Here is a 144,179-nt window from a genome sequence, read left to right as displayed (position 1 = left end):
CCCCTGGCATAGGATGTCCCAAGGCCAGGGAGGTGCCTTGGTACCTCAGTGCCAAGGACCCAGCTGGCATCAGGACCTGCCTGGCACAGGGGCAGCAGCTGCCCTGGACCCACCTCCCAGCAAGGTTCAGGATGCAGTCCAGAATAAGAGCTGTAGCATTGTTCAGAAAGCTGCAGCTTTTCTGTATGATGGTGTTCTCACCTCTTACCAAGCAGTGAGACAGATCAGAGCATGATCCTTCTGCAATACATAGAAACACATAATTCACAGGAGCCCCATTAGGGGAGATCCACAGACCCAGAGCAGGAGCTGGGCTGTATCTGCTCTTTGCACAAGGAGCTGAGGGGATTGTGTGTCCTTTCCCTTTCCTTCCTCCTCATTCACAGGAGGGTGAGAGCTGCTGGTCCAGTACAAGTGACATCGATGGTGGCTCTGCAGGTTCTGTAAGCACTTCCATAGACTGGAAGCTAAGGCAGTGCCAAATGCAAGCTGATGCATTTTGAATGGTCATGTGCCCCAAAACAATTTCATATTGGTGTATATTGATGAGTGTGTATTGTGTATCTAATAAAGTTCTTAGTGCAATTGACCCACCTGCCTCAGAGTGTGAGCCCAGACTGTAAAACTGCAAGCAGACTGACAGCTTGGTACCAAGGGTGGGGACTCTGCTTTCCCAGATGGAGAAGCTGCTGTGCAAGAGCTGCCAGCCCTGACAGCAGCTGCCCAGGGGGAGACGAGAATTCCCCAGATGGATGGCTCTTTGCTCAAACCCTGCTCAAAAGACATGCAAGAGAGGAACTATGTACTGCAGAAACCCTTCTTCCCCACCGCAGAAAACAGCATAGGACCTTCTTGAATTCCCTTGCCCAGCTGACTGTTTGATTTTTGTCCTGAATTATATTCTAGACTCAGTATGGAGCAGCACTAATGGTGGCTGTGTCTGTTATCTAGGCATGTGAGTAAACTGAAAGCTGAGTAATAATTGTAAAAAAGATACACCCTAAGGACTTTTTAGGCATTAGGGGTACCTAGCAGGACTGAAGAACTGTAGCTATATATTCCCTTCCTGGCTCCTCTGCTAGAAGAGCAGTGGAGGAACTTTCTAAAATATCAGTCAGTGTTTCACCCACTGCCACCTACGATCTTTTTCTGGACAGAGTAAATAGTGGGAAGGGCTTTTCTGGGTGGAAATTAAGAGTAGCTCTAGTACTTCAGAGAAACAACAAGCCTTTGTTTCACTTCCAGTGTTAGCAAGGAAGAGAGGTCTGCTGTGTAGGGTATGACAGAACTGAAAGTAGCTGTCATATAGGATGAAAGTTAGCACTAAGGTATATATTCACAACATCTTTGTGTGTTCTTTCAGACTAGAAATCTGTGCCATCTTCTGAGTTAATGTGGAGATCAGGCTTTGCTGGACACTAATACAAAGGGAGAAACTGTAGCACAAGGGCAATTACTGGCAGAAATCCCATGGACGTTAAGGAAAGGCAGGACTCATACTGCAGGAATTTGAAGCAGTCGGTTACATTTTGAGTGTGGCCTCTTGTGTGCTGTTTGTCCACTGCTTTTCAAAATTAATCTGGTGATCGCAGAAAGGGCTGTCCTGCATGCCTTCACTCCTGAGGAATTTATTCCAGAATAAAGTCACCCCACCATGCATTAGCAAGGCAAGGCTTCCTGCTCCGTCCCCTTCCAGACTGTCTCAGGCCTGTGCTGGAGCAGCCTGCTTTTAAAGGGAGTGTGAGACCCAGCCAGGGGTTGACCTCTGCAAGGAGCTGCCAGCAAATGAAACAGCAGCTCAGCCATGTGGCCCTGTGGAAGCAGCTCAGGTAGGATCTGAGATGGTCATCTGTGTATGAGCAGTCCAGGGCAATTTCAGGAAGCAATGGGCTAAGCCCACACTGCTGGCAAAGACAGGAGATGGTGAGTTTTATTCTGTTGTTGTCACCTGGGGAATTAGAGCCCTTGGAGGTGGTGCCAGGAAGAAATGAAGCATCAGCCCTCAAAGAAAGCTGTGTTTGAGGCAGAGATTCCTCTGATAAATCTCTCACTGTCTCTCCCTCAGATTGTGACAACCTGTCACAAATCTGCAACAATTTTCTCTAAAACTTCATGTAACCCTGAGCTAGATAAACAGCACTTCCACAAAGTGCATGAGGTCCTGCAAGTGATGCTTTCCTGATCCATCCTGTGGAGAATACACTGGAGGGATCCTGCTGTGTGGGATTTGTGGGAAGGGTTGCCTTTAACACTGGGCTCTGGCTGTGGGAGCTGCCCGGTGTGGGGCATTGTGTGAGCTTGTGTAATCCAAATGAAAGACCTTATTGTGATGGGTGCTGCTTATGGCATAGGAAATTGTTGTGAGATTTTCAGTCTCCTGTTAACGCTATCCCAGCACTGTGCTGTTTGTGCAGAGATTGTGCTGTGCTCCCTTAAAATGCTTTTGGAAGACAATCCAAGTGAAAGATCAGTATGCTGGAAAGGAAAAAAGAGAAGAAAACTAGTGTATGAGTTGCAAAAGTAGAGGTATGCTGGAAACCCCAACATCTTCTACTCTAGCTTTCTACAATGCAGCATTACATCCACTGAGCATAGCATTTTTCGTTCTTCTTACCCAGCAATTTGTATTTAATGGTAAGTGTCTGAAGAATCTGAATGCATTTTTAAATCAGGATAAAACCACAAAGTTGATAAAGCCCAGTGTGGACAGACTGGAGCATTAGAGAAGAATCCAGAAGAATAACCATAAAAGATCAAGACCTGAACTGGACTAAAAATGGTTTAAACCTATGTCTGGACTACCAAAATATCAATTGTCACGTTACATCACTTTTCAAATATTTGGAAGCAATACAAAGTTTCCTCTGTTAGTTAATTACACCCTTAACTGTCCACTACAGGGTTTCTTTCATTTCCTCTCCCAAACATCTGGCAGTAGATACTGCAGAAGTCCACAGTCAGCAGGATAGGTAAGCAGGGGCCTAACTTTAGTTCATGAGTCATCCCTGTGGCTCCAGTGGGACAGTTCAGGTGGTTAAAGTTAAGCATGTACTTAACTACTTTGCAGAAACAAAATGGATCTGTGCCAGCGAGAGGTTGCTGCCTAGGTGGGAATTGGCTGTTTGCATGTCCTTAACCATTTATAAAAGGAATTTGTATAAAACACAATTAAAAGACACCCCTCTGCTGTGAGAGCAATGATTCCTGATTTTTAAAAGTGGACCCCTGTCAGCCTGTACAGTCTCTCTCAGCCCCCCTGTTATTATCAAGCCATTAGTTGGAAATACTTCAGTCTTGTTCAGCAGAGGAGCAATTGCTCACTCTCACCTTACCCAGCTCAGTGAGGCTGTGGGCCACAGAGAGACAACCCCTGCTCCAGACAGGGGATACCTGCTTTGTTCCAAATGTTCTTATACTGTTTTATTACAAATGCTCTGCTTTTTGGGTAGCCACAGTTCAGCTGCTGACCTAGAGCTGGGTTTGCAGGCAAAAATGTCACTCTGAGGAGTCACCATCCCACTGCAGAGGCACAGAACCAGAGCCACAGAACTTCCTCTCCTCCATCCAAATATTCATGGAGCTTAAAAAATCCTTAGTTTTAAAAATTCTATTGAGAGCTCTTTTATCCAGGCCATGGTGAGCACATTCTCTGGAGCCTTGATCACCACAGGACCTGCAATTAATTCTGCTCAGGCTGTGGTCTCCACCACACCCCGAGCATTTGCCTTTCCCTGGCTCCAGAAAACCTGACCACAGGTAACCAGGTGATGGGTCAGGTGGGCTTTGGGCTTCATTGTGGTAGAGCTCATGCAGAATACAAGACTTGTATTATTGTACCTGTACAGGAGCAGTATGATGCTTCCAAATAATCTCTTTAATAAAACCAGGTAATGATTTGTAGCTGAAAGAATAGTTTCAAAACTCTTTAAGAGTGTCTGTGTCTCCAGTAATTCCTTTTTTTCTGAATATAAAATAGAAAAATCAACTTTTGTCAAACAGAGAGCAATTTTTCCTAAGCCCTAATATCTGCATAGTGTTTCTCCTTGCACATTTTTCCCAACCCGTCAGAATTGTAAGACTGAAAATTATAAAGCCAGCAGCTTTGCTAGAAAATGTCAGGCAGCCACACATTTTTCAGAAGAATAGAGTCTACTTTATGCTGGGTAGCATTGTTTGAAATTGAGTTTTCAAAGTGCACAATTTTTCACTTCCAAGTCAAGGCTAATGGAAAAATTTCACTTCCAAAGGTAAGATATGGAGCAACTGAAAACAGGGATTTAGAAAAGAACTGCCATCTCAGCAATCATTTTGAACATTAGGATCATTTGACATTTTAAAACTGGTGGCAGTGATTCACTTATCAGAGGGACTTAACTAGGATTTGTTTATATGTCTTTCAAATACTAAGTGTAAATCATCAGCCTTTCATGTCTCTGTTTTCTCCTCCATAGGGTCTCTCTAAGCTCTCAGAATTTGTCTCATCCATTGAATCATCGTGTGATATGGACTTCAATATTTGCTCCCCACCCAGCATTAAACAAACTTTTCCTTCCTTCAGTAGTTTTAATCTGTGCCTGTGGAGCATGGAGGCAACTTCCTGGGATGGAGGAACTGAGCTCATGCCACGTGAAGGTGTCTCTGTTCCTGGTTGCCTGAGCCCCAGAGGCTGAGATTGTCAGATTGTCACAAATGAGTTAAGAAAATGAGCATGAAGGTGAGCAACAGCATTAGAGAAAATTACAGGAGAAAGTTTTGGGTTGACATCTTTAAGAGAAGTCAGCTCAGGGGACTTTTTTTTCATACAGTTCATGGAAAGGTTGCTTTGGCCAGATCCTGGGGAATGGATGCAGGGGAGCATTGTCACACACTAATGCCCTCCTGCTGCTAAGCAAATATCATGGCCTTTATTTAAATACACATGCACAATAAATCTTTGGCAAACAACCCACAAAAACTGCCAACAGCTTCCTTGAGACTAAGAACATTCGAGTGTTTCTTCATTGCAAGAAATTTTTAGTGCAATGCCTCTGCTCTAGCTGAAGGGCCTTTTCCTGTCCTGCCACACAATAAATTCCCACCTTCCACTGAGATCCCTGCTGGAAAACAGAGTGGCAGCCAGCTGTTGTGGGCTAAGGTGATGTCTGATTTAATTTCAAGGCAGGCAGAGGAAAAAATGTGGGAAAGGAGCAGCACTGAGAGGGCACATGGAAATGAGCTACCATGGCAAAGGAAAGGAGTGATGGAGTCAAGAAACAAGGCCACTTTCTCCACACGATCTGCACCATTTAAATACATATTTAGTCCTTGCAGACATGTTTCCTGCTTATTTTGACTAGAGGAAATAAGGTAGCATGGAATACAAAAGTGTCAGACAAAAGGACGTGTGTCAAATTACAGCTTGTATAGTTGTCCCTGCAGCAAGACTAGACTGCCCAAAGACTACAGAGGATAAAAGGTTAGTATAATAGAAGGAATTCTTCTTTCTGCTCCCAGCAGCTCTTTTCTCTTCATATACCTTTCCCCAGACTCTTCTGTCCTGCTTTCATTCCTTATGGTAACCTAAAAAATGTTCTTTTAGCTTGACACTAATCTTGTCACCATTTCTTGTGCAACTGAGTAAAGAGTACAGCCTGAGCAAGAATGCTGAGCATTGTACAGCAGAGTCTGGAATTACCCTTGTACATCCTGGATTTCCCCTCTTGTCTTCACCTTATGCCCATTCAGGTGCTTCATACTGAATTTATCTGTAGCCTGGTCTCACAGGCTGCTGTCAATGAGCTTTTCTTTTAGCAGTCATTTATTTGTGATCCAACAGGCTCACAGACTTCATAAAACCTCTTTAAAAAAGCATGTTACTTTATATTATCCAAAGTGATTGTTTAATAGCAGCAAAGATATATTCTCTTGAAATGCATACCTGAACTTGCACATCTACAGTGTCTGCCACTTACAGAGTCACAACAGCCTGCTGGATTACTGATCCCTAAAGAAAGAATTTATCACTCCAAACACTTGAAAATGCTTCTAGAGGGCAAAGGCTTTTATCCAGGCCAATTACTTATCTAATGCAAAATTTTCTGAGAATCACTTTCATTTAGAGAAGAGGTCAAGAAAAGAAAAACATCTCCAAAAATTAATTTTAAATTGCTTTTTGTGGAAGGAATGCGAATGTTTGGTGCAGTGGTCATATTAATGTGCTTGGTAACTCTGTCTGGAACAGGAAAAGAATATAAACAAATTATTTCATACAATGTAGCTCTCTCTCTGTGTGTCTCAGAGGAAGTGAAACTGCAGTGACACCATTTAACCCTTGCAAGATCAGGTATTAGCAGCCTGGTTTAAATGAAGGGTGGTTTTGCATTTTTTCTCATCCTAAGCAGAAGCAGAGGCAGAGGGATATACACTCTTCTTAAGGAGAAAGGAGCTGTCAGTGTATGCCTACATCCTCTCAAAGATGTGGTTCTTACAAAACCAAGTAAATTTTGTTATTCAATGGTCAGTGGTAACCCCCTCATTTAAATAAAACAGCAAATGAAGCCAAAATTGAAGGAGGGAGAAGAACTTGTTATACATCTATTTTAGCCTTTCATGAGCATCTCAGACATATTAAGAATAAATGTAATTTGAATAGATGCATACTATTTAGTAAGATAATGCAAGGGAAGTTTAGCAATCTGTGATGAAGTGTGACTCTCTGTGTTTACTCCCATTAATATGCTAAATAGCCCATCACCAGCAGCCCCAGAATAAGTGAGTCGAAATCAGCAGTCAAAACCTTTGCTGAAAGAAATAAAATGCACAGACATCAAGGTCAAGCACGACAGGTGCCACTTCTGCTGCTCAGAAGTCCAACCTGTGCACTGCACTGACAGCATGTCCCTGCTGCAGGTAAATGGACAAACCTTTGCTCCACAGCAGAGATCCAGTGACTGTGTCTGCACAAGGGGTTTCTTCTGGCAGCAGAGAAACAGCTCTGCTCCTTTTTACCCCCAGGAGATGGAGGTGTGTTGACAGTTCCTCACAGCTGGCAAAACTCTGAAACAGTGGCCTGGGCTTCCATACTGAATAGTAAAGTCTATTTCTGAGTAATTATTGCCTTGAGGGTTTACACAGCCCAGAATGTAGATTGATGGTCCGGAGAAAAATTGAGTTGCATCTACCTTTGGCTTTAGAGGGAGCCAGATAACATTCTGCTAAACAAAGGAAGATGCTAATGGCAGAACAAACCAAAACAAACTTTGTTGCAGGTGTCAAGCCTTAGCTGCAAAGGGGCAGCTGTGTGGTCAGCATCACACTGCATGGAAATATCTGTCCCAGACCAGAACAAAGCTGAATTTGTGGCAGTTTTCATCTTCTTTCAAAAGCCTTCTGGTTTTCAGAGAATGGAATGTAGTTCCTTCTTTCATCACTACCTTTCCCTTGGAGTCTGATGCAATTTTTAGTTATTGCTCTGCAATGAGAATTGCTTGTGATTCTGCAAACATGGAGAAATATGTTACTCACATTTCCTCATCCTTCAGGTTCTGGGAGAGCAATGGTGGGATTCCTTTGGCCAAGTGTCCACTCCTGCAAGATACCAAAAGGCTCTCTGCAGAGTCACCTGGAAAGAAGCAGGCTCTCACAGGTCATGACTCTCTGGTTTAAAAAGAGTTTTCTATGGAGATTTTAGCCTTTTAAAAATGTCACAAAAGTATTTATTGCCTTTAGCTGTGTGTATCTACACCAGGATGGGATGAACTGCATCCTAAAAGGGCTTGCCTCTCTCCAGTTGACTTCAAAGGGAACCTTGCAGCTATGTCAGTGCAGCTGTCTACACTGCAGAGGTCTAAAGTTCATGAAGACCAGTCTTGTCCCAAAATGTCCTTCCACATCAGCCTTTTCAGTCACACCACTGCACAGGCATCATGCTCAGTGTGTGCTCTGTGTTTCTGTAATTCTCATCTGACATCCCTGGCTGTGTTTGACAAGAATTCAGCTGCAGGCTGCTGGGCACATACAGGTCTCAGCTCCTCAGGCTCTCCTGTGGCTAATGGGACACACCTGGTAATGGAACACTTCCTTTAAGGCTGCAGGGAATGCCAGTCTTGGATGGGAAGGCCATTGCTCTGACAGTGTGACAATAAATGGAGCAATGGCAGAAGGCCATGTCACCTGTCCCACATGCTCTGCGCTGGTGTAACTCCAGGTGTGGTTTGACATTAAAGCAAAAAGCCTGTCTAACCACTCGTGCAGCTGAAAACTCCCCCTCTGCTCTGCCCAGTGCCTGTTCCCACCCTTCCTCCTCCTCCTCCTCCTCCTTGCTGGCACTGGGAATTCTCCTGGAATCCAGTTAAACTCACCCTTCAGAAGGGATTTTCTTTCTCTCCTTTTGTCTCCCCAGTCTGGCTCACGTCAGTGTTGAAGGAGTGCTGATGGGGAGAGCAGGAAGGCACAGATGAGGCCACAAGGATGGAAAAGGGCAGGGACTGCCCTGGCTGAACCTCCAGGGAGAGGTTTTCTGTCAAGGCTCAATGTCTTCCAGGTGAAGCTTACTCAGAACATGTTACCTTACCTTGGGTGGTAAGAACTAACATGTTCAACTCCAGTCACTTTATATTTACCTTGAACTTCTGCTTCCCAGCCTCCTAAAACATGAGAGCATTTCATGGGAAATGCTGCTTTTTAAATATGCTAGGTGTGCTTCCATCAAGCATGGGTAGCCTTCTCCTCTAAGACAGAGATAACAGGTGGAGTTCAAAACCCTGAGACTGTTACCTGTTCATCTAATTCCTCTTCTGCTTCAGAGCTTGCACTGACAGGAGACAGATGCCTTCAAATCCTGCCTAGGCTGTCATCTCAAAGTCCATCTGCCTCCAAAATGGCAATACAGTAGAGCCAGCAGGTGATCCATGCAGCAGCAGTGATCACCAGAACCTTCTTCAACCAAAATGGGTTGTGGTTTTCTGAATGCCCTTAACACTACTTTATGATTAATCCATAATATTTTCAAGTAACTGTCTCCTTATCACAATTTTTTTCATTCTTGGCATCATAAAAGCAGATTAGTTTGATTATTTTGTGTAATTTGAAGTGATCACCACTCTGTGGCCTCTTTTCATGTCGTGTTTCTTGTTTCTCCAACCATGGACCAGCAGAGCAGCTGGTGAGAAAACTACATTCAAGAGCCAGAGCTCAGTTAAGTCAAACCTAAGTCATAGCCAAGGGATCTTCAATAAGGCTTCAATAAAAAGGCAAGTGTGGGAATAAAGACCACATGGCCATGACAAAAGAAGCTGTGATAGGAAGCTTCTTTCATCATGGCCATTTTCAGGACCACCACAACTTCCCTACCCTCATCCAAAGAGACCATCACAAGGCCAGGACTGGGTCCTTTTTCATGCTAAATGAGATGTCCCAATTTATTTCACTGCTATGCATGTGATAAAGCCAGCTTGACAAATTTTTAACCAAAATATTTTGCCAGCGCTTGGCTTTCTGGCAGCCCTGAGGAAAAGAGCATCTCTCCCTGCTCTGCTTGCCTCAGGCATTCTCTCTTTGCAGTGGTGGGGAGATCCTCACAAGTCTCACCTCCCTCTGGAAGAGGAGGTGATGTAGGTCCTGCCCCTCATCCCAGGAGGTTCCTCTCAGGTCCCACGTTGCCTGGCAGCAGCTCCTGATCACTCCTGAGCAACACATCCGTATCCTTCTCAGGAGCAGTTGCCATCCTCAAGTCCTCCAGGTTGTCCTGATACCTCTTATTAATGTTTATAATTGCAAAATAATTGGGCCTGCTGAGTTTGTAATGAAGGCACATTTTTAAATGCTGTAATCAAAGAACTTTCAATTGGATTAAGACTTTAGTGTGCTAGTGGTTTAATTACAGGCCCAGGTAAGCAGAAATAAGCTTTGGGTTTAGTCCTGTCTTTCACATAGGCCCCAGCAAAGTCTTTGAGCCCACTTGTTATCACTGAATATCTGATATTAACTAGGGTTGAACCTCAGTGGCCAAGAGTCCTACATGGCACCCCAGGCAGTGAGAATCAGCCCCAGACATGCACAGCTCCCAGGGTGAAACACCACTAGATATACCTAGTCAACATCACAAATATCAGTGGAGAATTCTTTAGAAGGAGGTATCAGGTGAAATAAAATGTTGAACTGAAGGCTGTGCAGCCTGACAAACACTCCAAGTCAGCACAGCCATGGAAAGGTGGTGTCCTCCTCTTCCCTTGCTCCCAATCATCCTTCTCAGCCAGGCTGCCTCCTCCCCTCTCTGGTAAAATTGGTTCTATGTCCACGTGGCAAAGTACTGTCAGGAGACTGATACAGTTAAAGGCAACTTTTTCTTTTTCTCTTTTTCTTTTTCTTTTTCTTTTTCTTTTTCTTTTTCTTTTTCTTTTTCTTTTTCTTTTTCTTTTTCTTTTTTCTTTTCCTTTTCCTTTTCCTTTTCCTTTTTCTTTTTCTCTTTCTTTTTCTCTTTCTCTTTCTTCTTTCTTTTTCTTTTTTAATTTTTCTTCTTTTTTTCTTTTTCTTTTTCTTTCTTTTTTTTCTTTTTCTTTTTCTTTTTCTTTTTCTTTTTCTTTTTCTTTTTCTTTTTCTTTTTCTTTTCCTTTTCCTTTTCCTTTTCCTTTTCCGTTCATTTCCTTTCCTTTTCTATTTATTTTCTCTTTCTTTTCTCTTTCTTTTCTCTTTCTTTTCTTTTCTCTTTCTTTTCTCTTTCTTTTCTCTTTCTTTTCTTTTTCACCTTGAGGAACTGCACAAATATTTACAATAGCATGGTGAAACAGGGATCCCAGGGACAAGGACAAGATGCTGGTGGCGAGAGGAACCACCTAAGAGCGATGGGAGTGTCAGAATCTGTCTGCTTAAATGCTGGTCAAGTTGAATCCTGAGGAGAAAGAAGAGAATGACTGTCAGCAGAAGTTCAAAGGTGGTTATTAAACTTGAGTCCTATAAAGACAAATAATTATTTCTGCAGTGCACGTCTGGAAAGGGCAATGTATTTCAACAGCATTAGAAAATCTGGTCTATCAAACAGGCTTCAAACAGTCCCTGGTGACAAACCTCCTAATCTGGGGCACAGTGAGACGTCGCGCTGCAAAGGAGGTCTGAGCAGTAAGCAAAACACGCTGGGACTTCAGTTTCAGTTCTGCTTTGGCTCGTTTGCAGCCCAGTCCTTTTCTAGTTGCAGTCTTTGAACTTCTCCCAAGCACACTGAGGGACTGGTTGGTAGGCAGGATGTGCTACAACTGCCAGAGAGATTAATTGGAAGAGAAGTGTAGATCAACACCATCAGCTGCACACACACACGCATCAATTTAACTGCTCCAATTTGGAAAAGATTGAGATAAATTGGTACAATCTTCTTCCTGGACAAGGTTAGAATGTAGATGCTTTCAGCTTGTCAGGTGCAAAACCAGACAAGCTACAGCACCACCAAGAAAGGGAAAATACGTCTGTGGGTCTAAACCAGTTATAAAAGTGTTATAACCAAATAGGTATAAAAATAGGTAGGGGCTGCCCATATTTTTGCAGAAATTGCCTCTACATACAGCATGCTAAGTTTGACTGTAATTGGTAGCATTTTTCTAGTAGCAAAGGGGTTGTTTTATTTTACTGTGAGGTGTTTTTTCTTGATCTCTCTGGGATGTGTCTGCTTTGATGTCCTATTGAAGCCACTAAAAAGCTGTGAATTATTTTGGGATCACCAGGAGTTCACATTAAATGATAAACCTCAATGCAAAAAGAATTTAACAAATGCAAATCTGTAGCCATTGTATTTTGACTGTTATATAATTTCTGAGGTTTCATGGACATCCATATTACATTTATTCAGTGTATAGGAAAGAGGCACAAACAGAATTTTACTATTTCAAAGAGAAAAAAACATCAAATTGCCTTGACTAGGCTGAAGCATCTGTGAAAGTATCTAAATGCAATTTATCTTCATTATAAAGACTCAGCATTGAGACATGGGTTCTCTGCTGCTGATCATACCAGAAATTATTCCAGCTCCATTTTCAGATACTGATAATAACGATACTAAATTATATTTTATAATGATAGCTATTATATTGTATTTGTACCAATTTTATTTAACAGGCTACAATTATAGTCTAATCTTATTACCAAATCATCGTCCTTTGTCTATCTTTGATGGGGGCAAATGGAATAAAAGCTAAAAGGTGGGAGATTCACGTGTCCAAATGTAAATGTGTTGCCTTTTCAGAGAGAGGCCCTTTTACTGCCTTTAGGCAACACAGAGGTGAATGCCGTGGGAATGATTGCCCTTGGCCTGGAGCAGCCCAAACAAACCTATTTTGCCATTTTTTACACTCCTAAATGTACACAGGGACACCACCCGATGTTTTATTTACTCAGTAAATTTGAGCAGACATCAGACATCAGTCTTTCCAAGAGGAGAGAAAAACCACAGTGTTGTCAAATGTGACTGAAATTGGGAAATTATGAGGGAGACAGCTGCTCTGCCTGACCTCTATAAGTGCTGCACAGAATCCATGAACACATTTAGGGGAAAACGGAAAAGCAGCATTTGCTGAATTGATTTATTTGTGTTAGCTATGCTATATAAAAGCCCCAGCAGTTATTCCCAGTTTATTTCTCTTCACAGGGAGATGAGAGTTGCACCTCCCCTGGGGTCCTGAACCAAAATCATCACCTTCTTCCAGGAGCCCCTGAGGGGATGTGGGGATGTTTCAAACCCCTCTACAGCTGCTGAAGGGGAAGTTTAAATAAACTGTCTGCTTCCTCAGCACTAAATCTTCCTGCTCCTGAAAGGCTTGCAGACAGAGAGAAGTGGATGTTTTATGAAGTTAATATCACTTTAAGATTCATGTAAATCCTTCACAGGTTTTGCTTTCATTTTCAGTATGACTGAATTTTGTGGTATAATAATGTCAACTCCTCCACTTTAAATTCAGTCTTGCACCAAGGGATGGTTTCTATCACTATGTCTACATCAGTAAAAGCAAGGGTTTACCCTCTGAGTTGCACAAAAAACTGATAAACACTTTGCAGACTCTCCTTTTCACAGTATTTAGCTCCTCAGACAATAAGCAAATATACCACTCTTCTAGAGAGGAGTTTCATTTCCTTCTTATGTACATTACCTCAAGAATGATTAAACTTCAGGCTTAGTTTGCAACATGCAATTTCTGCTTCACCCAGCAGCTCCTGGCAGGTTGTTTTTGGGATTATATGGCACAGAGTCACTGCTGGCAGCACTGTCCATCCCTGAGGGTGCCCCAGACATATTCCAAGGGGTGTGAGGAAGAAATTTGCCTTTTTCAGAAGGCTGTGGCAGGAAAGAGGGAGCTCAGAGCCACCCTCTTTGGAAGAGCAAACAAGACATCAGCTGCTTCCTGAGGTCTCCCTGGGAAACGCACAGCTCATAGGAGCTCTGGATCTTGTGGTTCCTCTCCATGAATGTTGCCTAAAAATAGATTGAAATGTGACTGTTCAAGATACAGCCTTGTGGTAAACAAGGAAATTGAGGACATAGCCATGAAAGTTTTGCTTATTTTTCTATCATGGTCGGTAAACTGTCAAAATCTACTGATGGTAGCTTTTTATTTTAGGGCCAATTGCCAATAAGCTTAAGAAAGCCTTCTATTGTTCCACTGGTCCAGCTTGGTGCAGATCTCAGGGGCTTCTTGCATGTTTCCAAGCTTTTTTCCAATAAGCACTTTGATTCAGTGAGCTTACAACGTAAATAAATGTTATTTGTAGATATATGCCAAGAAGTATAAACATGATTGCCTGAAACTATCTAGTATAGCTTAATTTTCAGTTGCCTATTACCTGGGGAGACATTTTCCAGGTTTTACATCTGATTGAAAGTAGAAGTCCATTTCCTGATAAGCCATTTGCCTGTGCATGGTGGACTCCTTCAGAGCCACAAAGCAACATCACACGTTGGCAGTGCCACAGGGAACTTACTGCCTCTCAGTAAGACAAATACAAAATTGATGATACTTTTCCACGCTTGCTTTGTCAAGGACAGACATGGTTCTGATATTACCAAACTCTTGAGCATCCTGAAGGATCCATTAGCTCAGATGGCATAACCTGGTGTGTTTCCATGCATGCCCACAGCTTTGCTCCCATACCTCAAGCATTCCTATGATATTTTAGAGAAAGCCTGCTCAGGAGGGACTGCTGCTCAAGGCAGATTCCCGAGGGTCTGACAATAAGGAATCTAGAAAGCCTAATGATCAACCTCTCTCCTTTCCCAGATTCCTCTGGATGTGCACAGCTCTGTCTTTCTCAGGATGCAGGAGTGGGAGGAGGGGTGAGACAGGGATGTGTGAGACAGCTGAACCCAGCTATCAAAAAAGCTGCTGCCCTCCCTTGTTTAGAGATGTACACAAGCAGAACTTGCAAGCCCTGCTTTAATTATGACTCCATATCCACTGTAAGCTGGATATGCACTTATATGCTGGATATCCCACTTATCCATTGTATACTGTGGAAATAAAATAGGCTCAAATGCAACTTCTTCAGCACTTCTATATCTGCTGTCCACCTCCCTAGGCTCTACTTCTTGGGAGCTGGGATGTTTTGTTTTACTCTGTGTGGTCTTTAACCCCACAACAAGATCATGCAGGTAGAGGTCAAGCTCATGGGGTCAGGAGGCCATGCAGAGATTCTCAAGAGTGCATGGAAAAAAGGCTCCAGAAACCTCATTTTTTGTCACAACCCTGCAGTTGCTCATGATTATTGTGCCAGAAATGACATCTCTGACTATTGACAGGACAAACTGTCAGCACTGGTAGAAGAGTAAATGTGCTGGGCAGCAATCCTGCAAGGTAGGAGCCATAAACTGGGCTGCTATCCTCTTCTAACACCAAAGCATCACAGACAGCCCAGAAAAGACAGAAAGAGGAAAAAAAACAAGTGCATGGAGACTTGATCAAGGAGGATTTAGCAATGTCTGTGTTGAAGGCTTGTAAAAGGTCATGTAAGCCTTTAGAGACCAGCTTACACAATAAATTTTTCAGGGTGCCTGCATCCCATGTCTGGTGTCCTCCCTCCTCTCAGCATGCCTGACATTTCCCATCTTTGGTTCCCTCACCACCACTCCCCTTATGGATATCTATCAGCAGCCCAGTTCCTTTCACAAAGAAAGGGTTAATTTACTAAATCCTTCCATCATACTCTTGGCATCATTTGGTTTCTCCCACATTCTTGCTGTATCTCCTTCCAGCTTGGGAAGATGATGCCTGCACATTTGTCATGCAGCAGGAATGTCATCCAGTCCATGAATGTAGCCAGGAGGGCAAACTTCATGGTTTTTTTCCCCTGCAACTGACTGACCCTTCCTGTCACCAATTTATCATGCTTTCATCTAGCTCTGAAAAATCCTGTTTGAGTGTTACAATAGGGCACCACACCAGTCTGAGATGGCTCTTATCTTCCTTTCAGAAACTTCTTGGGTATTTTTCTTCAGTGTCTCATCTGGAAAAGGATCTAGGAACACAACCTTGAAAGAAAGCCCTGCTAGCTACCACCCAAAACCTATGATATGGACAGCCAGCTTTACTTGACATTTTATAAAAATCATGGTGCTGAGTGCTGTAATGTTTACAGACGTATTTTTATTAAATTTACACCTACAGTTTTTGTGCAGTCAATCTCACAAATGACAAACACAGGCCTACTAAAAAATCAGCTGAGAACTGCACAGAGGAACAAGGGGTGGAAAGGATTTTTTGTTGTTGTTGTTAAGGATGGCAGGAACAAGAGGAAGCAATGAATGCATAGTTTTTCATTGCCTTGGCAGGATGAGAGCTCTGAAGGAGCCCAGGCATGCCCAGTCCAGCAGAGGAGAAAAAAGAGGACTGCAGATAACATTCTCTCCAGCCTGTGAAAGAGGAACAGAGACTATCAGAAGATGCCACAGGGAAGGCAGAAGTAAACACAGAGACAGCTGGAGAGTTCCTGGAGCAGGGGAGGAGTGGGAAGGTGTAAGGCTGGGAATTGACTGAATCCTCTGTGCAGTCACTCTGGTCACAGCTTTGCCTTTCTTCTCCCTGGGGTGGACAGCAGGAAATTGGGTTATTCACCCTCAGTTTCTGGCTGCATGTGCACATGTCCAGGGAGAGACCAGGCAGAGAACATATGGGATGATACAATGTGGAGAAATGGAAATTTTGCCCATTTCAAACTGTCAGGACAGAAGATAAGGTAGGAGCATACACTGGGGTTAGATGTACTCCTGGCTCTATACAATATATATGTTTCAAATGCCTCAGGCCTAAAATCACAACATTCTGGAAGCAAACTATCCCTTGTCCTGTCAAACAGGCACACCTTCCCAGCACTGTCCCTCCCTTGGCCCAGGGGGACAGAAGGACATCAGAAACTAAAGGTCCAGGGCAGCTGGAGTGAAGGAAGGGAAACCAAAGTGAGAAAAGGCAGTGAACCAGTGAACCACCCAGAGCAGAGGCAGAGGGTGCAAGGGAAGGGGCAGCAGGGAGAAAGGGAGATAAAGTTATGAAGAATGGTATGGGAGAGGTAATCATGTCACTGAAGGTCAGAGCAGAAAAGAACAAGTGCAAAGAGAAGCCAGCAGGACTAGAGGAAGGGCAGAATATGCAGGAGAAATTGGGCAATGAGATCTCCTTGGAAAGATGAGTGGTGTTGGGATAGTGGCTCTCACAGCACTCTGGGAGGGATTTACAGCTCCAAGACTTGCACTCACATCCAGTGGCTGATGCTGCCTTGGAAGTACAAACCTATGTGTCCCAAGGAGTGACTATTTCTTCTGGGCAGCAAAGAAGCTCAGAGTTGTTGCTGCTCATGCTGAGGAGTTTGGCACTGCAGGAGCTGTTATTGGGTGTATTTACAAAGCACCCACTGCCAGCAGTACCCCAGCACACCAGGAACTCCATCAAGCCGAGGCAGCCAGGTGCAAACCTGCCTAAGGCATGTGATGTTCACAGCTAGCAGTTCTGTAGCTCACTGGAGACAGCCCTGCCCGTTCTGTACACTGTGTGCTGAGGAGAAAGCTCCCAGCACACCCAGTTAATTCACATTCGTAACGGGAGATTGCAATTTTCGAATATTTGTCAAGAATTATCAAGAGCTATATGCCAGAAATTATTTGTACATCAGAAGCACTCATGAAGTGCAGGAGGATGCCTGGAAAAGCTGAGGTTTAGATTGCAAATACTGTGGTATCATGACAGCTTTTCACAGAGAGTTGCAGCACGTGCGTTTGCACTTCTATTATAAACCTTATTCAGCTGCTGGAGGGGCTAAAGCCATTCTTAGGTTCCCTAAAAGATCTTTTTAATTCTCAGCTCTCCCTGTGGGAGGCTGGAGGCCAGCTATTCTTTCCACTTGAAGAGTAGGTACCTACAATTCTTGACAAACAAAGTTCTTTGTAGGCAGACAAAAGCAGGCTAAAAGCAAAGATGCCTGTTAGGAGTTACTCAATTGTATACAGAAACTGAGAATTGTTGGTTCTTATCCTAACTTGTCACCCCATTTCTAACATATGCTAAAGATGGTTATTCTTGAAGAAAAGGCCTTTTTCATAAGCAAAAATTTTTTTTTAAAAATTGTATTTATATTGCTCATAACAGAGAATATTAAATATCACCAATAAAATTATTCAGCAGAGCCCAATAAAATGTTCACCTATGAAAATTTAAAATATTTATTCATTTTTGTGTCAGTGGATGAAAAGTAACTCCTCTAGAACAAGTTTATAACACTCTTTTCCTGGTTTTGTGTCAATGGTGTTCTCAGGTATATCCTGGATGTGGCTGGTAGATGTGATGGGCAGCATGATCCTGATGCAGAACCCAAACCCTTGTCCTCCAGATTGTACCCAAGAACTCACATCTGACAGATCAAAGCAGCTGAACTCCTGAGGAGCCACTGACTTGTCTCAGCCATCATTGCAGTGCTAATGTTCCTACAAAAGCTTCTGGAATATCCAGCCTCCCAACAGAATAAAAAAATTCAATAAAGCATCAGGAAACTACTATTCTAAATCTCCAATACAAGCACTATTATACTTCTAAATACATCTGATTTTGTTTTTGTAGGCAGAGTTTGTTCCTCAGTGCCTAATTTTATCTCAGGAGACTTAGTTGTCTAAATCAATGGTTTTTTTCTGTAAAACCACCAAACAAGACATGTTATAGAATCACAGCATCTTAGTATTTTATTTTAAAAGACATCAATTCTAAGAACTGGGATGTATGAAATGTAAGCCTGGAATTATCCACCCTAATTTTTGTGCACTAGATAAAGTTTACTTCCATTAATGAATGCTTTTAAAGCAACACACTGTTTTTATCATCCCTTTAAATCATGTTAGATTAGCAGACTAGGAATCATTCACCACTTGTCAGCTAATAATATGGTGTTTAGGTTATAATAAAAAGAGGATTAATATCACCAACATTATCCACATGATATATTCCTTATGCCACCAGCTCTCCACTACCTAGGACAGCCTGAGCCTGACACCACAGGAAAACCCAATGGCAGAACTATTGCAGACTCAAGAGTTGCTCTGGCATCTCTGTAGCACATTCCAGTTTTTGCAAATGCTCATGAGTCGAGCTGGCTCCTCACAGATAAGATATGAAAACAGTGACACAGTCTACTCATGGCTGAATAATCTTCCCACGGGCTTTGGGGACTGAATGATCTTAGCAGGCAGACTCTCAGAAACTCAATTTTCTAAGTCTTAGACAATGTTCTTGGTACTGTATCCTCTTTGTCAACACAGAAGAAAGAAATGAACCCTTTCTTTTCTACTATCTTTTTCTTTGTTTTGCTGCTTTTCCCAACGTAACATTTTAAACTGGCCTTTAAGGATGAGAAACAGCTTCATGTATGAAACAGCCTTCCTAGAGGCAATTAATGAATCCAGAGAGGGATTTTAAAAAGAAATTGTAACTATTATTTGAGCTTGATTTCATGATCTGTTTGTTTGTTCCTCAGTTCTTCCCTAGTACCCAACATTTTGAGCTTTTATGCTTTAGGTGAGGCAATTTTGTTACCTGCAAGTCCATCACTTTTTTTTTTTTTTTTTAAAGCTTTCATTAATCAAAAGGCAAAACCAGATGCATTTCCTTTCATGATCTTGGAATGGATTCTCCAGGATAAAAAAAAATGAAACAAACCTTCGTACTGGTTGCACTAGAAATATTTACCCTTTGCATTTGTTACTTATTATAAGCTTTTCTCCTGCATTATCTCATTTCTTATTAGGAAGGTGAACTTTCTCCATGTTACACACTGTTCTTGTAAGTTTTACCACTGACAGAAATACAGCAGGAGCTAAGCTGGTGGTTTTAAGCAAACCCCTTTGTTTTCCTTTCACTCTTAAGCAGAAATAACTCTTTAAAGTAAGAAGTTTTATTTTAAAGAGCCACTTAACATGAAGAGTTTTGTTGTTGAGACTGTTGCATGCCTTGCCTTGTAATCTATACAGAAAATCATTAAGTGCTAACATTCCACAGAGGAGGAGATTTTACTTGGAAAGATGGGCAGAGCTGTCCATCCTCTCCTTTCTCCAGTCCCACCAAGTGTGGGAGCAGAAGAAAACTCACAGTCTAAGGTAAGCCAGTCACACCTAGACTGCACCCAGTCAAGGTGGAACTCAGAAATCCTTTCCCATCACCACTGCAGAGGAAATCCCAACTACAGCAGAACAGTCTTGGATCCTGAGTGTCCAAGAATGTGATGTGCTTCCTCCAGTGCATGATAGCCAGAAAGGAAAGTAAACAACCATTGTGCTCAGGAAGAATTCACACAAAATAGCCGTAGGGGAAGAAACACCTACTTAGCAGTCAGTGATTGTTTCTCAAAAGGGTCATTTCATCCTAACCCTTCAGGCTGGACCCTTGGGGGAAACCTCCTGAGGATGAGTCTGGTAACTATGGGCTCATTTATCATTCTGCACAATCCCAGAAATAAAAGGCTTGACAGAAATATATTTTTGACATTTTATAGACTCTCTTGTCCCCTGCTAACTCTTCCATGCTGTACAGGTTATTAAGTGCAAGTCTCTCCTTTTTTTTTGCCCCAGGAGACAGAAATCCTGAAATTTCTCCATCTTTCATGCATCCTCCCCTCTCCTGCAGTGAGGAGCCCCATACTTCACAGGGATTCATCACCTGCACTATTAAGCACTATTAAGCAGTACAACTAACCCAAATAATCAAATTGGTACATACCCAGCTAAGCTCTGAGCCATCATCCTCCGTTCATCTTTCTCTTACAGACTCATAGAATCATGGAATAGTTTGTGTTGGAAGAGATCTTTAAAGATCATCCAGTCCAGCCCCCAGATCTTTGAAATCTGGTGCTTTTATGTCAGAACAATGGCTTTGTGTGTCTAAGATCTTTCCTGAATTCTTCAGCTATGACAGTTGGCATGTTAGAAAATTATCTCCTCTTCCTACAAGCCTCATAGCTGCAGCAAAATAATCCACACTATCTGATGTTCCACAATCAATGTATCTTTGCCTTGTTAAGGTGCTAGAAAAGCCATACCATATTTTATAGTTATTTCTTAATTTTTAATTAAGCATGCACTGTATGTCAATCGTTTAACAATATACTACATACACATATGTGACAGGGAGGGACTTAAGGCTGTGTGGGTTTTTTCACATTTATTCTTATGTGAGCAGCTGTGTAATTGTACCACTGCATTAAATACTTCTATATATTTATTTAATACTTCTATTAAAATTGGCAGTGATAATTCATATTTTGATTACCATAGGATAGATCTTTTAACTGTAGTTTGCCTGTGTTGAATACATAATCCATTTTTGCTGTACAACAGAGCAGAATTTACAGATTATTTCATCTTGCAGTGCTAGGAATCTCTATGAAGTAAAAGCTCTCTGCATACATGGAAGGAATAGCAAGTCAAAGCTAATGAGTGCAGTGAGAATCTAGGAGAAGATGTTCCTTCCTGTCTTTGAAATTTCCCACATCTTGGGTGAGCTGATCAAGCAGTGAGTGCTTTGTGACAAGCTGCAAGGCTGATTATACACTTCCATTTGCTATGTGTTTTAAATATTTCCACACTAATATGCAGTTGTTTCCCAAGTGAATGTGTGGTGTTTACTTAGGCAAGAATAACACTCTTTTTTTGTTGTTGTTTACAAGACAATTGGCTTTAAAGTTTTGCTTGCATAGAAGCTGAGTAATGCACTTACTGGTAAATAATTTTGTTCCCTTTAATACCCAGTAGGTTTTAGTGAGAGGAACTTCCTTAAGAGATGTGTCAGAAGAGAAAAAAATATGCTGGTGTATTACAGCTACATGGGAAACAGTTATAGAGGTAATTGTAATATCTATTAAGCTTTGGATTTTATATAAGCTACAACTTCCAGCTTGTATTTTTCTTTCATCAAATAAAGAAATAAGGGATTTAGCAAGAGTAACAGAGTTTTCTAGCACGTTCAAAATTCAGCATGTTGTGTCCTGCTATATGAAACTGGAGAGATTCCAAGCAATACTCATTGAAAACCAGCAACTTTTTCTTACTTTAAATTTTTTGTATCTGGCCAATATGAGTGCAAATATTATCAGCAGAAATTTATTTGGTCTTTAATGAACACAAGAAAGGGAAATGAGGAAGGCAACAACGCATTTCTTGTTTCTCTGCTTCTGTTGCTATCTCTCTGTGTAATATGAAGACAATACAAAGCCTGTAAATGTGCTCCACGTTAACTTCAGTAGTGTTACAATAGCAATCTTCAGTTTCTCATCTCCCTTTTTGGTCTTTAACTATGAGGTTAAATAGCAAGGAAACAATATTCCTTCCAGGAAATAAAGAAACAGAGTCTGAGAAAACTCTTTTCCAGAGGGTTTCTAAGTAATCAGGTACTTATCCCAGGTGGTAAGATATACTGATATGACTTAAAATATGTGACACTCAATTTTGCCATTGAGGGCATCTGTATAACTTTGAAGGATGACCTTTGCACACCATTAAAGGTGTGCAAAAACTGATCAGCCACATGTAGAAATTGAAAAAAACTCAAGGTATCACCTTAATGAATTCTTCACATGTACAAGACTGAGCCAGTCTGCAATTTATTTGTTCTTGCAAGCACCATCAGCATCTAAATCCAGCACTCTTAGGGCAACTCCAAGATTCTATACCTGAAAAATGTGTGCAGCATGATAAGCTCTGCATTCCCTGAGGCCTCTTGAAAATTTTAGAGCAACTCTTTGAAGAATAAATTCATGTGTCACTCCCAAGAACAACTTGGACACAAAATTTTCAATCTACACAATGCTCCTCCTGTAATTTCTACTCCCTGATAAAATGAATTAAGCCTTTCAATGAGGGAGATGAGCAATAATGCTTGACTGAAGTCAAGCAGTGAGTATTTTCATGTGCAATACAGATACTCAGAAGATCAGTCAGAAGAACAGCTGACCGAAGCTGGAATCACACAAATGTCCATGAACACTAAGCAAAGGGCATAAATGTGGTTCAATCAAACAGCTGCTTGCTATTAGTATGAGGGTTTTCAAGTACTGTGTAGGTAGTACTTGGACAGTGTAGCCCATTGTTTAGCAAAAGTTAAAGAAACCATTCCTGGAAAGAATTGTTTGTGGTCAGACTCTCATTATCACGCCTCTTTTCTCACCCCATCTTTGTCTCTCATTGGCTGCTGTGGCACCTCATCTACGTCTGGTGCAACAGATAAGTGGTTGTCATCAAGCCCAGTACACGCAGCACTCATTATATCTGCTCCCTGAGCACTTCAGATGCTCTGGGCAGCACATTTCTCTTCCTGTGGCACAGGCAGTTTGTGATCCACTTGCTGTCTGTGTGCTGCTTCAGGAAAACTGTGGTGGGTTGACCCTGGCTGGGTGCAGGTGCCCACCAAAGCCACTTTGTCACTCCCCTCCTCAACTGGACAGGGGAGAGAAAATACACCAGAAGGTTCATGTGTGAGATGAGGACAGGGACAGAACACTCACCAGTTACTGCCACAGGCAAAACAGGCTCAGCTTTGGGAAATTGTTTTATTTTATCACCAATCAAATCAGAGTAGGGTAATGAGACATAAACCCAAAAATTAAAAAGCACTTTTCCCCCACCTCTCCCTTCTTCTTGGGCTCAGCTTCACTCCTGATCTTCTCTACCTCCTCCCCTAAGCAGTGCAGAGGGACAGGGAATGGGGACTGCAGTCAGTTCACTGAACATTGTCTCTACCACTTCTTCCTCCTCAGGGGGAGGATTTCTCAAACTCCTCCCTGCCCCAACATGGGTTCTTCCCACGGGCTTCAGTTCTTCTTGAACTGCTCCAGTGTGGTACCCTCCCTTGGGGTGCAGTCCTTTGGGAACAGTCTGCTCCAACATGGGTCCCCCATGGGGTCACGAGTCCTGCCAGCAAACCTGCTCCAGCATTTTCTCCCCTCTCCATGGGGCCACAGCTCCTGCCAGGAGCCTGCTCCAGTGCAGCTTCCCATGGGGTGATAGCCTCCCCTGGATATCCACCTGCTCCAGCATGGGTCCTCCATGGTCTGCAGGGGAATCTCTGCATCCCTGTGCTCTTCATGCACTGCAGGGGAATCTCAGCTCTGACACCTGGAGCAGCTTCTCTTTCTTCACTCACCTTGGTGCCTGCAGGGCTGTTGCTCTCACACATCCTCACTCCTCTCTTTGGCTGCTGTTGAACAGCAGGGTTTTTTCCCCCTGTCTTGACCAAGTTATCCCAGAGGTGCTCCCACCATGGCTGATGGGCCCAACCCTGGCCAGCAGCTGCTCTGTCTCAGAGCTGGCTGGTGTTGGCTCCACAGGACACAGGGGAAGCTCCCAGCAGCTTCCCACAGAAGCTACCCCTTAGCCCCTCTGTGCCAAAACCTGGCCACACCAACCCAACACAGGGTTCTCCCCGGCTAACTGGGCCATCACTCCTCTTGCTTGCAGCCACGAAACTGCCGAACACCGCACTTGTTGAGAACCCAAATTTCATACGACCTCACATTGCCAGGCTGAAAATTATGTAGCCATTCCCTTTTTCTCTGCAGCTACTGGAGAAAGGAGAGCAGCTCTGGAGGGCAAAGGTGGAATGGGGCAAGTTGTGCTCAGAGAATGCTGCCTTTCCCCACGGGCTGCCCAGAGATGCCACAGAGCCACCTCTGACATGGTGCCACTTTTGTAGGTGGTTGCAACCCAGAGAGATGTGTCCAACTGAGGTAAAGATTATTTATCATGTTAGGAGCCTCACTCTCCTTTGAAATAGAGACAGACTTATGATGGATTTAGCCCCTAAGTAGGGGCTAGAGCTGTGCTAAACTGCAGTCAGCCGCAGTCTTTCAGCCATATGGTTTTGATACTCGTAACATTCCTCAAATAGAGGTTCAAGGAAAACTTCAAAGTCTACTATTACCTTGTGAAATTAATACTATTGGTGGCATTAATCCATGGACTTCAGTTGGATTCTCCACCTGAGAAGAATAAGGAATTAGTCTTTTGTAATGATGTGCAGTCACAAATTAAAATCCTTAAGAAGTGCTGGCAATTTAGTCCATCTTATTCAGAGAAAATAAAAAAAGAGCACAAAACATGGATGATTTCAGATTTTTTTCTGTCATTTCAGAAAACAAAGGAGTAATTACTTTGTGTCTGGGAAGTTAAAATATATTATTTTTGTTTTGTTCTATATTTCTGTTGAAAATGTTAAGATTTTCTGTTATAGATTTAAAAATATAGAAGTACATCTAACTATGTCTTGTTACATATGCATATAGAAGTACAAAGACAAGGAAAAAGCAAATAATTAAAGGGATGCTATGATATGACATTTGATTCTAATTTTAAACTAGGAATAAGTTTAAAAGCAGAAGAACTCCAGACTTAGAGTAGTTTAGATTTCAAAAAGAGAATTAACTTGTAGATATCAGATTTGTGCATTTGGTCTTAATTTGTAACTGAGAGCAGTCCAAACTACAGAAGTAGTGACAAGTCAATTGGACTCCTAAAGAGCATTTTGCTTGATATTCAAAAAAGTCAAACCACAAAAATAAACCTCTGTTTACAGCACAGACTTCAGCTTTCATCTGTTGTTGTTATTTCCACTTATTTAGATTCTGAATTATATTTACCTTCCCAAAATAATGGGATAGGAAAAATAAATGGAAAAGAACAAGTGTGCTGAGGAAAAGCAGATTGCCTCTGGATGATAAAGGACCTACTTAAATATTGTTTCACTAGACCAGCTGATATGTCTAGTAAAAACAGACAAGCTTTGATGCATACAAGCCTGTTTTCAGATCTAATAAAAGATATTGCCCCTCTTTACAAGTTCTGGCTTGCTTACTGCTTTATACCATTGTGGCTACAAAGACAGAGCTATTGCTCAAATATTATTGCTACTGTGAAGCTTCCAGCTAAAATAACACTACTGCTACAAAAGTCTTAGTGTGAGTTACTTCATATTTATCCAACATATTTTAATGTAATCTCTCAGAAAGGCTACAGGGCTACATGAAATACAGCATGGCATGCAGTTAATCTGCATTAAGTTCTGAAGTGACCTGTCACAGAGAGATAATAGAACAGCAATAGCAGTTACCAAAATTCACTCTTTACAAGTCATCAATGTAAACTGACATTTGCTTACTGCACCATTTCATCAAAAGAGAAATAATGATTTTTTTTTTTTGACAATGGGAATTATTTTTGCAGGCAATTGTCAATAAAATATAGTTAGTAAAGAAAATCTTCTGGACAAAGGAAAAAAAGAAAAGAATGGAGTGAAAACGCTTAACTAAAGATTCCAAAATCCTACTAGTCTGCATGTTTCTCTATGAAACCCTCTTTAGACTGAAAAAATAAAAACCTTTAGTCACATGAAAGAAAAAAACCCTAGCGTTAAAAAATTGCAAACTTCCTTCCTGCAAATATTTTTAGATATAAGCCTTTCTTAGAAGCTATTTTTATAAAGCTCAGATAAAACCATTGATACAAGATCTGAAATGGATGTGTCTTTGTTAAAATCACGTTAGCATGTTTGTTTCAAAATCTGGGGTTTAGTCTTAAATAATATTTTTCTGTTGTTTCTCATCACACTTTGCTTTTCTTTTTCCATTCCAAAACCATAGTGGTAACCCTTTTCCTATCAGACTACTCTGTTTTGAAGTTTTGAAACTTTTCATGGTTTCTTAATGACACTGGTTTCACATGATCCTGTTGTCTGGCTGTGCCTCTGCCTATCACTTCCCCTGGTCCTTTCAGCCAATTTCAGTAAATCCTGAATGAGGAATAAATGCTTTCAAAGTGATGCTAATTCCTACAAAATTTTAGGAAGACTGCTAGCAAGAGCAGGAAGAAATGCCAAAGAAGTGCCCACTGTTGGAAAAACAAGCACAACTCAGATATTTTCCTCCCACTTGCTATGAGCTAATGAAGCTCCTGACCAGCCCAGCATATTCAACATCAACCAGGTGCTCCAGCATGTAAGGGATGTAATTCAGTGTCAATTCAGGGTTGGAGGGAGATCAGGGTTGGAAGGGTGAGGATGCTCAGCCTTAGGAAAACAAGCTGCTTCCATTCTGCTGTGCCCATAGCAACACTTGTGTTTACAAACCCTACTGAGGAGAAAATGGCCATCATATAATATGTCATGGATGGGGTTTTGTGAACAAGTCTCCCTCAAACTCCTACCAGTGCAATGAAAAACACTCTGAGTGCAGAGAGGCATTCAGAAAAACTGAGGAAATAGCAGTAGTTCACAAATCTACAGAATTTCTTGCTGTTTTTTTGGACAACATGCTCATCTAGCACATTTAGGAACAACACTGACAAGTTTTTAGATCAGTTCCCTCTTTCCCTCACTCTACTCTTAAGGCTGGAAGGAAGTCAAAATTCTTCAAGGTTCATGTGGATGAAGAGGACCATATGGTTGTCAAATCAATTTTTTGAACTCTGTCCAAGTCCTACGAGAGGGATGCTTTTCAAATGGACACCACATGGTTTATCTGAGGACAGTTCAGCTAGGAATGAACTAGACAGGAAAAATATTTTGAATTGCTCCCTCTCCAAAAGATAAACGAGATACTCTTTGAGGCCTGTAAACAGACTTTTTGACAAATAGTCTCTGCAACATCTTCTGAGCATTTCTGCACACTGAGAATTTCTGTTCGTGCTGTTCATTTAACCCATATGTGCACAACTAAACATGAAAATGCCACACCATGTTTCTCTTATCACAAGAATTGTTCCTAATCAAATACCATTCTTTCTTCAATGTGAGAGACCATAGGTCCTCATAAAATATTTTTCTTATAAAGTTTCTATGATTTCTACCTAAGCAACCATTATTTTGTACCTGTAAGTATGGAGTACAAACTGGATTTAACTGCTTCTATGAGCCTTTCAAGTGTGACATTATGCCCACTCCACCACTGTTAGTATCTCTTACAATCAGGAAACAAAAGTTGAAAGACAGAAAGTTACCACTATGAAGAGAAGTCTTACACTGATGTGAGGAATGGTAATTAATGCAGCCATCTCAGGAGAAACTAAAATAAGATGTCTACAGTTGACCTTCATTTGCAACAAAAAAGAGATATAGCATCACTTCAGCAGACTTTTGCAACTTCTTGATACATCATTATCATGGGCATTTTTTCCCCTAATTTTGAATGTTAATTTATATGTAGAGTAAGTACTGTCTGATACCTCAGGGTGATGTCTCCCCTCCCCCAAGTGTATTAAATTCAGCATAGTATGGAAGGTAGAGATTGCATCTGATGTTTGGTGCACACACACAGTAGCTAAATTTTTTAATTTACTGCAATTGGATTCTGAGTTTATGACATATAGAAAAGCCTAAATTTATTGTGTCAAGATATTGTAGTTACATGCTAAACACTTAAAACCTATCAACTGTTCATTATTGGAATAACTTCACTGGGATTTGCTGATCAATTTAAGGGATACAGAGGGCAAAGTTCTTGGCTGGTTGGCATTTTCCCATTGGATACAATAATCCCCTGCCATGTTGGCCCTAAAATACCAAAGCATGACTGTAAAAATATCAGACACTATCCACTCATGTTGTATTTGGGACTCACTGTTCCCAGTATGAAAATATCATTTAATCAGCTATGTAATGCTCTGTGACTACTGTGATATAATTGTGCTTTACATTGGAAATGACAATTGTGAAAACCATGAGCTCTTTTCTGGAAGGGATAACATCCTGTGATCCAGTGTTGCACAAAGTGACATCTGCCTGCATATCATTATTGCCAAAATATTATCCAAAATATGTACTGCATAAACCAAAGACATGGGCAAGTGCAAAATAGTCTTTTCCTTACTGGTACTCACACACAGGCTTAAATAAGTCAATGGAAAATTAAGCCTGTAAACCAAGAGCACTACTCATGTGCTTAAGTGAATAACCAGATTGGGCCTAAAAATACTGAAAATGGTGCAGGAGTGATCCCTGATGTCATCCCTTAGAACAAATTTTAATATCTGGGCATGTTCGATTTCCAAGCATTATTTTATTTCCTTTTTAGAAAGCATTTTCCTTATCTGCCACACAACCTGTTGTTTTCTGAGCATTGGTGGACAGTGTCTGATGCAGCATCCAGGGGGCTGAACCAGGAGAAAAAATGATCTTTTGTGGGTCTGTGGTAAAATTCTGCTTTCTCTCATCTGTTATTCTTCCTTTTGCTATGCCACTGCAAAGCTCCACAGCTTCACCCTGCCTCAGCAGCATTATAAGTTTCATTTTTGTCTGCAAATGGAGCAGTGCAGTGTCAACCAGAGTTTAAGAACTGGGGATAAACACCCCCATTAACATAGAGATTTTCTAAATTCTGAGTAATTCCCTCACCAGAATGTTTTGTTTTTAATTTTCAGCTAGTTCACAACTGGTTTCACTTTTTGTTTGATGGGCTGGCTGCAGTGCTGGAGCAGGGAAGCCTGCAGGGAAATGCTTCCCTTCCCCACATTTTCACACTGAATTAAAGATGTCAGAAAAGCATTTCTAATCATACCAACAATTTCTAATCATACCTACAGTTGTGTACAGCGGGGAATTAACCAGAATTCTGTCACAGTTCTCTGTGTGGATGCTTACCCTGGAGCACTTAGTGAGAGTTGTGAATGTCTACTGACTTCAGTCTTCATCTCAGGGGTATTCTTAAACCAGCAATTTATCTCGCTTGTATCCTTTTGTTTCCACAGCTGCTGCATAAACCGGTAACATTTATTTGCAGCGCTGGGGTGTGTGAACCTTTTCCAAAGGCAAAAGAGTGTAGCACAACGTGAGCCACAGCAATGCCCCCAGAGAACAGTAGAAACCTGAGCAAAGAGAAGCAGGCATAGATTATTGTTTGGGGGAGCAGGAAGAATTCCCCAGCCAGAACTCTGTGTGCAGTTTGCTGGTTCAGGAGCCACACAGTGACACTGCAGACCCAATATCTTCTTTTATTTGGTGCCATAAATAGCTGTGTGCTTCAGCCTATTGTGACCTTTGATTAGCACAGCTTCAGCCAACTGCTGGTCTGTCAAGGCACTCCAGAATACACCTTTAAACCGGGAAGGAGGTCAAATATAAACACCAAGAATTTTGGGTTTTTCCCATGCAAATGCAAAGTTTCTCTAGTATTGCTGTACTTCTGCAAAAACTGTACATACAGTAGAATCCAAAACCTGAAAAGTACCACCAAAGGTCCCAGGGAGTTGAAGGGGACTCAGTTCTTCATCTGTTCCAAGCCTAGGGTTTCAATTAAAATAATCAAAGCTTCCACTCTTTCTCTTGGCTGAAGGAATGCTTCTTCACAAAAGGGAATACTTGCTACAAGTTGTACCACCATTGTTTCCACAACTATTGCTCATATCGTTTTTCTCTTGTTGTTGTTGACTTTTATGTGAACTGACAGTCAATTTCTTGGTGGACAATTGCCCACAATATAAAAATCCACTGATGTGTCACTCTTTGGCTCTGCCAAAAAGAGCCACGGTAGTTAGAAAGAACACAGAATTTGGCCTGTCACCAAAACAAGGGTCCACCTAACAATAAAAAGAAATGAACATCAACAAACACAGCAGTTTATTTTCAAAGATAAGTGTCAAAATACAAACAACTACAGTTGTTTGAGGTGTCATTGTGCCTCTGTAAGTTATCATAAACAGTGAAGGGCTTGAGGGAAAATTCTGTGGTGGGCAAGGGAAGTTAAAAGCATTGTAGGTGCAGTACTTTTAAATGCTTTCCCTGGAAAACAAACTGGATAAATGGGAAATAGGAGGAAAAGCTGAAAGTGGTTGATAAGGAACAAAAAAGGAGACCACAATAACATGCTCAGAAGCATGAAAATCATGGAGATAAAAGGGCTGTTTTGATATGATTACATGTATTTCCAACCCAAACACGAAAGGCTTACACTTGCAGACTTTCACCATGGTTATGGCTTGTTTTTATTGTTGAAGAAAATGCATATAAAGCTATTTCTTCAGTAAACAAACCATTGCATTTGTACAGCGATGAAGCAGCTCATCCCTTGTTTCTTTTACCGAGTGGCAAACATAGCAGCACACTTTAGATTTCCTTCCCAAATAACACCATTGATCTAATGATCAGCAAAAAATAATAACTCTGCTAAATTAGGAAATATCATAAGTTTCACTACGTGGTTTGAGTTCTAGTGTTTTACTGAAAAACACCCACCCAGTTCCAATGTTGTTCCTGCAATGAGCAATTGGTTTTTTAGTCTTTTGTCACTGCATGGACTAAAAGATAAAACATTTTGCACAAGAGTTATGGTTGTTGGTCCGAGCCTCTTGAGCAAATTCCAACCTGTGGAGCCTAAATTCCTCCTGTGTTTTCAGCTCAATCCTGTGTCTTACACTTTCTGTGCCAAAATTATTGAATGATGCTGTTAAAATGAGACTTTGACCACGGAATACAGACTAACAATCCATTAAGCACCATTTCAGGTACTCTTGAAGTCCGAGTTCCCTATTATATCTGCCGAACTTCTGTCCTTCCACAAGTCATCTTTTCGCGTTTATTTCAGGCTTTAAATCCAGGTTTAAAGTCCTTCCGGCCGCCATATGAAGCACGTACACAGACTGGGGGTGCACTGATCTCACACAGTGGCCATGTAAATGTATCAGAGAAAGGAAAAAGCACCCAACAATCAGGGAATGTTCAGAGTTGGAAGGGACTCATCGAGATCACCCAGTCCAACTCCTGGCCCTGCGCAGGACACCCCGAGGGTCACACCATGAGCCCGACAGCGTTGTCCAAGCGCATCCTGAGCTCTGCCAGGCTCGCTGCTGTGACCGCTGCCCCGGGAGCCTGCAGGAGGAACACAAGGTCCGTTTGGCTTTTAAAAAGCGCCGGTGCCCGCCAACGGGATGCTAGTTCCGCGGGCGGTGAGGAACGGAGCGGCAGCCCGCAGCCCCGAGGTGCCATCCCGGTGCCATCCATCCCGCTCCCATCCCGGTCCCATCTATCCCGTTCCCGTCCATCCCGCTCCCGTCAGTCCCGTTCCCGTCCGTCCCGCTCCCATCCCGGTCCTATCCATCCTGCTCCCGTCCGTCCCGCTGCCATCCATCCCGCTCCCGTCAGTCCCGTTCCCGTCCGTCCCCAGCGCAGCGGGAGGCGGCAGCGCTGACGTCACCGTCGTCACCGCCCTGACGTCACCATCCGGGCCCCCGCGCGCGCCCGGGGCGCGGGCCACAATGGAGAGCGCGCGCGCGCCCAACCGACGCGAAGCAGGCCCCGCGCGCGCCCGCGCGCCTCTGGTGGTGTGTGTGTGTCCCACGGTCCCCAGCCGTCCCCTCGCCGCCGCCCCCGTCCCGCACACGGACGCACGGAGGCGCCGGCCGTGAGCGGCGGCCCCCGGCGGGCACACGGGCGGCGCGTCACCGCCGCGCTCGGGTGGCCGAACCGCCGCCGCGCTGGGCCGGGTGCGGAAGGCGCTGCCGGCGCCGCCATCTTGCCCACGGGGCCCCGCCAGACGCGGCTGCGCCGCCGCCGCCGGGAGCGCGAGGAGCCGCCGCCGCCGCCTCCCTCCGCGCTGCCTCCCCCGCACCGCCGAGCCCTGAGCGCGGAGCTCCCGCCGCCCGGCCCGGCCCCGCCGCCCCCGCCCGGCCGAGCCCCGGGCGCGCGTCCGCCCACCCCCCCGCGTGCGCCCGGTGCCCGGACGGGGCGGAGCGGAGCGCGCAGGCCCCGGCCCAGCCCCAGCCCGAGCCCAGGCAGGGCCGCCGCCGCCGCCGCCGGGCAGCAGCTGGTGACGCAGGAAAAACGCCCCAGAGAGAGAGAAGCGCTCAGGGCCGGCACCCGGAACGCGGGCAGCGGCGGCGGATTTGCCCTCCCGCTTCCCGCCGCAGCGCGACCGAGTGGGAGCCGGGGGAAGCGGAGCCGCCCCCTCAGAGCCGCGGCCTGGCATGAGACCGTGCCCCGCCGGCCGCCGGGCATGAGGCAGTGCCCAGGAGGGCTCCGGGCCGCCGCAGCAGCCGCCGCGGGACGAGGGGAAGCGGTGCGGGGGTGAGTGCGGAGCGGTGCCCGGGCGGGGCCGGGCAGCTGTTTGCGCTCCCCGGGGATGGGGCTCCGCGGGCCGGGGCGCGGCGCGGGGGGAGGACGGAGCTCCTCGGGACCCGCGGGGCGTGAGGCGGCGGCAGCGCCTCCCTCGCAGCCCCGGCGCGTCGGCCCTGCACCGCCGTGTTTTGGAGGGCGAGGGAAAATGGCTGACGGCTCCTCATCCCCGGCTGCCGGCGGGGGGGAGCGCCCGGCGCTCTCGGGGGGCTCTGGCCGCCCCGCCGGGGCCCCTCTGGCCGGGCTCCCCCGGTGAGGAGGGCCCGCTGCGTCCCCGCAGCGCCGCACCGGCATCGCCTCGCCGGGTTCTCGCTTCCCTTCGCCCCGAACGCCATTACTGAGGTGGAGTGATTGGGGCCGCGTAGGCCCGGGCGACGCCTGGAAATCAGGCCCTGCCGAGGCGCTTTCCCGACGGTCTCAATGAAATCCAGCAGCAGCAGCTCGTTCACGCCCGCTGTAAACACTGTTAACACGTAGGCCACTCCTCTGGCCTCGGCTTCCAGCGGCCCGGCTTCCATGGACGAAAAACGTTCGTGGCTTTTTCATGTATTTCCTCTCGTTCACCGCGCCGCTTCTCCTCGGAGTTGTGTCTTAGGGCTTGTCTATAGCGATTTATTTTAGGCAGTACAGCCGTGTCCCTTTCCCGACGTGTGCGGCAGGGATAGTTGCGTGTAGTTTGGCCACAGATACTCTCTGTTATTGTCCTCGAGAAAAGGGGATTTCACCAGTTGGATGGGTTGTTGGGGTTTTTGTGTGTTAGTTACCGCTGTGTTAACATGTGCCGTCCCACTTTGTGCAGCTTTGTTTGTATACAGTGGGAATAGCTTTTGAAAAGTATTTGTTTTGTCCTTAAGTGATTTTTTTTCTTGTAGAAGCATCCAAAAAGGTTCGGCTAGTTTTTAAGATGCCATCATTAATTTTCAGGTTGCTCCTTCAGAAGTCCAGTTAGGTATTTTGGAGATTTGCAGTAGCTCTCAACTGTACAGGGAAAAAAGAACCTTTCAGAAAAGAATTGTTGTGGTTAAATGTTCAAAGGACTCCCGGGCTCACTGCAGACATATTGTGTCTGTCTCAGCTGTCTTCGTGTTGTCTGTACAACTCGGTTTATGTTCACAGTTCTGAGTTGTGTTCGTGTCACTGGACATTTGTATCAGCCCAAAGACCCTCTGAAGTCTCAGGCTCAAAGCCAGCACAAGGCCTGCTTTTGCTGACCTACTTGCAGAACTGGGGCCTGCATTTTTATAAAAAGTTGTTGAATTTAGATACTGTTATGCATTCTTCGGTATACTCGTGGCAACACTTGCTGTGACAGACAGACCACGTAAGCTGTGTTTTTCAGCATCTTCTAAGATGCCTGACAAATGGGTGGTGAAATGGTTATGTTTAGGAAGGGGCTACTGATGGGTGTTTGGGGGATTGACCTTTATTGATTATGGAATTGAAACAGAGTCCCTAGTAAGAAAGATTTAGGGGTGGAGGTAGCTGTAGGTGGCTAACTTTATTATTCATATTTTACTTGGGAAATTATTTTATTTTCTTCATAGTTTACTTGGGAAATTGTCAGGCCTTCCCACAAAAAAATGTTGCTGATCAAGTTGCATATTTATTTCAGCAAAACCCAAGTCATACATGAGGGAGTTTGTTTGTGTGTTTGCTTGGGCTTTTTTCGTTTTGTTTTCTAAAATAATGCTTTTGGTACTTGAGGTAATGTTTATTCTTTGAACCAACAACCTACAGTAGCTAATACCAAGAATTTCAGGGAGGCATATAAAATACATGTATTGATTATGCTCTTGCAATACCCTGGACAACAGTGATGCTTAATGATAGCTGTGTACAAAACCCAGAAACATATAATCATAAAACTGCAGTGGAAGAAACTCAGATTATCAGCATGTTTATGGGGAGGGAATTAACCGGAAAGAAATGTAACATTGTATCATAGTAACCTTTCCCTCGTCAATGGCTCTTCTACTTTTCTTTTGTGTAGTTTGTCTTGGAGGTGTTTCTTTTGGGAGGCTTCTGTCTTAATCTTGCCTGGCTGCTACTTCATGTCTTGCAGAATTTGCCCTTGTGGCAATTCCTCTGCCCATGGAATTGACAGGAAGACTACATCTGGAGGTGGTAATCAATAAAGACAGTGGTAGCAGAACTGTTTCTGTCTCTGTGGAACACTGTCACTCTTACATAAACGTTTTCTTCCCCACATTGTGGTGCTTTTATACTCAGAAATAGACCAGTACAACTACCCTGTGTTCTGAAGGCACTCTTTTAGGTTATGCATTTTATTAATATTCTGAAATTCGTAAATGAGAGACTCAAAATAAACTAAAATAGGGATTAGTGTCTATATTGCAAAATTAAATAGACTTCTAAGAAGATAAAGGTATCTGTAGTACCTTTGTTCCAAGAAATGTTATATTTGAAATTAAAATTTGTGTAGGACCTTCCAGTATGAATACAGCCTTGGGTAAGAATGGATTGGAATTAATTTATTTATTAGTTTGAACAATTTATTTTCAAATGGCTTTGAAGTTCTGTGTCTGTCAGGTGTGTGTTGAAAATATATTAAATTCCATTGAAAGCATTTCTACCCTTCCTGCTCTGGTTTAGACAAGTTCAGAACTTATTTCAGATATCTGAATGGAAAATACTTTTTAAGGCAGTACTCACTCTTGAGTGTAGAGATATATCCATATATACATATATATATATAAGTATATATGTATGTGTGTGTATGTATTTACTAAATTTTTTTTAAAAGAAATGCTGTTTTATCTATTCTAAGAGATCAAAAATAGATATATTTTGAAAACATCCGGATCTGGGTAGTCTCATTTGTGAAGTAAATTAGTCAAAGGTGTTCCCTACTGTTCTTAATGTAAAGCAGAATTTTATTTTTTAAAAAGACAATCCAAACCCTGCAAAACCCCTGAAACTATAGCACTGTCTGTAATTCTTTCTCTGATAATCACAAGAGCCTTGCTTAGCCAGCACTTGCAGAGACCAGTGGGAAATGGTTGTCTGAAGATGTAAGAAACTTTGCTGGATTTCATGTTCATTTGAAAAGTTGTCAATGTGAAGGCTTTTGTGTCCTGTAGATAGTTGTTTCCTGGGTGTTAGCATGAATAGTAATCTGAACACGTGGGAATGGTTTCTCTTGTTCAGGAATCTTAAGTTTTTCTTATGTGGATGTGTCTTCTCTTCAACCTGTGTGACTGCACCCAGTTTTATTATCCAGATCACCCTTGTTTAAAATCAGAATCCTAAACTTAAAGCTGTACTTCAGGGTATGTTTTGGGAACACAGCCTGGTAATGTCTGTCTTTCTTTGTAGTCCTTGTCTTTCACAAAACTGGAAATTTTGTGTGCTGTTCTGTAGACTTGTCTTTTATCACACATGATATCTGCAGTGTCCAAATACACAACGTTACTTTTATTTTTTAACATAACTGAGCGTTGTTCTGATATTTCATAGCAGAGATGAGGAAGGGAAAGAAGGTCTTCTTTGAGCACATTATTGCTTGCAGTGAGACTTCAATTTTTCTACCTGGGAAGTTTGAGCTACTTCAGATTCATGTGTTAGAAAAACACAGTCACTTTTCCTCATGTGTTAAATCTAGTTTTTGTTCTCTTACTAATGTAGAAACACCTGAAAGTTCTCACACTGTTATTGTGAAACCGTAATTCATTATGACTTCCTTTTTAGAACAGTTATGCTGTATTGGCTGACTCTCTTATGCTTAAGGCTAGAACATGACTTCAGAACATGGTTAACAGAGGTTTCCTCTGCACTCCATGATTTATGTATTTTGTTTGGATTCTTCAATATATGGACAGGGGCAGAAAGCTGTTCTGTCATGACTTTGCACCTCAAAATGTCAACTGCTGCCTTTCTGATACATTACAGTGTCTGCTTGAGCCCATTGGTGCATTGAGCATGTTCTGTAGATCTGGCTTGGGAAAGTAATTTAAATGGGCTGTTGGTAACATTACAGGAGAGCTGTTAATAACTGTCCTCACTGTACAGCATAGGAGGAAAGTAAATAAGGTCTTAAAGTAGCCAGTTGTGACTTAATATTAAATCTTTTTACTTCTCTTTTTTTTTTTCCTTAAGGAAGCTTAATAGCACAACCATTTTCTTTTTCATTTTCTGTTGTGGATTTTCCAATATTTGTGTTGTTTTATAAGAAGCCATTAGTAACTAATTTTGAGAGTTGTATTCAGTCTGCTTATTTTTTTGGTTGCCAGCTGTTGACATGTTTTCAAATAAAAATTATAATGCTGGGAATGAAAACCACTTGGACACAGGTATGTTCCCAAGCTTGCTTTCTAAAGGAACACTGTTGATGTATGGTTTTCTTAAAGGATTAGTTATTACTGACTATAAGAATGATTACTTGTTTTTGGCCAACTTTGTGTTAGTATGCCTCTGAAAGAGACACATGGGATGTAGATCTAAGATCTACTTGTATTTTGAATGCTGGTTTTATCAACTCTTTCTTGTGAAGTTAAATTGAAGACTGCTTGAGAAGTAATGGATAACTATGAGGAATGTTACTGTGGGAAGCTTTTATTTGTAGCATCCTTGATCTGCTTACAAAACCACTATGTAACCCTGTTTAGTGATTTAGTTTTCCTTACACACGTAACTGCCAACAGAAAAATGTGATTTTCTTGCATGTAGATGGACATCTTAGCAAATCTTGCTGTTTTGTAGTTAGCATTTAGCTGTGGATTCGCTCAGAAGAGGGGAATTCCACATTGCATCATTCCTTAGAGATGTGCTTTTTTTCCAAATTCCATTTTTAAGTTGCAATTCAAAATTGTGTTGAAGGCAGGACATCCTTGTTGCATGAGTTTGCTCATATCCTCTCTGCTCTGCATTGCAAAAGAGTTCCCTAGTATTTTTTTTAACAGAAGTGTTCAAATGAGTGCTTCAAAATAATTAAAAATATGTAGAGGGAATTTCAGGGCTGTCTTTTCATTAAGCTTTCATGTAAAATACCCAGAACTCAAGTAATAGAAAATTGTCCCTAGAAGAGCCTTTAAGACAAGTAGCACTTTTTTATAACAGCTGAGTGGCAACATGAAATGACAGAAAAACATGTGTTCCAAATTCCATAGGGTTCAGCCTGTAAGTTATTTAATTACTGCTTAACCTTTTCTCAAGCTTCAGCAGAACTAGATGTGGGAAAAGGAAAAGGTTTTGTTTTGTATTAGGTGGTCTTAGCTGTAACAACATGAAATGGTGAAAGAAGGAAAAAAAATGTTTAGAAATGTGTTCAGTAAGTAAAATCAGCAGTGATGTGTGTCAGTTATGATCCCTCTGTTACCAGAGAGGCTTTTTTGGTTGGAGGGGAGCGTCCTTGCCAACACTGTGGTGTGGGATAGTGGGGACAGGCCTGTGTTGGTTGTGGGTGGAACTTTAGTTTTCTTATCCAGAAATAAATTTGACAGTGAGGGGAACAAAAGTCTCTTTTTTAATGTAAGATGAGAATAGACATTGTTGTCAAAATACACTGGCATCTTGGTAAATGTGCCTTGAGTCATTTATGGTTTATGTTTTTCTGTTGTTTTAGCAATAGAGTACTTCAGTGTGTTTTTAGTAAATTTCAACAGGACAAGTCCATGAATTTGAAAGTTAAATAAGAATGATGTATCTGTGTAACTTAATTTTTAGGTGAATAGGTTGGTGAAATACTAAAATTTTGATAAACTAAAACCTTAAACTATAGTTTAAGCTATGTTTTAGACTTTGTAGATTTCTGATTTAGAAACAGAATGTTAATTGTTTGGTAATTTCTGATGTTGTCTTGACCTGTCTTTCAGACAGTATTTTATTAACCACAGTGGGACCTTAAAATCCCAGGTGCTTTTCCTTGAATGCTTATAAGGGTCTGTATGTATACAGACACATGTGCGCACACACTCATGCAATGGGACTTTTTCTGAGATGATGTGCTGCCTTTTTTCCCTAGGTGAGCTGCTAATGTTACATATCTGAAGTGCTTTATTGCTCCCCTTCTGTGTTGGGATGTTTTCATTATAATTTTGGTAATTAGGCAGGAGCACAACCTGAAAATTCTTACAGTCTGTTCTTGTTCAGCCAGGTTGCTGTGGTTGACAGTTTGTTACATGTCTAGTGAAGATGTAGCTGAAAACATTCATTCCCTCTGTGCCATTTGGGAAGCCTTTATTTTTTTCTGCTTCCATGTATAGGATTGGGAAAATGAGGTTGTTGGTTTTGGTTGTTTTTTTGAATATGGCAATAGATGCAGCAAAGTGAGTTCAGTGGTAGTGAAACCTTGCTATAAGCTAATGTTTCTTCAGCCATGAAAAAACCCCTATCAGTCCCAGCCTCTGGTTAGCAGGTGTATGACTGGAATTTTCCACTTATCTGTACCATTCTGAGATTATTTTGTCTAGATGAAGGAAGGTTTGGTAATTCATCTATCATGAATGTTCCCTTTATTTCCTGTCACTTTCCTGATAATGGTAAGAATATTTAGGACCAGTAGAAGTCTGGATATGTTGCCTGAAGGTAGCTTGAGGTGGATAGTGATTAGTTTAGCTTAATTGTTGGCAAGTAGGAGCCAATACAAGAGTTTAATTTGGAGGTTCCAGTGCACTGTGTTTGTTGATGGTACTTGAGAAGATAATCTTTTTCTGAAGTTGAAATTGTACCAGTACTCAATGCACTGTTTGTTTATATGTGTCACATTTACCCAGGTACAAGTATCACACTGAAGGCTGAGATGTTGTGTGGGTTATGGACATTGCCTAGGCCAGCAGTGAGTAACTCAACAGTTGAGAGCAGAGAATTAAAATCTCTCCTCCTTCATGCTTTTGAGTATGTACTTACACTGTGCTACACCTGAAATACAGTTTAAAGATTTGGCAGTGTTGATGAGTCACTGCAGTTCTTTGTGGGTGTGAAAATACAATAAATAAGTAGTAGTTCACACTTAAAATGAAGACTAACACTTTAGTTCTACTTTCAGTTAGTCTAACAACAAAATTCGCTTTAAATGTGAGTTTATCATTGTATGTCATTTAAGTTCTAAATTGCAGCTCTCCACTAGAATTCTTTATTCCATGTCTTTCACATAATCAGTTTCTCTAGTGTGTTTGATCAATTTAAGTTCTTGTCTTAGAACTTCATTGCAGAAATGGAGGTGAGGGGGAGAAGTCTGAGTAACCATGTTGCAATTTAAACCGTTCAGTTGCAATGATTTTTCCTTTGATAGGAGTTGTGAAGAGATTACTTTTGGGATACATTTCTGTAGGTAGAAAAAACTTCTTACACAGGCTGTGGAAGTGTTTGTTTTTTCTTAAGATATATAAATGATTTTTGGGATGATTTTCTGTTAATAAGAAATTTCTCTTGAATTTTTTGTAATTTCCTCCTGCTTACCTGCTTGGTGAGGTGTTAGGAATCTGCTTTCAAGGAGAGTTGTCTTGTCTCTACTGAATAGCTAGTGTTCTGTTTCCCCAGAATTGGTGATGCTAGGTGTATACTTTAGGGACACTTTCTAGCTGTGAATAAGGAAGTATCTACTTTGTAGACAACAACTTGTCACAGGGTGCATATAATCAGTTATGTGGTTTCTTAGCCTTGCTGCATTTGTAAATATGAGGTTGATATTTGAGGTGCCTTATTCTTGCACAGATTCTTGATAAATGGAAGTGAAAAGTTTGTTTTTTCCATATTATTTCATCAGGCCATGTGGTTTGTGTTTCAGAGTGGATTTCTCAACAGAGCTGAAAGCTTATATTTTAAAATGCCTCCATTATTCATTTTTTTAGTCAAATTGTCAGATGGCTCAGTGAAGTTACTTTAAAATTGTGTATGGTGAAAAACAAATGATGCAAAGAGCCTTGGGAAAAAATTACAAATCATGGTCTGTATCAGCATTTTACCATTTAGGGAGGCGGTAATGTATCCTGTGATCCAGCCTGGCCTTGAACACTTCAGTGATGCAACATCCACAACTCTGGGCAACCTGTTTGAGTGCTTCACTGTCTTCACAGTAAAGATATTCTTCCTAACAGCTCGTCTAAACCTACCCTCTTTCAGCTTAAAGCCATTTCCCCTTGTCGTGTCTCTACATGCCCGTGGCAGAAGTCCCTCTGCGGCTTTTTCCTAATTCCCCTTTATGTACTGGAAGGTGCGCTGAGGTCTCCCCAGAGCCTTCTCTCTTCTTCGGGCTGAACAACCCCGGCTCTCTCAACCTGTCTTCATGGCAGAGTTGCCCTCTGGTCACTTTTCTATCTCCTCTGGACCTGCTCCATCAGGTCCATGTCTTTCTTGTGCTGCAGACCCCAGGGCTGGACACAGCATTGTGGGTGAGATGTCACCAGAGCAGAGTGGGGGGACAGAATCCCCTCCTTTGACCTGCTGCCCACACTGCTTTGAGTGCAGCCCAGGACAAGTTTGGCTTATCTGGGCTGTGAGTGCACATTGCATGGGTCATGTTGAGTGTCTTGTCCTCCAACACCCCCAAGTCCTTCTCCTCAGAGCTCCTCAGTCTCATTCTGTCCTTCACCTGGCCTGTACTTGTGTTTGGGATTGCTCTGACCCATGTGTAGGACCTTGCACTTGGTCTTGAGCTTCAGGTTCCTCTGAGTTTACATAAACATGGAAAATGGGGAGGTAGGAGAATGAAGCTTGTCATTAACTTGGTGTTTCCTCTGCCTCTCCACTTAATTATGAACCCTTCTTCCCTTGACTCATTCAGTGAGATGGAATTGGATTGTCATTCAGTATTTTATCTTTGGAATTCTTTCTGTGAATGCATGTGTGACATCAGTCTAAATACTGAGTAGAATTATTCCTCTGTTAATAAGCTTGATATGTTCTTTAGGTCCTTTCCATTGTCATCCTGTGCCTTACCCAAACATTAATCAAAAAGCTTGTGTTGTCTTTTGTGTTACTGATGAAAAACTGAGACACAGAGGCTGTCAATTTCAAAACTACCTCCTGTCATAACTTTTCAGTGGATTTTTGTTAGATGTTTAGGTATTACACAGTTTCGTTGGCTTAAGTTGCTGTTGTACTCTTTCCCCCTTCCTCAGTTTTCTCTTTCTCTCAGTGCCCAGAAGAATGAGAGGGGGATGAAAAGGTTAATCTGAAAAGGACCTGTGTGTTCTCCAGCAATGTTTATGAACAAGACACAGAATCAACTTTTTGGGAGTTCTGTATAGCTGCCTTATAAGCCAGAGATTTCCCTTTGATTTCTGAAGTTCTGTTTCTTTCCTTATAAAACATCATTTAACTTCTGTGACAAATAAGGTATGGACAATTTTTCTTCCTGGTGCCTCAGTTGATTACTGTTTACCCAGGGGACTTAGTTTGATGGAAATGAAATTACAGTGGAAACCAGATTACTCTGAAAATTCCAATTAGGTAGAAGAAAAATGACGAATTGAACCTTTGACAAATACAGAGAACATGTTGTGTCTGTCTCTCATACAGACACAAAATTTTGTTAAATAAAAACCTGTGAAAAAGTAATAAGATGTTGACTGTCACAGTGGATGCAGCTGTTGTACTCAGCTACCTCATGCTCTGTCATCTCTAGTTCCATTTTTTTACCTGAGTTTCCTGGTAATGTTTGAATTGTAGAGTTTTGCTTACAGTTTTATGACTCTGGCCTTTTTTTTTGTCATCAGAAGTAAAATTTTTGCCACCTTCTGTGTTTTACAACTTCTACAAGCTACAGTGCTGTAGCTTCATCATAAAGTTGTCTGCTTGTAGTGAGATTATTCAAAGTATTACTGCCAAATAATTTTCCTGACTCACTGTGATCTGCTGAGTATTCCACTGGCTTTATCATAATTTCCAGGACAGTTTGTTGCCTTCACCTTCTGAGACTTCTTGCACTTGGCATTATTTGCTGTGGCTGCTTAATGCTTAATATTTCTTTCATGACTGAACTTGTGCTGTTCATGAACTGACATTCCTGGCATTTATAATCTACTAAACAGCTTCTTTTGTGTGCATTTTCCTGTGATATCCATTATGCTTGGGAGAAGTTTTGATCTTTATGACTTTTCTGTGTTGTAAAGACTCATCTGTGCTATAATGTGTGTGAACCTTTGTTCTATATTAGTTAAATAGTTGCTAATTGTAATCTGTATTTTGTTTTCTTCCCTTTCCCTCCTCTTGTAGAGTGTATTACATGAGAGATTTGCAGTGATGCTGAAAGAGTTGGTTCTATTAATGGTTATGTGTTCTTCCTGTTTCTCCTGCCATTGTTAGTGTTCATATGGCATGTGATGCAGCTGAAAACGAAAATGATTTTATTCCTATCCTCCAGTTACCTTTCAGCCAGATTGGCTTCTTGATCTGGGTGGTGATGTGGTGATGCAAGGGCTAATTCCGTAGTGGTGAAAAAGTGGTTAGGATGGAAGCCAGCAGGATCACCCTCCTTCTCTTGTCACAGTGGACACTTCCCTGATTGAAAACAGACTGAGGCTTTACATTGAGCTAAGGCTTGTCCATATGCAGAAATACAATAAAACTTATTTTCTAAAATTTATCAGGATGTAATACTTGTACTGGGTGGGGGATGAGATTGCTGTTTTGCACTGAAATTCCAACAACAGAAGCAGAAGAGATCCATGCACACGCTGTGGTGGCAAAACCACTTTATTTTAGAGTTCTGTCACTCTCATGTGGTGCTGGTTTAAGCACTGTCCCTGAGAAGAACAGGTCCAGTGTTCCTCTTGTCTCTCCTGGCCTGTTGATATGTTCAGCTCAGCAGTAGGATCTTTGTAGTCTGTTTTGTGACTGAAGGGAGGGCTCTTTAGTAAGGGGGTTTATGGGATTGGCAGTTTATAGGACTATTTTGGTGCAGGAAGAACAGCAGTAGTGTGTGTTGTGGATTGTTTTGTTTTGTGTGTGGTGGGTTGTGGTTTTTTTGAATGACTTTCTGGTTTTCAGATAGCTGCAACAGAGTTCTTAAACCCATCCTCAGTCCTTTAGGTGTGGAAATAGTTGATTGTTTTCTCCTGCATGTCTCAGTAAAGAAGGTTATGACATGGGTTTTTTATATGCTTTATGGATACAGGAATACTGTGTTTCTGGGACAGTGGTGTCACTTCCTGGTTCTTGGGTTAGTATAGTGGAAATAATTCTCTTATTTGCAACCCTGCTTTGTTCTTAATGTACTTTCTAGGGGCTCCTTGTTCCTTTCCAGCCTCCTCTGCTATTTATCTTTTTGCATTTATATCAAACTACAGCTTTCATTGTGTTGGCAGAAGGAACATAAAGGCAGAAGACAAAACTGCTGTTCTGTTGCCACTTCTTCCCTGTAGAGAGACCAGGATTTTTAAGGGGAGTTGTTACACAAAGTTCTCTAGAGCAGGTAGATAGTTTTCAGGGATTTCTTGAGCATCCAGTCTGCTTAGGAAGATGGACTTGGATGAGTTTGGTTGGAATGGAGCATGTTTAAGGCAGACAATATTAAAAGAAATGAGCTAACATCTTGTAACACCTCTAGAGAGCTTGTGCAAGCTTGATTTTTCAGACCAAGTATCTTCGGACTGAAATGGTTGTAAGGCAGCAGAAAATGTCAAAATGTTTACTTGAAGTTATCTGGCATGGAATGGTACAAAAATCTCCAGGCTGAGTAGGCAGTTGGTACATTGAAACTAGTTGTAAGTTAGGCTAAGTTTGTTAAATAGTTGTGAAAAAGCTTATTGAAACACGAATTTTAATGCTGGTGTCACTTACTTTTATATTAGAGACATTTAAATTACACTTGACAATGATGATGGTACAGTTTGAGTTCCTGTGCTTAGTTTATGCTGATTAAACATTACACGAAAAGCAGACCTAAAAAAGAAAGTGAAATTAAAACTAGTACAGCAGTGGGAATGCTTAGGTATTTGAATTTAAAACATTTCAAAATAGCTAGGTATTTCACAAAGTTTTTTTTTTTACAATTTAAGAATGTAATCTGCTTAGTATCTGTGTTAGGTGCTGTATCATGCTTTAATTATTTTTTTGCAATTACAATTTTACAATTTACAATTTTTTTTACAATTTTTAATTATTTTATTACAATTAACCCAGCAGTAAGTTGTGTTGATTTTATACTTTGTGTGAAATTTCCCATAATGTGTTGATAATGTCACAGGATATTAGATGTAAAGACTACTACTAATTGACTAATTAATTTTCTTTAGTGTAGTGTTTAACATAGTTTAGAGAAGCCATTAAGTGTTCCATAGGGAACATGAAGGGAGCCAGAAGGGTTTAGCCCCATTTTTGCAGGCCAGTTTTAAACTCCACTTTTCTACCAGAATCTTTACAGTCCATTGCTGTATTGGCATCAGGTGCTGCACACTAGTGACACATCAGCTGCTGTGCATAAGCAGGATTAAGAAATAGTGCACAAGCAACATGTGAAAACAACATTGTAGTAATAGCCCAAATTCACTGGCTGAATGACTTTAGCCAACATTTCAAATATTTATAGTTCAATATAGTCCAAATATTTATTTGCAAAAAATATTTGCAAATCTGAGTTTTGCAAAGCCTTTAGTGCAGCTTATATGCTATAAATAAGGCTGTGTTTTAAAGCTGCAAGTGGGACAAATCTGCAAGATGCCATTATCCTTCCCTTCAAGTATTTGAGAAAGAATGAAGGTAGCAAAAGCCATTCAGCACTTACCTGTGGCCTGGTAGAATGCAAGAACCTCATCAGAAATTACAGAAACTACAAAGTGTTTATGTATCTCAGGAAGAAACCAAGACTAGGGATGCCACTGAACATCAGTGAGGATTTGGACCTTGGTGTGGTGCAATCTTCCAAGGAGGGAATGTTGAAGGGTTATTTTTTTTTTTTTTTCTGTTCTATAGGAAGAACTGAAGTTGTGAACAGTATTAAAAGGCTCCGGTACGTCAAAGGGAGTGTTTTGATTTAAACTTTCCTAATTAACTTCTTTTAGATTTTTGTCTGCTGTTAGTATTATCTGTAATCTTGAGGCAGTTGGACTAGATGATTACTGGAGGTCCCTTGCAGATGAACAAAATAATTTTATTCTTAAATATTTCTAAAATTGGAGGAGGAAGTAGGTATCTCATAGTTTTAGCTTCATCAATCCTGCCTATGAAATTATGTTTAAAAAAACCCTGAGATTTCTTTGTGAGCCCTGCAGCAAAAGAAGAAAACAACATCCAAGGAAGTTTGATGTTTGTCTTCTGCTAGAGCTAGTGTACAAAAGTTCTTAACAATTATTAAGGGTTTGAGTCCCATTCACAAAAAGAAGTAAGATATTTTGTGGATTTTTTGTTTTTGAATTTACAAGACCCATGTACTTCTCTAGTTAACATTAGGACCTGGCTTAGACATTATAGAATCTAATGCAACCTAAAATAACAACAAAACCTTGCTGCATAAATTGCAGAACTGAAGTTTGGGGTGTCTACTATCAGTGGCTTCACCACTACCCTCAAAACATATGATACAAACCCCAATGCTTTTACCAAATTAAAGGTCCCTTGGACCTTTAACTTGGTGATGAAAGATTTAATGGAATATTTCATTTGCTTGATCATGAAAGAAGAAAGGAGCCTTGAGCACTGCCAGTGTTGGGCATCCACAACCTTCATTGGCAGTGTGTTCCAGTGTCCCACCACCCTCAAAGTAAAAAAAATTCTTCCTGATATTTAGCTTAAATTTCCCCTCTTTAAGTTTGTGCCCATTACTCCTTGTCCTGTCACTGCTGTTCCTAATGATGAGTTGCTCTCCAGTTTCCCTTAGACCCCCTGCAGATACTGGAAAGTTGCTGTGAGGTCTCCACTCAACCTTCTCTTCTCCAGGCTGAGCAGCCCCAACTTTCTCAGCCTGTCTTCATTAGGGACATGCTCCAGTGCTCTTACCAGCTTTGTGGCCTCCTCTGGACTTGATCCCATAGTTCTGGTGGGGACACCAGAACTGGACACAGCACTGCAGGTGGGGTCTCACCAGAGCAGAGCAGAGGGGGAGAATCTCCTCCTTCGACCTGCTGGCCACACTCCATTTGATGCAGCCCAGGACACATTTGGCATTCTGGGCTGTGAGCTCACACTCCCAGCTGATGTTGAGTTTTTCATCAAGTGTCACCCTCAAGTTCTCCTCTGCAAGGACTGCTCTCAATCCCTTTTCTGCCCAATCGTAGCTTTGTCTGGGATTGCCCTGACCCACATACAGGACCTTGTGCTTGACTGTGTTGAACTTCTTGAGGTTCACACAGACCCATCTCTCAAGGCTGTCCAGGTCCCTCTGCATGGCATCCCTTCCCTCCAGCGTGGTGACCACAGCACACAGCCTGAGGGTGCCTCAGTCCCACTGTCCATGTCACCTACAAAGGTGTCAAACAGTGCTGGTCCCAGTACTGACCCCTGAGGAACATCACTTGTCACTAACCTCCACATGGACAATGAGCCACACAAGCAACACAAAAGGGAACAGGGGGTGGAGAAGGGGATTGAAGAAAGGAGATCAAACTACCATGTCTGGGCATAAACCCACTGAGTGAATCTCAGAAGCACTTGTGCAGTTTCCCACAGTTCTAATAAATAAGATCAATTTAAAACTTTTCTTCATCATAAATGTGAAAGATGTTAGAGACTACCTGAATTTCTGTACTGCATTTTAACATGCTTGTCTGATGAAATTTACAGGGGAAAAAAAGAGTGGTTTAAAAAAATGAATCTTCACTGAGTGAAACCAGAATTATTATTGTGATTTTAACAAACAGGAGCACATTCCTAGCCAAACCCTTCACCTAGCAATTTGCAATTCCATACTATTAATATATTACCAATTACATAGATAAAACAATAATATTACTAATAAATCTGGCATCCAAACTAATGGGGTGACAAACAATGAGAACACATCAGAGAGTAATGTGGATTATCTCATAAGCTTGGCACAATAAAATGTGCACTGACACAGCCAAATGTCAGGTTATTCACCTAGAAAAAAGGGCATACAGAAAACTTTGTATATATTGGTGAGCATGACAAAAAGCACAGTTATTTTGCAAAAGCAACTGCTTGTGAACACCACAATTGTATGTTTGCAGCAAGAGTAAATCTCAGTATTTCTTCTAATGGAAACATATAATTTTGGTCACAAAACTGATAAGAAACTTGTGAATTACAGCCTTTACATCTAGGAAAAAAGTAAGTAGCCAGAAAGTTAACTTTCCATACCAGTGAGCTGCCCCCATGAGATGAGAGTGCAGTGGGATGAATCAAATATCTGAGCCCATCAAAGAACATGAGAGACCATCCACTGCCAAGTTAGCCTGGCTGTTCTGGATTTTGCAACTATTTATCTACTCCCTTGCAGTTAGGGAATGAAGATGTCCTTTTAAGATTGCTGTTTCTACTCTCTTTGACTTTTGGGCTTATCAAAGAGGAAAGAGAACTGCTAAAGCAGCAGAGAAGAACTACACAAACTGTACTTTTAACTGGCACTTTCCTTTCAAAAAAAAGCAGAACTGCCAATCAGGCGCACAAAGAAAATCAGGAAGAGGAGGGAGGACCTACCTTTTCCTCCAACTTTTGAGAAGAGTTATACCATTTCCTACATGAGACATAGTATCTTCTCCTTGGTTCTGAAGCCCTAAATTATAAATAAAGTAATGCATTACTTTTTGCTAGGAGCTTTTAAGCTATAGACTTCAAGTACAGAACCATGTGTGTTTTGCAGGTCTTTTAGTTTGTGATGCAATGAAACATTTCTTGACTGCTTGAATTAGCACACAGAGCAAAGAAGAGCAGTTGATACCACTACCACCTATATTTAGCTACTATCAATAAAGAGTAATGTATCTACACAGAAACCATCTTTAAACGTAACTCCTAAGGCACAAATGATAAGGAGTAACATATTTAGTAAAAGTGTTCTTTGTACCAAGTGAAAAGGGAGGATGCTGAGTGCATTCCTGGTGTTATGGGAATGTTTTGTGCTGAAGTGTATTCGATGGTAAACTTTGCTCCACAGCTTGGAGAGGTGTAGCTATCACATCCATTTTTGAATTGGATGAATCCATGACCAAACTATGGATTTAATAGTCAGAAGAGAGGGACCAAGAGCATTAATCAGTCTTCAGTGCAAACTTTGGACATACTATTTTCTTGAAGCAGGGATAAATAGATTTAATGAAGCAATAATAATTACTCCATAGATTATAAATTACCAACTGCAAATGTATTCCTTGTCCTTGCCTGTACTGTTCTACAGCTACCTGAAAAGAACTGGGCTTGCAGTTGGACCTGAAGTATCATTCCATTCTTTATTGGGTCTATTGCCAAGAACACATTTTTTGGGTTGCAGAAGGACAGCCTTGCACATAAATAAACTCTAGCATAATTGGAAAAAATATAATAATGTGAATTGGGTCTGGCTGAAACAAATGTATATACTGAAGTTCTTTGATATTTTTTGTTGTTTTAATTTTGAAGCTCTTTCCTGTTGTAGCTCATTTTATTAATACAAGGTAAAAGGAAGTCTTACCCATTTCTTTGCATAGTTGTTGGGAATTTAAGAGAAGGGCTTTATGGTAAGTGAAAGTCATGGTTCAAAACATTTAAGCATTTTAAAATATATTTTTGCATTTTCTAGGTAGAAGTGACTTAGTAAGTTTGCTTTTCTTAGGTTATCGTGCTTGCATTTACCAGTGCTTTTTATATTTACTGGATTCTGTTCTTCTGTTCTGAAAGTCTGTTTTGTTTTACTGTCACAACTAAAATTTTCATCTCCCACCATAAAACCCCACGTTATTTAGCTACTTATCAGTGCGTTGAATGTAGTTTCTTCATTGCTAGGAAATGTTTAGACCAGTAATTTAAATAACAGAATTGTAAGGGCCCTACATTTATATCCCTCTTCCTTCTGTCACTGAGATATACTGGATATCATTAAGGATGTATTTTGGTACCAGTTGAACCCGTGTAACTCCAGTGAAAGCTCCTGAGACTGAGGGAATGGTTGTATTGGATGAGAGGCCTGGTCTTGCTCAGCACTTTGTTGATGATAGCAGCCTGGGACATGCACCTTTGGAAAAGCATGACAGTAGGGCCACAGCTCCCTGAGGGGAGCTCAGTTAATTGTCTTTACATTTGGTGGGGTTTTGTGTAAGGCATTGACTGGGTGCTGTATGTTTGGATTTGTCTGTATTTACTGTCACATGAGCAAAACACTTCTTCAGAACAGGAACTGGAATTGCATTTTCCATCAGGTAGCCAGAGCTAAGTGTGTGCTCTGAAGACCTGTGCTTTCATTACATTATTTGTGAAAAAGCATCATAGGCTTTAAGTAACGGGTGGTACACTGTCTGACTGTTAAATGTCCCAAGAATTACTGGCAGGCAAATGCCTTTTGGAGAAAGGTACTTGCTGTTGCTCTCTGGTTCCATTTCAGGGCCTGACCTTCATCAGTTACTGCCTTGAAGTAAGACAGTCCTTTGATGTAAAGGGTTTCCTTTTTTATTTAAGTTTTTTTTGGGAAGTTATTCCATGTCAAAGCACCTCTCCTGTGAAGACACACTGAGAGGGTTGGGGCTGTTCAGCCTGGAGAAGAGAAGGCTCTGGGGAGACCTTAGAACCCTTTCCTAGTATTGAAAGGGGGCTTACAGGAAAGCTGGAGAGGGACTTATGGCAAGGATATGTAGTGATGGGATAGGGAGAATGCCTTTAACCTGAGATTAGGTTTAGATTAGATGTTAGGAAGAAATTATTGCTTGCTTAAACTGGTGTGAGTGCTGGGTGTGGGAGCATCTTGTACAAAGTGAAGTTGGATGCTGTTAGGTGTATAGTAGCTAACAGTATGTTTCAGGACAATCCCCTTGTATTTTGTTATATGAATTTGAGGGCAAATAGAATTATATGTCTACATGGATGTTCTCAGTGTTCCAGAAACTTGTGCTGCCAAGTGTCTTAATTTCAGGTATATGATGTGGGAGGATCACCAAAAAAGGTTACTTGAAGTAACTTATTTTTCAATTAGAATAGTTTTAGTTTGTAACCATTACAGTTACTCAAATTCTGTCTTGTAATGGAACATTAAGACATTTATTGCTTTGAGCTAATGTTGGAACCTGATCCAGTTGACTAAGTCTGTGTACACTCACTTCTTTAGGAGGAAGAGGAATCTAAAGGGGTTTTTTGGTTAATATATGCTATTTGAGATAACATTTTCTGATTGCTGCTTATCAGGTATTTTTAAATGTTGAAAGTTAAGTACTTCTTGCTCTACTGAATAGTAGCTTAATGACAGGTTTTTCCATTAATCATTGAATGCATTTCATTTTCAGTACATGTCAGTGTTGATGAACAAAATGCTGCACCTCCAGTTCTCTATTCTGATTATGTAAATAATTTCCTCCTTCCTGAAAGATACAAGGCACAGGGAGGAAAGAAAATGGAAAATGTGTGGGGGTGTGTATAGATTGTAACTACTGAATTAGGTCAGTGTTACAGATTTGGGGGAGGTGTTTCTAGTTGAGAAGTCCTTCTGGTTGAAATAAAGGAATAGGGTAGAAGGTAGAAGTCTAGAATTTTAAGACTAGAATCACATCATAATCCTTGTGATGAGTCAGTACCTTATTAAGGTTTTAAGAAGGCAGTTCCTAGAATCCTGTATGAAACAAATCAGTGATACCTTTCAACTCAAAATTTGTATTGCTGCTGTTAAGCCTTTTTGCAGTGCCACACTTGTGATGAAAAAAACGCATCTGTGAGATCCCATTTCATGGGAACATCATTCTGTAAATAAATTGCTGTATGGTTGTTAGAAAGCTCTGCTGTTACATGTTAAGCAAACTCTTAATCTGGCATTCATTGTTACCACATGGCAAAGTAGATTTTGTGACATATGTCCTCACTTGTTTATAACCAGAATACTTTAGTTACAGGAAAAATAGGTCTGTCCCCCTAGATAGGGCCTAGGTAATGCTCATGAATAATAAAGTGTATTTTGAGGTCTGCCTCTGTCATCTGGCACCTTGCATTTGCTTTTTGCTGAGGCTGTGTATTATAAGTAGCTAATTTAGGGAAAAGGACTGTATATGTTGGGGTATTTCAGTTACTTTTGGAGAGGAGACTTTGAGAAACTCCGATGAAGACTGTTCTAGAAGTCAGCTGTATTAGAAAATTGTGTTTGTTCCTTTATCATTGTATGCTAAGATGCCATCCTTTGTGTTTGCTGTGACATGTTATCCTCTAACAGAGATCTGTCTCCATCTTGACCCTGTGTTAAAACATCCATTCAAAGCTTTGGGTAAAGGTGATAATTTTTTTTAATATGGCTTGTGCCTGGGATGGGACAACCCTGGATGTATGGACAGACTGGGGAATGAAGTGTTGGAAGGCAGTGCTGCAGAAAGGGACTTGGGCTTCCTGGTCCATGGAGAGTTGAATGTGAGTCAACAGTGCCCTGGCAGCCAAGAGGGACATCCCTGTCCTGGGGGGCATCAGGCACAACATCACCAGCTGGGCAAGGGAGGGGATTGTCCTGCTCTGCTCTGAGCTGGGGTGGCTTCACCCTAAGTTGGTGCACCGTGATGTAAGAAAGACATTAAGCTCTTAGAGAATGCCCAAAGGAGGCCATGAAGGTGGTGAAGGCCTTGAGGGAAATCGTGTGAGGAGCAGCTGAGGGCATTTGGTCTGTTCAGCTTGGAGAAGAGGAGAGACTGAGGGGAGACCTCATTGAAGTTACAACTTCCTGCTGAGGGGAAGAGGAGGGGCAGACACTGATCTGTGCTCTCTGACAGGACCCAGTGGAATGGTCTGAAGTTGTGTCAGGGGAGGTTTAGGTTGAATATCAGGAAAAGGTTCTTCCTCCCGAGGGTGTTTGGGCACTGGAACAGCTCCCCAGAGCAGTGGGCACAGCACCAGCCTGACAGAGCTCAAGAAGCATTTGGTCAGTACTCTTGGGCACATGGTATGACTCTTGGGAATGGTTCTGTACAGGGCCAGGAGCTGTACTTGATGATCCTCATGGGGCCCTTCCAACTCAGCATATTCTGTGATTCTGTGATAGTGTGCTGAATCCAAAATCAGAAATAGTAGAAATGAGATGAATGTAAAAAGTAACATAGAGTATCCATTGGAATTCGGCTCAATACAGGCAACTTGAATTGTTTCTTTTGGGCTGTCTGTACACTTAAAAACCAATCTGTCACTGCATCAGTTTACATTTGTTTGTAAATTACCAAATTAATTATAAATATGTATAAAGGCTATTCTTGAGCTGAGCCAAACTATGTGTTGGTGCATTGTAACTCTAAAAAGTTGGAATTGAATAGTCTGAATTAAAGAAGTGATGGGAATTCAAAGTTTCATGGTTAATTAGGTCTAGAGAGATTGAAGCAGTGGCGTGTTCTCTGTGGGCATACAGTTTGATGTTTTCTCTGAAACATAAATGGTAAATGAGGGGCTGAAAACAGGACTGGTAGAGCACTGCATTCTAGTACTGGTTAAATTGCATCAATTGGATTATGATTGCACTTATGAAAGTATGTTAGTATATTCTGTAATTTAAAGGAAAATACCTGAAGAAGGATATCCCTGCAACTGAGAACATGCAGATACTACCAGAAGCAGTCAGATGATTTATTAGAGATGGAGTGGTTTTAGTTAGCTGCAGCATAAGTTGAGGTTACTATTGTCTGTCCGAGGACATCACACAAATGCAGAGCTAGAAGTGATAAACTCACTTAAAAAGTTGGCCTTGTCTAATGCACATGGCTAAACCGAGTGAAATTCTGTGGAAGCCCTGAAATACACCTTCCTGAGAATGTGATTTAAGTACCATACATGGAGAATTATGATTAGACTCTGAAGGAAACAATCTTTTTATAAGAGGAAGAAAAAGACAGGTTAGTCCTTCATGTGAACGTTTTATATTTACTAGTATCTACAAAATCCGTAGCATTTTTCTTAGATTTTGTTTCATTCTATGAATTCACAAGATTTAGAGTAAGTTAGCTATTTCAGTAGTAGCTTTCTTGTATATCCTGGTTAAATTGTGTTACTTGCCTTGAGCAGAATGGAATTTACAAGAATGTTTTGCCCACACCCTTTAGGTATGCACAGAGACAAAATCTGAGGGTAAATTCACACTGATGTCAGTCAGTCTGAAAAGAGAGCTGCAGTTTGTCCTGGCTCCCTGGCTGGCATTGGGATGAGTACTCTCAGGCTTTGCAATGCACCACTTCAGATAATTAAAGAAACTGAAAAATAATCAGTTTTTGTACATTTGGTGGGGTTTTGTTGTTCAGTACTGTGAACCAGCTCACTTCATGATCATTCAGCCCAAAGCATTAGAACAGAGAAGAGATGAGATAGAGCAGCTCTCCTCTGGTGTCTGCTATTGTGGAGCTGCAGCTGTCAGTGGACACTTCTTCCTGCAGTTTAAGCCAGCCTGGACCAGGATTGCTGCTGAAATGAGCTGTTTTACCCTTTTCCCGCTTCTTTGCTACCTCACTCCTTGTGCCAGTGCAAGTTTTTCACGTGGCTGTTGGGTGAACCAGCCCTGTTAAGGAAGAATAGTGGTGATTAAAGGTTTGTTGTGGTGGTGGTGGTGGTTGGCTTAGGGCTGCAGAAGAGTGCAGTGTAAGTTGGCAGCAGTTTGTTTTCACTGGTTTATGTGAGTACCTCGAAATCGCTGTCAGGTAGCGCAGGGAAACTGACTGCATTGAACTGCAGTAGACTGCAGTGTGTGTGCATGTATATCTATATGTATGGCAGGAAACTTACTCTTGCCAGTACTTTCTACTTAGTGGTCTTTATAAACATCAGTAGAAAACAAATACTCAAGAGGGCATTTTTTAAAAAGTACCAATTAAATACCAAATACATTCATTTTAAAAATTGCTTTTCAGAAATCACTTTCTTCCTGAAGAAAGTTTTGAGTTGGTAATGCATTTGTTCTGGACTTAGTAGGCTTACTAAGCTCTATGAATATGAATTATGAAGGGTAGAGATGGATTACAATTTGAGTGTTTTGAAACAACGCAATTTTATTCAATGTTAATGACATTATTAGAGATCTCTAAGTTTGTTGGTGCTGTTAATATTGGAGACTGGGCAGAGGAATTATAGTGTATTCAGTTAATTTTTCTTTTATATGTAATGCCTTGCAAATTCACACAATATAAGAAAAGGTTTTAAAGTGTCTTGGAGAAAGATAACAGCATTGAAACTTAACTTGAGATGAGACATCATAATAAAACACTTAGGAATATGCATAGTGTTACAACAGAAATTTCACTCCAGTTGTTAACTTGAGGTTTTGGAGATTGGCTCAGGAACTCAGCACTGCCAAATGCATCTTGCTGGAAGCTCATACAACTCTTTCTATCACCTTACTTGGCTTTTTAACTTTCTGAGAACTGTTTTTGTTTTATATGGTGCTTGGAAGTCTGAGTTGCCCTGGGAAATTACATTTCAGCTTCTGTGGTTATACAAGGCCTGGTGGTATAGAGTGGAATTGCTGTTATAACTTAATGAAACTCTTCTTGTCTGTATATAACACAGTGCAGTTAAACACAGTGAATATTGAACTGTTGGTATACCATTACAAGTTCAGCAAATCTGATGTCACGATTTTCTTCATATAATCTACTAAACCACTTGGTGGGGATGTGATGGGCTTTGTAGTGGAGCCAAAAGGCCAGTGGATACAGGCTTTCATAGGCACATGCTGGAGAAAGGGAATGCAGGTCAAATTCCCTGGGTGAATACTGATGTGCTAATAGGAGTTTGGCTGCAGGGTCTATATTAGCCTCTGCTGAGGTAGAGTCAATCTCTTAACTCCCTCTGACATCTGCAGATAGATAGTGTCAGGAGGAGAGTGTTGGAGAAGATTACAAATTTGGCTTTTTAGGTTCTTAATCAGGTCATTTCTGCGTAGACCTTGAGCAGTGCCATGAATTCAGATGGAGAATCTAATGTAGCAGTTCAGGCACAAAAGAGTCAGAGTAAACAGCTGCACACATTTTCTCTGAGCACAGAGTAAACAGCCACACATTTTGGATGTGTGTCCATTTCTCGATGGTATAAAGGTGATAAGTGTAATTTTTACTTAGAACATTAAAATCACGTTAAATATTTCAAATGTGACTTCGTCAGTTGTATTCAATAAAAAGAAATAGTAAGTCTAAAATAGAAGATTCTCTATAGCAACATATTTGTTTCTGTAATGTTCTTTGCCAGGTGTGGATTGTGTTTCCATGCATGTGTTAATACAGCATATTGTCTTTTTTTTTTCTACTCCAGGTTATGCAATGGTCTCTGCAAGATGGCATGTTCTTGAGTTGGAGCTTTTTAAGGCAAGCATATGCTGGTACTTCAACTTTACTAAGTGGACTATAATTTCTTCTCTCACATCAACTACATAAGCAGACAAAATTGCAAAGATCTGCCCTGTGTCGAGTATGACAGCCACGACTCGTGGCTCTCCGGTAGGAGGGAATGATAGCCAGGGCCAGGCTCCTGATGGACAGTCCCAGCCTCCCCTCCAGCAGAATCAGGTATGGTATTAACAATCAATTCATCAAAAAATAAAGGAATTTGTTCTTTAGAAATAGTGCTTCTGAATTATTTCAATTTGTATATTTCTGGAGATCTCTAAGTTAGACATTTTTGTGTGCATGTCTGGAAGTACAGCAGTATTTTGAGGGATGAAGGCAGTGCTTTTGGCAAAGTAGATATGGTTAGGGAGCACTGCATTGCAAAAAATGCTCCCTTTTCAGGCAGTGGCATGATTCTTTCAAGCATACCTATTTTGGATAAGAAGCCTTCTTGGAATAATACCAGAAGCTCCCTTAGAACCACATTGTAGACTTAGCTGCCACAGATTGGTAAAAGTACATCTGTGAGTTTGGTTTCTGCTCAGTTCTGCAAAAGCACTTTTTGGATACAGCAGGTATCAGCCCTTCCAGGGCAGCTGCATCCAGGTCTCCATTCATTGTACTAGACTTCCTGAACAGCTTCACGTGTTTCTTGCTTTCAGAAGACAAGCAAAAGCTTTCATATATTACGTCACAGTGTAATGATTCTTTTTTGTTGGGGGGAAGAAAACCAGACATGATGCTTTTAAACAATATCATGTAAAGCCAAAACCATTTAAAAGACTAGCCATGCTTTGTCATTTAATTCAGGATGAAGATGGTGGTTTTTTAATACTGTAAGGTTTAGTGTTTGCTCCGTCCTGAGAATGAATTGTACTTTGAAATGTGTGGTGTGCTGACCCTGAACTGCCAAGGAAGTCTCCACTGTCGCTGACTCCCTTTGCCTCAGTGGGATGGGGAAGAGAATTGGAAGGGAAAAGTGAGAAATTGTTTGGACTGAGATAGATGCAGTTAAATAAATGAAGGGGTAGGGGGAAACAAGTGATGCAAGTGCCATCACTCACTACCAGCTGATAGATGCCCAACTAGTCCCCAAGCAACAGCTGCCTTGGGAAAAAAAGCCCTTTGTTTTATTGCCAAGTGTGACACTCTGTGGCATGGAGTATCTTTTGGGTCATTTCAGGTCAGCTCTCCCGGCTGTGTCCCCTCCCAGCCGCTTGCTCTGTTAACTGCTGGCGGGTAAAGTGAGAATCAGGATGGGTAAGGTTCGAAGGGACAATTGGTGGTCATTTGATCCTCCTGCTCCCCTGCTCAAGCAGGTTTCCCTAGATCACCTTACTTGGGATTGTGACCAGACAATACATCTCCAGAGAAGGAGACTCCACAACTTCTCAGGGCGATCTATTCCAGTGCTTTGTCAGCCTCATTGTTAAGTTCTTCCTCAAGTTCAGTTGGAACTCCTGTGTTTCAGTTTTTGACCATTGCCTCTTGTCCTACTGCTGGGCATCACCAAGCAGAGCTTGGTCCATCCTCTGACACCTTCCTGTAGATATTGGTGAGGTCCCCTCTAAGCCACCTCCAGGCTAAAGAGGCCCATTCCCCTCAGCCTTTCCTCAGTGAGAAGCTCTAGTTCCTTCATCATCTTTGCCACTCTTTGCTGGACCCACTCCAGGAGCTCTGTGTTTTTCCTGTACTGATGATTCCTGTACTGATAGTTTGGTTGTGAAGTGTTTGAAGAAGCCATAGTTATCCTTGACATCCTTAGCCAGGTTTAGTTCCAAATGGGCATTGGCCTTCCTGATTGCATTTCTTCATACTCTTGACAACATCCCAAGTGGCCTTTCCCTGCTTCTACCTCATGGTATCTCCTGCCTATGTCTTGAGTTTTGACAGGAGTAACCAAGGAGAAAAGCAGGCTTTAAATCTGCCAGCTCTATTCACCAACAGACAAAACACTGTTGTGTTACCAGTGTTGTTACCAGTGCTGTTATGGTCACAAATCCAAAACCCAGCACCCTACAAGATGCTGTGAAGAAAATAATGCTCCCAGCCAACTACACATGGCACAGCAGGTGAAAGATGTTCTTGAAGTTTTGTCCTCCTAAGTCTTGTGCTTTGATTTGGGCCTTTATTGTTGTCAGCTCATACTATTTCTGTGTATGAATAATAAGTGACATCTGCAGAATGCACTGTGTTTTGCATGGCCCATCAAAATGGATTTAGCAATCATGTTCTTCAAGGTTGGTGAGTAGACAGTTACAGTAGTGGGTCACTCATTTTTAGTAAAGTCTTCAAGAAAATGTTTTTTGTTACTGTTTTCTTTGGTGCTGTTGTGGAAAATTGTCTTTCTACTTCAAGTAGTCAGCTTTTCTGGAGAAGATTTGTAAAAACTGGAGCTTCAGTGTATTTATTTCACCTTCTGGAAACATGGTCTTCTGACAGTAAAAGCTGTTAGCAAAAAAAAAAACTCCACTTTCCTCACTGGGAAAGTAGCTTGATTTTTACGCTGCCAAGAGAGAAAGAATATAGCACATTTTATGCTCTGTTTTTTGTTAATAAATTTGAAATCAAGTATTTTATATTGATATGTACTTAAGATGGTTCTTTGGAACACATTAGGAAGGAAGAATGCCAAAACAAATGGCACACAAGTGCAGGCAGTTTTTAAAGTATTTTCCATCCAATTTTTAGACTTCTTCACCTGATTCTTCCAATGAGAACTCCCCAGCTACCCCGCCTGATGAGCAGGGCCAAGCTGATGCTCCACCCCAGCTTGAAGATGAGGAGCCTGCATTTCCACACACAGACCTGGCAAAGTTGGATGACATGATCAACAGGTATTTTCACACTTTTTTGACAAGGTGTAGATTATTTGTGCAAACACCTTGATAGCGAAATCCAATGTTTTTGTATCTTTGTTTCACTGGATTTCTTGAAATGTTTTTTAAGTGGGTTAAAGTTGTAAAGAGAAAGAGGCTTAGAGCAGAATAGGTTTTTGTTTGGGTTGGTTAGTGTAATACTCATCAGGACATTTAAAAATCTATGTACTGAACATATATTAAAAGCATTACAAAGGGGCAAGGATTCTTGATTTTTCAGAAGCACAATTGAAATTGGGTTTGTTTTGATTTTGAATACAGGCCTCGATGGGTTGTTCCTGTATTGCCGAAGGGGGAATTAGAAGTTCTTCTAGAAGCTGCTATTGACCTAAGTAAAAAAGGTAAGCTGAAAGACATTTGATTATTGGACTGATGTGCAAAGTCTTTTCTTCTTCCTTTGAATTCCTGGTGGAGGCTTAAAAATTGTTAATTATTTCTTGAAGATTGTGTCAGAGTGCTGTGCAAAATCTTCACAGATCATAACTTTTAAAAAGCCATTAATGTAGTTAGAAATAGGTGCCTTAGCACGAGTTGGGAAGTTGAATAAGCTCACAGACGTAAAAATCCTGTCATTCCTGTCATACCTGTTTTCTGTATTCACTTTGATATCAGACCTAGTGGGTTTGGTCTTTATAGCAGATACTAAAACTCAAAGAATTCTAGTTGTTTTTATTTTTTAATGTTTCTAGTCTAGCTTTCAAATGTCTTGCCGTCAATTTTTGTTCAAATTTGGCACACATACACTTCTAAGAATCTTAAAGAAAAGTTAGCATTTTAAATATCATGACTTAGACTGATAGTCCTACCAGTGCTTGCTGTGTCTGGCTTGGGAGTAGGAGGGTTCCATATCAGGACTGTGTATGTGTTTGTTAAATTGTACTGCTCAGATTGACAGATTTGTCATGTGTTCTGGAAAGTTCTGTCTCCTGGGAGGTTGCTTGTGTTTGAGTACTCGCAAAAGTCACATAAAAATAATTTTTTAGGATATCAACACTTACATGCTTGTTGTTGTGTTTCAAGTATAGTGTCATATAAAGTGCCTGCTCTTTCTTCTGCATAAGTGCTGGCCCAGGATGACTCATTTCCACATTAATAAATGTTATCCTTAGGCAGTTTTAAGACTAAAAAACTGATTGTGGTCATGATATTCTGGGTTATCTTGATTGTGAAGTCTTTTTTGCTTTGGAGCACTCTGTGAGAAACAAAAGTTAAGGCGCATCCTTGTGATCCAGCATAGCATAATGACATATTGTTGGCAGCACTGATTTATCAGCTGTAGTTGTGCTTGGAATTGGTGGCTTTGTGTGTAGCTGGGTCTGGCAGGAATCCTCAGGCAAGTGTAGGATGTTCAGGGGATCACATCTGTTCTGAAGCAAAAGAAATGCCTGCTTTTCAAAAGAAAATGCAGCCACCTTTGTGTCTGAGTTGTTGGAACAGTGCAGTAAAAAGGAATTACCTGCTTGTGATTTGTGAGAGAGGAGATGTATGTTCTGCCAGCTGTTAAGTCATCTTTAAAAAAAAAAAAACCAAACCCAAAACCTAAAAGCTGTCAGTGCACTGAAGTAATAAGAGCAGAAGGAAATCTTCAGCTGCTCCTGACATCAATGTATTTCCCCAAAGCATCAGGCTTAGTTGAAAGTTCCCAAAAAAAAAAAAAGCTTATTTTTCTTCTTGAAGTTGTAAAAAACAGTGGAAATGTATTAATATGCTTTTGCACTTTGATTTTTATTAAATTGTTGGATTGGAATTCTAAAAAGCATTTCTTTGTTGCTATTTAATTATGTTTCCTCTTGCCCTCTAGATGAATTCCTATGTGTGTATGTATGCAAGGATTATTGGATAAGGAGAAAACAAGGAAAGCTCTTAAAAGAAGTTGTTTAACTGTGTTATCTTCACAATTACATCCTAGATTTTTTGTTTTTTCTTTGCTGCTTGCTGTTACATCATGGCTAACATGGTTCCTTTAAAATAACTTCCAGTTCCCAAGGAATACGATAGCGTGTAACTGACACTGTTTTGGTAGCTCAGGGCTTGGCATACACTGTTTGATAGTAGTGTATATTGAGAGAAGTAATATAAGTGGTTCTGTTGCGTACATTTCTTAATAGATTGAAAATGTGCTCCATTATCTCAGTAAGGTCTAAAACTGATCTGAAACCTTGCTACCTTGCTACCTGTCTAAATCTAAAAAAGAGCTAAAACCTTGCTACCTATCTATAGGAATTTTTCATATTTTAAGGAGTTCTGTTTCAAAAAAAGGGAACTGAAAGGACAGGTTGAAAAATAACCAGCTTTTGAATTGCATAAACTTTTTATTTCTGACTGTATCTCATTTAAAGTGGGAAGCAACAAAACCTAGAAAGACCCCACTACACATTTATGTCAAGCACCATTTTCTAGTGGTTAGGGTTCTTATATAGCTTTTATTCCTAACACAGCCAATAGCCATCAGCATTCTGGGGTGACTGCAGGGTAACTACTTCTTTGTGACCCTGGCTATAAAATAAGAGTGATATTTTCATCATTTTTAAATCTTTTTGGGAAATACAATTGAAAAGGACATAACTGAACTAACTGAAAGTACACATGAGAATTAAATGTCATCATTACCACCTTCAAGTGAAGGGAGCAAATTTGACAGAGTAGTGTGGATCCTGTTAGTCTGTGACTTGCATTATTCCTGGCAGAATTAATTTATGGAAAATTCTCTTTTTATTTGTAGGCATCATTGTATTATTCTTTGTTAAACAATGAGCCATGAAACTATCAACAGATAGTCTGGAGTTACTTCCTAATAGAAGAAAACCTATTTGAAAAATAGCATTTAGAAGCTAGACTGATGTTTATCTTCACAGTAATTCTGGAATACTTATGGAGTATTTTCAGTAATGAGATTTGCTCTAGAAATAAATGTCATAGTGAATTGGATGCTATAAAAGATTTAAAAATGGTTTATTTTTGGGTTTTGGTTTTTTATAGGCAAGAATATTCTCCACTTTTTCTTTTAAGAGGATTTTATTGCTCCTAATATTTACACTCAGTTTTTAACATGCTGCCAGAACTTTCCAATGTGACACACACAGGCAAGATGCAATGCAACTTTTGGAATTTTTAACTTACCTAAACTGAAATGAGATTTCAGTATTTACACAATGTAAAGCTTCAGACTTGATTCTAAATCTGTGTTTTTGATGAGTTGCACAGAGTGGGAAAGAGAGGTAGGCCCTAGTGACGAAAAAAAAAAAGAAATTTGCGTGTGCATGGGCACATGTGCATCCAAGAGTTAGGCAGCCCAGTAATGGGAGTTGTTTCCAGCACCCTCTAAAGACCATCTCCATATCTCTTCATCTCTATTTCTGTGGGACCACTACTGAGTTCCTTACTGAAGCTGTATCTTCTGCATGTCCTTGAACTGGTTATTTTTACCCCTCCTCATTCACTGGTTTTGCAGTTAGCAAGTAGATAAAAGAGAACATAAAGAAGAATGGAAGATAAAGATGGCATTTATTGTTATTTTTGTTAGTATATCTATCAAAGCATGTTGTAAACGTGGGGGTAAACAACCAACCCATATCGCATGTTTTTAAAAATAATTTTAAAACTATGTAAAGGAGTGCAGTTTTTTGAGGTGGCTTTATTAGAATGTTAATCTATCAAGTTTTTTGTCCATTTAAAATTATGTATGTTTGTTTTCATCCAAGGCTTTTTAAAAATCAATTCTGAAACTTTAAACACCAAATCCTTGAAGTCCAAATGCTGTGATTTAACCCCAGCCAGAACTAAGTATCACACAGCCACTTGCTCACTGCTCCTTTGGTGGGATGGGGGAGAGAATCAGAAGGATGGAAGTTAAAAAACTGGTGGGTTGAGATAAAGACAGTTTAACAGGTAAAGCAAAAAAGCCTTGTGTGCCAGCAAAGCAAGCCAAGGAATTCATGCACCACTTCCCATGGTGGGGCAGGTGTTCAGCCATCTCCAGGAAAGCAGGGTTCCATCACAGGCAGTGGTGACTTGGGGAGACAACAACGTCACTCCAAACATCTCCCCCTTCCTTCTTCCCCAGCTCTATGGGCTGATGACACCACCATATGGTCTGGGATATCCCTGTGGTTCTTTGGGCTCAGCTGTCCTGACTCTGTCCCCTCCCAAATCCTTCTGCACCCCCAGCCTACTTCCCAGCAGGGTGGTGTGAGAAGCAGGAAAAGCCTCAGATCCATAAGTGCTGCTCAGCAGTAAAGAAAACATCCCTGTGTTACCAACACTGTTTCCAGCCCAAATCAAAACACAGCCCTGTATGAGCTGCTGAGAAGAAACCAACACCAGCACACCAAATCTCTGCATTCAGCATTGAAAAAGTTCATGTAACAACTAATGAAATTCCATGTCTAACAGTTTGTTGTTCTTTCCTATTTTACATAGGCCTTGATGTCAAAAGTGAAGCATGCCAGCGATTTTTTCGAGATGGGTTAACAATATCCTTCACAAAAATCCTTACAGACGAGGCAGTGAGTGGCTGGAAGTTTGAGATTCATGTGAGTTTTTAAAGTTGTGTTTCTGAAAAGCATGGTAACTTAAATAAGGAAGGAGACTGCCTTTGTGATTAGGGGGAGACTGTAAACACTGAATCTTTGAAACTCAGTAGTGAGCTCTGAGAAGACGACTGTACACACAGATCTAGACAGGCAGTGGGGAGTCATCTTTCTGTCATTGTTTCACCTTCTTGCCTCCAGTGGTCTTGGAAGGAAATAGAACATGAGAGATGATTTGGGGAGGAGTGGAACCATGTATGTTCCAAGTTTACAGTTCATATGCATTGTACAGTCCCCTGCTACATTCTTACTTGTTTGTTTTCTTTCTTAACAGAGATGTATTATTAACAACACTCATCGACTAGTGGAACTCTGTGTGGCCAAGCTGTCCCAAGATTGGTTTCCCCTTCTTGAACTTCTTGCCATGGCCTTAAATCCTCACTGCAAATTCCATCTCTACAATGGTACTCGTCCCTCAGAAACAGTTCCTGCAGGAGTCCAGCTCGCTGAAGATGAACTTTATGCCCGTCCTCCTGACCCACGATCACCAAAGGTATGAGGGCCTTTTCAGACCTGTGGTTTTTATTCTATGCAGTGTTACCTAACTACACAGCAGCCAGAGAGAAGTGTTTTTAGAGTGGGGGGAAAAGCTCCCTTCATTCTCTATGTCGCTAAGATGTTCTGCTGCTTGTGACTCCTGATTAAATGTACCTTTAATGATTTAATATACATTTCTCCTAACTCTTCCTGTCTTTGGTCCACAATCAGTGTGGTTTCTGTGGTAAGCTGGCACAGCTCTGTTGGAATGCCATTCCTGCTGTGTTAATTGGCTTGCTTGCGTTTGCCAGTTGATGGATTTACCTTGTCACTTAACGTGATTTTGTAGGTGACACGTTTTGATGAGGGGATTATATGATAAAGTAGGAATTTTCTCTCCCTTCCAGTTTCCAATGGTGGAAGAAATGTTTGTAATTAGATATGTGATACTACTGTCAGTGTGGGTTTTTTTGTGGTTTTTGTTTGGTTTGGTTTTGTTTTGGGGGGATGTTGAGGGTTTGATTTTGGTTTTTTGTTTGCTTGGGGTTTTTGTTTTTGTAGTTGTGGTTTCTTGGGGTTTTGTTTTTGTTGTTGTTTTATTTTTTTAACTGGACATGAAGATTAGCAATCTATTCTGGTTTTTGAGTCTGAAGTTTTCAGAATTGATCTCCAAATGGCGTTGATAAGACTTCAGGAGTTAACTGAGTTGTATATAATCTAAAATCTTGAATATTTTAGATTTTTAATTTGTTTTTTCCTTAGTAGAACTACTGACTATTGACTTTTAAGAACCACAGATAAAAAACTCTGGTGTCCTTGGACTTCCCTTGCATTGCTAGTTGTGTTTAGAAGAATGTTACTTTGCATTCTTAATGTTTTATATGTGGCATTATCACATCCACAGCAGAGAAAAAATACCAGAACTGTCAGACTTTCTTTAGTAATTTAGCAGCCAAAGCTGGACCTAAATTATAGTCCATTTTATTCCTACATATTTGATAAATTTCTCTGAGTAGCTCATATACAGCATCTGCTCTTTGACATGATAACAGAAAAGATCTTGTTGCCTGTTTCTCAGCATTTCCTTAAAACTGAATATGTAAGCTATTTTGTAAAGACTTTTTCAAAGCAAATTTTTTTATTAACAGTTACTTGAAAGTATTTCTAGATGGTACTTCATAAATGTCAGAAAATAACAGGTTGTTTTATTGCAGGGTTGGCTAGTAGATCTTATCAACAAGTTTGGCACATTAAATGGGTTTCAGATCTTGCATGATCGATTCATGAGTGGATCAGCATTGAATGTTCAGATCATTGCAGCTCTCATCAAGTAAGTTTTTTTTCTAAATAATGATTTATGCATTTGGAAAAGTTGGTCACAGTATAAAATATTATGTTAGCACAAAGCTTAGACTTTTATTGAAGCACTTCCTTTCACTCCATCTGTTTAGCTGGTTGTGTCTACCTTCACCAGTTCTTGTGCTTCTAAGCAAATATGAGTTTCTTGAATTAATTGCTCCTTACTATCATTGTGTGATTACTGATTATGGCACTCTACCCTTTTTCTTTCTTTTTTAGGCCATTTGGACAATGTTTCGAATTTTTAACATTACATACAGTGAAGAAATACTTCCTTCCAATTATAGAAATGGTTCCACAATTTTTAGAAAATTTAACAGATGATGAACTGAAAAAAGAAGCAAAGAATGAAGCCAAAAATGATGCTCTGTCAATGATCATCAAATCTCTAAAGAACTTAGCTTCAAGAGTTCCAGGACAAGAAGAAACTGTAAAAAATTTAGAAATATTTAGGTTAAAAATGATACTTAGGTAAGGTGCTACTCCTAATATAATGTGCCACTGGTGACATTTTTTTCCACACTTCTTACATAAAATTTTTCTCACAGGTTGTTACAAATTTCCTCTTTCAATGGTAAAATGAATGCACTAAATGAAGTTAACAAAGTAATATCCAGTGTGTCATACTACACTCATCGACATGGTAATCCTGAGGAGGAAGAGTGGCTCACAGCTGAAAGAATGGCAGTAAGTGCTCCTTTTCAGTGAAGTTCATTGCACAGATTTTGTTTCTCCTTAGTATTTTAACTGTAGAACTAGCTATATATTGTGGATCCACCACGCACTGTTTATTTTCATGTGTAGTGTTAGAAACATAAGGTATCATGTGGTGGTAATAAGTCATTTTAATGGTAGCCTTTCTGTGAAAAAATGCTGTATTTGTGTCAAAGCTGCTGTTGAGAATTACTTTTCAGTATTGCTAAAAAACATGGCTCAGAAATGGATCCTTGAGTAGTGTGGGTTTTATATAGTGTTTTAAATAAGCCACAGAAACCTGGATAAAACAAGTGTGATTCATTTGAAACTTCAGTGCTACAGTAACTAGAAATTTAACTAGGTCATTTAAATAATGATATAGTCTGGGTTTTGTGCTTCAGCTTTTTCTCATTAGAGTTCTAAGTGACTGTTCTGCTTCTCACATTTCAGAAACTGGATGCTGTGATACAGAAAGTTCTAGATATAACATTTTTGTTTTAATTAATAGTTCTGTATTTTGGGTACTGTTTCTTGAGTGTGTATATAGGGAACCATGAAAATGAGCAATTATAAAGTTAAAATAAAAACAATTTTCTCTTCATCTGTGAAATTTAGTTGTAAGTGATTTTTTACACTGTTCCGCACAATCTTGCTGGCTGGCCAGCCACCTGTTGTGAGGTTTGTAATCTACAAAAGGACATCTAACAAGAAAGAATAATTGCATTTTTGACTTTTTAAAGCAATAGGAGGAAATAGGTCTGTTTTTTTCACACATTCCCTACAGTTTAGCATCTGAGACAGACCTCTCTTTTTAACTGAGAACTTCTAGATTCCATTTTTTCCATGAGACCAGCTTGAACATTGTAAGTCTCATCAAGGACACTGTTGGAAATTACAGTGCTGTGGATGTTTGTTTTCTCTTTCAGTGCTCAGAGCACATCCTGCTTTGCTTCAGTAGGAACAAAATGCCCTGACCATGTCAGTGACACCACTGAGAAAATTGCATTTACTTAAATATGACTTGAATATTTGCCTCTGATTCAATTAGGAGCATTTAAAAAACCATATAAATGGCAGTACTTAAATAATCTTTTTTATATTTCAGTCCTTGCTTAGGTCCTTTTTATGGGATATGCTGTAGGTGTACCAGTAAAGTTAGATGTGCCTTAAACAATTTGATTTTGATACTTAATGGCTGTGAATTGGAAGGTGAAAATTTTGTTCCTCGAATGGAAGAGTAAACTCTTCTCATTGGCTTCTTATGTTTGAACATTTTTCTGCTCTGAGTTCATGATTTTAATGTGCCTGAAAAAAATTCCCCTTAAGACATCCCAGTGAAGAGGATTCCAATAATAATCAAATAATACATTGGATTATTTTAAATGGTGATATTTTCATTTTTTTAGAGAGGAAATTAGAGATAAAAACCTTCCTCTTGTGCAGCATTTTTTAAAATCTGTAACAGGTTGGATTTTTTGTTTTGTAGTTTAAATATTAATGATGGCATCTGAATAATTTGAGATGGTACTATTCTCTTTTTATATTCAGGAGTGGATCCAGCAGAACAATATTTTATCAATTGTATTAAGAGATAGTCTTCATCAACCTCAGTATGTAGAAAAACTAGAGAAAATTCTCCGGTTTGTCATCAAAGAGAAAGCTCTCACTTTGCAGGATCTTGACAACATTTGGGCTGCACAGGTAAATAATTTAACTGCTTGTCTGCTGCTGCACAGGAGGCATCTCGTTGTGTCATGTGTTGAGAAGAGAACTTGGGCTGCTTCTGCTCGGTGTTAGGCAAAGCTAAAGAAAAAACTGAGATGAAATGACGTTCCTTTTTGGGGTCCTGGAGCTCAAAATTGTCATCTCAAATGTCTCCAGTGGAAGGGATCAGCTACATGTGTATGTAAAGCCTAAGGGAACAGTTCAGAACATGGTGCAGAGTTGATCCTTTTTAAGTATTAAGGACCCTTCAATGTTGAGCAAAGCCACGATACATGATAACTTCGTGTTTTAAAATGCATTAAGAAATATGTGTTGCTAGTCTCTGAGTTCCCCACAGTTGTGTAAGTTTTTCTGGGCAGAGTGTGATTAGTAAGCCTTTTAATAATGACTGTTCTTGAAGTTGTTTAACTGCAAGTTCTTTTCTTTGTGTCGCAATAATTACTTTTGAAAAATTACAAATTTTGTAATACTGGTTTTTTACTTACATGATTGGTGAAGCTGGGCTTCCTAGCTGTGGGGCTGCATGAGTTTAACACTCTCTTTAGCCATGGAGTTACAATGGACTGAAAATTAAAAATACCAAAATCTGCTAATACAGGATGATTTTCACCTACTTCACTTCTACTGTGTGTAGTAGTTTTTAAAAGTTCTTACTAAATGACTGCTCCTAAGAGCAGCTGGGGCATGAAATTCAGTAGGGAGGAGTTGATTTACTGTGTAGCTTTATATAACAGGCTATTTTAGCTCAGCCTCAGTGCAGCAGTGGAGAGGTTTTGCTTTCAGGCTCGAGCATTTGTGTTGCTGCCTGGGTTTAGAGGGTGAGCATGCACCTGAGACTCCTACTATTACTACAGGTAATGCAATCATGCTGCTTTTGCCTTTAGAAGGCAGCCTAAGTTTTAATTTTATTGAAGTGTTTTCCTGTCTTTCAAAGCCAGTACTCACAACATAGAAGTGTATTTTATTCAAGAATAATGTTGAAGTCTCTAAAGGCAAGCATTAAGTTGCAGCCTCTGGAGTTGCAGGGAAAGATCCAGCTGTACAAGACACAAAACGGCAGAAGTTGAGGTCTCATGACTTATGTTCTGGAGTATTTAGTTGGAGCTTTACAGGCATTTATTTCCCTGTTTCTGCACAGGAGGCTGGCAGGTCACACACCAGGTTCCTTACCTCCTCCCACAGCCTTGTTCTGCTTCCCCAGACTCTTCAGTGCTTAAAGGCTTCCCCATGTCTGTTAAAAACCTCCCAAGCCAAGATTGCTATGTGCCTTAATCTTGCTCTTCTTGCTGTCCCCAGGAGCTGTCCATACTGCTCCTTTCATTTGTTATATTGTACTGCTCCTTCTATTTGTTATTTTGTAGACACTTTTTCTGCCCTGCATGCTCCCAGTTTTTCCTTCTATTCAGGAAATGGTCTGGTAAGAAGAAAAAAATTGCATTATATTTTCCAAAGTCAAGTGGAATAAGGGGTTTAGTAATTCCCCCTCTTGAAATCTGACCCAAAATGTGAAAACAAACATTACTACTTGAAATGACTTTTTTTAAAACAAAAATTTATGGCACCCTATAAAGAATTTAGGGCACAGCATGTAACAAAGCTATTAGTCTGGTTTTGGTTTTAGTTTTGGTTTTGAATTACTGATGTAAGTTTTTAGTAAGAATTGAATTTCAAAACTGCTTATACATGTATAAGCTTATACTTATTTCAAGACTGCTTATACATAGAGTGTGTATTCTAGGTATTTGTTTTGTATTTTTTATTTTTCACTTACAGGAAAATTTTCTACAGTAAATCAGCTATTGATTCACATAGTCCAAATTTGTTGGTTTTGAGTGCAGATGTAAAGTACAGGATGTGTTTTCCAGCCTGGGCAGAAAATCTTCTTTATGCTCAGTTAAAATGGAACTCTTTTTTTCTCTTACTGTCTTCCTCCCTAAATGTCAAAATTGTGATTTACACCAAACTCTCAGTTAAAACTGTGCCTAGTATAAAACTCAACAACTTGTCCTTAGTTGTTTCATTGCTAGATTTGTAAGTTTAAAAGCTGCTGGACTTTAAAATGTCATCTCCAACAAGTTGTTTGTAAGAGAAGGCTTTAGTTGTCACTCAGTCCACTAATGCAAAGGAGGTACTTCAGCCTGAGAAACTATGTGGAAATACTAAAAATTGATTTATGCCTTAAAACACTTGATTGAAATTCAGAAGTGGATTTTGAGTAATTTTTTATTCAAAAAACAACCAAACCATAAAAACCCACAGAAAACAACATTAAAATACCAGTTTGTAAGTTAGAATACCCTTTTAGACTTTATTGTCTGCTGTCCCAGCTTGGTTTTGTAGCAGGAACAAAAAAATAAATATTTTGATGCTGCAGTATTTATGCTCTAAATAAATCCTTGTGTGCACACACACAAAGCACACCCAAATACTTACACTGCAAAGGGAAATCTAAATATTGTGAATTCCCAGTGAAGTATTCAGTTTGTTGTGTTGCTCCCATAGCGTCAGCTTTTCTTGCTGGCCACCTCTAACAGTCTGCCTGTAAAAATTATGTAGAATGTCTTGCTGCTTGACTTTATATGAATTGTTGGTAGATTCTTTTTTTTTTTTTTCTACCTGACAGGCAGGAAAACATGAAGCCATTGTAAAAAATGTACATGATCTCCTCGCAAAATTAGCTTGGGATTTCTCTCCTGAACAGCTTGATCACCTGTTTGATTGTTTTAAGGTAATTACGTGTTTTGACAGTATTCAGGAAATGGGTTGTGAGATTGCATGTAAATTTGTGGCTTTTTCAGTGTCTTACTTTATACTTCTACATTTGCTCACTTTCTGTGTGTTAGAAGACTTCTTAATGTATAACAACAGTGTAATATTTAATTCTAGAAAGGTTAAGCTTTAATGAGCATTCCTTGTGAGATTTTCTGGTTATTTCCTGTCTAAAACAAAGGCTGCTTACATTTGTTTAGTAGACAGTTTTGTTTTCTGGTGTGAACACTTTGGGATAATGCAGGTCTGTTGAAGCCTGTAGTATTAAACTTATATTTAGCAATCCTAGGAATGTAGATCTTTCTAAATTAAGAAGTTATCTTACATACCTTTTTGCATTTGTTCCAAATTAAGAAGTATTGGTGATTTAGTAATTTCTGTTTTTCTCCTGGCATTAGAGTAGGTTTTGTCAGGTTTACTGGGCAGTGCTATTTTTGATCTTTTAAGCAGAGGAGATCAAGGACTTCCGTTCCCTGCTCCCCCAACTTCCTCCTTATCATGTAATAACTTTTCTCTGTTTAGCTTACATACAGAATGAAACAGTCTCAGGAAGATAAAGCTGAATGTTTATAAACACATCGTGATTTGTTTGAAATGACAAAACAACTTGTTTCTGAAAGTTTATGTTACTTACTGGCTTTTATATATAACATTTAACATTTGCATGTTCCAGTAGTGGTGCTCTCCAGCTTGTTTTACTGTTTCACTTTCAGAACATGATCTGCTGTGCTGGAGCTTTGTAGACTCTGTTTTCTGGTTTTAGATAAATGCATTATAGTCATATTTTGGCTTTCATGCAATTAGTGCTTTGTTTAGTGTGGTCCTGTAGTTTTGGGAATGTGGGTCTGTTGTTCTGTAGTTCAGATACTGAGCTCAGTGCTCAGAAATTCTGTGTGTAAACTGCTGTGTCTGACCTTGAGAGATGGATATAAAGTAATATTATATTGAAAACTTATTCAGGAAAAGGATAATTTAAGGCAGGCTGCCTGTGTTTCAGTCAGATTCAGAGGCACGAGTGATACTGAACTTTTATGTATGTAGTGATTATAAATTATTTAAGAAATCTTTAAGAACAGCAGTTTTGTGAAAGCATTTGAAAGAAGCAGCTGAGTCCACTCTGACTGTTGGTAAACTTGTCAACAGTAACATTAACTTTAAATGTTCAAATGTGATCTTTAAACAAAAAACTGCTTTTTTTTTTTTTTTTTACCCTAAGTTCAGTACACTTTAGTTGTAAACCCTAGAAGAGCTCTTTAGTTGTGTCTGGCTTATGTATTGCTCTAATTTTTTATTTATTATTAATGACAGAAATTAATGTGAAAGTTCTTTACATAGTTGCATCACTTTATTATTGCATTTGTTAACGGTGCAGGTTATGTGTGGAATTTTTTTAGAAGGACTTTTATAACATTTTTTTTTAATATTGTGTTAGGCAAGTTGGACGAATGCAAGCAAGAAACAGCGTGAGAAACTGCTTGAGTTAATTCGTCGCCTTGCAGAGGATGACAAGGATGGTGTGATGGCACACAAAGTGCTGAATCTATTGTGGAATTTGGCACACAGTGATGATGTGCCAGTTGATATCATGGACCAGGCTCTTAGTGCCCATATTAAAATCCTAGATTACAGCTGTTCACAGGTAAGTCATCCAGTATGAAGTCAGTCACTGAGTTTCCTTCTATTCCCCATGAAAAATTCAAGGTATTTGGTAATTTAACAGAAGTGTTACTTGTTTCTATGGTTCTACCAACATCCTTGGTAGGACAAGACATGTTTTTATTAACACAGTTGGCATTTTAATGGGAGAGAGTGTAATACATCAGTTTGCCTGTCTTGTTGCACTTGGTGACGTGCTATAATGAGCACACTGCAAGAATTGGAAAATAACCCTACCAAAATAAACAGGGAGAAAGGAAAAGCAGCCCTGCCCTTTGCTTTTTCCCCAAACTCAATTATGCTAATTTGTTTCAGTGGTTTTGTTGAGCTTTTTTGTGCCAGTAAGTCCTTATCTGTTTTGTATAATATTAGAAAGGGCCTAGCCAAGATCCTTTTCAAATTATTAGACACTCTCCTTCCCCACCCAAACTTCTGTGGAAGTCTGCCAGAGTAGTAATTCATTATGGTTTGAAATGAATCCATTATCCATCTTGTTAAGTTAAGAGACAGTTTCTCATTGTTTCCTGATATTTTATAATAGTGACTAGAAATAAATGAAAGAAGAGCAAATTATTTAAACACTTCTTCAGTAAGTACTTAGTGCTTGAGTGCAGGGAGTTTGTAACACTGCTAGCTTCTGCCAGCATCTAGTGCTGCTGCTCAGGTACTTCTGTTAATGCTTCTATGCTTCATAGCTCAGGTGTTCTAGTATTTGTTTGACTTTGTATGTTGTATCTTGGAAACAAAGAATGGGAATTATGATAGTTCTGCAAGATACTTGATTTTGATGATAAACTGCTGTTCTTTAAGGATCGAGATACACAAAAGATCCAGTGGATAGATCGTTTTATAGAAGAACTTCGCACAAATGACAAATGGGTCATTCCTGCACTGAAACAGATTAGAGAAATTTGCAGCTTGTTTGGTGAAGCACCCCAGAACTTGAGGTAAGAATAGAATTCAAATAAAATTTTGTCTCTTAAAACTTGGATGGGTTGGAATGAAGCAAATTTAATTTTTTTTTTTTTTACAAGAGGTCGGGAAAGTCTAGGTAAAACCATAACTTGGAAGATGTTCTTGAGTATGTTCTAATGTTTATGAATACAGTCTAAAACTTCAGACACCTAAGTTCAGTAAGAGAGCATTAAATGCTTCTTCAAACATGCTTTTAATAATTTTTATTGTAGTCTGTTGGAAAATCTGAGTTTCTTTTTTGGTTATTCATGGACTTCCCTACCTAACAGTGGAATTATCTTACAAAGCTTAAATGTATTCTGCATGCCTGTATGGATGTATGCACACACATACACACACAGACATACCCACCCTTCCCATTTGATGCTAAATTCTTGCCAGTCATCAAGTTCATATGCTTGAAATCAAAGGTGACTTTATGGTCTGGGAGAAATTCTCTGTTGATTTTCTCTCCTGAACAGAATAGATAAGAAATGTGTGAGATTTGTTTTATTGGGATGAGGGGGTTTATTTGTTTTGTGGGGTTTCATTTGATGTTTGCTTTTGAAAGGAAGAAATAATGAAAAGCCATTATCAGTTTGGACTTGTTAAAATAGATGTGATTTGTTTTAATTATTTTAAATGTCTTCTTGCTAAGAAACAGCTGAGACTGTGCCCCTAACAGTATTTGTATCCACATCAGAATTTTTACAGGCTCCTGAAAAGTATTGTTGGCTTATCAGTGTTCCACAATTGCTTTGTTTTAATTCTTGTAAGCAGATAAAGTATTCAGATCATTGTTACTAGTACAGTCGGCTCACAAGAAGGATCAAATCAGCGAAAGTTGATGAAAATAAGCCGCAGTTTGGACAACACTATCTTCTTACTGATACCATTTTCAGGAGCTGTGATAATGTTGCATTCCTGACTTTTGGAGTTTTCTTTATTCTTTTAGGTTGTAACATATTTCTCAATTTTTCAGTATATTTTAATCCTTTAGAGTTTTACATTAATGATTGATTGAGGTTTATCCAAGAAGCTCACAAAGTTACCTGCTAATTAGCCAAAAAGTCTGTTTCTGTGTCTTGGAATCCTTAACCTTTTCCATGCTGTAAGATTCAGGCAAATCAAGCTACCTGGGTATTCAAAATCATGGTTCAAGTTGAATGCTTTTAGCACAGTGCCTTAACAATGATGCTTTGCTTTAAGTAATTATGAAAGCACAGCTCATTCAAGTAACTGATTTAGGTTTCTGCTCTGAAGTAATCTTGGGCAGAACCAAACTTCTTTTGCTTGTGGAAGTGTAGGTTTCCTGTATGGTCTGTGTACAGTTAGATGGCTTGAATGTTTCTCCTTTTTTTTTTTTTCATCAGACCATCTCTTCTTCAGATTGCAGGACTACCTGCATTGCAGTATGTAATAGCACCTCATTTTTATGCAGAATTTGAAAGCAAATATGGCAGGAAAGTGAACTTGGAATTTAAAGTTTTAATCAAGGAACCTTAAAAGACCTCTTCCTGTGGAGAATCCTTTGTTAGCAAGATACTGTTGAGGGAGTTGTTTTAGTCAGGTAGTATTACTGCCCAGGTGTCTGGGAAATCTGCTGAGTGAAAACATAATTTTGAAATAATCAGTGACTTTCCAGTCCTCTGAATTTTCTGATACCTCCTAATACTGATATGGTTTGGAGGCTGTAGTACATGCATACAATACCTGTTCCTATCAGCTTACCTTGTCTGACTCAAAACTTTAATCTCTAACATCCTTCTAGAATTTGGAGTGAAAATAGCTCCAAACAGGTGTTTGTGACAACTGCCTCAAAAACATGTCACAAAGCACATAGTCTTTACGCTACTCTTTTGAGGTGGGTCAGCTGATTGGCACTGGCAATGGAAAGTTCAGTGCAGATCATCAAATGCTGCTGATTCTTGGCAAAAATATGCATAAATTCTCTTATGCCACTGGCGCTGTAGAAATTCTTTTGAGGGGGAGGTTTTAATTGTTACTGGTTATTCATGCAGTTGAACAAAGTGATGAATTGGTTATACAATTGCTGTGGCAAAATTTAGCTCCCTGACCACAAAGAAATGCTACATGTGTCAGGAAGTTCAGCTTAACCAGAATTGCAACAGAAAATAATATTTGTGTAAGCACGACGACTTTTACAGGTGCAAATATGCATGTTAATACTTAGGAATAGTCAACTTTATTACTCAAAATACTATTATTTTACACATAATGCATCTTAATTTTCTCTGTATTGGATGGTAGAGCCTCCTGTAGACCAACATCCAGTGCTTAAGTTTGAAGTGGATCTACCTGAGCAGTAGCAGATCAGTCTCTTAAATTACTTGCCCAGAAGAATTACCTGAGCACTGAGAGTTCAGGGGTTTCATTAGTGCTTCAAGGCAACAGTGATGCTTCAAGTCACTTTTTGGCCTAAGTAGTAGAATTTGTGAGGATCAGTTGCTGTGATTTGGATTTTTAATTCAAATAATCTGCACTGTTTTAGTGGTACATAAACAAGCAGCACTTGTTCAGTTAGCACAATTGCCATCTTCAAAAGCTGAGTTACGTGTGTAGTATTGTATTGGGTGACTTATATGTGCAGATAATTCTTTTTAATCCATTTTAATTGTTTGGAATTTTGCCTTTGCCAGTTTGCCAGTATTTTTCTACCAGATAAGCATTTGAGCTATGTCCTTTTTCATAATCCATAATACTTTGTCATCCCTTTCAAAATGCTATTTTTTCTTTTTATACATTGGCCTTTGGTATCCATATAGTGTATAAACACAATGAAAATATAAGTTGTGCTGTTAATTTCAATTTTTCAAGCTCCTAAGCTATTACACATTAATGAGTGTATAGTAACTAATGTGTAATAATATTAAAGGTTAAATGATCGTGTCCCAATGGCAACATCATATTAGTCTAACCTTAGATGCTTTAGGAAAATTTTAATTGCATGTAGACTTTGCTTTAATACTAGAAAACATGCTAGAAGCTCTTGTCAGATCAGGTTTTTTTCCAGTGCTTGAAGACAAAAATTTTGCCTTTGAGTCCATCCTAGCAGTGGATCAAAATAACATCTTAAGTGTTGCTATCACTATGTTACAACCCAAAACGCAGAGCTCATAACTCTAGTTATTACAATTGTTACGCTTTTAGAAGTAGTTGCTAACCAAGATGAATCCATGTGTAAATGTACTGTTTGGGCATGTGGTTGAGAGAGAAGTAAAAAATACCTAACACAGAAAGAACATTGTCTTCTGCTGATAAAGCTTTGGTTTTGCTGTACTGTGTGAGATTGATACAAATGCATAATATTATGAATATAAATACACACTCCAATATCTTTGATTCCACAAAACACTCCATCTTGGTTCTGTTTGTTCCTTTAGTTATTTGATCATATGTATTTCCCAAATAATCAGTGTTCTCATTTACTCTTATGCTCTGTGAATGCAGTTCTCTGTCTAGAGGTAACATCTTGGGTAGCCTCTGAAACAGACATCCAGTCTTTTACTGGATTTGCTGCTACTTTATTCTGATTAAGGAGGTTGGTGGAGATAGAATGAAATATAGTTGGAAAATTTCTTAAAATGAAAACAGAGAATGTTCTGAATACATGAAGTCCTGTATGTTTTCTTTGTTTGTGCTTCCATCCATTTTGTTTTCTGTGTGACAGATGTCTGGGTATTTGGGTTTTTTTAACACAATTTGTGTTTGAAGTGCCCCTTTCAAACTATTTTAGAAAATTCTGCATGTTATGAAATTTAATTTTCTTAAAACCACAGGCCAAATTCTGTTGGTTGCAGATAACAAAATTATTGGCAGAACATTGATGGCTTCTGTCTTTTAAACCCATATGGACACTGATCTTTGGCAGATGAATGAATTTGTCTGTTGCTGTTACGTCTACAGTGAAATGTGGTTATCAGCTACAAGATCACTGTCAGCTGATGCTGGAACTTGGATTTCTTGCCTTCCCAACTGTTCCCTGAAGGTGTGGGAATACTGTAGAGTGCTGTAGGCCAGGTAGTACAGAAGACCCTGTTTCCCAGGAAGGACGAGAATTCCTACCTCTAATCCATTCAGCTGATTCCAATGTCTACTTTTTTAAGGGTTGGAGGAAAGGAGAACAATTCTGAAATACATTTTTCTTTCTTCAGGACATGTTATGGGATCAACTGAGTGGCAATGAGGAATGCTGCTCTTACCCCTGACACCCACTTGTTTTCTTTTTTTCTCTCTTTGCCATGGAAGAGCAGAGCTAGTTTGCCTGGTTTATGCAGTCAAGATCAGTGCTCTGATCTACACTTACAGCAGTAGAGATATTTTGAAAGTTTTCTGCAGAGGTGATGAGTCCCCAAGCGTTAGATTTTGATGGTGTTCATGGCATGTGGATCTTGGACCAAGCTCTGTGCTTTCTTTTGCAGTTTACTTTTGTAATCTGAATATGTCTAGTGTTGTTTAAGAGCAGCATTTTTGGTCGAGTCTTGATAATACACTTAACTTACAATCTAATTATTTATTTGTGGTATTTCCTTTCTTGAACTTTTCTGGGTTTTTTTTAGGTTGTGTGCTCTGTGTAACTGCTTTTTTGTTTGTACCAACATTTTTTTCACATAGTTATTGTTAGAAAATAAATCAGTACTGTTTTTAGGTTCTTTAAGTATTGAAATAATTTATGTGATTATTGGGGGTGTACTTTCACTATGGTCTTGAGTTTTACTTGGTGTTTTAATATTAAATATAGAAAAGAATATCAGATGGCTGTGGAAGAAACTGTGGTTATGTGTATGGTAGTTACACTGTAGTTGAGGTTCTTCTGTCTTTACTGTGCTCTTTGGGCAGGTATTTATTTATCTTCTGTCTTGCTGCAGATATTCTCCCTCCAGCACACTGAGCTGCTCTGAGATTGCTTTGCTATTTTTCATATGTATTATAGCTGTATAATCCTTATATAAATTAGCTGCTTTTAGTAACTGCTAAGAACTATTGGTGTGTCAGAAGATAGAAAAATACTGTCAAAAACCTAATCTGTTTTCTATTTGACATCTTGTAGGAAAATTTGGATCTTGCATCAAAGATGTGTTTCCTAAATTGGTTTCTGAGCTATTTGGTGCCAAACTTCTTTTCTTTTCCTCTAATACTTGTATTTTAATTTCAGTCAAACTCAGCGAAGTCCCCACGTATTTTACCGACATGACTTAATCAATCAACTTCAGCACAATCACGCCCTAGTTACACTGGTTGCAGAAAACCTCTCTGCCTATATGGAAAGCATGAGGCAGTATGCTAAAGGTAAGTATGAATGTCAGCGTTGCTTCGTGGAGTATAGGAGAACTCCAGCTGAAAATGGAATTAAAAGCAAATTCCCATAATAACTATTAAATTTATTTGTTTAATTTTCAAGCATCTGTGGGGTTAATAGTCTTTGTGGTGATTGGATAAGAAAAGCTTAAAATACTGTTTTGGTGGGTTTTTTTAATAATCAAAAACTAGTGTTTTGCAGCAGAATATGAGAAAGTGGCAGCTTTCAGTGGATTGATAAAAATCATCTTGCCCTACTTAGGCTAGGGTAGTTATTTTTGTGGAAAGTCTTGGTAGTAAAACTAGTTTTGAATTTTGAAGGCTCCTTTGAGAAGTTTTTTAATCATCTCAGTTTGAAGCCAGTATTTGGATTTTGTCAGGCAGAAGGAAACCACAGGGATCCTGTTTCTTTTTCCCATGTAACTCCCATTTCTGTTCAGTCTTTCTCACTGTGTTTGTTATTAGCAGCACTTGGGCAGCACATTGTAGTAGTATTTTTATAGTTTAGGGTAAATTCAGCCTTTTGCTGATGAATTTACCCTCTTGCTCTGCATTAACTTTAAGCTGCTGAGGTAGAAGCATGGAAGTGAAGGAGAATGGGGACCAAGAAGCTCATTACACTGGACCACAGATCTTTAAATATAAAATTAAGCCAACAGAAGTGAAAGGAGGAGATTCACACCTCTCCTTCCTCAGCCCTGACTTTACTGAGTGGAACCAGGGACAGTTCTACCCTGGCCTCATAACAGCCTGCCAGCCTTTCTGTTGCATCCCAAAAATGACACCTTGTGTTCTGGAGCAATTCAATGTAGGTCGTTCAGAGGGGACAGGATATTTGCACAGCTTGTCTCTACCAGTGCATAGGAAAGTTGCCTTTTGGAATTTGTGTGTTTTGGCGTATTAAATATATGTATAATATCAAAGATATCCAAAATACATCCTTGAGGACTTGCGGGAATAGTGATGCTCTGGGAAGATGGTCATGTCAGGAAGGTTTAGGTTAGTGAGAATAACATTCAGTTAAATCCAAATACTGCAGCTGGTGTTTCTCTGTTTAGGAATACATGGGGGGGGGGTTACCCTAATTTGAGTTCCTTAACTAATGATAGCATTGCACTAATTAATGTTAAAATAATACTAATTTATTTGGTCTGTTCTCTAGCCATACTGTCTTGTGCTTCGTCTTCACAGGAAGACGGAATAGAACAAGTTTTATGTCATGTAACTTCTGTTAGCTCTTGGAGTGCTCTTTAACTTTGCTAACATGATGCAGAAATGAAGTTTTGTTTGTACTGAACATCACATTTTAACTATATTGATAACTTACAATCTATGATTCTGTTCTTCTTTATTTTGGGCTTTGGGCAGCTGTGAAATCTGGGGTTTGACCTCAGGATTTGGAAGGAAACAGAATGAACAGCTATATTCTAATGCAATGCTGTCTTCCAAAAATAGCCTACACATACTATTAGCACAGGAACTATTTTTCATTAATTTTGATTATTTTTTAACTCTCAAGCCAAAAGATAATTTTTAAAATATTGTTTACCTATCAAATTGTTGAGGGCACAAGAATTAGGCTGATGCCTTGCATGATTCTTTTGCAAAAAACCCATATCTCATTGCCCTGCCCCTCCCCCTCTGTAATGACTCAGTTAAGCAGTAATACAAACATCTTCAGTGCAATAGGAATTACAAGTGTGTAAGGGGTTTAAATTTAATCTAATTACAAAGCAATTAAATTGCTCTTTCTTGAGACGAAGCTGCTGCAGAACTTCTCATTTGTATCAGACTACAAAACCAGATGAATAATAGTGTGTATTTTTTATTAGGTACTTTATTACATTATTAAGGGCAACCAGGAAATCTTCCTCATGTTTCAGATACCGTGCTAAGACGGTAATCCACAGTTTCTGTGCAAAAACTCTTTTAATTTTCAGTTTTATGTACTAAATAGAGCAGAACATAGAGTACTGTGAAGTCTGTCTTCCATGCCATCATGGAGGAGGAGAAAATATGCCAGGGGGCCATATAAATGAAAGGGAATAAATGAAAGGAGAAGAAAGAAGATTATGCATGTGAGGACAGAAAGAACTGGAAGCTGTAGAATTAAGCTTGATTGGAGAAGGTGAATGAGACAGAGGGAGAAAATTCAAAGCGAGCATCCAAACAGCACAGGTCAAACAAATGCCATAGAAATAAAAAATCCTGTTGTCCACAGATATTCTTGATAGTTAACACTGCAATTACAGTGTAATTTGGATATTTTTAAATTAATTTGGAATTTGCCATATTTTTGTTTTTCATGGAGTCTTCCCTAGTTCTGTTCAGTGATGAAGAACAGTGTTCTTATTCTCCTGTTACTCACTAATGCACAGTGTTTTCTGGGATGCTCTCCTTTTATGTGTTTGCCTTTTCAAGGTTAAAGGGAAGCCTAATCTATGTTTCTGAATTTTTTCCATGCTCTGTGATTTTCTCTTCTACTGAATTCATCCTTTCCTCCCACTCTGCAAAGTCCTCCATGAGATGAGACAGCTACTCTTGCATTCTGTAGTCCTGAAGGAGGTCACAGTTTCATCTTTCTGATGATTTATCAAAGAATTAAAAAAAGTTATTTGAAAATTTAAAATTTTAAATTGAAAATTTTAAAAGATTGCTAGTCAATTCTCCTTTATCTTTACTGATTTTCTGCAGTAATAAAAAATCCAAAGTGTTAATTAAATGTAGGTATTTGTAGAAATTGTGCCATACGATCTTCTATGTGTCTTTATCACTAATTATACCTAAATTTTCAACCAGTTGTTTTCTGCTCCAGTATATAAAGAGAATTTTTGAGATCACACTTTGACTTGCTGTGGTATGCACAGAGTAGAAAACAAATCTGGGAAATGTAGAAAGAATGTGATCTAGAAAATACTTACTGAAGTTGAATTTTTTTGTAGTTCGGAGTTTTTCAGAATTCTGAAGTACATCCGTACTGCCTTTGCACAGCTGGCTGGCTTTGAATACTTGAATTCTCTTGTCATTGCTACTATTGATGTTGTATCTGTGAATTAAACTCTCATCTGGAAGGAAAAGCCCAGATAGTCCCCACAGTGAAAATAAACGAACACTACCACCTCCCCCTCAACAAATCAAAATCAGACAAAAAACCCACCCAGAACACCCCACACTTCAAGTAATGAGTTCTAATTTCTCTGCACTGTGCTTATCTGTGGGGGTTTTTTTTCTGCTGGAGCCAGAGCGTATTTTACTGGTTTTCTGCTTCTAATTCTTAAATAATTTTTGTCAGATACTTTTATATTATTTCTTCAGTTGGTTTTTTTTTCACATTTCTCCTTTCCATAATTGCCCATTTAGGATCACTTCATGAAGGTCACAATTTAAAATTTTTAAGGTTTTCTGATAAACATTATGTCTCCAGTTTTGCAGACATCAGTTAACTACTGGAATTCTGTTTCCCCTGTTATTTGATTTTTAAGGTAGTGTACCTTTAACAGTTGGCTATAGAGAGCAGTACTTATGACAATAATTTTTATTTTGAAACACTGATGCACTTCAGCTGTTACTTTTTTCCCCCACCCTGGTGTAATAGGAGATACTGATTTTCAGCTCTGAAGATAAATTTTAGTATTAGTCTTGATGTTTTCATGAGATGGTCTGCCATGGCTTAGTCACCTTAGTTAAAGGTAATCTATACACCTTTGCAAATAAGAAATACTGCATTAATTAGTTTTATTATAAAGGAGCTGTCACAGTAAATATGTGTCATGATGAAATACTATTAGTACAGATGAGGGTAATGCAAGTGCAGATCTAGGTTGTATGTCTTTCATTAAAAAAATCTAAACAACAAAACAGCCAACCAAACACCAAACAAAACCACACCAAAACCATGTTCCTATGAAGCAAATTGCTGTTTGTTAAGAAAATATTATGCTGAGATTTGACAAAATGCAGGTAAAAGTTCGACTTCTTACCTTACTTCCAAATGAATTCTTCTGTTTCAAGTTTGTCATTATTGCAGGCATTTGGGGTTTATATTTGGAAACTTGCACTAAATAAAGTTGTTTTATACTTTCTCCCTCTGAGTGATGTTGTGTACATTGCTGTGCATAAAGGTGGTAAAGAAAGGAGTCATGATTTCCTCTGTAGAGGAAAAAGCCTAAAAACCAGAAAACTGAAAATTTGGAAGAGATGCTGTGTAACAAAAGTAAAGCATCCTCAGAAAAAAAGGACTGGATAATTGAGTTACATGCTTGGCATACTTCTATTTTCAACTGACTTCTGACTTCAAACTGACTCCTTGAAATTAGGAAAAATTGATTTGAACAAGTAGAGTGCAAGTTCTTAATTATTCTGTAACACTTTCCATTATACTGAACATGAGCACATGTATCTGTGCAGCACATAATTGTTTGTTGATTTGATTACAGACCTCAGTAGTCTTTGCCTGTGCTCAGTTTAGGAAGAAGCATTAACTAGTAGCTGACTGCTGAAAACTTTTTTCATACACATCAGTGGCAATGTCCTGGGTTTGGATTATATTTGGAGCAACAAGTTTTCAAAGACATCCTGTCTTTTGGAGTCAGCAAGCCTTTTCTGAATGTCTTGTCTAATAAAACATTTTATTTGCAGAGCATGGTGAATATGATCCTCAAACTGTGAGACCAGGAAGCAGATACAGTCATGTGCAGGAAGTACAGGAGCGACTTAACTTCTTACGGTGAGTTTGGACTTGAATGTTTGTTTCACTTCTGTAAGAATACTTTAAATACTTTTAAAATAAGAAACCCTTTACATTTCTTTCTCTTCTAAAGCTTTAATCTGTTTTGTTAACTTCTTTCAAAACTCAGATGCAAAAATACAGTGAATGTTTTTGGTTTAGTTTGGGTTTTTTTCCTGGAGGGCTTTCATGCTACTGTTGGAATATTCAAATAAAATTTACTAGGATATTTGGAATCCAAGGTCCTGATTCTGCACTAAGATTTGTACTTTTTTTTCCTGTGTGCAGAACCTTACTGACTTAAATACAGTATGCAGTGTAAACAGTTACATTCCCTTTGGGGTAGCTTAGTTGAAAATTTAAAATACTCCAAGTAGGGATATAGCTATGTGTCCTTACTTGTACCAGATTTAAATCCATGGTCATAAACTGACATATGCTTTTGTCAGTCACTGATGTTGTGTTGGCAGCATCTGAGCCCTAGAAACAAAGTGCAATAAAAAAACTATTTGGATGATTTGGCCTCCTCCTGTCTGAGTAAAATAAGAAAACAAAGGATCTCTGCTCATCACAGAGCTGCAGAATGTTGATGCTTTTTAGGCTAAGTCTCTCTCAGCCTTTTCCCAGTTAAATTTAACCTTTTTTTAGATGAGTAAAACTATTTGAACTGTCAAGTTCTGAATTATTTTTACCTTTTTTCTAAGGGAGATTTTCTTTTACTTTTTAAAATTTTACCAAAATTTTCATTAATTAAGCTAAAGTGTTTAATGAAATTATACAATAGCATATGGATAGCACACTTACCAGTCCTGCATGTTAAAAGTTGTAACTTCTTAGATTTAAGTTCATCATTTATTAATGTACAGAAATTTATGAATTCTTGCAGATGTCAAATGTAGAATATGTATGTAGCAATTTCTGAAAAGCAGTGCCATAACTTAGTCCCTGATTTCTTTTACATTAAAAAAATTTTGAATCAGAGAAATTATTCTGAAGAACTTTGATTATCATTTGTTCCTCCTGAAAGATCCTTGGTGTTATCTCTCAGAATTGACATTCTTAGTAATTGTTTGATCATAATTGAACACAAATGAAAAAATTGCTTAAATAAAAGGAAAAATTTCCAGTTCATTGACTTCTGGTTGTGCTCCATGGCATTGATACCCTTTTCTTAAATTTTGCTGAAGCAAGTCTTAAAAAGTACTGAAAGATTGCAGAATTAATTTATTCTCATATGTTGTGACCTGACTTTTAAACTGAATAGTTTACATTAGGAAATGTGCTTTTCTTTGTATATAAAATGTAAACAATGCTTGGTGTTTTAGTGTAAGGCACTTTTTAACCGAATTTTATTCTTTTTTTTATTTGGCATATAATGTCTTGATCCATTCAAACTTACTAAGAAATCATAGGGCTAATTATGAGCAGACTGATGATACAAAGTTTTCATACTTGTGATATATCCATATACAATGTGCATATCTACCTTTGTGCCTGTACTTTTTACTGAATTGTAACTCTGGATGTCTATTAGACAGTGCTGTTAATTGTCTCTTTGTTTTGCTCAAGATTTTTATTGAAGGATGGTCAGCTGTGGCTCTGTGCCCCTCAGGCGAAGCAAATATGGAAGTGTTTAGCTGAAAATGCGGTTTATCTTTGTGATCGCGAAGCCTGTTTTAAATGGTATTCCAAACTAATGGGGGATGAACCAGACTTAGACCCTGACATTAATAAGGACTTCTTTGAAAATAATGTGCTTCAGCTGGATCCTTCCCTATTAACAGAAAATGGAATGAAATGTTTTGAACGTTTCTTCAAAGCTGTGAACTGTCGAGAAGGAAAGCTAGTAGCAAAGAGACGAGCCTATATGATGGATGATCTGGAATTAATAGGATTAGACTACCTTTGGAGGGTGAGTTAATTGGAGGAAGCATCTGAAAGGTTAACTGCTAAGACTTTCTCAGTCTCTTTGTGTTTTTAGGAATAAGTAATTTATTAGTAATGGACTGAAATTACAAAAATCCATTTTTTCCAACTAAACGCATGGCTTTTGACTCCACTGTCTTCCCAGCAAGTATTCAAGTTGGTAACTTTGCAGACTGATGTTTAATGGAAAGTTATGTGAAACATAAATATATTTATGTATGCACATGAAATTAAACATTTGTCTATACTGGTGGAGAAGGAAAGATCCTTGCAGGTGAATTGTCTTTAGACTTCTCCTTTTTTCACATGCACAGTATAATTAAATTTTGTTTCATGCACTTCATAAGCTATTTCATGGCTTTCCTTCTAGTGTGGTAAACTGGAGTGATTCTAGATTAGACCAAGTGATTGCTGGTCTGATTCTTTCTCTTATAACCACAACCTTTTGGCTCAACATGGGGTTTTTTTTTTTAGGATTTATAGATTCTATATAACCACCTATTCTCTGTATATAGAATCTCCATTTCAATGGGAAGGTTGTAGCTTTCTGAAGTATTCCAAATCTGTTGGTGAAAAATATCAGAATCTAAATTGTTACTTAATTTTTTCAGAGCATTTCTAGTTCTCAAGAGCTGCATTAGAGCCCACAGTGGTGCACTGTGACATGATTATCATGGCTGTGTTTTTGTAAAATGTGTACAGCAGCAGTCTTTAGTAATTTTGGCTGTGGCTTGTTAAATGGTTAGGTATGTTAATCCTGGTGATAATACTTAAAACCAAAGTAGGTCACAATTTTTATACAAATAAGTTCCCACAGTGTTTGTGAACAGAGTCCCCACGGAATGTTTGCATGTTTTAGTTTTAGGAATCATCTTACTCAGATCAGCATGACAAAACTCATGAAGCTTCAGCTCAGTATCCTGCAGGGTTGTCTGTAAAATCTGCTGTCAGACCTGGTAACTAGTAATTAAAAATTAGATTATCAGGTTAGAAGCAGAATTCATTTGTCTGTCCCCCTTCCACCTGTTCACATCCATTTAAATACTTAAAAATTCTGTCAGGTGATGCAGATTGTTCAAGCATCTGAAGAACTTGTAGAAGAACTGAAGAAATAGAATTTCCTTACTCTCTGAAACAGCAGAACATTTGGAATATTATGTGAACATGAATATATAAACGCTATTTTTACTCTGTTTATGAAACATCAGCCTTTTTTGCCAACTCTGAACTTCAAAACTATTTAATTCTTAATTTTTGCTCATATAATTACCGTTAGCGTAAGTTGTGTTGATTGTATTTTGTAACTAAGCAATTTAGTCCCTTTTTCCTCATAAGATATAGACATACTGTTGTGTTGAGCTACTTATGTAGTAGTTTTAGTTTTAATTTTTATACCACCAAGTTTTAAGGTATTCTAATGTTTTTTTTTTTTTAATTGTGCTAGGTCGTGATTCAGGGAAATGATGACATTGCAAACAGAGCAATAGACCTTCTTAAAGAGATCTATACTAATCTTGGTCCAAGGTTACAAGTTAATCAGGTAAGAAAAAGCAACAAGAAAACTGGAATATAATAGAAAAATAGTCTTAAAGAATCAGTTTAGTGGGATTTTTATAGTTGAAAGAGTTGAAAACAGAAAATAGTTTTCATGTTTTGCAGGGTGAGTCCAACCATCAGGTTCTGGGCAGATGCAGAACTCAAGTTTTTTCTCATATTTGCAGACTGAACTCTCATTAATTATTCATACTAAGTTCATTTGCTGTATTTGCTCTTTCTACTCAGAAAACAGTTAATGTTATATGAGGAAAGCTTTTTGTTGAACTTTGAGTTGTGGCACTTAGTCATAGGAGTGTGTTCAGTGGCTTGATCTGTGGGGTGTTCTCAGAAGCTAACGTAATCTCTTTTCTCTCTCGTGTCCCTTTCAAAGGGTCACTGAGTTTCCTTGACCCAAATGGTCAAGCTGAGGTCTAGCAAATCAGATATTATCTCACTGCATTAATATTTGCTGGGAGCTATGGTTCAGTGGACAGAGAAGAAATACTGGGTTTCTGTAAGGTCAGAGGAAGGGATGTCATCCACAGGGTCCTTGACAGGCTTGAGAAGTGGGCCCTTAAGAACCTCGTGAAGTTCAGCAAAGCCAAGTGCAAGGTCCTGCAGCTGGGTTGGGGCAATCCCTGGCACAAATACAGGTGGGGGAATCAAGAGCAGCCCTGTGGAGAAGGACTTGGGGGTGTTGGTAGATGAGAAGCCCAACCTGACCTGTTAATGTGCACTGGCAGCCCAGAGAGCCACTCGTGCCCTGGGCTCCATCAACAGCAGTGTGATCAAGGGGCTGGAGCACCTCTGCTGTGAAAACGTGGAGAAGACTTTCAGACCATAGAGCAGCCTTCCAGTACCTAAAGGGGGCTGCAAGAAAGCTAGAGAGGGACTTTTGACAAGGGCATGTAGTGACAGGACAAGGGGGAATGGCTTTAAACTGAAAGAGGGTAGGTTTCAGTTGGATATTAGGAAGAAATAATTTCCTTAGAGGGTATTGTCAGTGGAACAGGTTGCCAGAGGAGCTGTGGATGTTCCACAGCTGGAAGTGTTCAAGGCCAGGTTGGATGGGGCTCTGAGCATCCTGGTCTAGTGGAAGATGCCTCCTTGCCTATGGCACAGAGGTTGGAACTGGATGATCTTTAAGCCCCTTCCAACTCAAACTATTCTTTAATTATGTGACTGCACAAATTTAGTGGAGGAATATTGTCCTTGGGACAATCTCCAATTGATAACTTGCCAGGTGTATTTCTTAAAATTCCATCTACTTGTCTTCAATAACACTTTCATAGACTTCAGAGCTGCTAGTCTGCCAGATCCAGCACAGCTGCTCTAGGTGGTGAATTTACAGCCATTCAAGCTATATCTTACTGCAGTGGCAGATGGCTGGAGTCTTCTGTCTTGCTGTAGGTCTGGGCTTACTAAGCATGCATCGATCTGTCTATACACATGCTTAGCTCTGGCACTTCCAGAAGTGAATTTGAATTCACATGCACAGAAGAATTCTTTAACATAGTCTGAGAGAAAGAGAAAGTGAAAGTCCAGTTTAGTGTTCTGTGTCCAAACTTTCAGTTTTCCTATTTACATACAAGTGTGCACTGTAAAGTTACAGCTGCTGATGACATGAGATTTTTGAAGTGCACACTGAATTAAAACTATTTATTGATGGGAGTTGTGGAATAAAACAGCTTTATTGATTAACTTACCTGTTTTGGTTTGGGGGATTTTTTTTCCTCTACCATTGGGTTATCCTTCTGAAAAGATGGTTTTTATTATGTCTTGTAATTGCACCACTTTCTTAATGTAATTAGGTAGTGATTCATGAAGACTTCATTCAGTCCTGTTTCGATCGTCTAAAAGCCTCCTATGATACTTTATGTGTGTTGGATGGAGATAAAGACAGTATCAATTGTGCAAGACAAGAAGCAATAAGGATGGTGAGAGTGTTGACTGTTTTAAGAGAGTATATAAACGAATGTGACAGTGATTACCACGAAGAGAGAACTATTCTACCTATGTCAAGGTATGTGTGAATAAGCAGTATTGTGATTTTGATTTCTGTTAAACTAAATTAGTACTAATATCCTTGTGATTTTTACATTCTGGAGACTTTCTATTCGGGAAATGGTTTCACAGCTTTTCAAAATTCCCATTTCTTTGCTAATACATGAAACTGTATTTAAAAAAAAAATTTAAAAGATCAGGCAAATACAGGTATATATTAAAGGGATGGCAGACCTAAGAATAAACTTCGTGTTTTTTCTGTAACTAGCACAATGTACCTTGAGGCTCAGTTGTTTTGGATATAGTTCTTTATTTCAGATAATTTCTTAAAAGCAGTGCTATTCCTTACATTAGCATGGCCAAAGCTTTTTTGTTTTTCATAGTTAATTATACAAAAACCTGTTGTAAATGTATCTCTTCACCTTCCAGAGTTGTTTACAGAGATCTTGATCTTACTTTGCAAGATTAATTTTTAAATTATCTCTAAGGGAAATACTCTCTAAGTTCCTTATAAGAAGGGGAAGAAGAAAACAGTACTTTGAAGTGTATTTATTTTCTGTGTACCTTCACTCTGTTTGTACTTGTCCCTGAGTCAAAACTTAGCTTAAATCCTATCTGTCTCTATAGATTTATGATGCAACTAACATATTGTTAAACATGGTGATGGTTTCTCATCCACTTATTTTAAACGCCCTTTTTGTCAAGAAAATTGAAGGAATTGCTGTTTCCTCATGGTGTGTCAGTAATTTGCAGTGTTCCTACAGCTTTTTTATTGTATATGTTGATTGATTGATTGATTAGTCCTAGTGAAGTTCTCTTGTTGATTGTGGGCACATCTTTTTTTATATGGACTGCTTATTAGATTAGACTAATCTTTCACAGGCCTTATTAGCAAGGAGCTTTATGAGGAGTTTTTGCCTTTTGTTGCATGAGATTAGTTTATCTGGGCATGTCTTTCCTAATGAGCTCCCTGCCATTGTAGGGAGTGTGATCACTGCTAATGTGAAACCATTTCTTCCTTTTTTGACCACTTTTTTAAAGGATTGTGATTTTAAAAACTGGAATTCTAATATAAAACTGGTAGCAGCTTTTGACAGAGGGCATTAAGGCTCAGCACCCTGATGGCTTTTTCTGATCTTGGTGTGTTTAAAGCTGAGCTGCGTTGCTAAAAGAGCAAAACATTGTTGCCAGTCTTGTTGAGCATTGTTCACACATTTTGATCAGGAAGTTACAATACAGAGAAAAGATCTCAGACTTTATAAGAGACTTCGAGAATTTCTGTCAGTGTTCCTAACCTGACTGTAGATTTGACTATCTGATTAATGCACTTGTGCTGAGAGAAAGATTGAAAGATTCTGTGTATGTTGGTGCCATACTTGTTAAGGCTTTGACAAAATCTTACGCTGGAAAATACCACATAAAGATTTGACGTTGAAGTACCTGCAACAAAAATTGCAGCAGGGAAAAGAATTTATTTCATGAGGGCAAAAGTAACTTTTCCTGGTTTGTTTATTTTCAGAGCTTTCCGTGGTAAACATATCACACTTGTAGTTCGTTTTCCAAACCAAGGCCGGCAGGTGGAAGATTTGGATATTTGGTCTCACACAAACGACACGATTGGCCAAGTGCGGCGTTGCATCCTCAATCGCATTAAAGCCAACAGTGCACACACAAAAGTGGAGCTGTTCATTGGGGGTGAGCTGGTAGATCCTGCAGATGACAGAAAATTAATTGGGCAGCTGAATCTCAAGGATAAAACGGTAAGTGTTGCAGGCTATGTATTTACATCAATTCAGATCTTGTTTCCCTTTTTTAAATGATTGAAAAATACCATGCATGAGATCATTTATTTTTGTGAAATAGTTCCATTCTTCCTGCTTATATTATGCCATTAACATTATATCAGATGGTTATTTGGTAAAGAATCTTAAATTTTGCAGAGTATTAAAACTATGATTGTGTTTTTCAGCTAATTACAGCTAAGCTTACACAGATAAATTCTAATATGCCCTCAAGTCCAGATAGTTCTTCTGACTCTTCAACTGGTTCTCCGGGCAACCACGGCAATCACTACAGTGATGGTCCAAATCCAGAAGTTGAAAGCTGTTTGCCTGGAGTGGTAAGCATTTTCTGAAATTAACAGTTCAAACGTGTTTTTCCTTACAATTTGTCTTTGGCTAACAATTTTTATGTTTTTTTTTTTAATTTGCTTATTTTAAGATCATGTCACTGCATCCTCGATACATCTCTTTTCTTTGGCAAGTTGCAGACTTGGGCAGTAGTCTAAATATGCCACCTCTTAGAGATGGAGCTCGTGTTCTTATGAAGCTCATGCCACCAGGTGAAACTTAACTTTATCCTTTTTTTTAATCTTGTAATATCCTGTATAATAATTTCTCACCTGATATATAAAAATTAAGATATGGGAGTATTTTCTACTTTCTGGTAATTTTTTGGTTCAGTAATTCATTACTGTTATCCTAATTAGGACTGTAAAAGATTTCCCAAATAGTTATTTCTTGTCTGGTACATAAAGTTGCATAGTTTGCAGTTGGTGCTGTGGCTCTGTGCCACAGTACAGGGAAAATGGGGGGAAGCACTGTATTTTAAAGTGATTTTGTGGCACTGCTTTAACAGGATCAGTTTTCACTGTAATAATCATTGCAGAACACTCTATAGTCTGGTTTTGTCCATAGGTTTTTGCAACTGTTCTGATACACATAAAATTTTTCAGATTTATAATTGTAAATAGTATTGGCTTGTTGTGGAGTAGTTTTGTTGCAAAATGCTTATAAGTTGTATTTTTATTGCAGATAACACTACGGTCGAGAAACTAAGAGCAATTTGTTTGGATCATGCAAAGCTTGGGGAAAGCAGCCTTAGTCCATCCCTTGATTCTCTATTCTTTGGTCCTTCTGCCTCACAAGTGCTGTACCTAACAGAGGTTTGTGATGCTTTGCATGTTCGTCAAAAATTTTCAGTTCGCTCTGTGGCAATCCTCTCTGTAACATTATCAAAGCCTAAGATCACATGGTTTGAAATTGACAACTGAAAATATTTAACAATTTACTGGAATAAACATGTGTATGGCCAGTGCTGTCAAAGCATTGCTTATGTAGTATTGCTGCATGTTCTGATGTTCAGTCATCTGTATCCAAGCTGGTGCATTTCCATTCGTTAACTCTGTATTTTGTTCTACAGGTAGTTTATGCCTTGTTAATGCCTGCTAGTGCACCTCTGGGAGAAGATGCCAGTGACTTCCAATACAACTTCTTGAAAAGTGGTGGTTTGCCTCTTGTGTTGAGCATGCTGACCAGAAATAACTTCCTGCCAAATGCAGATATGGAAACTCGAAGGGGTGCCTACCTTAATGCTCTAAAAATAGCCAAATTGTTGCTAACAGCAATTGGATATGGCCATGTTCGAGCTGTGGCAGAAGCTTGTCAGCCAGTTGTGGAAGGCACAAGTACAATTTCACCGGTAATATAAATCTTCCTTGTTGCAAATAGCAATGTGCTCTGTGTTTTATAATGTCTGCAGCAGCATCTCTTTACTCTTCATTGAAAATCTCTTCTGTCAGTGCGTTGCATGTCAAGAACTCACAGTACTTTGAGATAACGTTGTCTTGCAATTCTAAAAGATCAGCTTACTAAACAAATCCTATTTCTTGGCGACTGTAAAAAGTTACGTGTGAGGTGCACTTGCTCTGTATGTGATTTTTCAATGGTTTGCATGATTGTCAGTACAGGTAACTTCTCATTTTTAGCTATATTTATCCTTCTGGACGAAACGTCCAGCACACATCATGTGATGGGTAAGCAACTGGCTCATGGGTTGGGCACAAAGGGTTACAGTGAATGGGGTGACATCAGACTGGTGACTGTCACTAGGGGTGTTCTGCAGGGCTCCATCCTCAGCCCTGAGCTCTTCAACATCTTCATAAATGACTTGGATGCAGGACTGAAAGGGATGCTGAGCAAGTTTGCAGATGATACAAAATGGAGAGGAGCTGTTGATTCTCCCTGGAGGGCAGGGAGGCCCTGCACAGAGACCTCAACAAATGAGAGGGCTGGGCAATCACCAGCCATGTGGAGCTCAACAAGGGAAAGTGCTGGATCCTGCACCTGGGATGGAGAAACCCTGGATGTATGGACAGACTCAGGAATGAGATGCTGGAAAACAGTGACACAGGAAAGGGCCTGGGCATGCTGCTTGAAGGCCAGCGGAATATGAGCCAGCAGTGCCCTGGCAGCTAGGAGGGACATCCCTGTCCTGGGGGGCATCAGGCACAGCATTGCCAGCTGGGCAAGGGAGAGGATTGTCCTGGTCTGCTCTGAGCTGGGGTGGCCTCACCTCGAGTGCTGGGGGAGTTTTGGGTGCCACAGTATAAGAAAGACCTTAAACTATTCGAGTGTCCAAAGGAGGCCATGAGGATGGTGAAGGCCTTGAGGGGAAGCTGTATGAGGAGCAGCTGAGGGCACTTGGTCTGTTCAGCCTGGAAAAGAGGAGAGCCTGAGGGGAGACCTCAGTGCAGTCACAACTTCCTGGTGAGGGGAGGAGGAGGGGCAGACACTGATCTCTGCTCTGTGGTAACAGTGACAGGACCCAAGGGAGTAGCCTGAAGTTTTGTCAGGGGAGGTTTAGGTTGCATATTAGTAAAAGGGACTTCCCCTAGAGGGTGTTTGGGCACTGAACAGCTCCCCAGGGCAGTGGTCACAGCACCAGCCTTACAGAGCTCAAGGAGAGTTTGGACAATGCTCTCAGGGACATGGTGTGACTCCTGGGGATGGTGCTGGTGCAGTGCCAGGAGTGGTACTCAGTGATCCTTGTAGGTCCCTTCCAACTCAGCATATTCTGTGATAAATGTGAATTCCCGATTTGTGAGGTTCCATCCCAAATAGTTGCTTCATCTATCAGCTTGTACTCAAGATTACACAGGGAGCCTCACTTCCGAGCACTTAATTCCACGATATTGACTAAGATCCATCTCTGAAGCAGAGAAGTACATTCCCTTTAAATCTCAATAAGAAATACCTCTTCTGGTTAGCTGCATCTCTTGGTAGATACATAATTAATTCTTTTTCAAGTAAATAAAAACTCTTACTGATTACAAAGAGGGGAAGATCCCTTTTCATGTCTCATGTTAGAGTATAATAGGAACATATTAAGGCAGAAATGTTTGCCACCCTATCTTTCGTCTGTTTAAAATGAGGAAGTTTTGCTGCCCTATTTTCTTAAAACAGTTTTTCAAAGGGCAGTTTGGAACACACATAACATCACGTGAGTCTTGAAGTATTGTTTGAAACAGACTTATGCTTACCTCTTAGGAGGTAGTATCATTTGTCCAGGAGTGCTGACTTTCACTACTTAAAATTGCAAACATCTGATTTAATAAAAACTGATTTCTTGGAAAAAAACAACATTATTCTTGCTGTCACCATCATCCTCTTTGAAGGACTTTGGTATTTTTTATTCCCCTGGGATGCAGGTGAGATTTGTGAAAACCTTTCATCTCTCTTACCTAAAGCATAAGTACCAAAGCATTATTTTCTGTCTTGGCTTTCCATCAGTATTTAAGAGAAAGAAGCAACCACGGTTATGTGTCTGTAGTTATTGGTCTTTTGCTGTCACTAGTATCTTTAAAATTTTTACTCTCTTCCTTGTTTGCATAGAAGGTTGAATTAATAATACTGTTAAAGGTGGTGTTCTGGTACACAGAACCTGATTTGCCCCATGTATATTGCTGTTGATCACTTTTAATAGCTTCCAGTAGCTAATTGACTGTGGAAGCTCTGTTAGTCTTCAGTAGAGGTTCTGTAACTTTGCTCCCTGAATCAAGTGTCTTAATGAAACTGACAGAACAAGGGATGTGACCAACACCAGACTTTCACAGCAACCTCACAGTGTGTCTTCTGAGCAGCATTTGAGATGGGTTATTTGAATGAAGTGGTACAGGAAAATAAAAAACCACTTTTTTTTTAAACTTGTAACCTCAGCATACTATCTTTTGTTTGTCTGTGAGAAGGAAACAACCATTTCAGATTTGAACTGTCAAAGCTATGAAGCTCTCTTAGACTAAGGAGAGAGGGATCTATGCTCAAACCAGTACAGAAAAGATAAAAACTTGTCTTGCTGTTTCTGTTTTGAAAATATTATAAAAACCAGGAGGGATGATTTAGAACAGAATTCTTCAAGAGTAACCTAACTCAAATGTTTATAATGTACTTCAGTATAATAAAAACTGCAACCATATTCTGTCTGGACACTGTGACCTAATCCAGAGGGAGACCTGGTGTTTTACCACACCACCAAACCTTTTCTTTCCCACATCAGCTGAAAGGGAAGGAAGCATTCTAACAGAAAAAAATCTGTTAACTTGAAATAAACTGATCAGTAAACAAGCCCCAGACCTATCAAGTTTTGAACAAGTGCCTTTCCTCTTTAACTGCTTGTACTCTGTGATCATACCCTGCAGCATAGTGTCTTCAGATGTGATGGTATCTGTTGAAAATGAGGAGGTTTATTTATGTTGGCATTTGCACTGAGTAGTTTTCCTTCCAAGATCTTACCTACTTCTACCAGACCTTTCCAAGTAACTTTAGATCTTCATATCTTTTTGCTTTTTTTTTCCCATGTAAAAGTAAGTATGAGAAATACTTTCTTCCAGATAAACCAGGCTACGCATGACCAGGCAGTGGTGCTACAAAATGCCCTACAAAACATTCCTAATCCAACATCAGAATGCATGCTGAGAAATGTAGCAATACGTCTTGCACAGCAGATATCTGATGAGGTTGGTGAATTCCTTTCTGTATCACCTTTTTCCTTGTCGCATCTTTTCTATTTTCTTAATTCTTAAATTTGTTGCTTTGTAAGACATGGGTTTTCCTTTTAAAGTGTTTTAGGTAATCATCATATGAAAGATAAAATTCTCCAATCATTGCCAGAGTATCTTTTTATATTGAAGATGCATTAATGATACAAATGAAAACCTCAGTAAGGCTAAAGAACGCTTTACAAACATAATGGTCTTCTCTGTATGGTGTGGCCAAAGCCCATTTGGATCTGGAATCATGAGTCATGTTAGTGAACAAGTTAGTGAATTCAGCTGAATTCAGCAGGAGCTAGAGTATCAACTGCTTTAACTTCCTCTTCCATGTGCATGGGGATCCCCCAGTTTCCAGAGTGCAAAACTATCTCCAAAACATTTCTGAGATACCTAGGTAGAAGATGTTATCATATTATCATCTCAGTGTTGACAAGTGCACTATCGCAGACAAAGGGCAGTGTCTAAAGAAAGCACACTGTGCTGCACTGAAAGACTGAGCCATCTGCCTTCCATCAGTGGTGGTTTTGCATCTGTAGGTGTAAAATCAGCCAATTGAACTCTGATTTAATTAAATTTCTTCCATAGAAGAAATGTCTTTTGAGGTGAGATGTGAGGAAAGGATTTTTTAATTCTGCCTTTGTCTTTCTTAGAGGCCTGATAATAAATAAATTTTTTTTCTTTCACCAAGCACATCAAAGCAAACAAAATCTGAATGTCTTTAACAGTATTGCTGTGGAAGTTTTGTCTGTAATTTTCTGAAATTATGAGTACTGTTTTAGATCTGAATTTCATATGTATTGTAGTGTGCCTTTGAAAGGTTTTCCTTTTCATGTTTTGATGGTCAAAGACTCTTCAGTGGATCTCACAATTTAAAAAAAATTAATCTGACATAGTTTCCATAGACCAGAGAGAAGACTAGCATGGAGAGGAATCATTCACCTTTTAAAAAATTGTTGATACTTAAAGATTCTAAAACTACAGTGAGATTTTAAAGAAGGGCTCTTTTTGTTGTGATGCTGTTGCTGTATGGTTACTTTGCTTGTGACAAAGATGAAATGCCTTTTATATTGCTTGTAACTAGTGCTAATGTCCATATCAGTACAAGAATGCACATTGTTCAGGTTTCCTGATGCAGATACCTCACTAGCTCAGCTTCTTAGAGTCCCCTTTTTATTGTCTGAGCATTAGAAAAATGAAACTTGAAATCCTGGAGAACTGTCTGCCATCTGCTTTTAGAGATTACCTGGTTTTTGGACAACTCTGTTTTGAATATAGACTTCAGATAAGTTTGGTAGTTTTTTGGAGGTTGATGTGAGCTATAAATAATAGCAGTTGTAGTATGTTTTGTAATGTGTGTATATGAGTAGAAACTACTGGATGTTAACACAGACCATGCACAAAATACTGAAGAGTGACTCTGCATTCATTAGATACCTGAGCTCTGTTCTTATTCATGTTCAACCCTGTGTCTTGAACATAAAGCAATCCGTTTATATAATGATCACATACTTGATAAGCATCACTTTGTCAAGCTGGCTATCAGCTAGCATAGCATGGGGAGAAATCCTAAAATAAGTTCAACTTTTTACATTGCTTAAGAGGCTGGCTGCCTTACAGATCAATGCTTGGTGCTTTCTTGGGCTTTTTTCCTGAATAAAAAATATTGTAGCCTTGAAGTTTCTGCTGAGCCTTAGAATCAGAGTTGCATACATCCTACTTTCTATTAAAAAATAAAATTTTACATAAGTGAAGTATAAATACTCTTGAAGATATGTCATCTCTTTTCTATTTAAGGAAAAATTCTGTCTTGTAACATTTTAAGTCTTAAATTTTCTATGAAATATATTTGTGGAAATTTAGAATCCATTGTAATGTTATTTGCAGCTGCATTTTAATGTTGCTTTAGTTAATTTCTCCTTTATTTTCAGGCTTCAAAATACATCCCTGATATCTGTGTTATCAGGGCAGTACAAAAAATTGTTTGGGCATCAGGCTGTGGGTCAGTTCAGCTAGTTTTCAGCTCAAATGAAGAAATTAGTAAAATCTATGAAAAGGTAAGAATTCCTGAGCAACTGCTTTTCTGTATAACTGTTTGTTTGTTTACAAAATGGAATATTGACCTGGTCAGGCTTAGAGTGTGATGAACTTTTAGGTGGATATGATGATGTATTTCAGAATCTAGTACATGTAATTGTTGTACTACAGCTTAATTTTCTATTCCAAATTCCGTTTCTCAGTAACTGTTGAATTGTAACTTGAATCTGGTGTCAGTTCAAAAATGCACCAGTTCTGTAAGCTGCTGTAACATGATTTCAGCCCAGTTAGATTCTGCATCTAAATAAGGAGTAAGCATTTCCTGCAATGCTAATTTTTCTTCTAGTCTTCAGACTTAAAAGGTCTATTCTACAGAAGTGATTCAAAGCATATGTGCAGTCTAGAATGAGAAGAGCAAAGTGATGTGAGCAACATTGGAAAAAAAAGATAAAATTGTTAATTCTATATGGGTTTTTTTCTTTTATTCATGGTTTCACTTGTGGTTTACACAAATATGTTGGAGTTGGGAGTTCTATATCAGTACATTATCACACTAGTTAAAATAATGTTCCTTACGCTATAGGAAATAATAATCTGAATTTTGGCGGTGATTTTTAAAAAAGCATTTTCCTTTTTTTGTCCTATAAAATCAGATTTAGTATTCATCAATACTTGCCTGAGAGTAAAAGGAAAAAGAATATGTAGGGAGGCTTAGTATTTGGTATATTCATTGTTGTGCTTAAATGATCAATTGAAAAAAGGATATTTACTTCAGCAAAATGCAACACCTCTCCATTAGCTTTCGTAGTCTTATAATGGAATCTGCATCTATTGCTGTGAGCATGACTTCTTCATGAAATAAATTAGGTTTTGGGGTTTTTTTGTGGGTGATACTTGCATATAAAATATGGTTTAGTTAGTGTGACAGTCCAGGTACACAAAAATAAGCTCCTGTATCTATGCATATGAAGTTTTGAGAGCAGTAGTGCACTAGAGAAAATCTGCCTAAAAGAAAATAGACGTAAATGTTCTCTATTAACATTTTTCTGGGTAAAAATTGTATGGTTAAGCTCTGTAAAAAGACTTTGAAAACAACTGAAGTTTTAGAAGAGGTGAAATTTAAGCAGTGCATTATCAGTCATCCTTCAAAGGATTTTGTGGGTTTTTTGTTTGTTGGGGGTTATTTTTTATTCTTATTGACACCTATATGGACATTTATATTAAATGGTAGCTGCATTTGGTTTATGCTATACAAAAGGGAAATAAAAATTTAAGAGGAAAAATTGGAAATTCAAAAGAGGAAGGAATTGCAGAAGTAATAAGAAGGGGAATTAAAGTACCCTTTGTTAATATAACATTAAAAGAGAGGAGGGTATCCCAGAAACAGAGGAACATCATGGGAGAAAAGACACAGTTCAAAAGAGCTGTGTCTGGTTATAGATAAAGGAAGCAATTTATATGATGGCTTTACAAAGATTGAATATAATGATGTACGGAACCCCCAGCTCTGGGTGCCCCAGTGCAGGGAAGTACTTCATTGAGTGGAAAATGCACTTTGCCTTTCTCCTGGGTCCCTGCAGCTGTGCAGAAATACAACTTTCCTTTCTAACCAGTGCAGAGCAGGTGAAGTTCTGGACTTGCTGAAGGGATTCTGCATTTGCTTTCTGATCTCGAGTTGTGTCAGAACTGCCACATCCTCCCACTGCAGTGCAGTGACTGCCTCTGATTTTTTAGTTGTTGTGCATAGACAAAATAGTGTTTGTTGCCAGAGTCAGGCATATTTTGGCCTGTTCACAATTAGTTCTCTCCTCTGCATTGTAATCCCTTCTTTCTGCCTAATTAATCTTGATACCTTTCCACATACTAAACAAATATTAAATGCCTCTAGCTAATGTGGCTAACCTGCACTCATGATTTGTAAATGATGAATTGAGACCTTTTCACATTCAATTTTTTCAGAACTTCTTGAAGTTAATTACTTTCAGATGGAGGAGAGGACTTGACATTATTCTCAAAGTATTTATTTTGAAAAAATACATCAATATCAGCTCACATGATTGAAGTGTTTAGCTGAAGAAGTAACCTGTGCACCAATTAGCAGAAATAATATTTTCTATTTCAAAAACCACCACAGCAGCTATGTTTAAAACTTGAACAGCTCTTTCGTGTTTCTGAAAAATAGCAATGATAAATTCTAACAGTATTAAAAAGCTTTTGGTCAAATAAATTGTGAGTGTCAAAGCCTTATAAAATGGGATTGATTAATTATACAGCACTGTAGCCTTTCTCTGTTAAAGCAGTAACAGTTTTCCAAGCTTTAAACTTCATGTTTTGAGTAAAAAAAAAACAAAACAAATCCCAAACAAACAAAACCTGAGATGCAAACCCAACAAAGAACTCCCAACAGTACTAACTGATGTAACTTCTGCCTACAAGCTTCCTATTTAACTTCTGTCTCCTAAAGTTCACGCTTGGAATCCTCCTTTGAGAAGTACAGCACTGGAAGTTCAAGTCATCCCACATAGTGCTTTGGCTCGGATCTGAATGCAGTCCATAAAATACTTGGCACTGATAATCACTTAGTATACAAAGCTGTGGTTTGTGTTTGTATTAAGTGATATACCTTGGAGCCAGTTTGGTTTCTTGGGATTGTTTTCTGTACCCACTTTGTATACTCTTGTTTGTTTTCACAGACAAATGCAGGAAATGAACCAGACATGGAAGATGAACAAGTTTGCTGTGAAGCACTGGAGGTGATGACCCTGTGTTTTGCTTTGATTCCAACGGCACTGGATGCACTCAGTAAAGAGAAGGCGTGGCAGACGTTTATCATTGATTTACTATTGCACTGTCACAGCAAGTAAGTTTTGGTATTGGGTTTTTTTAAAATCACATCTACTATTTCACAATTCAAAATGAATATAAAGCCTAAATGCAGAGCAGTGGCTTCAGCCCACCTGAAATTGTAATGTGAAGTTTTGAGGTGGATGTTTTCAGAAGCCATCCAGGTGGAAAGTTGTTGTATGTTATTAAACTTGGTTGCCAGTGCTTTGATCTGTTACTGAAGAGTTAATTTTAGGCTTTAAGATACTGTTGTTCCATGAATATTTTAGCTTTTCTCTGAGAAAAGACAGAGATCAGAAATTAGTATGTTTTAAAGGCAGTCAGATTGTGGTGCTCTCAGATGAATGGGGTAGAATTTGAGCACTGTGTTTTGGGGGTTTTGACTTTTGTAGATAAGCAGGTTGAAAAGTCTTAGGTTTAAGAATATTTGCCTTAACAAAATGATGAATAGTATCATCAGAGCATCTTTTTACAGTTAACTCATTGCACATATTGGTGAAACTGTGGAGGGTTACCAGAAATACCACAAACTTTATTAGTTTGCAGCCTGTGGTACAGGGTGTTGAATTTTCAGTTTCACTGAAGCTTGCTTGTATCACTCATTGTATGGAAAAATAGTTCATACTGTCAGTGCAAGAAGCTACCACTGAGCTCTTTTCTCTCATATGCCTGTAAAACTTGTGTAATATATGATAACCCCACTTAGAAAGGTGTAACTGCTCATTGTTACATGATAGAATAGTATAAACATGAGTAGAAACAGAAGCTGCTTTGTAAATGAAGATGGTGAGGTTGAACTAAGCTGCTGAAAAGTTCCTCTTCTGAATTAATGTGAAAACAAAACAGTGTTTTCTGTGCAGAGAAAGTTTAGCAAATACCAGACAGAACTCTGGATATCCTTCCACAGCTATTGTTCTCTAATCTTCTATGCTCAATCAGAGAACAATGTGACAAAAAAATATGCATGCAAAAAATTATTTTTGGTGCACCATAAAAGTCAAGGAAGATTATCAAATTCACATCTCATAAATAGCATCTTTTCTAGAAAAGATCAGATGGATTGTTAGCTTGTTTTCCAGAGTTTGAGACTGGGACTTCTGTTTCGTCAGAGCATAACCATGCTACCTCTAAACTGAGAAGCAGAATGCAAAATGTTTAATACCAAATGCTAGAACAGTTCTTCCCCTCCAGGAGAATTGATTTTATAGTGGTGTCCCCTGAATGCAAGACTGGTTTAGTTAACTGTAGATGGCTGAACAGTTAGTCCTAAATAATCCTGGAGCCCAGAAGTATTCTGCTGATTTCTGCAAAGTGTTTGGTAGTCACACATATGTGGCCCAAATAAATAAAAATTCTTTGTGCTGGTGTAAAGCAGGGACACTTACACCCATTGAAGAGACTGTCTTCTCTTAACTAAACAGAAACCTTTGTCCTGGAGCACTGTGTAGGGCAGGATTCAGGTTGCCAGCCCTGAGGGAGGTGTTTGACCTCCAGCTGTTCCACCTGCTGAGTGTGAGTTCACTGTGCAGCTCATGTCCTCTGTCAACTCTGTGCCTGTCGTCATGTGTCTAAAACAGCATGAGATGCCTGTGGTTAGGCAGCTGCATCCCTCTCATGATTCCTTAAGAGCTCTTAGGTTGTTACAGCTTCACAAAAATATACTACTTGTGTTTAAACACTGCATACTCCTCAGAAACGTAACAGTGTGAGACATATGTTTGCTTGGTCACATTTGTCACTTCAGGAAAATATTGCCTTTATCTATTTCATTCTACCTTTAAGTACACAGACCTGAGGAGTGTCTATGTGATATGTCCCAAGCAGTTGAAGGATTGTATCTTAAAATAACTTTCTGTGAGATGTTCTACAAAAACATTGGCTCAGCAATCAGACCCCATAAAATGTCAGTTACTGTTAAGAACAAAAGAGACCAGCTCCGCCCCACAGTCTGCTGCAACTCAGAGCAGAGTAGGAGAACTTGGGAAGATCAGAGAAGGGTGACAAGGGAGATCAAAGCTCTGCAATGACTTCCATCTGAGGAGCAGCTGAATAGCTGGGGGCACTTCATACTGGAGGAGAGATGAATGGTGGGAGGAGAATACCACAGAGACCCTTAAAATCAGAACTAGCAAAGGAAGAACAAATGGAGAGCAGTGTTTCTTTGTATAAGACCTTCTTGAGCATAACATTTAAGCAGTGCAAACCTTCAGTTTGGAAATGGTTTGAGGGCTTCTTTCATGAACTTGTCCAGTATAAGGGCTGTGTGATACTGCTCTTGGTAGTCTTCCTGAACCACAGATTGTTAGAAGCTGAGAGAACATTCTGGCGAAGTGTCACTGCGTGATTCCTCCTTGAGCACTTGCCTTTGTGCATGGTACCAGAGATGGGGTGCTCAGCCAGTGCATCTTTGCTCTGACCTAAGGTCATTCTTATGTGTCTTTGAAACCACAGTTAGCCACACAGGAAAAAGCTCTGAAGGGAATAGTGTTCTTTCTTTGGTGTGCATTCCACCCTGACTTCATGGCACAAAACAAAGACAGCCACACCAAATACACACTGCAAAACTCAGTTTTTCATATGTTGAGATACTTTCATAAAATCATTCGTTCAGCATTCATTTGTAGTCTCTTCCCACACAGAGTTGTTCCTAACAGTTTTTACAAGGCATACTGCTCAGACAATTAATCTACAACTTGAAAAAATTTGGATTTGCCTTAAATATTTTTTTAACCTATGCTTATCCATTCCCGCATTGCTCCAGTGATTAGATTAAGTTCGGAGATGGAAAATTTCCTTTAATTATAGCCACTTGAATTTTCAGGAGGGTCATTGTCTCACATCTTACTAATGATAAATTTTGATTACTTCAGAGATACTCAGCAAACTGCTGCAGTGATACATAAAAGCAGTTTTACTGGGGTGGTTCTGCTTTGTCTTACCAGGTACAACTGATGCTTAGTTAGAAAAAAAACTTTTTTAGGGTTGCAAAGGTGTAGTGGTTAGGTGTTTCTAAGTTTCTTTTACCTTTAAATATTTGATTTGTGGAACAGGTATTGTAATGTAATTCATGCATCTGAAATTTCACTGCAAGGAGAAACAATATGATGGGTAGTGAATAATTAATCTATTCCCATTTCTTACAACATTATGTTCAGCTTTAGAAAAAGGCATTAAGCAGATAAACACAAATTTAATTAATGGCCTGTTTGGATAGGGAGATTGAATTTAATGTTTCTATTAAATTATTTCCAGAACTGTTCGTCAGATGGCACAGGAGCAATTCTTTTTAATGGCTACCAGGTGTTGCATGGGACAGAGACCTCTCCTTTTCTTCATTACCCTGCTGTTTACTGTTCTTGGGGTAAGTTTTCAGAGATAAAGTTTTCAGTATGGGAGTGTCTGTAAAAAGTAATAGGACAAAATGCCTGCAAGAAAAGACAAATTGTTATTAACAACAGTCACTAAAATATACTTTCCTTTTGACCTACAGGCAAACAGCACAGCTGATTTCCTTTTGAGCTAGATTAGGGGAAAAGGGACTCATTTGCATTTTCTGATAAGAACATGAATGTTAGGCTTTAATGTCTGCATTAGATCTTTGGTGATTGCTAACCTTTAAGTAAAAATCATTAGCAGGTTAGAGAAATAGCCTCAGTTAGTGCCTTCTACTGGTCCTGCCAGGGCTTTTCAGTTCCCCACTCTCATGGCTCTCTTGAACATTTGATAAAAAGTTTTGATTTGGTTTTCTTTTTCCCATTCAGGTACAGAAATTGTTACTAAAATAGTTGAGAAGTCATTCATTAACTGCTAAATACAATTGTAAACTTCTAAAAGGTTAAAAATTACCTTGCACTTGTTTTCTTTTATGTTTACTGACAGATTATGGGAAATGTGTTGGTGTTGTACTGTAAGTAGAAGCATGTATAAATTCTTGTTTGCTTTTGGTTTACATAGAGCACTGCAAGAGAGAGAGCTAAGCATTCTGGAGACTACTTCACCCTCTTAAGACATCTTCTTAACTATGCTTACAACAGTAATATTAATGTACCCAATGCTGAAGTTCTTCTCAACAATGAAATTGACTGGCTTAAGAGGATTAGGGTAAGTTTTGGAATCAATTTATTCATGATAATTAGCTTTTTGCCTTTTTGTTGTAAAGTACAGTTCTGAGCTTGCTTAATGTTTGCTATTTGGAGTATCCTAACTTTCTCTTAAATGGCAGGATGAAGTAAAAAGAACAGGAGAAACAGGTGTTGAAGAAACTATCTTAGAGGGTCACCTTGGAGTAACAAAAGAGTTGTTAGCATTCCAGACACCTGAGAAGAAATACCATATTGGTTGTGAAAAAGGAGGTGCTAATCTCATTAAAGTAAGTTCAAGTTTTTTGACATATGGAGGGGATTCTTTTGTCTTGGTTAGGTTTTCATCTTTTTGGAGGGGGAATGTTTGGAGTTTTCTTGTTGGTTGGTTTTACCTATAAATAAGTAAAAATAAGCTTCACATCTTGTGGTCTGTATCCATGAAAATGTTTTTTATTGTAGTTTAATATTTTCTTTAAAAACAATTTTTAAAATTACATATTTCATTCATAAAGTGTATTTAACATTCTCATTCTTACTGTATTCCAGTACTTGACAAATATCACACAATGATAGTGAGCTGGATACAGGATAGTCCTGTACAGAACTGCCATCTTTCATTACCCCTGTAATGTCTTTTCTGCAGATATTCTTAATTAGTGCTATTACTACTTATGGCAGGTTTCAACAAGTGCATGACATCTGAGCATCTCTTTATTTAGACATGTTTTCTCTGTACCTCTGATATTATAGAGCAGGAATGTTGGGTTTTCAGCACTAATGGATAAAGAGCTTTGTAGATAGTACTGGCTCTGGTAAAAAAGGAATTTTTTACCGGTCAAGAATAGTACAGACTTATTTTTAACTTTCAGTGAAGAGGTGGGTTTGCAGGGAACCACTTTAGAATAGAGTCCTTCTGTTCTAAATTTAAAAGTTCTTTATGGTGTTGGTCACAATTTTGACTCTAGTTTTTTTAAGTACCCTCTGGTTCTCAGACATTCGTTTATGTAATAACCCTCATTCTGTTTTAAAATAATGTGCATTTCTGTGGTAACATGTGATTTATTGTCTTTCTTTTTCAGGAGTTGATAGATGATTTCATCTTTCCAGCATCCAATGTTTATCTACAATACATGAGAAATGGAGAATTGCCTGCTGAGCAGGCCATACCAGTCTGTAGCTCACCAGCTACTATTAATGCTGGCTTTGAGCTCCTAGTTGCACTAGCAGTTGGATGTGTGCGAAATCTCAAACAGATAGTAGACACGTTGACTGAAATGTATTACATAGGTACAGCAATCACTAGTATGTAATACTTTTAATTATCTATTTTCGACTTTTTAATGTATATATCATGTATAGGTTTTGTTTATATTATTCACTGAACCAAATGCTAAGTTTTTTAGTTCATGGTTTGTTTGTGGCTGCTTTTAACATTGCAAAATCAGGCTGTCAAAATCTAGAAACATTTACCAGTGTTGCCTCTATTTGATTTTCTTTATGCGGTAAATGTACTGACTTGCATTCTATGGTTGCATCCAAATTCCAGCCCCAGTCACATGCACAGTCTGACCCTTCCCATCCCAATCTCTGACTACTCCCCTTTGTCCATACCAGCTCCCAGGAACCTCATTCTGTCTCTATCTTCTACTTCTGTCTCATTGTTTCAGGCTCTTCCTAACCAATCCCAGAGCCTCACCAGGTATCTTCAGCTTAGTTTTAGTGCCAGTCTCTTGGTTGCTCACCTGGTTTATCATCATTTTCCACACAGACACAGGTCCACTCTCCTGTTTCTCTTTAGTTCTGAACTCATTCTCTGCTTGTTGTAGTCCTTTTTCAGGGTCTGTTTTGGCCTTGTCTCAGCACACTTCTGCACTGAAAGAACTTTCTCTCTCTCACTGGAGAAAGATAGTAATGATTGCAATCTGTTCAAAAACTTGGAATTGTTAGAGCTTCGAAATCCAATAGTCAATTGAAACTTGGGCTAATTTTCACAAGGATGGCAAAAGGCTTATTTTTCACACAGAATATTGTCGTCATAAAAAGCATTTCTTAAAAATTATCAAGCAGGAGCGTATTTTCTCCAGCCCTAAAGGGACATTGAAACCATTCTGCTGCAACATTAACAGGGAAAAGGAAAAAAGAAAATAACCAACAAAAAGCAAGCAAAATCCAAACACCATCAAACCAAGCAAACCTAAGCTCACATGGTGAGAAAGGCTGGGAGAGTTTGGTTTGTTCAGCCTGGAGGAGAGAAGCCTCTGGGGGTGCCTTATTGTGACCTTCATTACTTAAACATGGCTTATAAGAAAGATGGAGAAAAACTTTTGTACCACGTTCTGTAGTTACAGGACAAGAGGCAATGATTTTAAACTGAGAGTAGATTTAGATTGGACTCAAGGAAGAAATTCTTTACTATGAGAATTCTGTGACACTAGAACAGATTGCCCAGTTGTGGACTTCGTATCCCTGGAAGTGTTCAAGGCCAGGCTGGATGGGGTCCTAAGCAACCTGGTCTAGTGGATGGTCCTGACCCATGGCAGGGGGTTGGATAAGATGATCTTTAAAGGTCCTTCCAACCCCAGGCCGTTGTGTGATTTGATATACTCTTCAAACTCACAGAGTTTAGCAGAACCATAAGCAACTAAAAATAGTAACTCAAAATGAGAATTGTCCACTTCCTCTCAGAGTGGCAGTGCTACTAGCTTGAGTGGTGCTATCAGTGAGTCATTTGAGGTTTTTCAATCTCTTCCTGTTCAGTTCCTTTTCAGATGAATAAATTAAAAGGACAGCTTTATGGTTTTCCCCTCTGCCTCATCCTTTTTTCTTCACCCTTTTCTATTGGGAAGTAGTGTGTTTCTTATCACCTCACAATTAGAAGGATTTCATGGCATTTCCTTCCACTCAAGTATTTGATAAGCACAATAGAACACCAGATCTCTGTGGTATGCAGACAGAAGAGATGTATGAACTGTGCATGCTCTGTGATTCATATACCAAATCTGCTTGTAAGCACGCATGCTCTCTTGTATCAGAATTTTTTTGTGTTAGAACTACAGAACAACAGGTTAGCATAGGAAACCTGTGATCATAAATGTTATCTGAAGACATGTGAGAGAGAAGACTCAGGAGGAAAAAATATATATCAAGCTATATAGATAGCATTTACTAAAGCTGTTTCCCGTCCAGGCAAGTAAAAGTGAGGCTAAAGTTAAGTACTGTAACTTTTTAAAGTATTATAAATTTTTGAGACTGTTATAATTTTTGAAAGGCTTATAAATTGTTTATATATTTTATATTCATTCTGCTGACTTCTTCAGCTAAGAAACTTGCTGGTATTGAGGAAAAACTTCTGTTATGCTATAGAAGAAAATGTTATAATTACTGATAGAACTGTCCTTCACAGAAGTTGTGTTAATTTTAGCAATTAAGTTTTCTGATGGAACATTTGTTTTTTATTATATTGCAGTGTGATACAGACTAACAATTATTTTATGCAACTGCACTTTGTACTGCTTTGATGTCCTCTTTATTTCATAACAAAATAGTTCCCTGACCACATTCTGCTGTTTTCTTTTAGCTTGTGAAGCTCTCACGGAATGGGAATATCTGCCTCCTGTTGGGCCTCGGCCGCCAAAGGGATTTGTGGGACTGAAAAATGCTGGTGCCACTTGTTACATGAATTCTGTCATTCAGCAGCTGTACATGATTCCAGCCATCAGGAATGGGATTCTTGCAATTGAAGGCACTGGCAGTGATGTAGATGATGACATGTCTGGGGATGAAAAGCAGGACAACGAGGTAAATTTAATTACATAGAATTATCTAATCTTTAAAATTGCTTTTTTTTTAATGAAAAGATTATAATAAATTTCAGTTGCTAATCAATCACTTTGATTTCCACTGATACCTGTGGGGAAAATAGAATAATATTTCTTACTTGAATAGGTTCACTGGCAGAGGGGCACTTCAGAAAATCCAGGTATAGCAGGGTTTGCAGAATTCCTCTTCTTGCGTTTGTACTGGAAAGCATTGTACCTTATTTCTGCCACCAGAACTCTGTTAATGCAAAGACAGTATTTGGGTTTTCAGCTGAGAGTATGAAACACCTTAGATTGTCAAATTAAACAAAGGATGCAACTAACTATGAGACAGCTACGTGTTAAAGCTAATTGCACAAATTTTCTTCTGCTTTTCAGAGCAACGTTGACCCACGAGATGATGTGTTTGGTTATCCACATCAGTATGAAGACAAGCCAGCACTGAGCAAAACTGAAGATAGAAAAGAGTACAATATTGGAGTTTTGAGGCATCTCCAAGTAATTTTTGGCCATTTAGCAGCTTCCAGGCTACAGTACTATGTACCAAGAGGGTTTTGGAAACAGTTCAGGTGAGTAGAAAATTGAGTGTTGATGTTTGTTCACTGGGTCACTGAAGTGCAACAAAACTAATCGTAGTAGAAAAAGTGGCAATGATGTGAAGTGTAAATTAGCAGAAGTTGTGCAGCTTTATCTCTATCTCCCTTTTCCCCATTCTGCAGAAGTCTGTTAATAAACCAGAGTCTACCGCAGGATGGTTATTTTGAATTGTAGCAGTTTTTGATATTGAGACTTTGCATTAAGTAAGAAGTTAAACACAAGAGCTTGTTTTAACTTACCAGGGAGTGTCATGGACAGAACAGGTTGTATAGTACATCCAAAACCAGTAACTTCACTCTTTAAGAAGGAGGGGTTAGTAGCTTGAATAGTACTTTTTTTTTTAAGAAATAAATTGTTGGAGAAGAAAACAAAAAATATTTGACAAAATGTACTTTCATTTTCAGACTTTGGGGTGAACCTGTAAATCTACGTGAACAACATGATGCTTTAGAATTTTTTAATTCCTTGGTGGACAGTTTAGATGAAGCTTTAAAAGCTTTGGGCCATCCAGCAATGTTAAGTAAAGTTTTAGGAGGGTCCTTTGCTGATCAGAAGATTTGTCAAGGATGCCCACATCGGTAAGTGCTGAAGATTTTTCTCATTTTTACAGAAAAACATGTGTTTGTATCCTTATTAAAGTAATTAGAGTCAAGAGTGGGATTTTTAGGTGAGGTTTTTTAAGCTAATGGATTTTGCTACTTTATTTTTTCTACAGCCGGAACATTAATTTGTCTACAAGTAGCTTGAAGTACTTTATCATTATTGCTTCTACTTGACAGTTTGTATGTGAAGCATTGTGTATTGATCAAGGCAGGAAAAGATTATGCTATTTCATGTTTAAAGTGAAAACAATTGTAGGGGCCAAATGCAGTGTAGAAAATTTTAATACCAACAATTTTAATGGGCAACAATTCCTGCTGTCTTTGTTTTTTCCATAGTGTGTGTTTAGAGATGAGCCGAGAAGGAATCTTCAGTTCCAATGAGTGAAACTGTTCATACTCATTATGTAACCTGTAATTAAGGGCAATTGTGTAGAAGATTTATCTTCTTCTTAAGACTTCTGCTGTATTAGTAGTTAACTTCAAATTTGTATTTGTAGTTAACTTCAAATGTGAATACTGAAATTCAGCTTTGTAGAAAGTATATAAAAAACGACCCATGCCAAATCAGACTTCAAGTCCATAGATCACTGTCCTGATGATGGTTATTAATGAAGCAATATAACTAGGCTTTGTAAAGTTGTAATTCCCTAGACTTTTTTATCTATCTCTCTTTTTGAGATGGATGGTTAAAATTGCATGCAAAACTCAGTATAGACTAACAATGAACTCTGATGAACTTGTTCTTTTTCAGCATTTGGCCTTTTTTTAATTACTGTGTTTAATTTCTATCACTGTCAGTTGGCCTTCTTACTTTTCAGATCATGGGTGATTCTTTAACAATACAGATCTCTGTACATTACCACTGCAAATTGTCTTTATTGTGGAAGCTGACCATTTCCTTTAGCCTTCAGTTAGCAATTAAAATACAGGAAAAAGTTACACAAATGGATTTTATTGTGGTAATCTTTTGATTTCAATAGAGCTGATGTATGAATAAGAAGAATTTGTAAAGTGAACATCGTAAGTTTCATGGGTTAAAATGAGTCACTAGAAGCGAGTTGAAATATTACAAGGTAAAATGATAGCACTGATTTTACTTTGTATGCAATGGGTAATTAAATGGCAGATCCAGATGAGAAGCAGTGTGAGTTACCATTCATTCTTGGTATTATGTACTATCTCAAAGTATTTTCTGTGTTTTTGGAACTCTACTGGATTTGCATAATTGTACTTACTAATAAAAATGTTGCCCTGATTGTAGCTTAGAGAGGAGAAAACTGATGGTAACTAAACTGGATTTGTATATGACAAATTAACAGCCTTTCTATATTTTGTAAGTTACTTAATGAATGAATGAGTATTGCTGTTGAAGTGTTTCTAAATATTTATTTATTCAGCCTTTGAATGCTTGATTGCATGTCAGGGAAACAAGCTCTTCAGGGTTACACTGGAATAGATGCTACTTTTTAAATTTATTTGTCACTTCTTTATCTTTAAAAACAAAAAGTTGTTTCTAGGATGTATCAACTGGTTGTCTCTCAAGCACTGCTGGTTCATTGCTAGAGATTTGTTTGTAGATTATATTTAGAACACAGTGTCAAAGCCAGTCATAAACATGCAAAGAGATTTTATGAAGATGGCAATTCAGGGTTTTTTAGATAGGAAATAAAAAGGCTTTTTGTTTGGTTTTTTGCTGAATTGACATCTGTTTTGAACTGTTGTCTTTAGGTGTGATACAGTATTTGTGTTTATCAGTCTGATTCCTGACCATAAAAATACAATGTGCAGATACTGTAGTGTAACTGTAGGAAAACTTCAGTAACAGTTGTAGCACGTGTAAAACAGAAAAAGTTAAACATATTCCTACCTTTCTCATACATTTACCTGTTCATTCCTAGATATGAATGTGAGGAATCCTTCACAACTCTGAATGTAGATATAAGGAATCACCAAAACCTCCTTGATTCTTTGGAACAGTACGTCAAAGGAGATTTATTGGAAGGTGCAAATGCATATCATTGTGAAAAATGCAACAAAAAGGTAATGATTCCTTATATAATAAATTTTTGTACAGCTGTGATATTATATCTGTACGAATTTCAATCTTAGTTCACGTTCAGGGGCGAAAAATCTTCCTTTCATTACTCAGTTTGGTATTTGGCAAGAGCATATGAATGGAAATTTGAAAGCTGGTAACTGTTCATGTTCTTTTTTAGGTGGATACAGTGAAACGCTTGCTGATTAAGAAGTTGCCTCCAGTTCTTGCAATCCAGTTGAAACGATTTGATTATGACTGGGAAAGGGAATGTGCAATCAAATTCAATGATTATTTTGAATTTCCACGAGAACTGGACATGGAGCCTTACACAGTGGCGGGTGTAGCAAAATTGGAAGGGGATGACGTGAATCCTGAAAATCAGATAATACAAAATGAGCAGTCGGAAAATGAACACTCTGGGAGCACAAAATACAGACTTGTGGGTGTACTTGTGCACAGTGGCCAGGCCAGCGGCGGACATTACTACTCTTACATTATCCAGAGGAATGGTGGAGATGGTGAGAAGAATCGGTGGTACAAATTTGATGATGGAGATGTGACAGAGTGTAAAATGGATGACGATGAAGAAATGAAAAATCAGTGTTTTGGGGGAGAATACATGGGCGAAGTGTTTGATCACATGATGAAGCGAATGTCCTACAGGCGCCAGAAGAGGTGGTGGAATGCTTACATTCTTTTTTATGAACGCATGGACACGATAGACAAAGACAATGAACTAATAAAATATATTTCAGAAATCGCTATCACCACTAAACCCCACCAGATTAAAATGCCCTCAGCCATCGAGCGAAGCGTGCGGAAGCAGAACGTGCAGTTCATGCACAATCGGATGCAGTACAGCCTGGAATATTTCCAGTTCATAAAGAAGTTACTTACTTGTAATAGTGTCTACCTAAATCCTCCTCCAGGTTAGTGTGATAGTGTGATAATGATGGATTCATTCCTTGCAAGAAGAGTTTTGGTTTATGTGGCTAAGGATTTATCTAGCCAGTGAAAATTGGGTGTGTCCTGCTTTGAATACTCTGTCCATCTGGACTTGTGCAGTTAAACACCTGCTGTTGAGTTGTTCGTCAGTGATAACTTGACAGAGTATTTAGCAAAAGATACTTTGATAAACTTATCAGCTATTACAGAGTTTGTGTACTAAATCAAGTTAAAATTCTTAAGTTTGAGGGCAGTTTTGCTGAAAACATCTCTAATGTGAGATGCTGAATTTGTGAAAATCAGACATGTTAGTCTCCAGGTCCCTGTGTTAAAGCTGACCTTTTCAATTGATACATTATAGAAGCTACAGGCTGTTTTGATCAAGTTTCTTCTAAAAGAAGAAAACAAAACTGTTTTGTCAGACAAAACAGTAACCTGAAATCAGTTAAATTATTAAAAGTTGTTTTTACTTTGTCTACATGTGAGTATTTTGATTTTTCTTTAGGACAAGATCATCTGTTGCCTGAAGCAGAAGAAATAACTATGATTAGTATTCAGCTTGCTGCTAGATTTCTCTTCACCACAGGATTTCATACAAAGAAAATAGTCCGTGGCCCTGCTAGTGATTGGTATTTTGTCTTTTAACAACAATTGTAATTTTGGAAGTTTGATGTCTGTTAAAAGGTCCCATTTAGATTCATGTGGCAATAGAAGGTGTATGTGGTCTGTCTCCTTTTCCCCTCTCCTCCAAATACATGGTGAAAGGTGTACATGAAAAAGGGGGGGGAAATATGAACAGAAAACAAGGAGAAGAAATTGAGCGTTAAAATAAGCTGCTGAGCTGAACAGCTTCAAATTTAATTTCCAAACAGAGCTTAGATCTGTCTTTTTGTCTGTCTTTTAAAAAGAATAAAAGAATGGAAGCTGTCACTAGCACAAAACTAACAGGTTATGTGTTCTGACAAATTCAGAATGGTTTTTATATTGTTTGAGTAGTTTTAAACAAAGCTCTTTACAACCCGTACTTGTATTCTGTTTGTCAAACATGTATACAGTCTCTGAGACACTGTTGGCAGTGTACTTTATCTACATTGCTATGGGGACTGTGATTCAAATCCACAGTGTGACAGAGTCCCATCTTACTCATTGTAGTCCTTAAGCTGGATTGTTCTCTGCTGGGGAGAGGACTGTGGGTTACTTCTGGTCAAATTGGAGAGAAAACCTAGTACTCATGGCCAATAGTTTATCAGCTGCTAGTAAGTAGTTGTGTAATACGTGGCAAATCTGTACCCCCAATAGCAACTTTCAGAGTAGCTTAAGTTACTCCTGTTATTTTAAGAGATCAAGAAGAGTAAATACTCCTGCTGGAAGGACAGAGTAGTGCAAGATCCTCTCTGAAACAGATATTTTAGTCTTTGGGTATTGGTGTTTCATTCTGTGAGGTTTTTTAAGATCTGTGAATGAGACTGTAAATTCCTGTTAAGTTACATATTTGGTTATGTGTTGTGTACACAGCTTATGAAATCCACTTGTGTCCTCTGCTGCTTACCCTCTTTCCCAGTTCCAGTACAGAGAAGAATGGTGGCTCTTGAAATAAGACCTGCTTTGAGGAGTAGCTAGGGGGTGTAATGCTGTCTTAATTCTTACAGGTGATAGAAATAAAATGCTACAGTTAAGTTTTTAATTGAAGGATATCTTTCATTTGTGATTGCTCATGAGAGCATCACTATAGGAACTACATATTATCTGATTAGAATCATTTTGTGAACACAGATTTGGGGGTCGCCTTTAACACATACTTTCTTCAAACTCTGCAAAAGAACATGTCTGCCAAAATTCAGTAGCATCTGCATTTGGTCATTATCGTGTCATCTCCTGTTTCAGGTATGATGCACTCTGCATCCTCCTCCGTCACAGCAAGAATGTACGCTTTTGGTTTGCACACAACGTCCTTTTTAATGTTTCAAACCGCTTCTCTGAGTATCTCCTGGAATGCCCCAGTGCAGAAGTGAGGGGTGCATTTGCAAAACTTATAGTATTTATTGCACATTTTTCATTGCAAGACGGACCATGTCAATCACCTTTTGCCTCTCCTGGACCTTCCAGTCAGGTATCTAATTTTCTAGTGAAGAGCTTTTGGAACTTACTCTAACTTCCTCATTATAAGTGTTTAGTGTAAATTCTGGAGTAGATGCATCAGTGTTGGCTGGAAAGCTGTACAGCCCATTTTGCACTACAAAACAGGATGTAACTGAAACAGTTAGACAGTTGCTGTCAGAGGGGTTCGGTTTCCCCTCATTTGTAAGTCTCTTTGAAGGCCTAGTGAGAGCTTTGAGCTGGGAGTGTGAAATCTGCAAAATAGAAGCAGTGGCTGTTTTAATGAAGTAATGCCTAGGGAAGCAAATCCTTGTTTTTACTTAGAAGTTCAAAACAAACAAGCCACCACAAAGAAACAAACACTAATCTGAAAACTTGCAGGAGTTCCCTAAGTTTTCATCCCCTGTGTCTTGCAACAGTGAAATTGTCAAAAATTGTAAGTTAGTGTAGGAGTAGAAAGTGAATTGCCTAATTTTACACACCTAGAGCTGGCAAAAAAAAATAGGCGTACCTCTTATTGTAATACTTGTGATAACAGTTTTCTTGTTTGGATTCTGTTAAAAAAGATCGACCTTTTTGAGTCTTTGCTTTGTCATGTTTTTAATGTCTGGAGTAAGACACTTTTTGCTTACAAGGTTCCACTTACCTTCTCAGAATGTTTTCAGTACTATGTCCAGCAAAAGAATTTGTGTTAAATTTAGGCTACACAGGCTCAGGAAGTGTTTTGTATTGTGAGGTATTTGAGATACACCTGTAGAGGTGATTTGGTTGTCTTAGGCTACAGAGTTAAGAGTGGAATTGCATATGTGTTTCTTGAGTATTTAAGCCTATCTGCTGTTGGAAAAAAAGCCCATTTAAAAGTTTCTATATCTGCATCATTTCTTGGGCTTACACAGTACTGAGGGATGGGAGTCTCACTCCCTGTCTGTCTGTCTGTGTCTTTTTCTCTCTGTGAGACACAGAGGGCTGACCAGCTGCTTGTACTTTGGAGCTTGTATGAATCCCATACCTTTTAACCAGTTCTGTTTTCTATCATAGTAAAAATTATAAGCTAAATAAAGATATGATAGGTTCAGTCACTAACATCAGAACTTCTTTCTTTCTGTAGGCTTACGATAACTTAAGTTTAAGTGATCACTTACTGAGGGCGGTACTGAATCTTCTAAGAAGGGAAGTATCTGAACATGGGCGCCACTTGCAGCAGTATTTCAATCTGTTTGTGATGTATGCCAATCTAGGTAAGCAGATTGCTTTTACTGATGACACTGGAATAAACTGGGGCTTTATTAATGATACAGTTACAGGGGTAACAGCAGGAAAATCCAGTTTTCCATCCTTAAGGGCAGATCGTTATCGTTCCATGTCATATAAATGCTCCCTAGATCTGTGTTCCTCCACTTTAGGGTTTGGGGCTTCAGTCTCCCTACCATCCTTGGAAGATAAACATGAGAAGCTTGGAGCAGTAAGACAGTGTCCTGCTGGGATAGGGTGGGGGTGAAATTTTATAAAATACTTGACCATTGCTGTTTATCAGCTCATGCAGGAAGTAGACAATTTTAAAGGAATTTAATTTCCTATCTCTAAAATTAATCTAGGCAATTATGTTAATTTAATTACACCTATAATGTCTGTTGCTTTCATATACTTCGCCTACCAAAGCATTCTCTGTCTGGCAGGTTTCTGTCATGACCCCCAGAGCAGAATTAGTGTCATTGCAGAGAAGAAAGTTGGAATTCTTCTGCTCCAACTTCTCTTTTCCTCTTCACTAGCTTTTCACATTCAGTGCAGTTGAGGCCTCTGAGTAGGAGAGCACTCAGAAGCCACATAGGAAAATATAATTTTATTTATGGGTCTGATCATCCTCACAATCTACTCTGCAGAGATAAATGTGGAAATACTAATACAGTAAGCATTTGTCCTTAGCTTACTACTGTAATCTGAAGGCATCTGTATGGATGGAGAGTTCATTCAGCAGAAACCACAATAACATCATTCCTGCATTCTGTGAAAAAGATTAAATTGACTGACATTTTGAGAAATCAAATAGTAAATTGTTCACATCAAAGTGAGAGGTCAGTTCTACAGAGGATGCACCTAGAAAACTATCTAGCATAATCAGAAAAAATGCCATAAAAAACCCACTTATTCTCCTCCTTATCAGAAAGATGGAAGGTAAGGTCCAGTTGTATTTCAGAGTAAGAAAAAACTTGGAAATTTACGAAAAATCATGACTTTTAACTAAAGCAAAAAACAGAATGCAAGAGGGGACATAGTGAATTTCCTGGTAAGTACTTGTGTAGTATGTGCAAGGTATTCTTGCAGGTGTAGGTTTGAAAATTATTTGGTTGGTTGGAGTTTTGGAGGTTTTCTTACTGATTTTGTCACTTAATTTACGTTTATTAGATTGCATGGCAGAGTTAGAAATGTCTTAAGTTTGATGTGTCTAGGACATGATGGAAAATAACAAAATTAACTGTGGAGATTGTTCTTCCTGTCCTAGGCCTCACGATAAAAGGATTAATTCATTGTCCAAAAGACTTCTCTGAGGCTTTGCTATTAACACAGATGCTACTTGGGGGTTGCTTAAGTGCTAATGAGCACTGTGAAGAAATTGTAGTAATTCACAACTCTCCTTCAATGTGATTTTTCAGCTGTACATAATTTTCTTGTGCATCTTTATTGATTTGATTTTTTTTTCCCCAGAAAATATAAGTGGGTTTTAATAGAATACAAGAAATGAAAAGTTGCAAGTCATGTAAACTCTTGTTATTTTTCTTCTAAAAATTCTAAAAATAAAGTATTTCCAGTGCCAGAAATAAGTGGGTTTTTTTCCTCCCTGCCCAATAAAGGTGTAGCAGAGAAGACACAACTTCTGAAACTAAATGTTCCTGCAACCTTCATGCTTGTGGCTCTGGATGAGGGTCCAGGCCCTCCAATTAAATACCAGTATGCTGAGCTGGGGAAGCTGTACACCGTTGTGTCACAACTGATCCGCTGTTGCAACGTCTCATCGCGGATGCAGTCTTCTATCAATGGTACAGTGAATTTTAAGTTTGCTTTAGATCCATTGGCTATATCAGTAAATGTCTTTTTGTGCATGTTTAGCAATTATTTATGAAGTGGATCAGCTGGAAAAATGTTTTCCTTTTATGTTTAGCAACTCCTTTCATTTAAAGAGAGAAATTTGTTTGTCATAAACAAAACTGATTTGTTACACTAAAAAGACCAAGACAGAAATCTGTTCTGTGTTTTGTGTTGCTTGGCTTACTCCTTAAAAATACAGGGAAATAATTAGTAGAGTGGGAGGTGGTTCATTATAAAATAGTAATGCTTTTAGGATAGTTTAAGCCCATTGTAAAGAGTTACACAAAGATGTTTTTATCCTGAGTAGGCAATAAAAAAATGGACTGTAGGAATAATCTGTACAGGAAAATCACCATGGCAGTTTTTGAGATAACTAATAGTGCTTACCACTGAAGAGATGTCACATTGTTTTGGGGAGCTCTTGAACATGATTTGGTGCTTGTTCACTCTCGAGACAGCAAACAGAAGCCAGCACTTCAATTTATAAAAGATAAAGAATCAGCTAGAAATTGATTAACCACAGTATAAATCATTAACATTTCCAGTAGTTGGATAGAGTGCAGTTATTTTTGAGAAATGGTGACAGAATATTGGGCCATGTGGACTTGATAGCCTGTATCTGTACGCGTTCTGCTAAGCATATTTTAAAAAACCTAATTAGAAATCTGTAGAGAAGCTATTTAATGGCAAACTCATTACAGCTTGATGTGTCAGGCTATAAAGTCAATAGGCTAGACTATGCTATAGTGAGATTAATGAACTGAAAATTTTACTGTGCTGTAATAAGCTTCAGAATCATTTGGCAATTTTGGCTGGGTTTTTTTCCAGTGCATTACTTGAAGTTTAAACTGAGAAGATACTCTACCTGTGAAAAATAGTTGTATATTCGTTATTCATAATATTGTACTAAAAAAGATTATTTGTATGAACTTTACTCCGACTACTAATTATTATTACTATTTGCATAATACAGTTATTTTTTGCTTCAGTTTATTAAGCTAGAAAACTTCTCCCATGGACTTCCAGGCATCTTCAAACAGTAACTCAAAACACTGCTAAATTAAGGAACTTCAGTAGCAAATCAACATTCTTTCACTACACAAAATGAAGCTGACTAAATAAGGTGCATTAATTACAAAAGTATATTTATTCTCTACACTTCAGAGATTCAGATTGGACTGTTATAACACAGATACTCCTCTGAACACTTTTGCATTGTCTTGTGAAGTAAACAGACATTATGTCCTTAAAATATGATTTGGGCTGTGTTACACAAGCAAGTGAAGCAGATAAATTCAGGAGATAAGAGGATTTCACTGAGGAGTCTCAGTGATTTCTCCTCTTGCATATGAACATGTCTCCAGCTGTTCTGCTTGGTTGTCACTGCATAATCTTATCAGAGAGGGAGAAGTGGCTCTCTCAGCCAGCAAGTGTCAAGCTTCACAAACAGAAAAATTAGTTATTTCATAACATTTTTTTTTTCAGAGAAAGTCAGCTGTTAAGGGAGGGTTTGTGTTTTTTCTCCATCTGTGTCTTGATGAGTTAAACCAATTTATATTTTGGAGTGCCTACATTGAAAGTACTTCAGCACCTTTTAATCTGTAATAACTGTTTGTTCCAGGTAATCCCCCACTTGCCAACCCTTACGGTGATCCTAATTTATCTCAGCCTATAATGGCACTTCAGCAGAACGTAGCAGATATTCTGTTTGTGAGAACTAGTTATGTAAAGAAAATTATTGAAGATTGCAGCAACTCTGAAGAGACCATCAAGTTGCTTCGTTTCTGCTGTTGGGAGAATCCTCAGTTCTCTTCCACAGTCCTCAGTGAACTACTTTGGCAGGTAAAAAAAGAAAAGGCCTTTGACTCTTGAAAGAATCGTAATAAAAATCACTTTACTGATATTTTGCTAGCCATGTATTTTACAGTTTAGGATAACCTTTGAAGATAACCTTTGAACACTGCCTAAAAGTACCAATACCAGTGCAAAATGCTGTTTTGTAACTTTGCTTTTCTAAAGGTATTCTTTAAAGTACTTTCTTCAGCACATCATGTCTGGGGCTTCAGATCAATTGTGTCAGAAAGTCATGAAGAAACATTTTGTCCTTTACGTAACCTACTATATTTAAAAACAAAACAAATCAAACAAAATTGCAACCCACAAAACTCCTGACACAACCAACACTTTCTAGAAAAGAGGTGTTATATCTTGAAATATCCTTTGAATTACAGTAAGCTTCAAATTAATTATGTTCTTGTATTTCACTGTGTAAGCTGCATGCCTCAAGGAATACTTCCTTATGCTCTCTACATTTTCACTTTTTAGGTTGCATATTCATATACATATGAGCTTCGACCTTATTTGGATTTGCTTCTGCAGATCCTGTTAATTGAGGACTCTTGGCAAACTCACAGGTCAGTATTTACCTGTTTTTCTATAATTCAATATTGTTCTGTACAGATTGTTTGTCCAGTGGTTCCGTTGGTAATCTTTCAACAGGTTTGTTTTAAATAGGTATTAAATCAAAATTCACAAGTAAAGCTTTTCTTTTGTGGTTTCATCTGAAATTTTGAGATAGGTACAATTTTTCACCTTGACCTTCCTTACTATTGAGAAATTTGCTACTTAGTCCTACAAAGCCAGGGTTTTTCACATACAAGAGAATGTGCTGTTTAGGTTAAACTCAGTGGTCTTCCCTGTGAGGTGCTAAGATTGCTTCTTAGAAATATCTCCTTCAGGTGGGTCAGGAGACTGACCAGCCCAGTGACAGCCTGGGCTTGCTCAGGGCCACATCAGTTGTAGGAGAGGTACCAAGACATGCATAAAGTGTGGCCAAAAAGTATATTTCACACATAAGTATTCTCTATGTGATCACATTTCAAGAGAATTACAACTTCAGCATATTACATATTAATCCAGTTTAAAACCTAATTTTATATGTATACAGAACAAAGGTTTGAAAGTTGAGATTAAAAACTGTATTTATTGCAAATACTATTTGTGACAACAGTCAATTGTTCAGAAGTTTAATATAAAAGTAGTAGGTGAGATAACACAAGTGTCACCAGTATGGTACCTGTCAGTATTTCAAAAATGTCACTGTTTCATAATAAGCAATTTTAGATACTTGATTTACTAAATCATTTCCAGCTGTGATTCATAGGACAGCTCAGATACTTTGAGTTGAGAGCACACTTGTTGGGTTATGGGAGTAGACTCCTGTCCTTAGCTGTGGAAATAAACTGCTGTTTTAGGATGTTACCAATTGCCTGGCCTTACTTCAGGAGAGGCTCAAAGGAGATGGTTGTCTGCCTTAACCACACTCCAAAACATGATGACTGAGTTGCAGGGATTTCTTAGTCTTCTCTATAGGAATTACAGTTTAGGTGAGGGACTGTCTGCTGGAACTGCAAGATCCGTGCTGCTGCCCCTTGGCATCAGACCCAGTCTCTTAAATTTCTCTTGATTTGACTAGTTCAAGTGCCAAGTTTGGAATAATAATGGTACAAATGCCATTAAGTTAAACTGAAGTAAAGCTCATCATTGCTTTACAGATGGAGCTACTAGGGCTATGAGGAAAGGGGCAGTTGCTTTTCCTACCTAAGTGTAGCTCTTTGAGACACCAGTATAGGTTCTGTGCCCCCTCTGACTTTTTTTCAAGGCCAAAAGTATGTCAGTTCTGGGTTTTTGCACAGCTTCAGGGCACAGAAACTGAGCTTAGTTCCAGGGAATGCCCAATCCCTTATCCCTGTGCACAGATATGTACCATTCATTCCCCTTCAGAGGAGCAGCATGTAAAAGGGTATCTTTGAGAAGCATAACTGAGTGTAAGTAACCCTTCTGTTGAGGATTTAACTGTTCAATTCTGTAAGGACCTACTGAGTTAACAAGGCTATTTTGTAAAGGCAATGATACTTTAGGAATAAAAATTAAACTCTTGATTACTGTGACTAGAATTAATCATGCTTGCATTTTTTATATATCTTGTTCAGTTATATTTTTAGCATGTTTGGTAACATTTGAACTGTTTCATATATGACATGTCAGGTTAATTTTCTGGTTTTAAAAAACCTCTTGCCTAACACCAGAAGTCAGAACATCAACTGTCTCTTTTATAATTACATTGTATTTAGAGCCTTAATTCAAATGATAAAACTGTTTTAATACTTGAAGTTTTGTTGTTGTTTTGGTTTGTTTTTTTTCTAGGATTCACAATGCACTTAAGGGAATCCCAGATGACAGGGATGGACTTTTTGACACCATTCAGCGCTCTAAGAATCATTATCAGAAAAGAGCTTACCAGTGTATAAAGTGCATGGTAGCTCTCTTCAGCAACTGTCCTGTAGCTTACCAGATCCTTCAGGTGATACCTTTTATTCTGTTTCTTGCTACTTTTTCCCCAGTTCTCTGTTCAATTAAAAAAAACAAATACAAACCCCACTATTACTCAGTTTTTAACACCACAATTAAATTACGACTTCCAGGTACAATTCATTTGAACCTTCCTGTATCAGGAGGTCATTATGTTGGATTGAAAGCAATTTGGTTAAATTCACACTCCTTTGCAGCTGTGATGCAGCTGCAAATCTGCAGACTTCATTTCATTGAAGTTTTCTTTGGGGAAAAAAGGATATTTGGGACTCTTTTAAACAGCAGCTGATGGGTTGGTGGTCTGTTCTCTGATAGCTGATGTATAGGAAAGGAAAAATACTTCTGTTTTCAAGAATAGGGGAAATAATTGTGAATTACTCATTTTCCATCTGCAGAGCAATGGAGATTTGAAGAGGAAATGGACCTGGGCAGTGGAATGGCTTGGAGATGAGCTGGAGCGTAGACCATACACTGGCAATCCCCAATACACCTACAATAATTGGTCTCCACCTATACAGAGCAATGAAACATCAAATGGCTACTTCCTAGAGAGGTCACACAGTGCTAGAATGACTCTTGCAAAGGCTTGTGAACTCTGCCCAGAGGAGGTAAAGAATTCATTTGACTTTCAATAAAAAAATGGAGTTAAGTGCTTCTGTAAATACTTAACCTTAGCAACAGTCTCCACTTATTAAAGAGGAAACACATTTCCTAAGTGTTTTATAAATATGGATTTATATTTTTGGTGACTTCAGTTACATACTCCTGTGCACTGTTCAGTTTTTATTACTGTTCCTGTAGGCATCTGTCACTTTGAGAATTAACAGTATAGAATTGAAGTTGACCATTTAAAGTAGATTATGAATTGGTCTGTATTTCCAGTAATACATTGATATGAGGAATTTTTATTTAGTGCGATACAATTATAGGTGACAGGGTGGGGTGGAATTTTTCTCTAAGTGTCTAAAACATGACTCCTACATGTCTGAATCACACATAGGATTGGTTCTGGCTAGAATAATTGTAACGTGTTTTACCTAAGTAAATTAATGGGCTTTTTCAAACTTCAGGAACCAGACGATCCTGATGCCCCCGATGAACATGAGTCTTCTCCACCTGAAGATGCCCCACTGTATCCCCATTCACCTGGTTCCCAGTATCAACAGGTAAAAAGCTCTGAGTTGAACTATTTATTCAGAGTTTCAGGTTTGCTTTTTTTAGCAGTTGTGGTAACTTAAATTATAGGCATTTAGCCAGAAGCATATTATTGTCAAACATCATATTTGGAGGAATAAAGGTACACCTCCATTTTTCCAGGAGGAGTTTCACCATCAGAGCTTCAGGTGAGAATTTTATCAGATCAAGGATTAATCATCCACAGAAAGAGCAGAAAGATCAATGCCATCATAGCCTAGTGCATAATGAATTTGATTCTGTTGTATTTACTGACATGGATAATACTTTGTGAGTCGCTTTCTTGTTTTCAAATATAAAATCAATTCTCAAGGCCTGAATTTGGATAACTGGAAGGCTTTTGGAAAAAAGCAGATGGCTTCGTTGCTTTGTAACTCATGCTATGAGCACTGATCTCTAAATCTGAAATATATCTAAAATCCAAATCTATTTTTATGTTAAATGGGTGCTTTGTTAATACTTTCCAGTGGAAAGTGAGATCTGGAAGAAGTCATAAGCAGGGTCTTTTTCTTGAATTGACCAAATTATTAGATCCCTCACATAATTGCCAATTTTTGTTCCAATTCATTTTGTGTATTCCAAATCTGCTAATTTAATTTCCTTTCCTGCCCAAATCCGTTTTCCTCTCCATCTTGCTTTCCTTACTTGATGTTCACAGCAGAGCAGTTGGTAAGTCATGCAGATTTTCCCACTCCTTCCTGAGCTCCTGAGTTCAGACACATTCTGTAACCTCACCATTGCCCTTGTCATGTGTTCACTTTCTTGCAAGAGATGGCATTTCTCACTAACACACACACACAATCCTCATACTCTTAGTTCTCCACAAACTCTGCAAAACAGTAGATAAATGAGGTGTTTTCATTTGCCAGATCTGTGTGTGACTTTTTAAATTGGGACGGAGCATTTGCAGGAAGCTGATGGTCTAGATTTCATTCAGTTCTATAACGTTGAGGTTCCCCCCTTAAAAATTAAAATTTGCTGCATAAATACAGGTTTGCTTTTTCCATTGTTTTAGGGGGAAAGATCAAGTTGGTTGAATCTGTTAATAAAACATGTGCACGGTTAAATGTGGCAGCACATAGGCAACCTCTCTTGGTCTCCTTTTTCCTTCCTCTCTGCTTTTGCTTTGCATGTAACTGTTTGTTATTCAAAAGCTGAGATTACTGTTTCAACTGAACCTTTTATCTTTACAAGTTGAAAGTTTGTTCCCCTTATGTGTAAATCAGCAAGGTAAGTGCAAGCTGTGAATCAGAGGAATGAGGCAACGGGGATGTGTGTTCATGCAGATATAGGGACATGAGAAGCTGGTGTGCTTGAGGATACTTCCCAGAGTTCTGAGTGGAAAGGGGAAAGCAGGGAGTCAGGAAAGAGCCCAGAGGTTTAAATCCCTTTGAAATGTTTGTGCTTTGTTGCAGAATAACCACGTGCATGGACAGCCATATACAGGCCCGGCAGCACATCATATGAACAACCCTCAGCGAACTGGCCAACGAGCACAAGAAAACTACGAAGGCAGTGAAGAAGTTTCCCCGCCTCAGACAAAAGATTAGTGAAATGCACATAATCAATTAACTTGCTCCATCAAGACTGTGCACCCAGGCCTTACAGTCCAACCTTTCTCTGTGTCTGGCTAATATTTAAAACTAGAAAAACTATTCCTAATCAACATGGAGTGGAAAGTCTATTCACTGTCTTATCTGCAGAAAATTGCTGTCAATATATAACCCGCCTGCAGTGGAAAGTGTATAGTGTTTTGTAATAAATGGCCTGATGCTAATGTGTAAATGGCAAAGGTGTATATAGTATATTAATGTTTGACTGTTAATTCTTGAGCAAGAAACATTTTTTTTTGTCTTGATGAGACTCACAGATCTACAAAAACAAAAAAATAATTTCTTGATATATCTGCTGCGCTCTGCAACCAGTGTTGCCTGCCTCATGGCAGTTGGATCAACTCCTTTACGAAAAAGCCTATCCATGTCAACCACAAAAATAGTTTCATGTTAATTCTTTGCCACTGGAGTCGATTTTACTATGAGCAACGTAATGGCTGGTAACCTTTTAATTATTTGGTTGATGTGGAAAATTGGTGATGTAACATTGTTTCTAGATCTTTTTTCATTGCCTTTTTCATTCTGGTATTAGGTTAATCACTTTGAAGCTATAGTTATGCTGTAACATTTAGCATGGCTTCACACCAAGTTAGTGTAGCCAATGAGAGGAAAAAAAAAAAAAAAACAAACGTGACAGCAGTTGTCCCAATGTGACAACTGTATTGCTCAGAACTTTTTCTTCTTACACCTAGACTATAAAATGGGGAGGGAAAATGTGACAAACAAGTGGTTTTCAGTTTCACATATGTTCCTCACATCTGATGTTTGACAGTTCTCTCTCTGGGTGGGATAAAGAACACTTAGTTTTCAGTAATAGGAATTTAAAAGATTTAAAACAAATATGCAAAAATTTGCTATGCCAGGATGCCTGGAGCATAATAGACTGTATTTGGTGTGCTTGTTTTGTTTCTTTGGTAGAGCTTATTAGATAAACTTCTAACACTTTCCTTCTACTGCATCCCAGTGAAGTGGAAGTCAACAAAATCACAGAGTACTTGTGAGTGCCACTGCACCAAGTTAACTTGCTGGTTTTCTGCTCGTTCACAGTTCTACTTGAAAGCGAGAATTGTCTTAGCTCTTTATCCATTATACAGAAAATCTTAACATTAGAAGCAGGGTTTAAATATAAAAGAAACTACTGGTTAGTCAAATACAATTCTGAGGTATCTCTATTCCAGAATAAACATTTGTTTAAAGACTTAAAGAAACGCATCAGTAAATACTGTATTTAAATGAAAATTGGTAACTTGAATGTGTGTAATTTTTTTGGAACCTGTCTAAAAACCAAATACCCCTGCAAAACAGATACAGCCCACCCTATACTATTTAAATATTTTGCTGTTTTATTTTATAGAAATTATTTTGCTGAATTCACAAATAGAATTTGATTTAAGAAGAATGTTTTGTCCTGTGGTGTGTGTTGTTTTTTGGGGTTTTGTTTTTTAATGGACTGCACAGAAAGGTGAATTCTGTGCAGTGGCACTATGCTGAATTCTGGAACAACAGTCACATTGAGATTCTGTGCACAAAAAGAAAAAAAAATTGGCCCTTAAGAATAAAATAATCAGGACAATTACACTGTAAAAGTTTCTTAATGTGATTTATCTTGTACTTTTTGTATGTTTTTATATATACATATATATATTTAAGAGCACAAGCTTGATGGTGTTTTTTACAAATGAGTTGATAGAAACAAAGCTGCTTATCAAATTAAAGGTCTGTAGTTTTGAAACGAACAATGGAAAATTCAGTCCAAGTGCATTCTTAGGCATTTAGTGTAACAAGGGAGGGACACAGAAGATTTTTGAATATGCTGTGTAGCGATGATCACTTTTATGCTTCCATGTTTTTCCTAGTGCTCAAGTTAATTCAGATTTTTTTCATAGTTTTTTAGTAATACCATTTTACCTGGATTTAGTAAATTTGAATAACGTGTTCCCATTTATGTTTGGGGATGCTTGTTGGAGGTTGTAACTAAAAAAATTCTACCCTGAGTTCTCAAGTTGAAATATTTATTTGGACCAGTAATTGTTAAACAAGCAATCTCAGAGGCAATTATTACGTATTTTGTACTATATAGGTAAAATATATAATGTGCTAGTTCAGCCTTGCCAAATGTGTTTGCTTTTAATAGTGCAATGATTGTAGAGACATGTCAAACCTGTGACACTTTTTAAGGCTGTGGCTTTCTCCAGCCATACCCACCCCTGCCCTGGAATCGGGAATGGCTGCAGTGGCAGTTGTTTTCCAGGCAGCAAATTGAGAATATTGTGCATCTTTGTGACATGAAGAAGGATAAACCCATTATTGTTTGCTGCAGCTGTTGCTTTTTAAACAGGTAGCTCCAGCGTAAGGTGCAATGTTTTCTTCACTCTGGGCAAAACCATTTTGAATTGTACTTCTTAACATATATTGTACAAGCAAAAAGTTTGATATGCACGTTTCTGTCGCAGCATTTTGGCAGGTGACTTTCAGGCGATGCACCTGGCGATACCTCGTTGGTCATGGCACACTTTAAAGCAGTAGCCCTCAAAGTGCCTAAAGATTTAATTCCCCCATCACTGATTTCAGTCCTGTTTTCTGTTTAGAACAGTTTCTAGGGAATCTCTGGTCTTCCATAAAATGAGCCAATAAATAGTAAAGCAATTCCTCGTGTTCCTGGCGATGTAACGTGGAATACATAGAAACTGAAAATCCATAGGTGATGTTGAGTCGGGGTTAGTGTGTAGTTTGACCTAGGGGGAGATCCATAACCTTACTGAGCAGAATTTCTCCCTCTTGTACATTTGGATTGTGGTTGTTTAGTGACTAAAATAAGCTTTTAACACTTGCTACTGTCAGTGTTAAAAATAGTACAGCCATATAAAAAAAATACTTCAGTCACTGTTTGTGTATCAGTAAATGTACTCTGTTTTGGTCACAGAGTTGGTCACCTGCACCTGTGTTACCCCTTTGACAAGAAGGAGATGGCTCTGGGTTCAAAGCTTGTTTGTCCTGCAGGACCTGATCTTGTGGGTATGAACAAGCAGAACAGAACTCTGCTTGACTTGGAATTTTTTACATTATTTTCCCTGCTGACTACCAGCTCTGAAAATTTGAGTTCTCTGTTTTTCAAGCTTGTGTATCTTGCTGAAATCGAGCCAGAAAGAAATTAAATTCCCCATTGACATTTCTTTTTTTTTTTTTTTTCCTGAGTGAAACTTTAGACAACATGAGAGATTTGTGTTCTCATATTTGCTATTATGCCTTCTCAGCCACTCTGTTGTGCCTAGTTTGTGTGTTTTAGCATATGTATCATGAAAAAGCACTTATGGTTCCAAAACTTCGTGTATATTTCCTGAGATCCAGGAGAGAATGAGATTAGCCATTCTGCCAAAGCTAAAATGGGCAAAAATTGGCTGCTGTAGCAATTTACTTCATTTTTGGTTTCAATAAATTTTGTCTACCTCTTAAGTCTTTTGCCAGAAATGAATAGGCTGATAAACTGTGTCAGGGCAAAGTGGCTCCATGTTTTTGTTGGCATGAGTTCCAGTTACTGGGCATTGCAGGGAAGCTTTCAGTACAATGGGTTTAACAAAAAAATGAAAGCTGAAGACTGACTGTATAAATTAGAGGAAGAAGTGTTTTGAAATTTGCAGAGTAACCAATTAAGCATTTAAATATCTTTGTTAAACCTTGTTAGCCCACGCTTTCAAATCCACATTTAAAGCAAATTGTTCCCCACTGTGATGAAAGACACACCTTAATTTTTGGGAGGGTGAGATGCTGATGCCAACCTCACATTTCTTAGGACAGCTGTGGGAGTTTCCCATTTGGGGTTCCGCTCCAGCATAGCGTAATCAGGACAACAGTAATTTTGGCTCCCTGTCTTCTTACTTTCCATGCTCTCCATCATATTCATGATACAACTTTCTCACAGCCATCAGGTCTTGGGAATAAAGTCTACACCTGCCTTGCCTAGAGCCAGCTGAAAGAGGCGTTCTGGGAGCAGTAGAAATGTCTTGCACAAGCCAGGAGCTGCACAGTGGTGCTGCAGTGGCAGAAAGCTAAGTGAGAGGATCCCAGCTGCTCCCTCCTGCAGGATTCCTGCTCCCTTTGCAGGTTTTCTCGTGAGGAACACAACACCAAACTGCTCTTTAGAGCTCAGTGCATTTTTTCCCTGGCTGGCAGCTGGGATCAGAGTAGTCTGTGTGTGCCCTCTGTGCCATTCCAGGGTGTCCCTGTCCCTGCCTTCCAGGGGTCTTTGGGGATTGCCATGTCAGCACAGTCATTTGGCTGAGACTTGCCCTGTGTTCCAGGCTGGAGGAGGAGCTTTAACCCAACCCGGGCACTGTCACTTTTCACACTGTGGAACTTCCTAAGGTTCATACCATCAATTTCCTTTTATTTCTAAGGTATAAACGTCTCTCCTGGGCTGTTTTAAGGTGTCCAGTAGCCATTCCTGTGTCTTTTTTTTACAAAAGCAAGTGCTGAGTCCCACTCCTGCAGTGTCTGCTAGGGTAGGCTCTCCCTGGAAATGAGTTGACAGAGATTCCAGCCATTAAATTCAGACATCCTCATCCTGCACTCTGATTTTCTAATGCAAGTTGTGGTGGCTCCATGGATTTCAGCAGCATTCATGTGAATTCAGTTGATTTCAGCAGTGTAAGAGTGGCAGTTGGTGACGTGTTGTGGGGTTAAGCCAGCTCAGTCAGCGGGTGGCACAGAAGACAGAGCTCTTGTTTGCAGACAAATCAAAACAAGCATGGGAGAACCAGTTTCTGAAGGAGAAAAACACTCTCCTGAATAAGGGCTAACTTTTCATCAGATTTTTAAATACCCAACTCTGTATTTTTTAGCTTTAGAACTCCTTGAAGCCACTTTTTGATAATGAAACTGACCTGCAGGCTGTTTCCTTGGCGGAATTTAATATAGCCTTAAATCACATCAGCACAATTCTGAAATGACAGGGTCATTGTTCAGTGGTCAAAATAACATGCAAAAAATGTCTTCTAGTTTTTAACCATGAGATAACCTTGAGTAATGAAAACAAGAGGAAAAAGGTTCTATGACTTCATCTACAATCTGACCATAGAAAAACATCCTGTGCAGGAAAATAAGATCATTCCCTTCTCTGTTTCTATACTATTCAAAATGTCTGCTAATGTTAATTTTCATTCTTAATTTGCCACCGTTATTCCAGTAAGTTGGTGTGTTTTGCCCAAAGTGGTGTGAGCTGCAGAGCTGCACAGTCTCTTCCTGGTGCATTTGCAGTGACCTCCCCTTTAATCTGTACCAGAGCAAAATCTTTAAATGTTTGTTTTTCCCATATAAGCAGTTCCCTAATCCACATTTCTGTTGTGGTGATGTGCTGTTTCTGTTTTCATACAATGCCCAGGGCTGGATGATTGCTTTCCAAGTGTGGTTTCACCTGAGCCATTAAGTGAGCAGTTCTGTTCTTTTGCTGTAGTGATACCTCTGTAGGTGCAGCTTTTAAAGGTATTGGCCTTTTTTGTAGCTTTATTTATTGAAATGCTGCTCAGTTCTTGTCCCTCACTCTTAAATTCCTGTCCATCATTACTTGTGATTCTTTCCTACAGAGTTTTTCCACTCTGGATTGCTCAGATCATTTTTATATTTAATATTTTTGTATTTTCTTGGAATCAAATCCCTTCACTTGCCATGATGGTTGTTTACCTCCTGTTTTTACCTACATCTGCTGTCCTGCTGTTTGCTGCTGCAAGAAAAACCCCAACAAAGCTCCACGATTGCCAGGCAGCCTGGCTCTCCAGAATGGAGCCTTTCACAGTGCAGTAGCAGCAGCCACAGCCTTCACCAGGTGGGCTTTGTCATCTCTTAAATCTTCATCATTTATGTGGGATAGGAAAGCTTTGTGCTACTGATGGCAGTCTGGAATTCTAATAGCTTGTAGCTTACTGGGTTTCTGTGGTTGGTTGTTGTTCAGGGGTTTCTTCCCCTCCATTTTCTGTCTTGAACCATTAGTTTCTACAGGTGAATAAAAACAGTAGGTTTTGCTGGAATCTACTCTGGAAAAGAAGGCTGATTGAAAACTTGGACACTTAATATACTTGATTGTATTTAAATATCTGGTAGGTGCTTTAAAGTCCTTAGAAAGTCTTCTGGAAGCAAATTCCAAAGCTTAGAAATGTGATGATTAGTTCTTCAGGACTTACTGATACTCACCAATTCTATCTGCCTGCCCAGTGCTTGACTAAGGACAGGTGAAATAGCAGAAATGGGAATATTTTGCTGAAGGGAGAGGTCGTGCTGTGTGAAATCCCCGGGGAACTGGAAATGTGCTTTGCCTGGCCCCACACACCCCTCTGGCAGCAGCTTGTGAGCATTGCCTGTCCTGAACCACAGACCTCCCCGAGCACGAGGAACCATTCCGAGCAGGAACTTCAGATTAAGTAGCATGTAAAGCATTTTCTATTCCTTTTCTTCTCTGAGATCTGTACCAAGTCTAATCCTCTGAGCAAATAAAGACGGAGTGGGCTGAGCGAGGGGCTTGGCAAGCTGCTTCTGTGAATACTTTCTACCTCTTGTCGTTCATTGCCGGCGGCTGCTCCGGAGTGGCTGCAGCAGAGTGAGAGCTGCCCTGGGCCAGGCTGAGGTGCACAAATACCCGCTGGGGCTGTTTGCTGGGCAGGCACGGCAGTCCCTGCCTCCCTGGGGATCAGTGGAATCGTGTGAGGTACCTGTGTTTGCATCAGAGTGAAGGAACTGGTGTTTTTCAGGTGGCACCGCGAGGACTCTCAAACACTTTCTCCTCAGCCTCTCGTGCTGTGCTGCCTCCCGTGTGAGGTAGCATCAGATCCTCTCACAATTGATGTTCAAATAACGCAGCAAGCGCAGGGAGGGCCTTTTCCAGCTGTGTCCGTGAGGGTTTAGAAAGGGAGAGATGGAATGTGAAAAGCCAGGATTCTGCAGATCAACCCAGGTGTTTAGGATAAAGGACTGTTACTGATTGCTACTGTGGTTGTGTATAAGACTGAAATGCTGAAGGAACTGTAACCCTCCCACTCCGAGTCTGAGAGAGACCTGGCATTGGCTTTCTGAACACTTCTGCGACCTGAACCAAAAACCTGCTGTGGGAATGTAGACTTACCATAGAGCTGTGGAAGAAAACTTCAATCGTGTCACTTCTCTCGGTCTTCAGAGCAGTCAACATGGTTTTGATGTAGGTTTTAGATTATGTATATATAAATCTGATTGAAGTACCAACAGCAAACCATAAATAAAATGTGGACTTAATTGAAGAACGGGCTAGTGGAGGCCTCTTGTGTCGAATTTATTAAAATACAATTTAACAAAGTTGCTGGTGGAGGAGACTCGCTGAGATGAAGACAGGGAAATAAAGCTGGGCTGTCTTCAAACTGAGCCAGGTTTGCTGCTGCCTTTGCACCCCCTGCAGCACCCAGGATGGGCTGCAGTGTCTGGAGACAAGCTGGGAATGCTGCTGGGCACAGCCTTCATGCCTGTGAGGGCCAGAGGCTCTCCTGGGTGCGAGTGGCTGCTCCAGAGACAGAAGTCCTGTGACATCCCAGGCCAAGAGGAGCAGTGCAGCTGCTGAGGAGCTGCTGTGACCTCTGTGCCTGCCGTGTGCCCCTTGCTTTGCTCTGCCCAGCAAGGGCCATCACCCAAAGGAACGTGAGGTGGGTCACGGAGAGCTCCTGGAAACCTCTGGTTCCCCAAGTTTGCTCTTGAAGATACGCAAATGAAAGTGGAAAAGAGTGACAAAGTGCTGGCAATCTGTGGTACTAACATTAAATTTAAAAAAAATTTAAAAAGACATCATGAAAGCAGGTGGCACAAGAGGTTCCACCTCAGTGTGAGGAAGAATTTCTTTCCACTGAGGGTGGCAGAGCTCTGGAACAGTTGCCCAGGGAGGCTGTGGAGTCTCCCTGTCTGGAGACATTCCAGACCCACCTGGACACATCCCTGTGCCACTGCTCCAGGTGACTGCCTTGGCAGGCTTGGGCTGGGTGATCTCCAGACGTTCTTCCAATCCTGACTGTTTTGTGATTCTGTAGCACCTGAGTTTATCCTTGGTTTGTTCAGTCAATGTCACCCATCTGAGTGGACATGAGTGTGAATTCTCTGGACATCGACATGTTGGCAAACCTGAGAATTCAGGATACACTTTGGATGTATCCCAACAGATCATCACCAGCTGGGGGTTGCTGTAAACTGGGAGAAGAAAGCTTTTGATGAAGACAGCAAATATAAAACAACTCCCACGAATGTTTCTGTTCTCACATTTCTCTCTGAGAATTTGTTAATGCCACAGGACCAGAAAAGCAATTTTTTAATTTAACTTCTGTGGAGGCTGTAATGATTTATTGATCACCCGACTCCCTGAAACCTTTTAGATTTTGAGCTCCTGTGGTTTTTACATTAGCTGATAATACAGCCCAAAGCATTTCCCTTAGATTTGATAGATGCTTACCTGGTAATTTCAGCATAACAGTCAGGATCATTATCTTGCTGCTGGAGCTTGTTTCCCTCTCTTTGTGCAGAAACTCCCTGGCTGGGTTTGCTCTGACCCTTTCCTACCTCACACTGTTTTCTTGCATCTCCTTTTGCAGTTTCTCCCTCCCTGCCCCTCCCAGAGCTGCTCCCCCTTTCAAGGTAGAATTGTTTGGTCTGTGAGCAGCTACAGAGGTGTTGGAAGGGGATAGTGATGTTAATGAGGGTTCTGTTACTGTGAAAGTTTGTGAAACCTCTCCATGCTTAGGTAGCACTTGGGGCTTCTCAACACACCCTTAAAAAACTATAAAGAAAATGCTGTTTGGTCTTTCAGTAGATGGGAAATTTGAAGCCCTTCTAAAGGAAGACTGTAGTGTTTCACTGGTATGTATATTTTAATTTTTTTTTTTTTAATTTTAGCAAACAAAGGCTTATATGGGAAATAACCTCTGAAAATTCTGCAGGAACATCTTTCTTTAAAACAGTCTGCTTAATTTCAAGATTTCTGATATCCTTGTAACTGTGCTAATATAAGGGGATGTAATATTACTATTATTATTATTACTATTTTTCTAACAAGCATGACTGTAGTTTTTTAAGTTTGACTATATCTATAGTTGCTCATGTCTTCTGTGCAGCATTAGGGCTGGGAATTCAGATGCTCCTCCATGAAGTATCCTGGATATAAACCATGTAAGCACATCAACTGGGTGTTCTGTCATGCTGCTAAAACAGTTGGCTTGAGCAGGAGGTTGCTGATTATGATACACAATTAAAGCACAATTACAACACATTACATAATTACTCTCACAGCAGGAGAGGTGGAACTAGATGATCTTTAAGGTCCCTTCAACCCCAAACCATTTTATGATTCCATACATTGAGTTGTGGGAGTAGGAGCAGTGCAAGACCACAGAAGAAGCCCTGTGTTTTCTATTGAATATGGTTTATTTTGCTTCATTTTCTTTAGAAAGTGTTTTTATGTTGGAGCTTCTTCAGTCAGGTTTGTGCTTTCCCGTTGTCAGCAGCTCCTCAGCTCCTCTGCAGTGTCCCTGTCCTGTTTAATCTCTGATTTCTGCAGTGGTTTCAGAAGGAGCCTCTGACCTGCTGCCTGATGCTCAGCCCATGCCGAGGACAGGATTGGCTTAACTTCAGTCCCATTTTGGTTTCCTGTTCAGTACTTTCACAGATCCTCCCAGCCTGAAGTTAAGCTTGTTAGGAACTCAGGTGTGTATTTTTGTGGGTATTTTTTAAATTCATGTTGCATTGTTCTCTTAACTTCCCCTGTCGTGTGAACTGCTGGAGTTCACCTCTATTCTACAGCCTAAATTAGAGCTTCAGCTAAGTAAATATATCAATTTACTTAAATTTTTCATTCAAGGTTGGTTTCTTTAGAGCCTCTGATTTTTTATTCACTTTATCTTATTCCCTCTTCCTTCATCTTTCTTTTCACAGATTTTTAGCGCTGGAGGTGTCGAGGCTGGAAGAGCATTTCGCCCCTGGGAAATGTTTGTCTTGTGGTCATTTGCCAGTGTCACTGTAGCTTTGTTAAGTTCCATGTTCATGTAGTTAAGAGATTGTACTGGAACGGTAGCTGCAGCTAGAGTGTGGTGAACAAAAGTAAAATCTTTGAAATCCTCATACTACTGAGTGAATTTAGACTTCTGGCATTGCATCCTGTATGTTTACATTAAATGTGTTTGTAGCTGCATTAAGCACTGTAGTATGGTACTTATTTATTTGCAGTAATTTGTATTAATTACTCACTACCCATGGACTTGGTGCACTGACCCTGTGGCTGTGAACACCTGAGGGCACCGACAGAACCTGGAACAGCAGCACAGGCAGCCAAGTGTTGTCAGTAACCATTTCCCCTTCCCGAGAAAATATATGGGATCAACAGACCCAAACGTGGTTGCAAACCATGGTTTTCTGTGAGTCCTTTAGGTGCATTAAATGCAAATTCATGTGGAATATTGAATACTTCAACTGTTCTGATGGTGTTTGGGAGGAGTGTTACACAGGGAGAGAAGAGCTTCTGGCCTCATGGCAAGAACAGATGTGAACTTCAGACTTTGATGGTATTGGAGGAATATAAACAGAAACTGAGTTGTCATTGCTTTGCTTTGTTTTTCCCAAATGTGATCTGATGCCTTTCCTCAAGGTGTGCTTTGGGGTTTGTAAATCACCTTTTCCCTCCCCAGACACACAGGGCCAGCTCCAGTACTGGTTTTGTGGGTGAATATAGAAATTTCTTGCTTTGCATTCCACTAGACTCCCATCAATGTGGGTCATACTCATCCATGGTCTGGCCCTTGGCACAGACCCTTCCAACACAGCCAGAGATGCTGCAGATTAACAGGAGCCCAGACTCTGGGTGTGCTCAGACAAGAAGCCAAGCCCCATCTGCTTTTATGAGTTTTTCCCTCCAAGGGCCAGTTCAGAAAAGCTGTAAATAAAGCCAGTTTGCAAAAAAAACCATAACTTTGCTCATTCCCTTACAAAATTTGGCTTTTCACAGGACAGCCATTCTCCCAGGAACACAGCTTCCTACTGGACATCAGTGCTACTGCCCATGTTACTGCAGCACCATGGAATATCCTGTCATGAACAGCCAGCAAGAGGGAGATTTTGGAAGCTGTCTGCCCTTCCCAAATACTGACGAGTAGAGGGGGCAGTCTGTGTGACATCCCAAATTTCTGAGGCACTTTTATTTGGCTGGAGCCTGATAGCTGCAAAAGGAAGCCCAAACCTTGCAGTAAGAATAGCTCAAATACTTCTTAAGTTCTACAACTCTAAAGCTTTTCCCCCAAAAGATAAAAAAGAGAAATGATGATGGAGATTATGAACTTAGAAAACTGAACATCCTTTCACCATTTCAGCCAGATTCCTAAATTGATTCCTAAATCATTCCTTGAATGCTTTATCATGCTTTGTTAGGCCTTAGCTTCCATGTAACCAGGCCAACATGAACATCACACGAGAGCACAAGAGCATCCTAGAAAGTGTTACTCCAGCCTGTAGGAACAACCAGCTCACAGACTGCAAGTGCTGGCTGAGAGAATCCCTGCTCTTTGAGGCAAAGGGAAAAACTCCCTCATCTCCACTCACAACTTCCTGTGTTGAACACCATCCCAGTTTTATCCTGCTGCAGCAGCAGACACCACCGACTTCACACGAGCTCTGTTGTACAAATTTATTGTGTGGCCCTGAGGCTGGGTGCTCAGTTCTCCTTCTCCTGCACAGTCTTTGTGCCCCGCAGTCTGCCCGTGCGGCGGGCGGCGATGAGCCCAACCTTGCGTCCCGCAGGAGCGTCCCGCCGGATGGTCGAGGGCTTCCCGATGTGCTGGTGGTTGCCTCCTCCGAAGGGATGCTCCACAGGCTGTGCAGGAGGAAAACAAGCCAGCAATGTAACCACAGAAACTGATGCTCAACAGCAATAAACTGTAGGAAAGGGACAAATGAGGAACAGCTTCACTTTTCATGTGGTGCAGCCACCGTCAAGTGCTGCTGATTTACGTGGTGACTGCACACTTATCTGGGAAGGTTTCTTCCCAGGCTTGTCCCCACAGCCCACAAATCTTTTCTGAACTGTCAGGAGGGACAGGGATGACTCCAAACAGACTCACGTTCATGGCCACACCACGGACACGTGGCCAGCAGTTCCTCTTGGCCTTGTACTTGTGGTAGGCACGGCCAGCCTTCAGGATGGGCTTGTCAATACGGCCTCCACCAGCCACGATTCCTGCAGGGAATGGCAGCAATGGGAACACCCAAACACAGCACTCAGGAGCACAAAGGACAGCCAACACCAACAGTGGAACCAGAGCTGAGCTACTGACTTCTTTTTGGTCCATACACACAGGACTCAATTTAATATTTTCTAAAGCACTGCTGGTTTTACTGCTGCAATTTATTGAGCAACATCAAGTTTTTCAACTGAAGCATGAATTGAATGAGCTAAGGAGACTGTGAAGAGCTTTGAGGTCAAATACCTTATTGTTTCATGATTTACTGAGTCAATTTTACAGGAGCAACACACCAGATTACTCACTTTGGTGTCTCCCCTGCAGAGGCAGGCAAGTGTCACCTGCAGCCATCTCAGCTGTCAGTCAGGTGCACAACAAACCTCATAAAGCCTCTGCTTCTTGGCAGTGGTTTTGTCACTCCTTGTCAGACCTTCCAGAACACTCCACTCACCTGACACCACCACCAGGCTCCCTCAGTGTACCAAAAGCAGGAAATCAAAATGGGAGTTTCCATGCAAGACCTTCCCCAAAGACTGCAGGTTTTACAGGCTGAGCAATTCCCCTACAGCCTGAGGACAACAAGCCTCTACTTTCCTGTTCTCTCACAAGGTCAAACCACCTCCTAATTTAGGTTAGCAACACCCAAAAGTAATGCAGGATTACCATGCAAGTCAGGCACCTGAGCACAGGCTGTCCTGGTGTGTAGCCCTGGGTATAGCCTGCACATGACACTACTTTCAAGATGGTTGTTAAAATGGGGGCCCTGTTGGAAAGATCCCTTAGCAGTGACAAGTTCACTTGCTCCTTACCCACAACAGCCCTGTTTGCAGAAGAAATGACCTTCTTGGAGCCCGAGGGCAGCTTCACTCTGGTTTTCTTGGTTTCAGGGTTGTGGGAGATGACGGTGGCGTAGTTCCCGGAGGCGCGCGCCAGCTTCCCGCGGTCACCGGGCTTCTCCTCCAGGCAGCACACGATGGTGCCCTCGGGCATGGTGCCCACGGGGAGCACATTGCCAATGTTCAGCTGAGCTGCACAGACACACAGAGCAGCCACAGCTTCACTCAGGGCACTGGGCTGGGCTTACAGCTCTGCTGAACGAGGCAGGGCAGAACCACAGACCCGTCAGCAGCAGGGTCCTGCACTCCAGCATCCCAAACGCCAGCTGCTGGGACACCCAGCACCCTGCCCTGCCCAGCCCTGCCCAGCCCAGGCCAGGCCAGCCCTGCCCAGCCCAGCCCAGCCCAGCCCAGCCCAGCCCAGCCCAGCCCCACCTTTCTTGCCGCAGTACACGAACTGCCCGGTGTGGATGCCCTCGGCGGCGATGAAGAGCTCCGTGCGCTTCTTGAAGCGGTACGGGTCGCGGAAGGCGATCTTGGCCAGCGGAGCGCCCCGGCCAGGGTCGTGGATGATGTCCTGTGGGAAATCAGAGCTGCTTTAGGGCAGGACACAGCCTCTGCCAGGGGTGCTGCAGCAATCAAAGAGCTAGAACTGGGGATGGTTAGTCTGGGGTGATTCTCACTGGGACACTTCTCAGGGCATCTGGGTTTCGCCAACGTGAGTGAGCTCAAAATTTGTATTTGTAAGAATAAAAACTCCAGTATCTGCATCACATCCTATCAGGGAAAAAGTCTTCCCTGTGAGGGTGGTGAGGCACTGGCACTGTTCACCCAAAGCAGCTGTGGATGCCCCATCCCTGGAAGTGTTCAAGGCCAGGCTGGACAGGGCTTGGAGCAGCCTGGTCACAGGGAAGGTGTTGGAACTGGATGATCTTTAAGGTGCCTTCCAACCCAAATCAGGCACTGATCACAAAACAATGCCTGGTTAAGTGTGCTGCTTGTAGCTAATCCTGTCTGAACGGTTTTATTCCTGACATTATACAGGTATCCCATCTCTCCCTACTAAAAAATCTTCTTTCACTTTGCCCAAACATCTTTAGGCAGAGACAGGCAGTGATTTCTCCATGTGTTTCTTGGGATTGAAGCATTTCAAACCCTCTGAAATCAGGTACAACAACGTTATAGAAGCTCCTAAATGAGGAAGCAGAGATTTACTGTTTCTTTTACACTTGGAAAAACATGTCCATTCTGTTCCTGAAGCACACTGAGACTAAAATACCCAACCATGTATTTATAGACTACAGACAACTCAGCTCAGGTGCTGTTGGTACCCAATATTGATGTTTTCTCCTGCTGTTTTCAATCCTGCTGGCCAAACCTCCCCTACATATTACCTAAGTTCAAGTCAAACCTTGTTACCTACTTTTTATCAACTCAATCATGGCGAGGATGAAGAAAGTTCTCTCTACAGCCTGAACATGACCGTGTTGTAAAATGCTGAAGAGCTGCTCAGGGCATCCAACCAGTGGCACTGTTTGCATATTTTAAGTCACTGACACCCAAAAAGTACCTACAGCACCCCAAAACCACTGTATAACACCCTAATACAGGTACTGCCTTGCCCCCACTGCTCTAGACTAAGATGACACACATCACTTAGCCCTTTCCAATATTGATTTATTTTTAATATACAATCAGCCACACGGGACACTGCCCAGCCATGCTTCCTGAGGCACAGGGAACTCTTAGGCACCGTAAAACCACGCTGATATTCCTACGCTAGCAAAGCTCCAGCAGAAAATACTACTACTGACTACGGGTGCCATCTCTGCTGAGATGCTCTCATTAACCTGAAGCAGTTTAATTTTCTAAGGTATATGGTTTATCTGGCCAGAAAAGGAGAAAGCTGAGTGAGGAGCAGCCGGGCTGAGGAGCAGCCGAAGGCTTTGGCACAGCTGGCAGCGCAGCGGAGCTGCGGGCCGGGCACGGCCGGGGACAAGGCGCCCAATGTCCCCCGAGCAGGACACCCGCGGCCGCCGTACCTTCACGATGCCCTTGATGTAGCCGTGCCGCTCGGCGAAGTCCACGGCGCGGAGCTTGGCCGGGCCCTTCCTGTGCTTCACGTGGGCGCGGAACACGGAGCCCGCGCCTTTCCTCTGCCCGCGGATGACGCGACCCATGGCGCCCTAGGGGACAAGCGGACAGCTCAGCCACAGCCGCGACACGCTCGGCGGCACCCCGGCCCTGCCCCGGCCGCGCCCTGCCCCTTGCCGCGGCCGCCGGGGCGCGGATGGCGGCGGATGGCGGCGGATGGCGATCGGGACCGCGGCCTTGGCACTCCTACCTCTCTGCGGCCTCCCCGGGAAAGAAGGAACCGCTGACGTCACAGGCGCGCCGAGGCCGTTCCGGCGCACTGACGTCACGGCGGAAAGGGCGGGAGTTGTGCGGCGCGTGCAGCGGCAGCGCCCGGGATGGGAGAGAGGCTGAGGGAGAGAGTGCGGGATGGGAGAGAGTGCGGGATGGGAGAGAGTGCGGGATGGGAGAGTGAGGGATGGGAGAGAGTGCGGGATAGGGAGAGAGTGCGGGATGGGGGAGAGAGTGCGGGATGGGGGAGAGAGTGCGGGATGGGAGAGAGTGCGGGATGGGGGAGAGAGGAGGATGGAGAGAGGGATGGGAGAGAGAGTGCGGGATGGGGAGAGAGAGTGGTGGGATGGAGAGGAGTGCGGGATGGGAGAGAGTGCGGATGGGGGAGAGTGCGGGATGGGAGAGAGTGGATGGGAGAGAGTGCGGGATAGGGAGAGAGAGTGGGATGGGGAGAGAGTGCGGGATGGGAGAGAGACACTGCGGGATAGGGGAGAGAGTGCGGGATAGGGGAGAGAGTGCGGGATAGGGGAGAGAGTGCGGGATGGGGGAGAGGCTGAGGAATAGGAGAGAGGCTGAGGGAGAGGGGAGAGAGTGCGGGATAGGGGAGAGAGTGCGGGATAGGGGAGAGAGTGCGGGATAGGGGAGAGAGTGCGGGATAGGGGAGAGAGTGCGGGATGGGGGAGAGAGTGCGGGATGGGGGAGAGACACTGCGGGATGGGGGAGAGAGTGCGGGATGGGGGAGAGAGTGCGGGATGGGGGAGAGACTGCGGGGCTGGGAACGGCCTGGAACGGTACAGGGTACAGGCGGGGGATGCCCAGTGAGGTTCCCGGGAGCTGGAATTTGGGACAATCGGGATGAGAAGGGCCAGGCTGTGCACGGGACTGGGGCTGGAATTTGGATGCGACCGTGGAGTGCAAGTCAGTGCATTTACTGCGTGAAGGAAAACTAATAAAAGCTCCGCTGGCGAAGTTTTCCAGAGTTTGGCAGCCTGGTTTTGCGACATTAAAAGCAGCGATAAACAAACCCCAAGCTGAAATGCTCAGCGTCTGGTTCAGTGGATAATATAAACAAAACCTGTACGTTAAAAGTAGATAATTTCAAATGTACATAGTAGCGATTGCTGTCTCTGAGCCAGGGTCGGGGCTGGGGCTGTGCCTGTCCTGCTGTCCCAGAACCCTGTCTGTCTTAAAATGCTTCTCTGTCCTAAAATGCTGCTTGGCACACTCGGGGGATGGGGAGGAATGGGGACAGAGAGGGGCTCAGAGTTTATGGCTCTGCTTCTCCGGGGCTTTCTGCAATTAGAATCAATTAGGCTGGGAAAAAACTCTGAGATCATCGAGTGATTCCTATGACTGAACACCATCGTGTCAGCCAGACCATGGCACTGTGCACCTTGTCCAGTCTTTCCTTAAACACTGCAGGGACAGTGACTGCACCATCTCCCTGGGCAGCCCATTCCAATATCTAACCATACCTTCTGTAAATAAATTCTTCCTAATATCCAACGTAAACCTCCCCTGGAGCAGCTTTATGTCCTCTCCTCCTGTCACTTGTCACCTGGGAGAAGAGCCTGATCCCCACCTGGCCACAACCTCCTTTCAGGGAGTTGCAGAGAGCACTGAGGTTCCCCTGAGCCTCCTTTTCTCCAGGTTAAACACTCCCAGCTCCCTCAGCCACTCCTCATGGGATTTATGCTCCAGACCCTTCTCCAGCTCTGTTGCCCTTCCCTGGGCTCACTCCTGTCCCTCAATGTCCCTCCTGAGCTGAGAGGTCCAGAACTGGACACAGCACTGGAGGTGTGGCCTCACCAGTGCCCAGTGCAGGGGGAGAAGGATTTAGTTTAAACCCCCTGGGGGCTGACAGAGCCTCTTGTCTTGGGATCTCACCTAAACAACCAGGCACCGTGAGCCAAGAGCTGCCATGCAAATCCATTCTTAATTAACTGGACCAAAGCTGCTATTTGCAGCATGAGGTTTCAGCCATTACAGATACAGCTGGACCTGGAATAATCAGACTGCATTTAGCAGTTTAAGAGCTGGAGGTTTCGGGTGAAGAAGTAACTGAAGATAAAAAGCCTGCAGTTGCTTTAAGCTGCAGATTTTAAGCCAGATTTTAATCAATATTAATTAGGGCATAATTGAGAGATACAGCAAAGCAGAGGTAATCGTCTTAGTGCTCCTAATCAACTTGTGCTATGCCCTGGAAGGGAAATGAAAAGTGCTTTAACTTCTTTAACAGCCCACCAGGTTTTCTGCATCAGAGGCCACTCTTCCAGAACAGGTCACTGCTGATGACCCAGTTCACTGAAGATGGACTACTTAACTTTATTTGACTCATTGGAAATTAGGGAAAGTTCATCAGACCCACACATGCCATTGCTCCTCGCCTCCAGCTGAAGAACCTTTGCATCCACCATGTCTTGATAGATCAGCTTTCCCACCTCAGTCTTCCTGGGACCAGTGGAAGTCACACTCCCATAAGATGCAAAAACCCTTCATGCTAAGGGCTCTGAGCAGTGATCCTGGTCAGCTTCAGGCTGCACAGGTAAAGAGATTAGCACAGCCAGGAGTGCACCCTGCCCATCTGCTGGAGGTTACTGTGTGACAGCTGCTCAGCCTGGCTCCATGGGACACGTGACAGCTCAGGGCAGGATGGCAAACTGCCACTTACTTTGGTTTACACTGAATTTATGTTCTCCCGGAGTGGGAACATCTTGGGACTTTGATTTATGGTTCCTGTGGCCGCAGGAGACTTGTTAGTTTTTGCTACTAAATCTGACAAGAGACAGATTTCTAAGGAACTACCTGAATTTCCAAATAATGTCCATAAAACCAGCAAATTACATTGGTCACTCCTCTTTCATGTTCTTAGTCAGGACTTATTAATCAATTACATAAGCAGTAGTTGTGTAATGACTTAGCACTCATCAGTTTTATTATCCTGTATCAACTGTACTTTGTGTTTATTTTATTGTTATTTAATTCATGGTGCAGTCTTCACACTGCTGTCACCATCTGCAAAGCTGCAACCTCTTGGTTCTATCGTGGGCTTGGCCAGCTGCCTCACTGCCCAGGTACTGCTGCAACACAGAGGGTAAGGCTGCAACTGGGATCATCCCTAGCTCCTCCCTGCCAGCTTTTTGGGTGTCCTGAATATGGTTAGAAATGTCTGTTCTGTAAGAGTGTGAAGAGTTCTGAGTTCACCATCATCACATCAGAGGCTGTTTCAGCCTTTCCTCCCAGCAGTGCTGAGTGGTTGTCACCTATTTGTGTCACCACAGGCTGTGTTTATGCACACCTCAGAATCAGAGCCTGCTGCTGCCCAGGGTTCCAGTGCTGCTATCATCCAAGCTGACTCTTAAGTACTTTTCCATCAGAGAAAACCAGGAGGAGGCTGGGAATAGTATGTATCTAGGTCTCTGTATACTCAAGATTTCTTAGGATGCACACATGGATGCAAAACCCTGAAAGTCTCCAAGTTTTCTAGCCTCGATGGCATTTAGAAGACATACAAATTAATTTTTCCTATTATTTTTATTATTGTTACTGTTATTTTTTACTTTATTTCAAGTACTGAACTGTTCTTATCTCAACCCACGAGTTCTGCCTTTTTTCAATTCCCCTCCCCATCCCACAGAAGTGGGGAGGTGGGTGAGTGAGGAGTGGCTGATGGTACTTAGTTGCCATCTGGGCTCAGACAACAAGAAGCTGCTTTGCTTTAAGACATTACAGCCTTTGCCAGTCACACTGCCTCTCTGCCAGGAGTTACAGGCAGTGGGAAGAGGAGCAGAGGCAGGGTCAGTGTGTGGGAATTCTCTGGCCAAAGCCTATTTTTCCACTAGTACTCAGGCTGTGCTGGAGCTGGGGGAATTTGTTTATCTCCCTGAGGGTTCTCCAAGCCTGGCAGCAAGCTCAGAGCTGTCTGGCTAACCCAGGCACATCCTGCACATCTGCACAGATCAGGGGTCTGGGGCTCTCAGGAAGCCTTGGCCTCACATGCCTCCCAGGCACAGGAATCCGGCTGGAAGTCTGATGGTGCTAGGCAAAATAGAGTGTGCTTCCAAAGCACGG

General features: G+C 40.0%; 2 protein-coding genes across 3 annotated transcripts; one reads left to right on the top strand and one right to left on the bottom strand.

Annotated features, from left to right (window-relative positions):
* The first annotated feature begins 32,380 nt into the window (after window positions 1–32,380).
* Window positions 32,381–126,276, top strand: USP9X (ubiquitin specific peptidase 9 X-linked). 2 transcript variants are annotated; one of them, XM_085048934.1, is made up of 45 exons: window positions 32,381–32,519; window positions 55,854–56,107; window positions 58,619–58,764; window positions 59,068–59,147; window positions 63,226–63,338; window positions 63,670–63,888; window positions 65,087–65,202; window positions 65,451–65,702; window positions 65,780–65,918; window positions 67,476–67,628; window positions 70,276–70,380; window positions 71,854–72,060; window positions 72,888–73,024; window positions 78,208–78,341; window positions 82,989–83,076; window positions 84,646–84,988; window positions 86,447–86,542; window positions 88,350–88,561; window positions 90,062–90,302; window positions 90,512–90,661; window positions 90,763–90,883; window positions 91,356–91,486; window positions 91,744–92,022; window positions 95,210–95,335; window positions 97,300–97,425; window positions 100,099–100,265; window positions 103,502–103,610; window positions 104,204–104,350; window positions 104,472–104,618; window positions 105,411–105,618; window positions 107,909–108,129; window positions 108,528–108,718; window positions 109,151–109,324; window positions 111,247–111,388; window positions 111,565–112,315; window positions 112,837–112,960; window positions 114,216–114,441; window positions 115,537–115,666; window positions 117,278–117,463; window positions 119,134–119,354; window positions 119,838–119,926; window positions 121,719–121,875; window positions 122,279–122,491; window positions 122,954–123,049; window positions 124,493–126,276. In XM_085048934.1, exons 2-45 carry the CDS (start codon window positions 56,012–56,014, stop codon window positions 124,625–124,627), a joined length of 7,644 nt encoding a protein of 2,547 aa, XP_084905060.1. In that variant the 5' UTR covers window positions 32,381–32,519; window positions 55,854–56,011; the 3' UTR covers window positions 124,628–126,276. The 2 variants fall into 2 exon arrangements, with proteins under 2 accessions (XP_084905060.1, XP_084905050.1); XM_085048924.1 differs by having other exon boundaries at window positions 105,411–105,633.
* Window positions 126,277–136,341: 10,065 nt separating this feature from the next.
* On the bottom strand, window positions 136,342–140,182 carry RPL8 (ribosomal protein L8). The gene is made up of 6 exons (XM_085048946.1): window positions 140,089–140,182; window positions 139,787–139,930; window positions 138,180–138,321; window positions 137,718–137,936; window positions 136,789–136,904; window positions 136,342–136,541 (listed from the first exon to the last, which is right to left on the bottom strand). Exons 2-6 carry the CDS (start codon window positions 139,922–139,924, stop codon window positions 136,383–136,385), a joined length of 774 nt encoding a protein of 257 aa, XP_084905072.1. The 5' UTR covers window positions 139,925–139,930; window positions 140,089–140,182; the 3' UTR covers window positions 136,342–136,382.
* Between the last annotated feature and the right edge of the window lie 3,997 nt (window positions 140,183–144,179).

This window comes from Lichenostomus cassidix, chromosome 1 (assembly GCF_008360975.1).
Source record: "Lichenostomus cassidix isolate B80296 chromosome 1, HeHo_3.0, whole genome shotgun sequence".
In the NCBI taxonomy this organism is placed as follows: Eukaryota; Metazoa; Chordata; class Aves; order Passeriformes; family Meliphagidae; genus Lichenostomus; species Lichenostomus cassidix.
Note: the sequence above shows the minus strand (reverse complement) of the source record. Positions and strands in the feature narration are given on the sequence as shown.

Bases quoted from the DNA above. Each gene is read 5' to 3' on its own strand.
- USP9X (XM_085048924.1), top strand. From the start codon at position 56,012: ATGACAGCCACGACTCGTGGCTCTCCGGTAGGAGGGAATGATAGCCAG. The intron at 65,203-65,450 runs GTAAGTTTTTTT...TTTCTTTTTTAG, and splicing joins ATCATTGCAGCTCTCATCAA to GCCATTTGGACAATGTTTCG. The intron at 83,077-84,645 runs GTGAGTTTGGAC...GTTTTGCTCAAG, and splicing joins GAGCGACTTAACTTCTTACG to ATTTTTATTGAAGGATGGTC.
- RPL8 (XM_085048946.1), bottom strand. From the start codon at position 139,924: ATGGGTCGCGTCATCCGCGGGCAGAGGAAAGGCGCGGGCTCCGTGTTC. The intron at 138,322-139,786 runs GTACGGCGGCCG...GATTTCCCACAG, and splicing joins ACATCAAGGGCATCGTGAAG to GACATCATCCACGACCCTGG. The intron at 136,542-136,788 runs GTGAGTCTGTTT...CCTCCTGCACAG, and splicing joins TCCGTGGTGTGGCCATGAAC to CCTGTGGAGCATCCCTTCGG.